Source organism: Gossypium hirsutum, chromosome A13 (assembly GCF_007990345.1).
Source record: "Gossypium hirsutum isolate 1008001.06 chromosome A13, Gossypium_hirsutum_v2.1, whole genome shotgun sequence".
In the NCBI taxonomy this organism is placed as follows: Eukaryota; Viridiplantae; Streptophyta; class Magnoliopsida; order Malvales; family Malvaceae; genus Gossypium; species Gossypium hirsutum.
The window spans coordinates 105434421-105564573 of NC_053436.1; the positions used below are offsets into that span (position 1 = coordinate 105434421).

A 130153-nucleotide genomic window follows, 5' to 3' on the forward strand; every position below is an offset into this window, starting at 1 on the left:
AGCCACGTAGGCGGTTTTGCTAAAAATGACCCTTTCTGGTAAATAATTATTTAACCGTCCTATTTCCGTAATTTTGCTTAGAAATGGGCTTTTTTGTGTAAATCGGTCCAGCTTAAATACTCTAAAAACTTTTTTAACTAGTTTGTTTTTCTCCCTTTTGTTTTAAATAGTATATGACTTCTCTTTTTTCAATTTGTAAATCTATTTTGTGGATATTTTTATTACCTCTATATAAGTTGATGAACAAATGACGATATCTGTTGTCGCTGAAACCCCGTCAACCACTACCAGTTTCTCTTCAAAAGTGGGTGACTTGTCGTCAGCTTCTTAATTTGTTTCTATTTTGAGAGTATTTCAGAATGATAAATTATTTCACGAGTCATTTTGGGCTCATGTTATCTTAAGTTTTATATGATTTTTTTGTTTGTTTTCTATTGTTTAATAAGTCTTCATCTTGGAAGTTTTTTGTTTACTATTATAGCATATTTTTTAGTCTTGCTTGTGCATATAGTCTTCTTTTGCAAGTGATTTTAGGGATGATTTTGTTGTCATCCTCTCTAGTTTGATAGATGCTCGGTTATTTTGTTGATTTTTATTTGCCGCTTTGGACTATATGGTGCTTATTTCCTTATTTTATTAAGTGCTTGAAATCATTCTAGATATGTCATTCTTGAATTGTGATAGAGTCAATTGTCAATGTGCCATAGTTCTATTGAGGTTGTGACTGAAGCTGTAACACTCTTAACCCGTACCCATTGACGGAACAGGGTTTCGGAGTATTATCAGAACATTCAGAACATTTTACAGATAATTCTTATAAATTACTATTAATTTACTGAGATCATTCAAAACATCCCTTAACTAGACCCTCAAGGTCCAATAAGGGCTCACACACTCGTGTGGTATAGGGACACGCCTGTGTGGTCGGGCCGTGTATTACATGCCCATGCCCCTAACCCGCATAATTCTGTAACTTTTAAGACATGAAGAAATTAAAGTCACACACTCATGTGCTAGGCCATGTGGCAAATTTTATTTTTGAAATTTAGGTGCAGTTTTCACACGACTGTGTCAACCACACGGTTGAGACACACGCCCGTGTTTCTGCCCCTGTACCCAATTTTGAGCATTCTGTTTCTCATTTTTAAGGTGCAGGAGACATACGGCCAGACCACATACCCATGGGACAAGCCGTGTGTCACACTTGGCCAAGACACATGCCCGTGTGTCTGCCAGTGTGGACAAAATAAGGCAATTTCCTAGCCTCATTTGTCACCCAAGACTTACAACTTTCCTGCACCAAAGCTCACAAACATATATCCACTAATCCAATATCATATTCACAAAAAAGTAGCCATCAACCATGGGGTATTATCTCATACAACAAAGGATATAAACTTACTCTTAACATAAACTTATATGCTAACATAATTCCAACAAACTAACACATAATAAGCACTTATGTGATTATCAAAAGATTACTTCAAAAATAGCCAAACTTAGACCATCACTAGCCACTCCAATGGCTAGATTACAAAACAACAATTACAAGCTATCATTGGCCAAATAAGCTTATACATGTCATTATACCAAAATGAAATTTCTATTTGTACCAAAATGAGATAGTGGATAGTATGATGACTGCTCCGACCGACTTCTAACCTTCGCGAGCTTTGAGCACTATAAAACATAGAAAGTAAACAGAGTAAGCATTTTATGCTTAGTAAGTTCGTATAACGGAAAATAAACTTACCATTCATATTTATCAATACAAGCATACATAGTCATATTTTCCATAAATTTTGGATGAGTTTACCTAAACACAAACACTTAATCAAACAAGTTAATCATATAACCACATATAAATATCAACTAAACATAGATGAGCTCATCACATTACAAGCTTCCATTAATTTCACCTTTCCATACTTCAAGAATCTTTTCCATCGAACTATTGAACTTTTGATGGGTGTTCGGGTAATATACACATGTGCAAAAGTACCCATTAGGGTACATAATAAAAGGCACACTATTGAGCCGTACATTTTGTAGTAGGATTACCAATCCAGGCTAAATCTTATCCGTAGCATATGCTATGGGGAGTTTAATATGGATTACCCGTCTGGGCTAAATTCAATTTATAACTTAAGCTCAAGATGGCTTATATTAGAATTACCCGTTTGGACTAAATTCTATCTGCAACATATACACTATTATTCTTAACCCATCGAAATTCAACTTTCAATCGGAACAGGATAATTTGTCCATAATAGACAATTTAAGACTATTTCATTATATATATCATCTCACACATATCAACACAAAATCATACAATTCAATTCAAGCATATTAACATGCAATTTTAAGTTACACGAACTTACCTTGAAAATGGTTCGTACTTGAATTTCAACCAATCCAAAATCTTTTGCTTTCCTCGATCTAGTTTCGCGGTTGGTCTTTTCGGATCTATATGAGTAAATTTAACTATTAATCTATCACATTTCATATATGTCGAAACCACTTTTATAAAAATGGGCGTCGACTTATTTAAAAATGAAAATGGAGTTGCCACCAATCCTTTTTATTTAGGTGTGATCGGATCACCTAGAAATTTAGTCGTTTCAATAAAATCTTTCGACTTATTAAAATAACTGATTTTGGTCTACGAAAATTAAGAAAATGAATCCGAGAGTCAATTACGTGAGAGGAAGGATTAGCACCCTCGTCACACCCAAAATTGGTACCTAATCAATTAATTAACGTCTTAATGTCGAAAATTGAAAAAAATTTAAAATAAATTTTAAAATACGATCCATTCTCATGAATGCTAATTTTGAAACGCCTGAATTACATTGAAACGATCATCAAAGACTTACTCGTCCTGAGTGTCACATCCAGTAAGTTAGGACGCGACGTTTAAATCTTCGGGAGCAAGTTTGCCTTTAATCTTTATCGAAAATTTGTGTATTTTGAAATCTAAAAGGATATTTGGCTTTTTAGATTTAACAAGAAAACCGAAACCAAGTAAGTTAGGGTACGATTTCTTGAATTCTCGAAACGCGAAATATTTCCTTACTTTGAATAAAAACAAATGCGACATTTAGCAATGTGTGTTTATTTTGTTTGAAGTAAAATAAAACAGTGTATATTGAATAAACACATTTCTGCAATATGATTTAAACGAAATGAAATAAAAGAGAATATAGGGCACGAAATAATAATACATGTATTAAATGCTAGGTTAATGAATGTCAATAACATGAATCGATTAACAAATGATTTATAGGGCACATAATGAACACGTTCACAAGATACACCATTTTAAGAGATCAACATTAATAATTGAAGACAAATGAAAAAAAAATATTTAAAAGTAAATAATATAACAAGGTTTAAAATAAATGATAAATGAAACCATTTAAAGTAAAAAATATAAAAAGTTTAAAATAAATAATATATAAAAAATTTAAAATAAATAAAATATGAAATGATTCAGAATAAACAATATATATAAATTCTAACATAAATAAAATATAAAACAATTTGAAATAAATAATTTATAAAGCAATTTAAAGTAAATAATATAAAATAATTTAAAAATAATAATACAAAACAGATTAAAATAAATAATATGATAAAACAAATACTATATGAAAAAACCTTTAAAAAAATAAACAAATAAAAATAAAAAAATAAAATTGTTCAAAATTAATACTATGAAAGATTTATAATAAATGAAATAAATAAGTTTAAAAATGAATAACATATGAAAAGACCTAAAATGATAAAATAAACAAGTTTAATATAAATAATATATGAGATATTTAAAAATAAATAAAATAAATAAGCTTAATACAAATAATATATGAGATATTTAAAAAGAAATAAAATAAATGAATTTAATATAAATAATATCTGAGAAAAAAAATTAAAAGATATAAAAAAATAACAAATTTGCGAAAAAGAGTTGAAATCAAACAAGTTAGGGATTAAATCATAATGAAAGTGAAATTAAAAGGTGAAAATTATAACAAAATAATTGAATAAGGATTAAAATCAAAATACGTGCAAAGGCTAAGGACCAAATGGATAAAAAACCCAATCCCTAGACACGCGTCCCTTCCCTAGAGGATCAGCGAACCAAGGACTGATTTGAAGAACACAGCAAATTATGTGGTCACATTTTAAAAAAGTAAAAAAGGAAAAAAAGGACAAAATCGAAACAGACCAATAAAACGGAAGGGCCAGGGGGATAAATATCCCAAAAAGTGAAAAGCGCGGATCCTCTGGAACGGGTCGGGTCACGCACAAGTCAGCTCCAAAACGACGCTGTTTTGGTGTCTGTGCATTGGCCAAAAACGGCGTCGTTTTATATAAGCTATAAAAGTCATTTTTTGACAAAATTTTATTTTCATTCTTCCATTTAAAAAAAAACCAAAGAAAAACAAAAAATTTCTCTCAACCTTTCTTCCCCTCTCCAGTATCAGGCCAAGGTCCGGTCACCGGACCACCACGAGGCCACCGGTCGTAGGCGACAGCGCCGCCGTCTGCGGTGGCCGAAAAATTTCCCCAACTCTATTTTTGTTCTTTTTTTTGAGCCAAACCTAGATTTAAAGGTAAAATTTTTCAAAAAAAACCCTCAAAAATCGAAAATAACTTAAGAAACCCTTCGTTTCCACTCATATCGGTCTTGACCCTTCAACAGAATCCTAAAGGTACTTTGGTCTTCCCAAATAGAGCCAGAATCATATGAAAGGTAAAAGAAAAATCGATCTTTATGCTTTGCTATACATATGTTTTGAAAATAAAAGAACAATGCAAAAGAAACCTACTGTTTTTCGATCGATGGATGAAATGTTAGTAGATATTTCTCTCTGTTTTGCATCTTAAAATCTATCGTATTTTTTTTTGTATTCCTCTCTCTTTTACTTGATAAACAATAGCCTTTATAGCCAATTTTGTTACACTTTTTGCTACTGTTCATACACTGTCTATTTCCTATTTTTGCGCTGTTGTTGCGTGTTCTTTTTGTTTTGCAGGTGGTGGTTCAGCAGAGAAGGAGGCGTGCTGGTTAGAAGACCCTAGATGAGGCGCACCTAGGGTTTTGGTTTTTTCTTTTTCTGTTAACTTTGGGCTAGGGTTAGATTAGGCTTGGGCTGTTTTGTTTGGGTTTGTTTTTGGGGTGGGTTTAATTCATTTGGGCTTTGTATTTTAGCCCGGGCCAAAATTGGGTTGTACAATATACATTTTCATCTTATTATATCTTAGGCAAAATTACCATTTTGCCCCTATCGTTTTCAAAAATTCTGATTTTGTCCCTAGGCTCGGAAAATAAAATTCATGCAATTTACACCCTATTCCAAGCCTAACTTAAAAATTTGCAGCACATTTTTTCTATAAATTTCAGAATTTTTCATGGGTTTTTACCACTTTTTCATTTTAGTCCCTAAATCAAGTTTTCATCAAAAATTGCTTTGTAAAGTTGTTTATCTATGAATAACTTTTCATTTTGTACCATAAATTTCTAATTTTCAGCATATTCATCCATGACATAAATTTCATACTTTGATAACTTTTTCAAATAAATCCCCTAAATAGAAAGATTAGGCTATCCCGATTCCACAAATATAGAAATTACTAAAAACGTGAATTGATTTCATACCTTATTGGGCTTGAAAAGTTTTCTTCCTCTCCCCTAGGGTTTTCATAGAAAAATTTTGGAAGATGATATCAAATTAGATGATTTTTTTCTTTTTAATTAATTATCATCTAATAATTTTATGGATTTCCAATTTAGTCCCTACCCATTTCTAATTTTTCCATGGATGGGTCATTAAAATACCTTCTAACTACTCTTAAATGGTCTAATTACCATATAAGGACCTTAAGTTTTGAATTCCATAACTATTTGATACCTATAGCTACTAGAAGCCAACTTTTGCATTTTATGCAATTTAGTCATTTCCTTAATTAAACACACAATCAATAAAATTTTTGTACCAAAATTTTCATGTGACCCTCCTATCATTATGCCAACCATAAAATAAAATAAAATAAAATTTTATTTTTACTTGGATTTTTAGTCCCAAAACCATTATTCTGACCTCATCGAAAATGGGCTGTTACAGAAGCATTTAGCCTTTACTGTGTTGATGAAACTTATCTTTCACCGCCTACGACGGATTTTTTTCCCTCTAAATCATATGATCTCATTCATGAAATGAATTGATAAATTTTCTTTTAAAAAATATATAATTTTTTTACTCTTGATGATTGAACTCTAATAAATGTAGCCGATTGAGTTTTAGCTCAATTGGTATCAACATTATTGCCAATGTAGAAGATATGGATTTAAGTGTGTCGAAGGGTATCTATCCTATTATTTAAGGGTTGGGGAAGGGTTATAGGTAGACTTGTCTAAGTGGAGTGGCATAAATCCTATTATTCAAATACTTGTCTAAGGGTTTTATGTATTTGAATTATGAATAAATAAATAAATTTAATTTCACATTTCAATTGAAGTTGTAGACGGCATAATAATTCTTCAAGTATTTGAATTAATCGCTTACTTTGGTTATTTTACAGAATCACAGACTCGTTTAGATTATCTACTAAAGTAAGTTGTTTTTCTCTCAATGTAAATATTCTTACAGTGTCACTTATCATCAATTTGAATTTAAACAATCAATGATCTAATATTTGTTTGTCACAATTTCGCTATGTATGTAAAACATGAAAGACAGAAACACAAAAAAGATAATAGTGAAATGTGAAATTAAATTTATTTATTTATTCATAATTCAAATACATAAAAAAACAACTACATGTTTACTAATATAGATACATTTCCCAACACTTGTAGCCTTAAACTTCTATTTTGTATATGGATAAGAACTCTTTAAATTTAGTTCTAATTGTAATTAGACACATTGAGGCTAAATTGACATATTTCTATAAAAATATTAATGTTATCATAAATTTGTTTTTATATGTACATTGTAATTTCACGATAACACACTATAAACCTATTATATGGTTATTAAATTATTTCACATATATTGATAGTTGAAATCTTAAAGGGTTAATCGTCCGACCCATCAATTAGGTGTTACAGGATGTATTTGCTCTTGAATTTTTAATCATTTTTTAATTGAATTAATGGATTGATCGATTTGATCGCCTATATAATATAAAAATAATTAATTTTTTATATAATAAAATTACTATTTTCATTTATAAGGTATTTGATTTTTAGTATTTTTAGGGTGTTTTAATACTTTATTTTATAATAAAAATACAAAATAGAAATATTGCGTCAAATTTTAATATAAAATTTGGTTGGCATGAATAGCCAAACTATTCCGGGATGATTAGGTGATAAGTAGCTATTCATTAGTTTGGTTCACCGAATCCTCCATTCGACAGGATTTCATTCATCTCCCATTCCGTCTTCTCCCATAATAGCCATTCCCCACCTGATCTAAAGAATAGCAATACTGAGCCTCCATCGGATAAGAAAAAAAACATAACCTCCCATTCTTGCCCTTTACCACTCTTCCTCAGCAAACACCTCAAGCCACCACACCCCAGCCGTGTCTCCTAGTTTTCGTTTAGTTATTCTCATCCCACGACCATCATCGACAGAGATCTCGACATTATAAAGCTTCCCTAAAGTTGAGACGAGTAAGGTTATTATTCCCCTCAATCTCACCTCAATTGTGAGAATTTCATCTCTTTACCTCTCTGCTTGTATTTCACTAGAAGGGAACTGTGAAAAAAATGAGTTTTTGAAAAAAAATTGGTCGATTGGTTGATCCGATTATTTTAGGGCAATTTAGGGTTAGAAAGCTAAGCTTGGTTTTTTCAAATTGTTGGGCATTTCTGTTTATTGTAAGGGATTTCAGGTTGTTTGTCTCAATAGTAAGGGATTTCAATTTCAGGTTGGAATTTGTTGTTTGTGGTAAATGGGTTGAAGGGGTTTTGGATTTTGAGCTTTGAATCAGTTACAGAATTTTTGAGCAAGAAAAAGAAAAAAAAAACAGAGGCGGGGGAGATGAGGAAATCGTTTTACTAGTAAATTTGCCATTGCTTTGCTTCTTCTTTTTTTTTTTTTCAATTTTGATTTTGAAATGTTGGGCTAGTTACTGTGTAAGCTGAACAAAGCAATTCAATTGAGAAAACCATTGAAGTTAAATTAAAGAGAAATTCGGCATATGTGCTAATACGCATTGTTTATTTTTGAATCTTAATGCTTAGAGAATCATAAGTTATTCGATGGGTTATTTGATTGCTTAGTGTTTCAACAATCTTGGCATCTATACCAGCATTCATGATTTTCTCTTAGCAGTGAAGACTCTGTATATTTATAATTAGTAGTGTGAACTGTATTGATTTCACCGATATTTGATTGCTTACAAAATTGATGGATGTTTATTTGAGTCTCTTTTGCATGTACTTATTTTTGATCATTTTCATTTAAGATTTGCCTCCCCCCCAAAAAATAAAATTTTAGAGATGTATTTCATGTCAATAAGCTTGGACAATATTTTTAACCGAAATTATGCATCTGTATGTCAGGCTCACATTCTCAAACTTGTGATACTTTGGAGGACAACAGTGGTGGTCAATCATGTATGCTCAGCCCATCAGAAGACAATATCATGGACACTGTGGGAGTCATTTGTTTTAACACTGAAGGAAATATAGCATCAAGAGCCTCCAGCGGTGAAGGTGATAATTACTGGATGAAACTGTATTTCTTAGTTCATTCCTCTTTGAGGCTATATAATTTATGAGACACTTTTTCCCACAATTGTGACAGGTCTCCAGTCGTGTGAGATTAGCAACAATGTACGGTGCAGGCTGTTGGGCCTCCTCAAAAGGACCTTTTGGGGCTCCTTTCATAGTTGCTTGTTGTATTAGCAGTGCTGGAGAACACTAATGAAAGGATTTGCAGCTCGGGAGTGCTGTGTCTCATCGTCACTGTAAGATTCTTTTGGATTTATATGCCTAACAGGAATTTGTTCCCTTTACATGAAGAAAGTTTCAGTTATCCTAAATGGACCTTGTTGAGTTAGGTTGTCTCTGCTTTTATCTCTTTCTATTAATACAAAAGTAGTATAGTAGGATACGATCTTTTAAAACATTAATTGTCTACTTGATTCCGAGCATGGGTGTTGAAATCGGTAACGGTCTATGTTTGGTGAGAACTAGAAGTGATAAATCATATAATAGAAGTTGAATTTGTTCGATCTTAAATTATTTGCTTAAATTCGAAGATTTATCATCTTTGATCCCATTTAGAATATTTAAGGTAAGCTAAAAAGAGAAATGAATGACACAAGTAAATAATTTTGGCTCCTTTGAAACATACATTAGATTCATTGCAATTTGCATGAAAGTTTACAGGCAGGTCCTGCCTCTGCTTGCATGAAAGTTCTTTGCTCCGTTGCTCAAGATAGTAATCAAGCTGATACTGATAAAAGTGATGGGATTTTAATCGTGCAAGCGGGTGCTCCTATCAGGGCGAGTTCTCAATTAAACAACAATATATCTTTAAAAAAAATACATTTATCGGATTAGTTTTTATATGTGAGTTTATTGGTTTAGGTTCCAGGAAATCCTCCAAAACTGAAAGCTATATAGAAATTGCAGCTGCGTACTCATCCTTGTCTTTTGGGATAGGATATTTTGGAAGTGGCATGGAACGGCCTAAGGTATCTTGCAATTAAAACATGTTTTTAGAGTAAATGGTATATTCATTGATGTAGCAAATTATAAAGTGTGGTTAAGATACTGCATTATTTATGTATGGTTATGAACAGGGATTTAAATAGCGGTTTGATATTGCTATAGCGGTCGTTATATAGCAGTAGCAGCACCGTTCGAAACCGCTACCGCGATTAACAGCTATTATGTTTTAAAATAAGTTGTGTGAATTTTAAAAAAAATTCACGACCGCGATACTCGCAGTGACCGCAATAGCATTCGTTATGTCCGCAACTGCGATAAACACAACGCGACCGAAAACGCGGCTGCGACCGCAATTTAAATCCCTGGTTATGAAGTTCCATTTATTTCTGGCAATGCTTTGACAGCCATTAGAGATGAAAAGATTTATGTACTCTCCATCTGTTGTTTATGCTTGTTTTTTTTTCTTGATTTAGGTTTCTATTCTTAGAAAAAGTAAACAGCAGAATAGAAGTGGAATCGATCATTTTGAAGCTCAAGTTGATGTTTCTACATGACTGATTTTTGTTTAACCTATTTTTTCAAGGATAAATTACCATATCAAATCAAAACTCTCCAATTTACTTAGTTTCTTTGGGAGTGTATGTAGTACTATAAAAGAAAGTAACCTGTCCCCCTTTGAGATTGTCATTTAATGGTTAATATCGATGAATAAAAGTTAAAGTGATCAAATCGATATGATCTTAACCTCACCAGTTCAATGGTATTACTATTAAGCCAAAGTCTATAATATTTGTTTTTATTACAGCAAAAGAAACAAGCAACCTTTGTCATAGAAAACATATGATAATTACCTCAACACAGAAGCATCACATCCCTACAGGCTTCCCCATTCTGAATGGTTCCTCCAAAAGGATAGTTAGCTCAACCAATACATAGCTTTCATCATCATTATTGAAGGTGAAATTAAATGCATTGCCTTTAATGCTTATGCCTTATTCTAATGTTATGAATGGCGTTGATTAGTCACCATTCAAGAAAGTGATTTAAAATTATATTCAACATTATGTGAATTAGAAAGTTTAACTCAGGATGAGCCTATCGCGCATTGAACAAAATTTCAGATCATTACTTTTAATATTTTATTTTTTTTATTATAGAATAATTAAATTATTTATTTTATTAATGATATTTTAACACATTAAATATGTATTGCAGTTTAAAAATAATAAAGTATATTATATATTATTTTATATTATTATATGTTATGATTTTTTAATTCATATAATAATAATTATATTAAAAATGTTATTAAATTATATTTTTTTAGTAACTTATATTTAATAATAATTATGTTAAAATATGGTTAAATTATTTATTATTTTTAATAAAATATTTTTTACTATAATTTATTAAAATTTAATAAGAATAACAATAATCATCTCCCTATAAAAAAATTCTGCTAAAGGTATTTTGGTCATTTAAGTCTTTTTCCTTATACTATCACATCTATTCCATTCAACCAAACATAAGAATTCTATTACAGCTATATTCCATTCTATTCAACTAAACAATTAAATTACTTATTACAGCTCTATTCCATTATAACTCTATTCAATTACTGTGAACCAAACCTACCCTAACTATTTGAATAATAATTATATTATTATGTCAATTAAAATTTTTTTTAATCATAATGTTTCATGCGAAAAAATTATATATGAAAATGGTTTTGTTTTCAAATTTCCTTTGAAATTTTAATTCCCTACCCACACTCAAATTCTCTTCCTGAGATACCCGCCGCCAAACAAGCCTCGTCTTTCTCCCTGACCCAAGCCCTCTCTCGCCTTCAAGTTTCCGACAGACAGGAAATTAATTAAGGTAATTTGAAACCCTAAACTTAACTTGAACATTATTGTATACTTTTAGCCGCGAAATAGCGGCCACCACACCACTACGCCACCGCTATTTGAGTCCCTGGTTCAGCAAACCCTTAGAATGGAAGAAGAATCAGCTGCACCAGGGAAGCGAAAGTCACCTGAAAAGTCAGATGTCACGGAGACCCCTAAGCAAGAATCTGCCCCCAAAAGGAGAACACTAGCACGGACATGTGTGCATGAGGTCGCAGTTCCAAGCGGGTACGTTTCAACTAAAGACGAATCCATTCATGGCACACTCTCGAATCCGGCCTACAATGGGGAAATGGCTAAAACTTATCAGTTTGAGCTTGATCCTTTTCAGCAAGTTTCTGTAGCGTGCTTAGAAAGGAACGAGTCAGTTTTGGTTTCAGCACATACGTCTGCAGGTAAAACTGCGGTTGCTGAGTATGCGATTGCTATGGCCTTTAGAGATAAGCAAAGGGTCATATATACTTCACCGTTGAAAGCTTTGAGTAACCAGAAGTACAGGGAGCTGCATCAAGAGTTCAACGATGTGGGGCTGATGACTGGTGATGTTACCTTGTCTCCTAATGCCAGTTGTCTCGTCATGACGACAGAAATTCTTAGAGGGATGCTTTACAGGGGCTCAGAGGTTTTGAAGGAGGTTGCATGGGTTATTTTTGATGAAATTCATTATATGAAAGATAGGGAAAGAGGAGTTGTTTGGGAAGAGAGTATAATATTTTTGCCACCAGCAATAAAAATGGTTTTCCTTTCAGCAACCATGTCCAATGCCACTGAATTTGCAGAGTGGATTTGTCATTTACACAAACAGCCTTGCCATGTGGTGTACACGGATTTCCGGCCAACTCCTTTGCAGCATTATGTTTTCCCCATGGGTGGGAGTGGATTGTACCTTGTGGTTGATGAGAATGAGCAATTTAGGGAGGACAATTTTATGAAGCTCCAGGACTCATTTGTAAAGCAGAGACCGGGTGATTGGAGCAAGAATAAAGAAGGGAAGAGTGGTGGGAGAGCTGCCAAAAGTGGGGGTGGTTCAGGGGGTTCTGACATATACAAAATCGTAAAGGTGTTGCTTCTACTTCATAATGCTGCTCTTGATTGCTTTATTAAGCTGCTTATTATTATTGTTCTAAGTATGCTTTCTGTGTTTGCTCTTCTTTATCATGCATCCCTAGATGTCTAATCCTTTGAGTCACTTTTTCTAGTAGGGAGGAATATCTGAAAGCTTTTATCTCTAAGAAGTTTATATTAATAACACAATCAGGTCAAGAGTTGTATGTAGTTCAAATGGAGGAGGAATTTTTGTTATGGGCAGAACCTGCATGGTTAGAATCTTCTGAATTGGCATGCAACTTTTTCTTTTCTCGAGTATTTAAATTTGACATAGTCAACTATTTCTCTTCCTTCTGAAGCATAACTTCCAATTATGAAGGGATTCTTTCTTTTGTTAAAATTTTATATGATGTTCCCATTTGAATGCCCAAAATGTTTTAGTGGGAAGGCTTCTTGTGTTGATGTAATTTTATCTTAGCAGGTGGTAATGCACTATAGGGAGCTGGTCTTGTTGTCTTCATGTAATTTCTTACAAAACATAGCATTTTGAATCGGATCAGTTTCAGGGTAGAGCATACGTTTATTTGTGGTGCTCATTAGTTTCTCATTAATTTGCTTATGGATGTTGACCTTGTCTTTCTTGGTGTATGCTCCATTTATTTGGTGCAAAGATGTAACCTGTCAGATGATTTCAATAACTAATTTATGATAAGGAGGAAAAAAAACGATGATAGCATAAGTTTTAGCCAAGGAAAAAATGGTTTCCATAGTCTCCAATTTGTATCCTTCAAGTATTAGTGGATAGAGAATGGGAGGATAACGGAAAAAGTAAAGAGAATGTTTGGTTTCCAAGACTGCTTATAGGTTGAACATTTTGGATTAAATATATCACCTTTTTTTTTATCTATGTTACTAATCATTGAGGATCTTTATGGTGGAAGCTGTGGGACATTTTTCAAATAGAAGAATGCCTTGCCATATTCTGAACTGTAGGGAAGACCATGTTATGGGGGTAATAATGTGCTGAGAAATGTCAAAAAGAACTCAGCAGTGCAAATCTCTTGATGGCATTCTTAAATCTTTGATTTTGATGATCCTGCTGCTAATATGCAATTAATTTTATTTGTAGCGAAGTCTGATATTTCAATATTTACCTTGCATGCTTTGGATTGTGGTCTTTCCTATTCATTCTTTCATTTGATCTTAGTAAAAAAGAAATAGAGTTGTTAACAGGAGTGGTAGACAGTTTATCCAGTGTGTCCGAGCAGAGATAATGTTAAATGATTAGACCTGGTTAATAAACTTTTGGTCATCTATACCAGCTACTGCTGTTATAATATTTTGTACATTATTACTTAATAGTTGCTTGTACTGTTTTGGAATTTCAGATGATTATGGAACGGAAATTTCACCCAGTCATTGTTTTTAGCTTCAGTAGAAGAGAGTGCGAATATCATGCAATGTCTATGTCTAAGCTTGACTTTAATACGAAAGAGGAGAAGGATGATGTAGAACAAGTTTTTCGCAATGCCGTACTGTGCTTGAATGAAGAAGATAGATGTTTGCCTGCCATTGAATTAATGTTACCACTGCTTATGAGAGGCATTGCTGTACACCATTCTGGTCTTCTTCCTGTTATCAAAGAACTGGTGGAGCTTCTTTTCCAGGAAGGCCTTATAAAGGCACTTTTTGCCACAGAAACTGTAAGATCATCACAAGGAACCCAACCAACCTTCTTTCATGATATGCGCTTTATTTTACTGTTCATGTTTATTTATAGCTCTAATATTAATGTTGAGTAACTTCCATGATAAAATTTGTTTATTACAGTTTGCAATGGGTTTAAATATGCCAGCAAAAACTGTTGTATTCACTTCTGTTAAGAAGTGGGATGGTGATAGCCATCGGTATATAGGATCTGGTGAGTATATCCAGGTGAGTGAATATTCTGTTACCTTACTGTTAATCAATTGAGACAATTTCCAAAACATTGATGGTCATCTGCTTTGTTCTAAACTCTGTAGATGAGTGGAAGGGCAGGGCGCCGTGGCAAAGATGAACGTGGTATTTGTATTATTATGGTTGATGAGCAGGTAATTTTATCAATTGTCTTTATGTGCATTTGAAGTCCGCAACTATTCATCATTGTTTCACCAATTTTAGCAAGCCTTCCAATAAATTACTATTTAGTTTTGGTCTTAATGGGTTTCATGTTGTATATTGCCTTTTTCACTGTAAATTCATATTTGTTGAAGTAATTTAATTTTGGATTAGAATCTTGGCTAGCAGTGTGTTTTTAAAGAAGCCAACAAGTTTATGTACTGCCTTTTTCACTGTAAATTTATATTTATTGAGGTGCCTTCTTTTTGAGAAGAACCTTCCAGGATTTCATGTTGTGTACTGCCTTTTTCATTGTACATTTATAATTAGAGTACTTCCTTTCTGGAGTAGAACCTTGGCTAGCATATATTGGATATTCTTGCTGTATGTTTTTAAAGAAGCGTACAAATTTACATTTCCTCTTCTTACAGATGGAGATGAATACACTCAAGGACATGGTTTTGGGTAAACCGGCTCCTTTAGTCAGTACTTTCAGACTCAGCTACTATTCAATTTTGAATTTAATGAGCCGTGCGGAAGGGCAGATGACTGCTGAGCATGTGATAAGGAATTCGTTCCACCAGTTTCAGTATGAGAAGGTCTCTGCTGAGTTTTTGTCCTCTTTTGCACAAGCATAGGGTGCACGGAATAACGTGTGGACATTTGTCTGTTTCAGGCCTTACCTGATATAGGGAAGAAAGTTTCAAAGCTGGAGCAGGAAGCTGCCTTGCTAGATGCTTCTGGAGAGGTAATCAATCACCTTCCTTTTGTAATGTGTTTTGACAATTTTTTGAGTCAATATAAAGATTTATGTATATCTGCAGGCTGAGGTAGCTGAATATCATAAACTAAAACTTGAATTAGCCCAGTTAGAGAAGAAGTTGATGTCAGAAATCACTAGGCCTGAAAGAGTACTTTATTATCTCGATCCTGGACGGCTGGTATGTGCTCATTGTAGTCCTCATTGTACTTGGTGTTGATTATTATCATTGTTTGCTCATTAGTTTTTGAATATGTTGTACAACAGATGGGTTTATGTATTATTTTATTATTTGTAAGTTCCTTAAAATATACTTTTCTGCTATAAGTATCCATACGAAAACTCTCCATTTAGCAAACATTTCAGTCAAACTTTTTATTTTTCATTTGAAATGGATTCCTATGTATTTAAGATGATCATGCAACTCCTGTTAGAAATGGGTTAAGTTGAAAACTTGTACCATTTGTTTGTCCATCCCATTTAGGTATGGCTGCAAAGCAAAAGCAGCTTGTCCTTATTATTTCCATTGGTCCATGCACGTATTCATTTCTGATCTTTTGTCTGGTTTCTTATACAGCAAATATACCAAGTTGTTGTCACATAAAAAATTCAAAATGAATTTTATTTAAATGCCATCCATGAATTAGGCTGCTTATGTTAAAGATGAATTTGAGACACTGGATTTGGAGTTAATTTGCTATATAAAATGCGAGAATGAATTTCCTACAGGATGCACAATTTAGTTAAGATTAAAGTCCTATATATTTTAAAGTCATAAAAAGATGCATTGTAAATTCACAAATACCTATAGGCATTTCAAATTCTTCTATAAATGGGGATCAACAAATCCATGAATTTGAAATAATCATGAAGGTTATATTTGCACATGCTTTAGCACACAATTTATTCTAATTTCAAAATCCACATCCCTTCATTTAAATCTTATTTACCACACACAAATAGGTTTTTTACATGTCGCAGAGTTCTTTGGATAGAAATTGTATTTCAGTAACTAGATAAATAGCTGTGTGCTTTCTGGATGATTGTTTTATTCCAAATAGTGTGTGCATATACACACACATATACGTCTTGCTTGCCACTTGAGTTTTTCCTGTCTCAGTGTTGTCTAGGTTGTATAAATACTAGAATTCATGCTTAAATATCATAACTTGAATAATTTGTCCTACTATTAAGTGTTGGATGCATGTTGCACATAACTTGGAGATATACTGTTGGGTTTGTACTTATTAGTAGATTTTGACACTTGGATTCAAACATTGCTTATTGCAGATCAAAGTAAGAGAAGGCAGTACAGACTGGGGCTGGGGAGTTGTAGTTAATGTTGTTAAAAGGACCCCTGCAGGATTAGGTGCATTGCCTGCACGTGGTGGTGGTTATATTGTGGATACATTACTTCATTGTTCGCCTGGTTCTAGTGAGAATGGTGTACGACCAAAACCATGCCCTCCCTGTCCGGGGGAGAAGGGTGAAATGCATGTGGTAAGTTGACACTGCAAAATTTCAAAAACTAAACTTCAGCATGGTCCTTTGAAGTATCTAATCTTCAATTTTCACATGCTTTAGGTTCCTGTCCAGTTGCCTCTTATTTCTGCTCTGAGTAAAATTAAAGTGTCCATACCTGCTGATCTTCGGCCACCTGAAGCCAGGCAGAGTTTATTACTTGCAGTGCAGGAGCTAGGGACTCGATTTCCACAAGGCCTTCCAAAACTTAATCCTGTTACGGTAACTATTCATAATATCCAGATATAGTTAGATATTTTTCTTAGTGAAACCAGGAGAGAATGCTGAAAACGTTTTCCTTTTGGTTCATATGTTAATTGGTATTGATAGCTGGACATTGGAACTCGTGCTCCTTTTTTGTTTCATGGTCTCGTCTTCCACTCAGTCAATCAGAAATTATCCAAGAACTCTAGATAATTAAAATCTTAATTAAAGATCAACTCTACGAAGTCTAGCAATAGGAAGAGATTAAATAAGTATTAACCTACCTTTGGAGGATCATGTTTGCACTTAAGATTCAGGAATGAGACAACTAGCTAAGAACACAGTGAAACTGAAGCCCTAATAATTTATTTAAACTCAAAATAAGATCTAGTTGCCTGTGACTAAGGTCCAGTTTGGCATTGTGATTGAAAGCAATTGCAGCTGCAGGCTGTTTGCTGCTTTTTTGATTTAGAACAAATTTACTTCAATTGTGATTTTTATGGAAATATTGTTTCTAGTTTTGTGTTATGTTAGCAGATTTGGTAATTAAGATGAAATGCAATTCGTTTGGAACGCCAGGTGAGCCCTAAGACTGATTCCATCTAAAAAAGAAAATTTCCAAAATTCCCCTTGGGGCACACGGATCAGGGAAAGCTACAACACCACTTGTACATGACAAATAGGTTTAGCACATATTCATGAAATAGAGTACGAAATATCTAGTTCAAATTATTACAAATATGAAAATAACAAAGCATCTCCTTCCATGGTTGCATTATCTGTGGTAGTGCTGTCCCTTAACAAGCATTTCTACTGTGTTTTGTATACACTTTACATTTTCACTCTCTGTTGTATTTTTATTGCTTAAAATTATGCTCTTTATTCTGTTTTCCTATGAACATATTGAGTAGTAGAAGCACATATAAACAGCATGCTTTAAATTCTAAATTAAGTTGTGGTGAGAGAACCTTGGGTACGAATAAGAAGTTATTGTTGATTTATATTGATTTGCAGGACATGAAAATTGAAGATCAAGAAATTGTTGAGTTAGTGAAACAAATTGAGGAACATGAAAAGAAGTTGTTTGCTCATCCACTCCACAAGGTTTTCCATGTTACTTCAAATTTGGCTTTCCGTTCTGTTGTTTTTGTTAGAGAATGCACTAGCATTATACTTACACTACTTTGTGCATTGTAATCTCAAGATACTAACATGTAGTTGTTGGAAGCAATCTATTAAGCATTATACTTACACTACTTTGTGCGTTGTAGTCTCAAGATGAGCATCAAATTAGATCTTTTCAGAGGAAGGCAGAGGTGAATCATGAGATTCAACAGCTCAAGTCAAAAATGCGTGATTCCCAGGTACTGCATTTCACTTATGTATGTGGATGTGACATGACCTTGAAAATTGGATGATGCTCGTATTAGATTTGGCTTCAAGCAGAAATGGAAAAACCTAAACTCCTTCCAACTTATCGAACTTTTTTCAATTTGTTTCAACGCTTTGCTAAATTGATAAATCTTAGTAGATATAAGATTTAATCAAAATGATCTGTTCACATGTAAGAATCAATAATGAGTAAATGGTTAATTGATAAACTTGAAAACTTTAATTGCAAATAAGAAGAAATGAAAAGTATTAGTTAATTAATGGGAGTATAATAATTAAATCAAGAAATAATCTGTTAGCAAATATTAATTAATGAAAGTATAATAATTAAAGTTTCCTTTTCCTCTCGCAGCTTCAAAAATTCCGTGATGAGCTTAAGAACCGTTCAAGGGTCCTGAAGAAGTTAGGCCATATTGATGCTGATGGTGTTGTTCAGTTGAAGGGACGGGCAGCCTGCTTGATAGACACTGGAGATGAACTGCTTGTGACAGAACTGATGTTTAATGGTGAGTTTGAACTGCTGTTGTGTTATCCAATTTGTTGTACATATGACCTTGTCCTATCAATAGGTATTTAATATTTTCCTTTCCAGGCTGGAGTGGTTCATCTAGTGATGCTAGAATTTTATACATGTTAGTATTAAAAGGATTCTTATAATGGCTTAGTATCATCATATTCTTTTTACAACAGAATACAAGTTAAATTATTATAATTCTGTTAGTAATACAAAAAAAAAAGGTCTCGATTAGAGTTTTTTTAGAAACAAAAGTTAATGAAATCCATTCATTTATCTTATCTATGTTAACTCCAGCAGCTAATGTTGTTTATCTTTCCCTTTTGGATTGTGCCTAGTTTTTTTTTGAGCAATTGATTGCTGATTTACAACATGATGATTCTTGGACAGTTGGACGTTGTCTATATTTCAAATCAGTTAACAGAATAGGATGGGGGGAATATTTTTCTTTGCGGAAATATCTATGGATATTCACCTTAGCTAATTAAAGTGGAAAAAGTAAGAAAGAACCTCAACTCAAAAGAGTGAATAAAAAATCTCCACTACTGAGGAAATTACTTAAATATGACAAAATTTGATATTAAGCATATTGAGTGCTGTTTTCTGATATGTACTGGTAAGCCCCCAAAACTGTAACCTATATAAATTTATGATCTTTTTCATATTATAGGAGGTTAAATAACACTTGCACTACACCCGTTTCTTTGTTGAATCATCAATTATTCAAATTAACTTATAGATCAGTAAGGAGATTTTGAAGTTTAAAAACAGTATGATTTCATGGCTTGTCATTTTGCTGCGTGCAAAAGTTCAACCTTAGAGCTGATTTGGTGAATCTTTGCACTTGGTACTTTGAGTTTTCTATTGTGTTCATAGGTCTAACAAATTTTTTGTCAGGTACATTCAATGATCTTGATCATCACCAAGTAGCAGCCCTTGCAAGTTGTTTCATTCCAGTAGATAAATCAAGTGAACAAATACAGTTGAGGACAGAGATTGCCAAACCATTACAGCAACTCCAAGAAAGTGCAAGAAAAATAGCAGAGGTTCTTCATCTTTCAATTTCTCTTGTTCATATAGTTATTCTCTTACCACAAATAAAATAATTAGAAGCATCTCTTACTGGTTGCAGATACAACATGAATGCAAATTGGATGTAAACATCGACGAATATGTAGAATCAACTGTGAGACCATTTTTGATGGATGTGATTTATTGTTGGTCGAAGGTTAGTGCTTCTGCTTGGAAAAGGTCGCTGTCCGTTCAATATTTGCATCTGGCTCCAGTTTAAATTTATACTATTTGGAAATCAATTTCCACTATTATTTATCTGATTGCAAATGAACTCTTTCTCTAATGTATTTTTATCAAATTTTTTCTTCTGTCATCAGTAAGTTTTATTCAGATGTCTAGGTGCCTGTTCTGGTTGGGCATGTTGTTTTCTTTTTGAATTTCTTTATTAATTGATTTTTAGTTTTACTCATGTTTTGATTGTTTTCCTCAGGGTGCAACTTTTGCAGAGGTAATACAGATGACCGATATATTTGAGGGTAGCATTATTAGGAGTGCTAGAAGGCTTGATGAGTTTCTGAACCAGGTAAGCTGATCACAGAAATCTACTATTTTGCTCCTCCTCCTTCCCATATTTTTGTGATACGGATGCTTTTCTGCTTTCATTTTCCATTTTTGGCTATTAGGACTGTTTCCCAACATTCAGCTGATATGGCTATAAGTCTAGCAATTTTGTCATGATTGGTAGGAGAGGGTTTGTATAATTGTGTTAATACTATAATCTTGTCGGCCCATTTTGACTCAAAATTGTCTTAGAGAAGTCAACCTGTGCAACCCTTTTATGATCTGCTTAACCTTTTCTACCAGTTATGCTATAATAGTGTCAACCAATATAAATTGGAAATGTAGGTAATATAATGGTAATCAAAAGAAGAAAACCCTGAAGTTGATTCTTTGACGTTCTCGTATTTGAAAACTCATCAACTAAGCTGCCAAGTTGCTGTTTCTTTCAATCTTCCCTCACCTCACCTGCAACCCATCTTATCTCCACCTTCTTTCTCTCCATCCACCAATCTTTCCGCCTTGATTTACTTATCTCGTCCCTTGCTGCATATTCCACCAAACATTTCCTTGTCTTCAATAGTAATTTTGTTGCCATTCATTTTTATTTGCATGAATTTTGACTTTGAATTATCTGGAGTCAAGATTGCAAGTTTAAAAGGGAGGGGTTATAACTGACAAGCCCCTTATTGTTTAAGCATCTTCTATTGAGCCATGTCTTCTAACTTTTAATAAATTTATTAATTGTATTGTGGAACCTGCTTCGAAAAACATGTTTCATGCCCAGGGCTCTGATACAATCGTGTTGTGTTTGTGTCAAACCATATGTCGGTTTGTTACGTCACTGTCTCTAGGATACAATTATAACTTACCATGAGAATGTTTCTCTCTTGCTTGAATGTTAATATAGGAATATCTCTGGTGGATGGTCATGTCAATATGGCTTTCCTCTGCTTCTTTGATTTATTCTAATTTGAAAGGAAATGTGTTAAAAGTTGTATTTATTGCACCCAGCTCCGCGCTGCCGCACAAGCTGTTGGAGAAGTCAATTTGGAGAGTAAGTTCGCTGCAGCAAGTGAAAGCCTACGTCGAGGTATCATGTTCGCCAACTCCCTTTATCTGTAAGATGTGTTTTTGCCATGGATATAGACGTAAAAGCTGTGTGATCTAATGGTACATTGACACCCATAGATTTCTCCCCTTCATCTTCTCAAATGTAACCCTGTCTTCCTAATTCTATCCCTTTTTTTAGTTTATTATGCTCAGGAACTGTAGCTCTAAATTTTGTTTATTATCATCAGCTTTGTCATAACTCCATGCAGTACGTATTATGTTTTTGAAAACATAACTGAAACTGAATGGAAAAGATAATCGAACCAAACCGAATGACTGGTTTAGATTGGTTTGGTTCTTTAATTTCTTTTAAAAATATATATTTTATATAGTATTTTAAGGATTATTTTTACTAGCAATAACCGAATTATGCGATGCAAAAGAAAAGTGAGTGGAGAGATGGGAGGGAGGAGTAGAAAAGTAAAAAATAAAAGAATTGTGTACTTGATTTAGAAGAAACGTGAGGAGAAAAAAATGGGAACCGATCATTTTTCATTATGATGTATAAAAATTATTTCTTTCAAATGAGAGAATAGAAAATGAGAAAAATGTATAAGTTGGTTCAAAACTATAATTTTTTTGTTTTTATTTTTATTTTTTAGTAATAGATGAAAATAAAAAGTAACATTTTTTCCTTTTTTCTACTTCCATCATTTTTTCTATTCTATTTTTTTAGAAAAAAACACCTCTAGCATCAACCGGAATATGCGATGCAAAAGAATACTGTTGGGTGGCATGGTTCTATTTTCATGGATTATAGGAGAATCATCTATTTTCATTAAGATCTAATTTATATTTGGCGATTTGATCATTTAATATTTGACAAGTTAAAGAGATTAAAAGGATCGAAGAAAAATATATAATACCATAAAGTTAAAGGTATAACATATATAATTTGGGTTTGAGTTTTTAAGGATTTAAATTTTTGGGCTCAAGTTTTAACAAATATGAATTTTTAATTTTATCTTTTCGATCTTGAATTATTTTAAGTTTAGATTTTGTTCATTTCATTTTTTTTTTATCTTCAAATCAGATTGAGTTCAAAAAAATATAATTCAGATTTAGTTTGAGCTCCGCCTTATCTAAGGAGGGAGCAGAAATGTAAAAAGTAAAAAGTGAAGAGAAAAAATGGGGGTAATCATTTTTCTTGTTGAATGTATAAAAATTATTTCTTTTAAATTGAAAAAATAAAAAAAAAGTACATTTTTTTTCATTTCTTCATTTTTTTCTACTTCATTTAGTTTTTGGCCTTTCGAATTTGTTGTTTTTTAATTTCTTTTTTTCTCAACTAGACACACCTCTAGTAAATACTAGGAGTAAGTGTCCATTTTGGGTTTTGGTGACCTACAGAAGTTCAGTGAGACTTGTTGGAGATCTTCATTAGGCTTTTTATGTAAGGCCCATTATTACAGAGAACCTAATTATTCACACATCATAATTACATACAAAGGTAGTAGAAACACAAGGAAATCCTACGAAACTCTCCGCCCTCTGCCTTTTTCTCCTTCACCGACCCGTTTTATATATGGAAGCGGAAAGAAACAAGAGCTTAAGGACAAAGAGGTGGTAGGACAAAAATGAGTCCAGGTTTCTGTTATTTTGGTGATTACCTTTCAAATGACCCTCAAGTTCAACCAAGTATACATTGCTTCTGTTATTTCTTATTCCTGGTGGCTAGTTAGCCATTCACATCCAAAAGCTATATCTTACGTGTGAATGGTAGTAGGCTCACCTAAATCAGGTCTTGGCGGCCTTCTCTTGGGGAACTGGATTCTCTTCCTGAGTTTCGCTTACAGGCTGTCAACAACATTCCTCCTTATTCTCATTTTGTCTAATTATCAATGCTACTACTTTTAGTAATAGTACTGATGAATAAAATGTTGATTCTTTGTTCCTGGATTTCTAGATTCCAGGTTGTATTTTCAATTTATAAACAAGGGAAAAAAACAGAATAGTCGGCATCGAGGGGTTTTAAAAAACTGTTCTTATCGGTCCTACTTGCAGGCCAAGCTTGATGGAAGAAGATAATAATAACTTTATGCTCATTCATTTGTTGGGTCGGACTTAGTTTTTAGTCCTTTAAAGCAAGAGTGGTCATTGGTGTAGGTATGTACTTTTACTAGCAACCATTAATATTTTCTATCATGGGATTCTGAACATTCTAATGGCTTGAAGAATAATTTCAATTAAGCTGAAACTTCGATAGTTATTATCTGTTCTCTGATAACTTTTTTTGTTCTTCTTCTTCTTCTTGTAAATTGAATAATGGAACTCAAGTGACATTTTGCTCTTCCAAGGATTTTAGATTCATTATTTGATCTCCTAAGGTGTGCATATTTCTAATAAACATTGAAGTGTTGCAAGGTTTTGCTTCCTTTGCTTTTGAGGTTCAATAATTGATTAGTGATTTGATGTTTTTATTGTGTAACCGAACTCCACAATGTGTGATGAAATTTGTGGAGCCTTATTTCTCAAGAAGACACTATCCAGTACTAGCATTCAATTTTAAACCATGGTTTTGCAGTACTGGAAGCAACTTTTGCTTCTTTGATTTACTACTTTAGTCCTTTGAAATCAACTCTTTGCTGCTTTGATTGACAGCTTATATTATTCCTTTTGATGATCTGTTGGTAGGCATGCCTTGTTCCCTCGCCTATCGGATCTTGATGCGGCACAAGATGCAATCGATCATGCAAGTTATAAATTCAAGGTGGAGGGGTTGCCTGATGCACCAGTCTTTCCTTCGTTCCAATCTTGGGGCAGCCTCCCTTTCCGAGTATCTATATTCCCCCTCATCCGAGGCTCAGATTTAACCTCCATAATTAATCTCAATATGGGGCTCCAACATCCTTCCTGTCAGAAGTTGATGATCTCTTAGCTCAGAAGACATTTATACAAGGCGACTGCGAATCTCTATAGCAGACAGCTTTCAGGACCTACAGAAGATAGTATTCATAAGGATGAGACAAATTAAAGCAAATGAACCGATGCCTAGGACTACTATGGTGTTTTTATCTTCATTCTACATCCAATTTGCTTAACATATACATACATAGTCGAAGTTACTTCCTTTTAACAAGTCTTCATTATGATTCTGGTTCATCTGTTTTATTTTTTTATTTTTCTCCAAAAAGTAAATGAAGTAAATTGCTGCTACACTTTTAATTTCACTTTTAATTTGCTGCTACACTTCTTAACTACATATATCTTCTTCACTCTAGCAACACACAATAAATATAGACGATCATTCCTCTTAATCTATAATCATAAACTTAAACTAAATAATTTGTCCATAATTTTTTTCAATCATCTAAGGGTTATAAAAATGTAATAACAAAAGTGACTTTGAACAAATTAAATCGACAACCAGTACAAACTGATAAAATTGAGTTTTATTTTTTTAAAATTTTTTACTCAGACTAATTGAATCAACAAACCAATGATATGATCAATTCGATCATCGACCCGGTTTAAAAAACTTTGAGAAAACAGAAACAAGCTGATGTAATGGCAGGATAAAATTTCCATCGGAATATTTACCAAGTAACTGTACCATAGAATAGGCATCCATCCATCCATCACACTGATGTTGAAACCAATAATTTTTTTCTTTTGAAGAACGGAAACCAGTTTTTTGAACCCAAACACAACAGATTTACTAATAAGCAATAATCATCCATCCATCATATGAGTGTTGATACCTTCAATTCATAGCATATTACAGTGAACTCATATTTGTACAAGCAAAATATGCTAGTCTACCACCATCACCACTTAAAACCATCCATAACCTTGCATCTCACTCCAGTCCAATCCAGTTCACGCAAAGGAAATATTGCTCCAATCAAACTCACAATTCATATATATCCATCTCTACTTAATTTATATAATAATAAAGGTTCCAACTTTCTTGCTTTCTTCTATCACTGTTTCCGCGGTCACCACACTGCCATGGTTGTCTAGGTCCTAAGGTTTTCTGGATTACAAGGCACAAAACTGGGCTGGGGATGAGACATCACATCACGTAATATAATTCCTCCGAGCAGCAACATTTCCTACTATCTGCTAGCACAAATACAACGTTTTTACCAATCATTGATTTCTTGCACCAATGACCAAACCAGGGACAGACAAGTTGCAAAGTTAAACCAAAACTAGGATATAACAGCCAAACAAACGCAGACACCAAATGAATAGTATTCTTGGATATACAAAAGACTAATCACTGCTGATGTCATCATGCATGTTCAAACATATATATTCATGTCCGTATAAGCAATCATAGAAGCTTCATCCTGCACATGCCATGGGATTGCACTAGAGCTTTTCGATAGGCTTTAAGTATTGCATCAAAATGATGAGGAGGCTAGAAGAGATGCATATAAAAAATATAAATAGAAATAGCAACTTACCTACTAACATGCAAATCAAAACATTCCACGATTCCTTCTTCCACCATCAATATCTACAAAAATTTAGATCTTGTAGGCAAAAAACAAAACACTTCATCTAAACAACTTGAGATGAAATATTTGCCGTCAATAGTGTTCCCCGAAATCCTTCTTCAATATTTTCAACATTCATTTTCTGGTCAGAAAGCTCATCTGTGCATCACAAAGGGATCAGCAAACGATGGCAATTTCATTATTGAAATGCTTGGGTGATACAGCTTAGAATGAAATTAACGATATAGCTTTTTGAGCAAAATGTATATATAAAAGAAAGTGAACTCTTAGAAAGGAGAAAAACGCAGTAGAAATAACCGAAACAACGCAGTAGAAATAACTGAAATAATTTCTTGTATAGTTATTTAGAAAAGGTAAAAAAAAGTGGGTTAATAGATAATAATTAAAGCTCATTTTAAAAAAAATTAAATATTAATATAACCTTATGAAAATATGTTACTTATTTTATGGTTTTGTTTTATGTATTTTTCCATTCATAAGTTGGTCTCATTTGACTCATGACAACAAAACTCATTCAGGGAAATTATCAGTGAGTACATATAATAACACCATACTTCTTTATTCAAAAAGGCATGTGAAGTTAAAATTACTAATATATCCACAACCAATGAAATACTGTAATTATATTCAGTGGATTAGTTAGGAAAGGAAAAAGAAAAAAGAAATGTTACCAGCGATATCTCTATCTTCATGGATTTCAGAATCTTTCACCCAAAGCCTATCTCCAGGAAATATATTCATGTCAGCAAGAGTAGCAGTTTCCTGATCAATTACTCGGGATCCTTTGTGCAGTATTTGGTTTTCCTTAACAACCTACATATAGTGATTGTCAATGAGGCTGCTACTGAAAGAAAACATATTTCCTATAGTGACAACAAATGCTAATTACAAATGCATCTAAAGGAAATAAATTGAAGATAGCAATATCTCAATTCCAAGTAGACAATCAAGCAAACCTTGTAAAATTAAATAATATTAAGAAATTGTCTACTGCCACACTTTCAATCAAAGGTTGATATTAACCCCAAATTAGCGGGCAATGTCCAGCAGAAACTTTATTTTCACATGTTTGATCAAAAGTGATCCACATAAGTGATTTTAAATTCCATGAAGCTATTCTCCAAAAATAATTCCACGAAGCTAAAACGGAACGATTGAGCAATTTCAGGAAAGTAACAGTGCTTTGCAACTTAACCTACTAATATCATATAAGTAAATAAAATATTGTTGAGAAAGTGACAAGACTGTTAAAATCAGTGCAACAATATAAATGGTTCATATAATATTAATAATTAAGATTTTATTAAACTCAAAAACAATATGACAACAAAAGGTTAAGGTCCGCAAAATGGTAATGCATTAAGCAAGGAATTTGTAGGGAAAAAAATGGCATGTAGGCAGAGACAAGATTGCCAGTGCAGTTAAAGTAGTCTGAAACATGAGAACACAAGTTCTAGACAGAGAAAGGGGTATATATGTTCATAGTTTTGCAATGTAAAGATACCTACTTAGTTAAGAAAAAGCACATAAAACAAGCACAAAATTTCCAAGGAAACAAATATATTGTAAATTTCCACAAACTCAACAATGCGTACCCCAAGTGATTCCCATATCATCATTTTCAACTGATATATTGAGGTAGTTGCAGAAACTCTTAAATTTACTAAATTTCCATTGTTTGTCCTCCGAGAACGCTTGGAGGTTCGTCGATCAGGCTCAGAGGACTCAGATGCTTGTAAGATTGACTTTGGAGCTTCTTTTCCACGTACAAGATAAACATAAATATCTTCATCAGCATAGTTAAGCTTTTGCATCAACTCGCAGCTTTCTCTTTCTCCAATGCACTCCTCACATACCTGGAAAATATCAACATAAGTAGACCAAACTTTCAAATACAAGAGTACTGCTGGAAAAAAATCCAACCATGTTTTGGGCAAAAATTTTAACATAAATCATTTCCCAGATTTGATGCAAGTAAAAATTATTTAAAAAAAAAAACACTTTAAGCACTATGTACCACATTCCTTTCTATGAAATTCCCTGGCCAACCAGGACCAGCATGTCATACTTGCCTTCTTCACATGTGCATCTAACATATGCAACAATTTCCTATGAACAAGTGAGGCAATCCTACAAAGTAAATTCTGAAAGCAATACTTACATTCATTTAAATGAGGTTGGCAAGCCCTCAGATCTCCTAACAACCACGGCAGAATGTTACAATCCCACTCTAGCCAGTATTACATTGTTCAAGTTTCATAACTTCTTAGATGTCTCAGAATGTTTGAAAACCTATGAACAATAAAGCATTCTTGCCCTTAAAATTATGAGGAACCTTTTAGAATTGGATAGATCAAATAGCGTATATTTTCTTCTTCCACTAATCATATTTCCAATTACCTCTGCTTGAATTGAATGCATAAAACACAACTGTTTATTTGAAGAAAAATAAATAATTAAAAAATATACAGCATTCTCTATCTTCTTCCAATTGTTTTTCTAGTTCTTCAAATTCTCATCTTCTTTCCATGCAAAAAAGGAAAATCAATCCTACATACCTCAGGACGTGCACATCACATTTCATTATGGAAAGTTAACAACACCAACAACCAATACTTATAACCACCTAGATAAGAGCACAAAAGTTTCCTTTTCTTTTGTGACAACTATAATATTAGCTAAATTATCATCAAGTTTTAACTCACAAAAAAGAAGCCAACGTTCATAAATCCTAAATCAAAATAAGCTCCATTACATAGATCACATAACAGGAAGAAATTTTCAAAACACGTAACAGGAATAAAATTACAATATTACCTCTGCACAGGTCCTAATCACTGGTTGCCTTGACTCATTCTCATTATTTAGTTCATTTTGAAGATCAAGCGGCTGCTCACACATTCGCATGCCCCCACAGCATTCAGCCAAATCATTAGAGCTACAAAGCTCAATTATAGCAGATATGCCATTCTCCTCAGTACCACCCCATTCTTCACAAAAGCATTTCCAATCGTTCTCAGTGATAATGGTCAACCTATCTGTCTAAAATCCAAAGATGAGACTTTAAATTTTGAACTAATATTCTAGATGAAGAAACGATTTGGATATTACCAAAAAGTTCAAAAATAAAACACAGCACTAGTAGGTATCACCATCTGCATATTCAACAAAATGAATATGTATAAACACTCATATACTTACAGTAGAACTCTTCTGGAAAAAGGACCCACGTTTGTAGGCCACTTTAGGTGGCCTCTCCAGAAGGCGTGAATGCTGGAGAAAAGAAAGGTAGAAGGCTATTAGAACCAATTTCCTCGTGAATAATAATAATTGGAAAAGAAAGGAAAAAGATCACAAACTGAAAGCAATATAGGCCCCGATAATCTACAGATAAAATTTTACTTCCGACAGCATATTCCTCACTGTAAGTATGAAAGTCAATTTCAACCATAAGGTGGTTGTTGGCCCATTCATAAGTTCATTATTTCTAAATTCTTTAACTGCTACCGAAAAACATCATTACCAAATGACAGAAAGCACCAAAATGCACATAGAAAAAGGCTGGTCACTTCCCCACCAAACCAAACCAACAAGCATCAATCATAGGTAGGGAATAATCCCAATATATTCAGGGTTGGATAAATTTTAATGGGGTTTGAAGAACCTCAAACTGCAATGGTAAACAAGCACCAATCCTAGGTAGGGAAAATAATCATCCGCAATGGCACTAGACTATATAAAAAGAACTATTAGAAAAGTTGCAAGTGACCTTTTCACATTTAAGCAAATTAATAACGCCGTCAAGAATTTCAGGTTCCATGGATGAAGTATGTTTGCTGCTTGCAGTGACGTAGCTCCTCCATTTTGAAAGCCAAGAAGAAGGCAGCAAGTAGTACTTGCAATTTGAAGACAGCGGGATACTCTTGCCCATGGCTAATTTTTCATGGTTTTGACGCTGTTTAAGCTTCATTTCTCTGTAGCATGAACAATCAAAGTCAATCAACCATGAACGCATATTGACAGATAGCAACAAAATATGAATGAGAACTTAGTTCAGATTACCTTCTAGAATCCTCCAAGCATGCAACTTCTGAAAGTGTATTGCTGCACTCAGGACACTCTTCAGAGTCGGAAGGAAAAGTTGAACAACCTGAAGAATCATCAGGTTTTACTGTAATTGCATCCTCATAAAAGAAGAGCCATAGCTTCTCAGGAACCAGCAATCGCTTAGCACCAGCAGCTTGCTCTGGCATCAGGTGCCCATGAGGGCACCTAATTGACATTGTTGGTCCAGCATCAGCTTCACAAGGTGCATCAAGGTTTTTTCTTTTCACCCACTGCTGTAACCTACAAGTAGAAAATGTTCAGTGTCACTATAAACTCAGAACATAGCAACACAGAGCAGTGAAACCAAAAGGCTAGAAGGTATGCGTTTCCTACAACAGTTATTAGAAGAAGAAAAGGACCATTAGACATAATAATCTACCGCAGCAAGGAAAGGTAATCAAATTATTGAGACTATTTAAAGCAGAAATAAAATAGAGACTGCTGTAGTCATACCATGCCTTTGATACATAGTAGGCTCCATCTTTGCACTTGGCTAAAAGTACATCGTCTGCAATCTCTTTCATCAATTTTCTTCGATCCCTATAGCTGTCGGCACATACAACTGTATGTGCCACATCAATAAGGCAGTCCAGGCAGTGATCACCTTTGGCAAATGTTGGGCCCCCGTTGTACTGGTTTGCACAAGCATCATCAAAATGAACCCAGAGGTAATTGACATCACACAATAGGGGAAAATAAGATATCAAAATGGAAAAGCAAAATATTACATATGTACAAAAACATTAACATAACAATAATCATTTTTACATTTTGACAAAAAAGCAAATATGCAGAACAGAATTCAAAACTAGAAAAGCAAGTACACTCATGCAGCAATAAAAGTCATCCATTTCATTAAAATTTAACCAAGCGCTAAAGATTAAAAAAAGACAGACAAGAAAGGTATCTAAGTGTAATTAAACGAGAAAAGTAAATAACAATGGACAGAGTTCAAGCAATAAAAGTCATATGACTAAAATGAAGCTACCTTAGAGCACTTCGTCCAGGCTCCAGATGACAATCGCTTCACAGAGCCAGCTTTGGAAAGTGGTATTTTTCCATGGGAACATTGGATAGATGTATTATCTAAAACTCTGCAGGACATCAAACCATCAGCTCTAAGAGTAAACCTCGCAACAGTTGCCATGGAAAATTTTAAAAATCCATAAAGGGAACTAAATTTGGAAAAGAAAAAAAAAATACAAGCTTAAGCAAGATTACAAACATGCAGAAGTCCACACCTTAAGAGGTCAATTATTTAACAACCGTACATGCATAAGCAAATAAAAAAGGAAGAATTCAAATAAAATGTAGCACTATACTTACGGTGGAGAAATATTATCAGCCCATTGGCGAAGCCAGTCTGTGGAAATCCAATAGAATGGTTCTTCAACTGAATGAACAGGAGCTTCAGATAGCACTGATCTCACTTCCTGTCTCCTTTCTGTTATGTGATCTAGTTCTCTTTTCTTCTTCAATTTGTATTGTTCACAAGCATCAACATATGATGAATTCAAGTTTGTTATCTCCTCACAAAGATGAGATGGAAGTGAAATTCCATCATGTAAGAAAACTGCATCCCCTTCTATTTCCATGGTGCTGGCACCATTCTTCTTAGAACTAAGATTGTACATCAGCATGTAGGCATCAGTAGATGAAAACATCTCTATATGACTCCCAACACTAGATTCTTCATGTTGCAGCTGAATGGAATCCAAATGATTTCCATTGGCAGTGCCATCCCCTCCTGTGCAAGACGAATGAACAACTGCATCTGATCGATTAGATTTAGTATTGGAAGTTGAAGAGCCTTCTCCAAATGGATGATGACCCAAGTTTGAGACATGTTCGTCATCAAACTCCCACCACTGCCCTGTATTCTCATCCTTAATATGAGCTATATAGTGGCCACTGTTTGCAGCAGTTCCTTTGTGAATAAGAACTGCCGACAAGTCATATATTAATTCCACTTGAGAAGGCTTTGACAACCTCCCCTGCATATCTAGCTTTCCAGGAAAAGAGAACACAGAAGTAATCTTCTTCTTTGAAGTAGTCTACTGACACATTGAAGCACAGAAAATATTAAAAGTGTTATGACTGTTTGATGAAGCATGCTTTTGACAAGAGCTTCTTCCACAAACAACACAAATGAATTACTTATGCATCACATCAAAGGTTATAATAGAAAGGAAAAAGGATCTGCTAATCTATTAATTGTAAGATATTAAAGCAAAAAGCAAAATGATACCCAATACACCATCAATTACCTTTTGAAGGAAATCATAGCGCTTCAGCTGAAAATTAAGCACATCAGGGAGTGTCCGCAACTTGATACTGCGAGAGGCATCAACTCTTATGTTACATGACTCACAAAAATATTGGTTATCGCCATGTAACTCTTCCACACTCAGGTAATCAGTTAAACTCTCCTCAAGAGTTTTGAGGCCCTTGACATTTAACTCAAGCTCATAAAAATCTTCCATCTTTGAAGAAGCTTCAGAATCTTTGCCACATCTTGAGCACCTATGCATGAAGGATAATACATAAATCTAAAATAAAATACATTCTTCTACAAATTGCTACAGCAAAACTACCAAGACACTAACAAATAACCTCACAATGAAAAGTGGTTGCAACTAGTAGATGATTGAAATGTTTACATGAGGCAGCTGCTATAATACTGGAGGTTTGTACTAGTAGATGCCTAATGCTAGCTCAAGCATGACAGAAACCTAGACTAAAAGCAAGCTGACATTGAAGGAATTATTTGAAATAAGGCAACAAGAAAAGAGCATTCGTGGAGGAATAATCCACTTCTGAACAAATGTAAGCAAGTGGTAGTATTAAATGGCACAATGATATCTCTTGAAAGCTTCCAGAGTGCACTAAAATTTTTCCCTTGATATTGAAGAGTGGGTTTTCTTTACCTCTCAGTTTTCCTCCCTTTTAGGTTAATTAGTTCTTTTTTCTTAAAAGTCAATCACAATTCGTTATTTAGTTATATTAGAGGCAGGCATCAAGGTTTGAATCATATATGACCATCTTATAAGTCTCCAAAACATATCAAACCAAGTAAAAGAATAAATATAGCAATAATGCCAAATGCAAAATAGAAAATCATAATTTGCAAACTAGCACTGATGAGATTGATCTTACGTTGTAACATGAGATACACTTCCTCGAAAGAGATCTTGAACAATTGTCCTCGCTTTGGAAACTTGAGAATCACTTAGACAACGCTCAAGCAAAGAAAAAAGTAAGGTCAGAAATTCATGGCTATCCTGTTGAACTCCATTATCTAACTCGAGTGTTTTTATAAAAGGGGCAGAGTCAATGAAAGCCATTTTACTAGCATGCAACTGCGCAAAAAGTCGTGCAAGTTGATCTAAGACAGGATGTCGGTTCAAAACATCAGGTTCAACAGAGAAAACACCTTGTCGAAATGATTTGTTCATGTACAAGCACTGTAAAATGCTGTTAGCATAGCATGTTGCCCCCAGATTCGTAAGACCTGCAGGTGAGTAAGCAGAAGCACGGAGATCTTTACATGGATCTGGACCAAGAGCTTGAATAATATCCGACATTTTCTGCCATAAGCCAGCTTTCCGACTGCCATTAGGAGGTGGAATCAACCCACAAAAACAATTCGGGTCGTCCTTAGTATTCACACGACAGCCTTGACAAACCGGTTTTGTGATCATGTACAGCTGATTTACATCATCATCAGTTATTTCACCTGTCAGGTGAATTTTCCTGCACAAGGGGAAGAAAGATTCAAAAAGAACACCAATATAAAGCTTAGCAGCTTCCCAAGCACCCCCGTGAGGAAAAAGAACAAATAAAATATTACTGAGTCTTAAATAAAAAATAGCTAGTACCTTAATATTTCAGTAGTTGTATCATCATTCTCCACCTGTCTGTGTCTTTTATTTTTACTACGGGTTGTTGGTCGGCTCATTTTATCATTGACCGACCCTGCTGTGGGCACAAAAATGAGATTAGGTCATATAATGTTGTTTAAGGAATAAAAGGCAAAATTGCAAGTTTAATTGAGAGTTTCAGGCTCTGAGCATGAGCATTAAATCCATCCTCATAAAGGACCAAATAGAATCAATTATCCTCGGAAAGAGCCAATCTTAGGACAGCACCCAGCATATATTTGTTAGCAAACGGTCTCCCGGCCGCTATTTCGCCGTCCCACACAGCTAAAAACCTCAATACCGGTGTGAACAAATTTCACGTCAATAGCGGCGGATCACGGCCACCAATAGCAGAGTAACGGGAAATAGCGGAGTCGCTAAATCGATACCTTTCAAAAAAAGTTCTTCTCACCGAAGTAAACAGGGAGAGAATATGATGAGACAGAGTAACGAGGAGTAGGATCGAAAACAAAAAAAAAATCAAATATAGCAGAGTGATGCAGAGGCAGAGGCAGAGACCAGAGAACACAAACCGAGCCATACCACAAAATCGGATAACTCGGAGTTGAAATCAATCTTCAAGTTAAGTTTAGGGTTTCGAAAATTACCTTGTTTAATTTTCTGGTCTTTAGCTAGGTTGCCGGAAACTTGAAGGCAAGAGAAGAAGGAGACTGGAGGCGGCGGAGGAGGCGGAGGGACGGGGGCAAAATGGGAGGGAGAGAAGACGAGGCTGGGACAGAGTGGTGGTGAGAGGCTTGTTTGGCGGGGGATGTGAAGAGAGTGGGTCGGGAATTTTTCAAGGAAATTTCGGGGAAAAAAAATCTTTTTTGATTTGTAATTTTATTTGAAGAAAATACTAACAATTAGAAGTTAAATTTATATAATTTTGATGTAATTAGAACAGTCACTTGGGCTGTTTTAAATATGGTTAATTTAAGTTTGGTTAATTCCAGTTTTGAAATTCAAGTTATTTTTTAATTATTTAAGTAAATTTTAAATTTGAATTATTTTAATTTCGAGCCAATTTTATTTTAATTATTTCGGCTTTTCTATTTTTTTCAAATAATAATTATTTCATATTTAATAATTTAAGTTTAAATTTAATACACATCATATTGAGTGAGATAATTTTATATTTAAGTTATTTATATGTTTTAGGTTTGAGGAATGATGTATAAAGTTTTTTTTAATTTTAAAATAAAATTACATTAAATTTAAATAACTTATATAATCGGCTTAAATTTATTATAAAATTTATAATTATTAGAATTTTTTTAAGAAAATATTATAAATTATTATAAATTTAAATTGATTGACTTATAATATATAAAATCATAAAAAATCATTTTCAATTGTTATTTTATTTAGTTTATTTTAAATTCTCAATATAAATATTTTATTGTTAATGATATTTTTAATTTCTATTTCTATTTTTATTATTAATAACATCATTTAATTCAAAATTTGTGGACAACCATAAATTAACTAAACTTTTAGGATTTAAATCACCTATAAAAATTAAGGCTCCATTTGTTTCACTGAAAATGGCTTTAGGAAAATGACTTATATTTCTAGAAAAACTAATATTTTCTAGTATTTGGACGAATTTGTGTAAAATATTTTCTGTTATTTGTCAGATTTCTTGAAAATATTTCATAAAAGTTGTTTTCAATTAAACAAATATACATTTAAGATTTTCTTATATTTTCATTGTTTAATTGAGTTTATTTTATATCTATAAATTTATATTTTACATTGTTATTGCATATATTAATAGATATAATATAATATACAAATATATCAAATTAAATATATAATATTACTTAATTATTAAGCTAGAACACTAACATACATAAATTGAAAACAATCAAAGCGAATAAATGATTCCTGATTGTATTATAAAGACACAAAAAAAACAAAGATTAAAAATACTAAATTTGCTTCCAAACCATAATTAGTACTATATAACATTAAATTAATAATATTACCCGAGTGCATAATTAGTAGTACACCACATTATAACTAAAACATTTGTTTGAATAATAATAAATTAGCTTCAAAAAAAAAGTAGAACAAAAATTAAATAAAAGCTAATTTATTATTATTCAATTAGTAAAGTAAAGGGGCTCAAATCTATGGTAAAATCGTAAAACATGAAGACAATTAGGGATATGCCATTCTTAAGGCTCCAAGCTTTTAACTTCGAAATTCAAGTAGTCATTGGTTGTTTTCTTGAATTTTTATAGATTTGAGGTCATGGGAACTTGATTTAGCTAACTCATGTACCAATTTGTAAAGCTGTTAATGTTTTAGAAAGTTTTCATTATTGAATTCTTGAAGTTTTAGGTGTTAAATTGATAGATTTTATGCTTAGATGTGAGAAGGATTAAATTGTAAAGCTTAATTGATAGTTTAGTACATTAAGGAATAAACTGAATAAAATGTAAAAATGACTATAAAAACAATAAATGGGAGGTCCCTAATGTATAATAGTGAAATCAGAATCCAATTTGAAGCTTTAAATTGAATATGTTAGTCTCGATTTTAAGGACTAAATTGAATAGATTATAAATTTTGTATAAATTGTTAATTGAATGTGAATTGGTTGATTATTGATAGTGCTATATGTTTTATGTTAATCCGTAGCAAAGGTTGATTGCAAAATGTCCAAAGACATTTTGGTAAACAAAGCCTTATAAATTTGAAAAACATATTACCAAAAAAAATTTGGATAAGAGAATAATGGGGTAATTTTACGTTGACTGGAAAACTTTTTACGTTGACCATACTATTTTACATGAAACAAACATCGAAAAATGGTGAAAATATTTTTCGTAAAAGTTTTTTTACGTGAAACAACGGAGCCTAAAAGAAAAATTAGTTAAAAGTAAAAAAGAATGAGTAAGGTAGGTTGGAAATACATTATTTGAGTCTTCAGAACAAAGCTTTCCTTTTGAAATTGGATATAATTTTTTTTCGAATCAACATGCCATACTGGTGCAAGTAATGAGAATTAAATATTGAATGGGGGAGGGGAGGCCTACGTTCATTAAGAGATCAAGTAGCTCATTTGTTTGGAAATGCATTGCTAAAATCTGACGGCATTTACTAAATTCAATTTGTTGGTCGATCGATAATGGGAGGAGGGTTTGATTTTGGTTTGATACCTGGGCCCGAGGCTGGAATCGCTAAATAATTATTGTTTGGAGCATGTATCTTTAAATCTGGCAGTCTTGGTTTCTGACATGGCTGATGCAAAGAGACGTTGGCGGTGGGGAGAGTTTGCATCATTACTTAGTAATGATATTTTACTTTGTATTGCGGCGGTTCGGCCACTTTTGAGAAATGTAAAGAAAGATGTCTGTGTAAAAAAGCATACTAAGTCGGGCTAGTTTTCCATGCCTTCTGCATATGCTTTTTTGGGATGGAAATTCTTGGCACCAACCGAACATCTTTGAACTATAATTTTGAAATTTCTAGGTCCACAACATGTTAGGAATTTCCTTTGGTTGGTGGGACGTCAACGTCTCATTACTAGTAAGGAACGGGTAGAGAAAGGTTTGACAGAGTATGCAAGTTCCACCCCTTGTGGTGCTTACAACGAGAGCCTGATCCATCTCCTTTGTGACTGCCCAAACGTAGAATTGATTTGGAAGTTTCGAATGTTTTCTTACCTCTCAACAAGCGACATTTATTTTTTCCCTATCATTGCAGGATTGGTTACACATAAATCTATCTAATGTTTTTAATATTCAAATTATTAATTTGAATTGGGTTACTTTGTATGAGATCATGTGTTGGAGTATATGGAAACACTGGAACTTATTGGTGTTCAGAACACAGAGTTTTAGTAGCAAGGATGTGGCTACACAGGCCATTTTGTGGGCGAGACATGTGCGTACAACTAAATTTATGAATGCGGTACGAATGTCACAGTCCATGGCTAATCAATTATGGACACCACCAAATAAAGATTAGGTGAAACTAAATTATGATGGGTTCATGATATGCGAGGTGAACTGTAATAGCTCGGTTTTTAGTGGCATCAAAAACAGTGGTTTCGGAGCCACAATTCTAACATGTGAATTCATAAATATTAAATAATTAATATTGGTCATTAGTGCCATATTAAAATTTGGTCCAAAATTTTTTATGCTTGGATAGTTAATTAAAGAAAAATGACTAAATCGTAAAAACTTTAAAAGTACGTCACTATTAATTTTTAAGTGCTAAATTTATATGAAAGTATAATTAGATGGATTTTGGTGGCAGTAAAGCCATTTTTAAACTTAGTGGTCGATCATGTGCTTGTTAATTGTGTTTTTATAATTAAAAGGTTTAATTAAAATAAGGTTGAAGTATTATAATAATAAAACAAAAAAGGATCCTACGTCATCTTCTTAAATTTCTTTTTATTTTCAACCAAAACTCCATGGTTGAAACCTTAGAACAATCGGCCAAGCTTCATTTCTTATGCATGGTATGTTGTTCAAGCCTGTTTCTTGTAAATTTTATGTTTTTAAAATCGTTACAGCTTAATCTATCTAGCCTAGGGACTATTTTGAAATACTATCAAAGATTTGAAAATTTTCCATTGATATTCTTGAAACTTTTTAGTTGTTAATGGTTTAGTTTGGAGCTTGATGATGAATTTGGATTAATTTATAAAGTGATTTTCATAGTTTTGAGTTTAAGGACTGAAATGATTAAATATTGAAATTTGCTTCATTTTCTTGTAAAATTTTAGAATTTGAGGGGTGTTTAGGGATTTTTAAGAATTCAGCACTATGGGTTAAGGAGTAATTATGAAAATAAACTTGTTTCAATTTTAGGGACTAAATTGAATAAAATGAAAAGGTTTAGGGAAATTGTGAAAAATATCAATAAGAAGTCATATGCATCAAATGGATCGTTATAAAGTATTTTGGGCTAATAATCGAAAAAAAAATTACTGTATAGATCAAGAACCGGTAGATAATTGTGGAAAAGAGAAAATTATTTATTAGTCCATGATATTGTCATCTTTGCTATTTAACCCTGGTAAGTTTATGCGGTTTTTTTTGTGTATTTTTGTAATTTTATTTTTGAAATTCTATAAATTGATGACATTAGTTATAAACTGAGATGCTACAATTGAACTGGTGAAAAAATGGATTGAAATGTAAATTGTTATGCGATTACATGTATTGAGCCTGGATGAACATAGGATAGGATACGGTTTGCATGCCAATTGATTATTTTATGTGCTGTACCGAATTTGACTTGTGACGAGATGATGATTCATGACTTGTTATTGTACACTGAATATACTAGAGTCCAACATTTGTTGCGAATTACCGAGTTATATTTACAATGATTCTCGTGTGTTTCTAGGGGTGGATGTAAAGCCTATAGGCTTAACACTTGGTGCCTAAACGTGTTTATGGAGGGATGTTAACCTATGGGATAGGCACTTAGTGCCCAAGCGTGTTCTTGGTTGGATCGGCTCGGTTGAGTATTTTGGCATGTTTTGGGTGGATAACCACATATCCATATATGTTCATCAAGCTGAATTTCAATGGTTAAATGACATGACTTTGATATGTACTTGATATTTGGTTATAATGCATTGTTGATCACTTGTATATGTTTTCATGATTTCCAGTATTACACTATAACTTGATATTGAATGATATTGTGCAAATGAGATGATTAAATGACTTGTATATATAAAACTCACCAATTAAATGGTTGTGGTTGACAAGGTTAATGTTAGTTAATGATTTTGTTAATTATTAAACTATGTTTACTGTAACACCCCGATTTTTGAGGCCTAGAAGAGTTGGGCTTTGAGTCTGGGATTCGAATAGAAGGAAACCTGAATAATTAGGAAGTTTTAAATATTACCGTTTAAGAAAAAAAATTGAATTACTACTAGAAAATTTTTACTATATTTATTATTACGGATATTTTAAATTTTTACAAAATTTTAATTAGTATTATGAGATAAAATTATTATTAGAAAAATATTACTGCATGTATGTTTGAAAAATTTTTATGAAAATTTTTATTTATTGTATTATTTGAAATTTTTATTATTAGATATATTTATAAAATTATTATTATTGGTAATTAAATAAGTAACGAAGGGCTTATAGTGTGGGGAAAAGTCCAGGGTTCGGCCCACAAAATTCTTAAATTTGGATTCTTAAGGAAATCTGGGTAGTAGGCCTTATTAATAAATTAGGCTGAGTTTTAACATGTAGGAACGTCTGGCCCAATGGCTAAGCACGTTAGGAAAGGCATAGGAGGTACCTGGGTTCAAGGCACGGCGTGCACAAATGGTTGTTTTTTTTACAACCAAGAATTTCTGCAAGAAGGCCTTATAAATATTTCGAGAGGAAAGGTGACACAAAAGAGGCACGTGGTCAAGCGGCAAGGAGGCGTTAAGAGTGTGCATGTGGTTAGCAGTTTGAGTCTGGTAAGTAGCATATTTTGTTTTATTTTTAAACAAAATTGGGACAGCAGATAAGTTTTAAGATTAGTTGTGAGTAGATTATATCATGAGAAGAGCTTTAGTGCAGTGGCAGTAGCGTGCTAGGCCTGTCAAGAGGTTATGGATTTGAATCCAGGCGTTGGCGTTATTTTGGTATGTTTTTAGGCGGACCAAGACTTCAGCAGGTCTAGCACGCTACTGCCACTGCACTAAAGCTCTTCTCATGATATAATCTGCTCACAACTAATCTTGGCGTTATTTTGGCGTTGTCGTAGCTTGCTTTAGGGAGACTATTGATTTTTGCCAAGATTAAAATTAAGTATTTTTCATTCGGTTTTTTTATATGTGCGCATCGAAGACTAGCGATCAAGATCTATTTAGAGCCTAGTAAGATCAACAAGGTTAATTGTGGGGGAGATCTCGCTAGCGTTTCGTAGAAAAACAGGTGTGTAAACGACGCCCACTCATAGACTAGATCGGCAAAACCCGAAAAGCCGGCATTTGTGAACTTACAAGCGTGCGAGCGCTTGTGAGGTGGTTTGGTTGTTAATTTTGGTAATCGCAAGTAGTACGATTGCAGAGTGCGCAATTTCGTGCACTTCGGTATGTTTGGGCTTAATGGGCCGAAAACGAGTTTGTGGGCCAACGGGCCCAATTCAGTAAAACGCTCGGTAAGTGCTTCTGTTAATGTGTTAATGGTTAGAATATGTATGTAAACTCTAGAATAGTAAATTTTATTAAACTACCCCTAAGTATGAAAATTATCGTTTTACCCCTAGGTGCAAAATGACCGTTATACCCCTAGGGTTAATTTTGACTGAAATGCATGATATTTTGATTATGTTTGTTGTATGCCATGACATGTATATCTGTTGCATGGGGTTGGGTTTTGTTATGGAGGAAGAACCCGTTCTAGTGGCTGTGCCACGTATTCTGATATAAGCAGCTTTGCTGCGGATTATAGTTAGTGCCGCAACCGGTGCTAACACTGTAAGTGTAGGGATGGCGTGGGTGATTTATTCCCCACTGGAAGTGTAGGGATGGACGGAGGCAAGTGCAGGGTTGGATGGGGTTGTCATGCATTAATCATATAGACTGTTTTGTTATGGGCCAACTGTATTGAAATGGGCCCAACTGTGTTAATATGGCCAAGGCCCAATATATCTCGACTTGTAATAGGGCTACGGCCCATATTGATACTGATATAGACTAGGCCCAGCATACTCTGATATTGTAAGGGGCTATGGCCCAAATTAATATTGATATGGGCTAACTCTGATTTCTGAATAGGGCTTAGGCCCAGTAAAGCTTGAACTGATTTGGGCTCTGGTTGGGATACTTTACACACTGAGTTTTCCAAACTCACCCCCTTTCTCTTCCATCCTTGCAGGTGAGCCCTAGTTGGTGGACTTGGAGCTAGGCGGGATTCAGAGTGGCCATGAAGATTAAGTTTCTATTTTCTTTAAAATAAGTTTCGCATTTATTATTTTGATTATTTTTATTCTGGTTTAAGTTGAAATAAGGCCGCTGTTTTTATTATTTTTAATATTTTGGGTTATTAAATTGGTTAGCTCTAGGGCGTGTTTTATAAAAGTTACTTATTTTTAAAATATCACGATTACCGAGCAAAGCTTTCGCAACGTAAATGTTTTCAAATGAAATAAATATTTTAAATGGACTTAAACTTAATTTATTGTTCGTGGACAAGTAATATGCTTTAAGTGTGGCAATGGATGTGTGCATGTCTAGAATTGGATCCATGAAGAGCTTGGTACTTAAGTAGTCCAATAGACTCACCTCCTCTTGTCTGGCTTCCTACCTGGTGCACAGCTTCCATTCACTTTAATCTATAACGAAAATATTCTTTTCAAAGATTTTTAATTAAAACATGAGTTTTACAATAACGCTTCAATGAGTTTTACATCAAGAAGGGTTTTCAATGAAAACATGGATTTCGAAAAACACTTCAATGTGACACGCCGAATTCGGCCGTAACGTCTGGGCCGGGTTTGGGGTGTTATAGTTTACACTATAAGTTATATTGTTTCAACCTATGAACTTACTAAGCTCCTTCAAGCTTACGTGTTTCAACTTTTTTCTTATTTTCTTGTAGATATTGTTTTGCGGAATCGGACAATCAGATCAAGTTGAAGATCACACTATCCAGCTATTTTTTGTAGACTTTCAAAATGTTTATTTTGATATATGTCGCATGTAATAGGAGTATCTTGTATTTGTTTATAAGTGTTCACTATAAGTGACATATTTTGTGATTGTATATAAGTTGAGTGTTTGTGGCAAATAATGTGATGGATCATAGCTTGGTTTAGAGATTTTGTTAGAGTTGTGTGACCCAAATTCTTGTTAAATAAAATAAGAGATTGCTTGCAAGTCAAGATAAACAAAATATATTTTCTTTCTAGAAGATTTAGTATTTACTAGTATAATAAATTTAGCATTTATTAGCATAATTTATTTGACCTACAAATTTAGTCTATAAATAGACTCTTTTACAACCTTAGAAAATACACCCATTAAAGATTAGAACTATAACACATTTGGAGAATTTTGTGTTTATGTTTTGTTGAGTTCTTTGCTTTCCGGTTCTAGGATTTAGTTTTTTTATCATATCTTTTGTACTATTTGTTCTTTTGCCATTATAGTAAAATTATCTTTGCTCATGGTTTTTTATCCTCTTTGGAGGGATTTTTCCACGTTAAATTTGTGTGTTCAATTTCTTAATTTATTCTGCTATTTTTACTTTTTCGTTGCTTAATTGAATTGATCCTCAACAAATTTGAATGTGATATATGCTTGATATGTGATGGAATATATATAATGTAATGAAATGCATATAAACGAATTAAATGTGATAGGTAATACTTTGGTTGGATTTGTTTTGGATACTATGAATTTGTATATATGTATGGTTTTCTTTTGATAGCTAATATGTGGTGCATATGCTTTGACAATGAGTGTTAATTGATGATTGTATTATAGTACATTGTCACATTATATGGCCTTATTTAATTAAGTTTGAACTTGGTAGAAATTGAAAATGTTAGATTTGAATGTTGTTTGTGATGGTGCCTTATGGCATTATTGGCTAAAATTAGGTAAATGACATGTTTTGGTATGTTTTTTGTGTGATTTGAATAGGTTGAATGATTGGTTAATGGTCTACTTGTGGCCTAAGTAAGCATGTAATTGTATGACTTGCATTTGAAGACACATTTAGGTTCACACAAACTGAAATACGGCCTGACACATGACCGTGTGCCATACACGAGTCTATGGCACGGTTGTATGGTCTGTGTGATTTAGATATCAATTGGCACACACAGCCATAGTTTGTTGCACGGTCGTGTGCCTCTACCCACATGGTCTTAATCTTCTCACACGATTGTATCCCATAACACCACACGACTGTGTGACCCCTCTTTATTGTTTTTACCTTACTTTATCTATTTTTGTTTCGAATTAGTCCCTGCTTATTTCTGAATTGACTATTGAGTTTCATAGGATAGATTTAGGTCTCGTTTTTGTTTGATTAACATAATTATCGAATGTTTATTTATTAATGATGGTTTAAATTTAATTTTGAGTTGAAATTACATATTGACTTGTTAATTGTCATAGTATCTCGTAAACCTAATCTATTGACTAAAACGAGCGAAGGGTGTTACATGAGCACAACTATTAGGGATGCGATACAATAATATAACAACAAATTGGGTGTTGGACTATTCTCATTTCTTTGGAGCCTAAAATGAAATCGATGGAAAGCTTTGGGGACTTCTGAATGAGTTGAAGGTTGCGTGGGACTTGGGGTTACGTTAGGTGATGGTGGCGTGCGATAGCGTCATGGCAATGTAGTTGGTTACATCAGTCCATAGAAGCACTAGTAGTGTGTGGGATATAAAGTCAATGTACGACTGATCATGGGAGGTATGTAATACCCTCATACCCGACCCGAACATCAGGTCAAAGCACTATGATGTTACATTCGTTGCTAGAGCAACTTCAGCGATTTCACGCCAACTAATCCCTATAAAACTCAAATTATATCAAAACACTTGCAATAACTTTTGCACATGCCATATTCTATAGCAAAATATCAAATTTGTACCCTCTTCAAGCCTTGGTGATGAAATGAGATGCGTTAAAATCCCAACTTGAATCTAGAGCTTCAATTCAATCTTCCACCTATGTGTTTAAAACACGCATTAAGCTTATGAAAGCTTAGTAAGTACCCAGGGATCCAAATCTCATTTTTTTTACCTTGAATTCTGTATATATAAAATATTACTACTATTATAATTCTTGAATATATCTTAATAATCAACAAAGTATATTTTAATAATTAATAGATCATTTCGTATCTATAAAACTCATTATTACCATTATTCACTACCTTTATCTTTTCATAGATTGATAGGAACAAAACTTTTACCAGTTTTATTCACTAAATTATCACTTCACGGTTTAAGAGAAATTATTATCAGAATCCTTTACTAGTCATCTCATTGTGTAACAGTAATTTTTCATCAGAACCTACTTATTATAAATTTTTATTTTATCGTTATCTTTTATTATTCAACAAAGGCCCAATGTAGACTTAACAAAACGCATATGATATATGAAAATAGTACAATAATAAATCGAAATGCAATAACAAAACAAAGTAGCACTGGAGTGCTATGTCAGAACAAGATCGCACTGACGTGCGTAATAAAAACAAAGAGCAAGCTAGGTGCTTCCTTAGTGGTATGTCATCTATATCCTAATAGTTCTCATTGACTGCCTCAATTGCCAGTGCGCAGACACTGGGGTTGAGAAATCAACACTAACACAATCAAATAATAAAGCGGTATCTGCAAGTGTGTCAAGTTAATTGTAATATTTGTAATGTTTAATGGAATACTCAAGTATTCCAAGGATTGAACCCAAATAAGTCAGTGATTAAGTGATCCCTAATTAATAACATGCAATTAAAGGAGCCTAATTAACTCTCACTAAGCATTATATTACGACATGTCATAATTTGAAGTTAATTACACTCATTTGCTTTCTAACACTAAGGAAGACTAAATCGTAAAGCAGGCAAAACTATAAATTTACCAAATTACTAAAAAACTGTGGTTGGTCAACTTCCATGCTGCTAGATAATTTTCGAATTAGAGAATTAAATCACTTAAACTCCTAAAGTGGCTCAATTTTACCTTTCAGCCTCAAATTTACCAAGTTAGACAAATTAGTTCGACTTATCTCTCTACCTCGCCCAACTAACACGAGTCTATTAAATTGGTGTCCGATAAGATTTCTTTTCGGTCTCTCATCTTAATTTTCCCTTAGGGATGTCGATCCTAAGTTAAAAGTTTATTTGATTTAGCCCAATTTTTGCAATTTAATCTCTGACCCAAAAATTAACTAAACAATATTTCCATCAACCAATCTCCCAAGATTTAGCTACTTAAGCACACAATCACCCAACATTCAAAAAAATAGGCATTAACTTAGTCTAAAATAAAGTTGATAAAAACCCAAGCTTTCTTGCAAAAGCTTGAAAAACGAAATAATGGCAACAAGAAAGATAAATAAAAATACCAAAGATAAAATTTTTGACAAATGAAATATAACAAAGCTAATTGGTATTGAACTAAAGGATTAAAGTGCAACTACAAGGGAGATTGAAGTGCTAAACAAGTAAATAAATCCTAGCTACAATTGTAACTAACTTAACTAACTACTAAAATGCTAAGAAATACCAAAGAAAAGCATAAATTAAAAACCCTAAAATTATGGAGAAGAAAACTACTCTAAACCTAAGCTAAAAAGATGAAAGAAATCTAAACTAAAAGCTCTCCCTTTTTTCTTAGCCAAAACTAGCTTTCAACATCTTATTACAACCCAAATTTTGTGCTAAAAGCCCCTTAGCATCTATTTTTTATTGGTGTTGAAGTTGGACAAGGACTACCAGTGCAGTTAATTTTTTGTCTCGTCCCGTCAGTGGTGTCATTATACCTTCGCAGTCTTGAAATGGGGGGCCCTTCGATGTTTGGGTATCGCGATACCACTGTAGATGGCCTCAATCCTCTTCGTTTTAACATTGTCCAAGGTACAATGACTTTTAAGCCTCGATATTGCGATACCCCATTCTAGGTAATGTGTTCGTTCAAGTCCGAGCAACCGTTGACTACCTACAATACTCAATCAACTATTAGGGGCCCTATGGCGCATTTGGCTAATTTGGGTCTCAAAAGTAACATAAAATGCATTAATTCACTTATTAATACGAATAACTAAAACTAAGTAAAAATACAAAAAATACATTCAAATTGCTCGAGAATAAGCTCATTAAGTGTAATGGGGAGCCTAATTTGACATATCAAATTACGACATATCACTCATCTTGTCTACTTTAGGAAATTAAGACGAAAATCACTTCATTTTCACATTTAGGAACAAAATTTGCATATTTTAAATTTATTTCAAATTAGTCATTATTGTAACAACTCAATAAACAGAACTGTTAACTTTCATTGACACCTGAAACATAATTCATTATTTTACAAAAATTCCATATTCACTAATAAAATTTACCATAGCTTCCCAGGTGCCACTTTTGCATATTTCTCAATTTAGTCTTTTTTCTTTTTCATAATTCTTTCATTTCACCCAAAAAATTCACATAATAAATATAATTTAATAATTCTCAGTTTCACTTCTCATACATATACCATTTCATCGCACTTTCTTACACATTCTATTTATCCATATAATATTTCACAATTTAGCTACAATTTTACATTTTTTCAATTTAATCATTATATTTCCACAACTTAAAAAAACAATTATAATTTGAATTACAATAATCACGTATTTTTTCATTCTCAACTACATTATTCACTTATCAAGTATGTTCTTGTAAAATTTCATAACCTTTCAATTAGTCCATTTTTGTCATAAAAGTTTAATATTCACTGAATAATCATATTAAATCAAATTTCTTTCTTGCTATACTTTAATTACAGAATTTATCTCAATATCTTGTTTCACATATATTTTTTTATGTATTTTACTTCTATTATTTCATCCACATATTTTCTCAAGTTTGACAATTTAGTCATTGTCATCATAAAAATTCCATTATTTTCCACAAATTCACTTTTACAATACTTTGTGTATTTCATCATCTCATAACAAATTTATTAAATTTTTATCATAATTTTCTTATTCACGTATTAAATTGCTTTACACTTTATTTTGCTAATTTACCACAAAACTTAGCCAAGTTTACATTTTTAATCCTTAAATAACAAAAAAATTCATGGGTACTTGCATTTTTCAAACTCAAATCACTTGTTCTTCCCTTTTCCTCATCACTTGATTCATTTTCTTAAACTTCTTATTCAATATCATATAAAAACAAACTTTCCACGAGTAATCTTCATATTGACATCTTTTCTGTACTTTTCTAACAGTATTAAACTTGAAAACAACATGAAACCTTAACATTTATACCTTATTCTGTAACACCCCTCACCCCGCCCAATTGTCGGACCCGAGCTACGGGATGTTACTACTAATACCGGAGCAATCACATATAGTGCGAAGTAATTCACATTTAATTCATAACAAAAATTTATTCATTCAATGAATTCTATTGTAAATGCAAACACATAGTAATGTATAATAAAAAATCAAACTCGTTTGAGCTTATGAAAGTTCTTAAGTTAACCCGAGCATGAAGTAGGACAAACTACAAACTTTTCAAAGTATGAGTATAGGTATCCATACCCAGGGTCAAGTATCGATACGACCTTTTGGTTCGATGTTCTAAAATCAAGTTAAAATTCACAAGTAACGATACTAGGAATAAGGTACCGATAACCCGTATTAGAATGTATCAACACCAAATTAAGTATCGATACCATTTTGGCATTCTGTCATTTTCAAAAAATTTCACTCAAGTCAATTTGAACTGATACATTTATAAAGTATTAGTCCTTGGAAATAAGTGTCGATGCTATATATTGGTATCGATACCAAATTGGCATTTTGTCGTTTTTAAAATCTCGTTCATTTGGTAAAATACCGATACTTCAACCTATAATATCGATATTTCTTGCTAGAAGGTCAAAAGTATCACATTTTAGTATATTTTCATGCTCAAAACTAATAAAAAACCAATAAGTACTCAAGGTATACAAATCATTTACACAAAATCAATTCAAACCATTCCTCAATACTGTAACACCCCTTACCCGTATTCAATGCTAGAACAGGGTAAGAGGCATTACCAGACTTAATCACAATTAAACATACACAAATCGTGATCATAAAACTTCATTCCAAATTAAATATTATTCAAACACATGCTTAAAGTCCCTTATACAGGCCTACAATGCCTAAAATATTCGTTAGAGATAATCCGGGACCAAACCGAAAACTTTCAGAGTTTTGAGATAACTTAAGAAATTTTTATCTTAAAACTGGGCCACACACCTGTATGAATAAGGACACGCCCGGTGGATAGGCCGTGTGGTCACACACGCCCGTGTCCCAAGCCCATAGAGCTCTCTGACTTACATTCAAGAAGAAACTTGAGTCACACGGCCTGAGCACACGCCCGTGTTACTAGGCCGCGTGATAATTAAATTTCACATTTAAGGTGCAGACTTCAGACGGCCGCATCATACGGCCATGTTGGAGCCCGTGTGAGTCACACGGCTAAGCCACACGCCCATGTGCTAGATCGTATGCCAAACCTGAACATTCAGTTTCTCATTTTTAAGCCACAGGGGACATACGGCCTTATCACATGCCCATGTGGTAGGCCGTGCATCACACACGGCCTAGACACACGCCCGCATGTCCACTCGTGTGGACGAAAATAGGCTGTTTAAGGCCACATTTCTCACCCTTTTTGATATCACCTGCAAAAAATCACATTTATACACTAATAGAGTCCAACCAATCAATTATTTCAAGACAAAACATGTATATTTCATTTTCAAACACAAACATTACATTCAACTTACTTATATACTTAATCATTCATACAATTACATTATCAAATCAACCCCTATACATGCCGTATAAATCAAAAAGTTGTTTAACAAAATCTATTGGAATAAATCCGGATAGTGTGATCCTTGATGTAGATCCGATCTTTCGTATGTATATAAGTCAATCTACAAAACAAATAACATACACAAGTACGCTTATTGAAGCTTAGTAAGCTCATAGGCATAAAAAACGTAAATCTTACTAAACATTGTACACAATCATATATCTTTTAATTTAACTAATTCTTCTTGTAAATTACAAAATCATTAAAAATCTCATTTGAATAATTTCCATGTTGCTACTCACGAATTTAATTCCTATGGGCCCATTTCTCATTTACTTCCATAGTTAAACTAGGGAACAATAATGGAATTGAGTGCTTAATTATCACATTGCCATAGTGAAACATGGACTTGCACATAGTTACATATCACACATCGAAGCCATAGCCCTGCCATGGTCTTACACGGATCACATATCATAGCGATGCCATATCCCAGATATGGTCTTATACGGAAGCACATTATCACATCATACCAATGCCATAGCCCAGCCATGGTTTTATAGGGGAGTACATATCACAATGCACCGATGCCATAGCCCAGCTATGGTCTTATACGGGCAGACATATCACAATTTACCGATTCCATAGCCCAACTATGGTCTTATACAGGCGCACATATCACATTTATCCCGTCAATTCATCATGTTTATTAAATGAAAGCACTCAAAACTATTGTTTCGACTAATTTGCACTTTTAGTTAAATATCATTTGGTAATTAGTACAATTTGATAGTGTTCATCTACAATAAGATACCTTAGTAATCATAATATTTTCATAATAAAACATTAAACTTTGCCATATGAACTTACCTGGGCTGATTTGCAAAAGTCGTAAAATTTTCACGGACTATTCTTGTAATTTCTCATTTCCACGATTCACTTCGTTTTCTTGATCTATAATTATAAAATCATTCCCTCATTAGCATCTAATTCAATTCTATTCTATTTCAAAAAATGCCTTTTAATTTTTTAAATTACACTTTTACCCCAAACCTTCTAAATTGTTACAATTTAGTCCTTACTCAATTTATTCATCAATTGAATTAATTTCTCTCAAATAAAACATTATTTAAACATTATAATCTGTTTCACAGTCTTTGACACACAAAGTTTCAACATAAAACCCTAATTACAATAACTTTCACAATTAGGTCCTAAAAATCAATTTCTATAAAAATCTCTTTTTAAAATCATCATATAATAAAATTAGAACCCCAATTCCATGCTAAATCATCATAAACTTTCATCTCTTACTCATGGCAACTTTCTAAATCATTCATAAAAGCAAAACTAATGGATTAGATAATAGGACTTAGTTGTAAAATACTCAAAATCACAAAAATTACAAGAAATAATCAGGAGTTGAACTTACATGTTGTAGAACATAAAAACTAGCTTCTTAAAGGCTCTCTAATGGTGTTTTTAGCTGATGAAGATGAAGAAAAATGATGAATTCTCTAGAATTACCAAATACATCATATTTTACAATTAAATTTTTACCCTATTTTCAATTTTGCGCCTTGTTCACACTTGATTTTTATTTTTCCTGCACACTCATGCTGTCCAACCCACCTAATTTGGGTCTATTTACCTATTAACTCCTTCCTTAATAATCTCTTAAGCTATTTAATCATATTTTATAGTTTTGCACTTTATTTAATTTAGTCATTTTTCTTCAATTAATATCCGAAATGTTAAATTTTCTTAACGAAACTTTAATACTAACTTATTAACACTCCATAAATATTTCTAAAAAAATTTATGGCTCGGTTTATGAATTTGAGGTCTTGATACCTTGTTTTTATCTCATTTAATCTACAAATTTCTTTTAATTCATAATTTCACTAATTCGAAAATATTTCTAAAACCATACTTAACTTTCACTTACTAATATCTAAACTCACATGTCGGATTTAGTGATTTCAAATCACTGTTCCGATATCACTAAAATTTAGGTCGTTACAAATACACAGTTCTTATATGACTTACATGGCATTCAATTTACAACAATCATACTTTTACCTAAATAATTCATACCAAGTGCATTATACTCCTATTTAATACATGACAATTTTACTTATCAACCAAATATACAATTTACTATTCACAAAGTCAATCAAGCCATTGAACATCACTTAGGTACTTTGCCAAACCTATTAACCTATTAAATCATCAATTACTCAAACATTTGATACCATTCATCTTCATAATCTAATTCAACCATTTCATTTCAACATTGTTTTTCATATGTTTCAACTATAGTTTAGCACATTGCCAGCAATACACATTCATGTACACAATATGTACCATCCAAGTTCCAAAATCACCAACATTCAAAGTACACATAAACATAATATTGCCTATCTATATGCCATATAACCAAATCGAGAATGATTAAAATACTACCGAGTTAGAAGCTAGATAAATGATCTCCGAGGTGATCCGATCAACATGTTTCACAAAATAACCACTACAGAAAATAGAAAATGAACAGAGTAAGCATTTCGAATGCTTAGTAAGTTTATAGGTTTTAAAACCGTAAGTTCACCTTAATTTACAATTAACATAACGAATTAGATAAATACAAACTTTCTTGTTTTCACATATCACAACAATAAGGTGAGATTATCAATTATGAATCTTATAACATTTCAATCTATACAATTCAGTGTCATTCTATCAGAATCATCAAACATATACATCATTACATCATTCTAATTATATGTCTTCATTTCCAATCATTACACATTCTTCCATGTTGTTATTCTTTTTGCTTTATTAACTGTAATCCCGATGCACCATAATGAACAAATAGAGATACTGGGTAACTACACCACACCGAATTACTCATCTGAGTTGTAGCTACACCACACTAGTGCACAAGAGTGCAAGGGCCATAGGCAAAAATATCATATATCATATCATCTCTCCACCACACCAGGGTTTCCGTAGATATATATATCGCAACAAATGCAAGATTCCAGCATAATCAGTGAATTTTCTGTACATCAGTAAGCTCTGTAACATCTCTTTTACATATCTCGTACAATGCACGAATAACCCTATTGGCATTCCAATTGTATCCTATCATTTCTTACGTTCATCTTAGCACATTTAACGCATCAGATCCATTCTTTACAATTCAGTCCTTTTCTCACTTTTTTGTACTAATTTGCACACAATTCAATGTATACTCCCACAATATAAATTCATACTTAAAACGCATACCTTGCATTTACATATATAACTATACCATATGAACTTCCTACAAAAACTACTAACGATTTGAATTGCAGGGACTATTCAACAATTTCCCTTTTCCTCAATTAACTTTCAGTTGATTCAAATATTGATCTATACGATAATTCATTCCAATTTATTAGTTTTAATTACCTTATAACATTTTATTCTATGCATATGACATTTTAATTTCACGTTTCATAAATTTCCTAAAGTTTCACATTTTATTCAATTTAGTCCATAAAACCAAAACAATCATAACTTTCACATTTGAGCTTCATTTTACAATCTGATTTCAATTACATCCATTTACGACTCTCTGAAATTCATTGAAATAGAAATTTCACACCACTATTACACTTTTTACACTTTAGTCCTTTTTTTTACAAAAACAATAATTTCACTTTACAAATTAGTCATTTTTCATTTAAACACTTAAAATCTAACCATTTAACATAAAAAATTCACAAAAACAACAATGGAGACTTTTCAAAACTTTAATATTTTTTAAAACTAACACATGAGTTAGCTAGATCGAGCTTTAACGATCACAAAAATATAAAATTCATGAAAAACGAGCTTGAACACACTTACCATACAAGGGCCAAACTTTGAAAGTTTTTGAAGTTTCAATCCTTCTTCAATGGAGGAAAAATTAGTGGAGAATATGAGAGTGAAGTTATTCTCTTTCTTTCCACTTAAGTTTTCTTTTATTAATGTTTGAATTTCAATAATTTAACTTTAATTTTTAACAAAACAATGCTAAAAATTATGTTCTAACCGTCCATGATATTACATTATGGCCTAATTTCCATTTTAAACCTTGAAAAATTTCTATTTAAGCCTTGAAAAATTTCTATTTAAGCCTTTTAACTAATAAAAATCAATAACGATTAACTTTTACATTTTTTATGATTTAGTCATTGTATCTTAATTACTAACCGTTTAATAAAATTACTGAATCAAAATTCAATATAAAACTATAATATACTCGTAAATATTAAATAATAATATTTACAGACTCGATCATTGAAAAATGGGGTCCGAAACCACCATTTTCGATACCACTAACAAACAGGCTGTTACATATTCTCTTGGAATTAAGCTCTAGCTTGATTTATCTCTCATCCAACTTCTATTTTCTTGAATCTAAAATGATATTCTTACTCTCTATAGTTTTCTTATTATTTTTCTCTCTTGGTGGTTATGAAAATTCCTTTGATTTCTATGTAAAAATGATTAATTTTGACAGAAAATACCAAATTGCAAATAAAAAAACTTTCTTTTCTTCAAGAATGGTAGACATAAACTTGAAAAAAGAATTTCCACCAGCTTTTCTTTTTATTTTATTAACTATTAATTAAATAATAAAATATCTTATATTAAAATAATAATAAAATAATCTTAACCAATAAAAATCTAACACCAATTTCATGAGAATTATCTTATTTGAGAAATGACTATTTTACCCTTCAACATTCACTATAATTCCTTCATTGAATCATTACTTAATTTGGTATAATTACGATGTCGTCCTTCAATTTCTCCACTTATTCAATTTGGTACATGCACACCAATTTCATGTAATAAGAAATTGGGTTATTTTCACTTTTGGTCCTTCAATTTTCTCATATTTATGCGTCAACACCTCAAATTTTGAATAAATGTACTTGAACCTCAAAACTTTTTACATTTGTATGATTTAGTCATTACTTTAATTTAGTGTACCACAACATACTTCTCGATTCAACTTTTTTTTTTATACTCGTCAACCTTCTCTTTTATCACTTTCATTTTCTTATTTTATTTTATCAAAAAATCAATTATACACAATCTCGAGTTATTACTGATTTTAAAGTCTAAAAATTTTAAAGGTGTTACAAAGTGTCTTTCAAGCATGTCACCGACAGATGAAATGGCTAAGTTGTTGCATGGAGATGATTTTGAATTGCATCGGTTTAACTCCCTTGTTCCTCAACTGATCAACGTTTTCGAAAAACCAATATATATTTCAATTATTTGATAAATTTTAAATAAATTCATTAGAATGAAATGTTGTTGCTTAAGGGCTAATTTGGCAATGCTTTTGAAATGTACTTTTGAAAAGTGCTTTTGAAAAGTTTGGTTTAAAATTTGAGTGTTTAACATTGTTGTCAAAAAGTGCTTTTGAGAAATAAAATGTCCATTTTAGACATGTTATTATCAAGTAACAAATATACATTTAAATAATATTTAAATTAGTTAATATTATTATATTTTAGTAAGTATATAAAAAAATTAATATAACTTCTTGTTAATATTTTAATATATAAAATATAAATTTTAAATATTTTTAAGTAATAAATATTAATTATTTATAAAATTTAATTAGAATATATAAACTATATTTTAAATATTTAAATATTTGTAATTAGTATTTTAAAAAATATTTTTTTATTTTTAATTAATGATTTTAACACATTTGTAATTAAGTACCAAGAAAAAAAAAGAGAGAGTACTATGTTATTGGATGGGTGAAAAAGTAATTAAGCACTAAAAATGCTTTTGTGAGAGGAAAAACTAAAAATTTTAGCTTTTCCTTTTCAAAAGTATTTTTGAAAAGCTAAAAATTTTAGCCAAAAGCAGCTTATTTTGCACAAATTTTCTTCCAGAAGTGCTTTTGGAGCCAGAAGTACTTTTGAAAAGCAACGCAGAACTAGCCCTAATCGTGAATAATTTTTAAAAAAGTTTAGGATCACTCATAGTATTTCTATTATTTATATTTTTTTCTACTCATAATTTACTTTAAAATATTGCTAAATAATAAATTTGATTTTGTAGGACACAATTTTAAGATTACGTTCCAAATCCTTGTGACCTCTCCCATGCGATTATCATCCTCTTCGATTCCGAGTTTAGTATTATTTTTGAGAAGTAATTATGAAAAATTTAGTTTAAGATTTATGTGTTCGATATTTTTGTCAAAAAAGTACTTTTGAAAAATAAAATATCTATTTTAGACATAGTGTTATAAAATAACAAATATATATTTAAATAATAATCAAATTAGTTAATATTATGATATTTTAGAAAGAATGTAAAAAATATTTTATTATAATTTGTTATTAATTTTTAATATATAAAATAAATTTTAAATATTTTTAAGTAATTAATATTAATTATTTATAAAATATAATTTAAATATATAAACTATATTTTAGATATTAAAGTATAACCAATTAAAATTAAGATATATAATATTATATATTTAAAATATAAACTATTTTACTTTTGATTCAAAAGTACTTTAAACTCCAAAAATTATTTATTTAGGGCTAATTTAGAAATATTTCTTAAAAAACACTTTTGAGAATGCTTATGATAAAAATGCTCTTTGGACAATTTTTGGCTTAAGAATCACTTTTTCTCTCAAAAGAGCATGTTACTCCAAAAGGTTTTTTTTTTTAATTCCATGGTCTCAGTCTTAATTCTTGAATATGTTGTGTATTCTTCTGTTTTTTTTGGGGGGACAAAATGGGTATCATAGCAGTAAAGATTTATCCACCAAACACATAAAGCTAGGAGATAGTGGTGGGTTTTTTAAAAGAAAAAAAATAAATTGCTTTAAAAAAAATACAAGAACTAACTAAATAAATTGACGTCAAAATTTTACTTAATATGATGATTTAACGTGATATATCAGCTTTTCGTTACACTGTTAATGATTTTTAACGGTTTAGTGATCAATATGTTATAAATTGATAACGTCAATGATCATTTCATAACAAATTAAAGTTTAGTGACTAAACCACAATTTTAACCATACATAAAGTGACTATTTTGTAGTTTGCCCAAATTTATATAAAGTAATATGCACCCAATTGAGTCTTCTCAACAAAAAAAATAAAAATTTAAAATTAGACCATTTCATTAACAAAAATTATTAGTGGACTAGTTTAGCTATTAATAACATTAACTGATTAACACGCGTCATGTTATGTGGACGAGTTGTTGACGTCCATATCAGCGTATATTTAAAAAGAAAAAATATTAATAAAACAATTACAAATGGAATACAAATTTTAAATAATTGAATAGAACATATTAGGATGAAATCTTAAAAGTTCTCAATATTTTTTTTTATCTTTTTAAAAACTATTTTATATTTTTTTACCATTTTTAATGATTTTTAAATTATCATTTATAATATTCGAATTTTACATTTAGAATGAACCTAAATAAAATAGTTGTCCACATTCAAATTTATTCTGGATGTGTAAGATAATAAATTCTTTATAATTTTTAGGATTTTTATAAATTTGTTTATAATTTTTTTTAAAAAAATCATTTTTTAAACATATGTTGACATGACATGTCACGTAAGCAACTTGTCCATGTGACATGCCACGTGTCAACTCCATCAATACATCAACGATTATTTTGTCATTCGAAATCAATTGACCGTATTCTTTTTCCAAAACTTTACCTTTTAAAGTAGAGAAAAAAAATTATAAATATAAAAAAATTGAAAGGGTAGAAAAATAGAAATATGAAAACTATAATTTTTCTTTCATTTGCTTTGTATGAAATATGAAAAAAATAAAATAAAAAGTATTTTTCTTTACCTCCATTGGCAAAGTTGAAAACAAAAGAAAATAAAATAAAATATTTGAATAATATATAATTATGAACTAGTATACACTTTTCTTTCATTTTCTCTTATTTTCTTCGAGGTGTGTTTGGTCGATAGAAATGTGGAGGGATGAGAGAATAGAGTGGAAAGAAAATAAAATTTTAGAGTGTTTGGTAAGTAAAAAGAAGTAATATTAAATTATATTAAACATTTATTAAATTTAACACGTTTTTATTTATTAAAATTTTTAACTTTCAAATTATATGTTTATTATTTATTTTATATCATTCTCATATGACAAGCTTTTAAATATTTAGCTTTGACATGCATGCATAAGAGTATGACCCAATTACTAGTTATAATTAATTTCTCTCATTATTATACCAATAAAATATTTTTATTTATTATACTTGTTACAATTTAATTTTTTATTTTAATGAAAAAAAACAGATTATAATAGTTTTCCTATTCGTAAAAAAAATAATTTGTGAGAAAACATGTCATAGTTAACATTTTTGAAGTCAAATTTTGTACACTTTGACCTCAATTATTTTTCATTAATTTAATTTATAAAAATATACCTTAAAAGTTTTTATAATATATATTTTTTCAAAATTTAATCTATAACGAGTTTTAAAAAAATAATAGGCCAAAGTTGAAAACTTTTTACCCTTAAATATAAAAACTTTGCCAATTTTAATGTAACAAATGTCACAATTGTTGGGTAAAAATATGCTGCAAGTCCCTTTACTTTTTATCAATTTAGAAAGGTTTATTTGGAAATTAGGTATCTAAACTATACAATATTTCCTATTTAAGGCACCTAAAGTTTTTATTTTTTTTTTGTCAAAGTAGGTATCAAAAATTTAATTTCGTTATCACTTTAAATACCAACCATTTAACTCTCGTTAAAAAAAATCTTTGAACCAATTAAATTATGACACATATAATTTTTAATTAAATAAAATATTTAAAATTAAAATTGAGTAAAAATTTAAATAAATAAAAAAAATTAATGGCAAAGAATATGATAATTTATTTTAATATCGAAAACGTGGGTTTATTTTAATGGAAGAAATTTGTTTATAAAGAAGATGGAGATGAAGATAGAAGGAGAAAAATTGAAAGATTATATTGTTATTATTAATTAATTAATTTTTATTAAATATCAATTTTAAATATTTTTATTTAATTAAAAATACCACATGTTATATTTTAATTGGTTTAGAGGTTTTTTTTTTACCAGGAATTAACAATTGGTAAAACTTAAGGTGCTTATTTTGACCCCAAAAGAACTTTAGATATCTAAATAGAAAGAGTTGCATAGTTTGAATGCCTACTTTTCATATAAATCTTCTAGAAATTTAATATTTTTATTTTAAGATTTTAAAATTTAAATTTAATTATTAATTTTTTTTAAATTTTTTTTGTTAAATTTATTAGCGTGACATTTTGAAATTAAAAAAAATTACTTAGATAGTCATATAATAATATTTTTTTGTGATAAACCTAAATTTAATAGAATTTTTTTAATAAAGATAATAATTAGACTTATATTTTTAAATTTGAAAAAATAGTATTAAATGAAACTTTTTATTTCAAAAAAAAAATGAGGGACTTAATTCAAAAAAGGATAGAGAAACTGAATTCTAAATGTATGTAAAGGATAGGGGCTTAGAATACATTTTAGCCATATTATTTTTATAGCACTTTGTAGAAAAGGTATAAAAAAAAAAGATTAATTGGGAGCGAAGAAAAGAAGAATTAGGGGGAAGAAGAGGAAGAAAAAGATCAGATCTGCAATTTTTATTTTCAACTATTGTAGATTTATACTTATATATATATATCTCTCATAATAATAAAGGAAAATACTACCAAAGGGAAGGAGAGGAGAATTTCCAGGTATCTCTTCCTACTTGAGTTTAAAATGAAATGAAATTCCAGGTTTTTCGTACAATGAAGTAACATTACTTCTTTGTGTATGATTGATTGATTTGTGTTTGAAAAGGCGACAGCGAGCGATGGCGGAGGACAAAGGCGTTTCCGACGGTGAAAGCAAAGAATCGAGTCCGCCGCCGCCGGTAGTCAAGAAGAAAGGCAAGGGAGTCCTCTCCCGTATTTGGCGTGCAATTTTTGGTAGGAGCGGGGACAATTTCGAAAAGAGGCTTGAACATATTACCAAGGAAGAGAAGGCTGTTGTCGCGCGAATTAAAAGAAGATCCCAGGCTTGGAGGACAATAATTAGGCATCTCATTGTATTTTCTGTCGTTTTGGAGGTATCCATTATTTCATCTTTTTTGTCTCTATGTCAGTCTGCAATTCATTGCTCAACTTTATTATTCTATTTAATTTGACATGTATGTACTATCTATCTTTTATTCCGAAAAGCTCGTGAAAGGTATCACTGGTGATTTGGTTCTCTGTCAGAAGTGTTGCCCAAATGGCCTTTTCTTATTTATTTATTTTTAGGGGGAAAAAGAGATGGAAATTGTGAAACTTCTTGTAATATCTGTCTTCCTTTTCAAAGAACTCTCTTCTTGTCAATTTACAGGTTATTGCAGTTGCTTATGCCATTATGATGACAAGATCCGAGGATTTAGATTGGAAGATGAGGGCATTTAGGGTTTCCCCGATGTTCCTTTTGCCTGTTATTTCTTCCATTGTTTATTCTGCAGTTGTAAAAATCACAAGGATGTGTAAGTAACTTAATATCTTACAGAATTTTCATCATGTTAAATTTAGATTAGTTTTGTTTATATTTTGTTGCTTATGATGTTAAATGGTAGTAGGTGTTGGATATTTACAACTGGGGTGAACCCACATAATAGGGTTAGTGATCTTGCACCTATACCCAAATTAGAAAAATACAAGGATTCCTCTCCTCCCACCTAAAGGAAATGAAAGGGTATCGACACGTCAAACTTGCTGATTTGCTGCATATCATGGCTGATATGATATTGTGAATTAAGGTTTTGTTGATTAGATAGATTATAACATTGGCAATAATACTGTGTAGGGTATTGTGCACGGATATATACCTAGCCGGGAGAAGTTCTAACCTTCTCCTTTTGGAAATATCCCTATGACTTCTCTTATTGGAAAGTTTGCTATTTATTTTGCTGTTCTCATGCTTTACACTTGCATGCTGGAAATGGCTTTAACTTTTTATTATACATATTATAACTTATTTCTTTTATCTATTAGATTTGTATCATGTTAATTGATGCATGAGGCTTGCCTTTGCAGGTTTTAATTTCTTTAAAAGTGGTTAGAGAGGTATATATGATAGGAGTTAAAAACCCTGAGGTTGTTAGTATGAAGTGTGTTCCTAAACTGGATGTGTTGGTTCAACTATATATATAATTTGAGAAAATTAAAGTTGAGAATTACAGGATTGATCTGATAGGCAATTTGAAACTGTAAGACAATATGTTTATTGAGTATTGAACATTAACATCATTTACAGTCTAGAGCAATTAGTTTGAATGCCCCTAATATTTAAAATTCTACCTTTCTGAGCTGAAAACTTAAATGGGGATTTAAATTGTGATCAACATCATTTTCAGTCTTTAACAATTAGTTTGAATGCCTTTAATATTTAAAATTCTACCTTTTTGAGATGACAACTCAATTGGAGATTTAAAGTGCAATCAAGATTGCATTTTTGGTCACATTGCATTTATCTTGATTGACTCTGTAGCGCATTTATCATGGTCTTTACAGTTACTACAGTTGAAATTCCCCCCTCCCGCTCCAAATTTACACAACTTATTGTAAAACATAGCAATTATGGTTATAAGAATAGAAACTCTTTAAATCTTAGTGCATTTCCATGTTAGGGAATGCTCTCTCTGATTTAAACGCTAATGATGACTAGCAATCCTAGCCGTTATTTGATAATTAATAATAACTAAGACAAATAATAAAATAACAAAATAGTAAAATAGAATGATGTAGCAGCTCTTGTGTCACTAATATTTCATTTGATCCAGAATCCTTTTAGTGCATTTCCATGTTAGGCAAACCTCTCTTTGATTGAAGCGCAAAGAGTTCTTAATTCTGTCACCGAGCTTGTCATTTTAGGCAAAGCTGTCTCTGATTGACAACATATGTAGCGTTCCATAGTTATTTTGTATTTCATCTTTTACTTATTTCTTTACGTTGGGTTGTATTATTTGAAAGAAATTTGTACCCTGGAAGTTGAATTGTGCAGATGATAACATACTAAACTGTACTATGATAATATATCAATATTTTGATCTAACAAGTTTATACTATTTGTGGTTTCTTAAACTGTGTGTAATCTTGTTAATTTGTGATTTTATCTTATAGGTGACCAGAGGGACCAGAAAACTCTAGAAAATCTTCGTGCTGAAAGGCGAGCAAAAATTGATGAACTTAAGGAGAAGACAAATTATTACATTACACAACAGCTTATTCAGGTAATTTAGAAAACTAGTAATTGGTTTCCTAAAATGTCTTTTTAAGCCCTCTGGCTGAATTCTACCTGAACTTTCTTCTTCTATTACTGCCATGAAATGGAAGGCATGAGGTTAAACCTCCCTGGTACATATTGTTGCAAAAAGTATTTCCTAGTATAAGCCACCTTTCGGATTGTTAGAAGAAGAGCTATTTGACTAGGTTGAAGGTATTTTTCAGAGCCTTATTTTGAATAATTGTGGAAAGAAACTGTTATTGGCATTGCTTGCAGAATCACTTTGGGATAATTATTGCTTATATAAGGTATAGATGCTTTGCATGATCATTTTGAAAAAGTTGTCACTAAAGTAAAATGTAAGCAAAAGCCTGGTTTGAAAATGAAGACAATGGACAAATTTTAGGTTTCTAGTTTTTGTTTATTTGCTCATGAGCTAGATCATTGAGTAATTTTTTGAATGCATGATATTATTTACAAATTGAACTTATTTACAGTACTCTGATGCAGAGATATGATCCAGATCCAGCAGCAAAGGCTGCTGCTGCAACTATCCTTGCATCTAAGTTGGGTGCAGATTCAGGTTTGAAAGTCTATCTTGAAGATGAATCTAAGCTTGATGTCCTAGGGGGGAGGAGCAACGATGTTGAGATAGTGCCTTCAAGTGGACTTCGAAAAAGAAAGCACAGTAGATCCAATAGTGCGGGAAGCACTCCATTGGTTCATTCTAATGAAGGATCACCACCTCATCCTGTAGGGAATGAGGGTACTCAAGCTTCTGAGCATGATCGACAGGTTGTTGATCATTACCATCCACAGGGGCCTTCTGTACAGGATGGGGGATGGCTTGCTCGAGTTGCTGCCTTGCTTGTGGGGGAAGATCCAACACAATCATATGCACTTATATGTGGCAATTGCCACAGGCACAACGGTTAGTGGCATTAGTTTTGCAGTTATATCTTCAAATCCTGATTTGACACAATTTCACACACGTACACTGTGGATATCTGGTGTTTTTTTTCATAGGAATATTAAGCTTCAAACGGTATTTCCTTTGGGGGTTTTGTTCAGGACTTGCTAGGAAGGAGGATTTCCCATATATAACTTATTACTGCCCGCACTGCCAAGCCTTGAATAAGCCAAAACAACTGGAAGAGCATGGTTCTAGATCTAGCCCCATCATGGACCCCTTGCAATCGGGAGTTGGCGATGCAGCAAAAAGTCCAAGTGGTAGCATGGCTGAGGATATACTCAGGAGCTCCAGCCCTGTGATATCTGGATCTGAGATTGAGAAAGTGACGGAAAAAGTAGAGTCAAGTGATGTGATTGGATAAAATGCATACTTACATGGAGCAATGAAATCGATTATGGTGTTCTATCTCCTTTGATCTCATATGTTGCCTGTAGGTAAACTATAGGAACGCTTGAGCTCTGGATTTTTGCAGTGGTTTTGGTTCTTGTTGGTTGTTTTGACTAAACATTCAGATGTCTTACTAGGAACTTATGATTATACACACATTGATATAGAAGATAGATATAATTGTTACATTTTACTCTAACAATATGATTAGTTGCATTCCAGGAAACTTCCCTTTTATTTGATAAAAACAAATCATTTGAGAATATGGATAGACCAAAATCTTTAGTAGGAAATAGATACATTTTCTTTTTGTAGTCTTGTTGAGAATAGGTAATTTGGGTGTTCGAACCAATATCCTTAACTCTAAACAAGCAAAGTTTATATTATATTTTTAAGAGGGAGGGAAAGAGGTATCATAGATATCTACCCCTAAACAACATACCAATACTTAAAGCTCACATACATACAAGTTAATAAACTAAGTAGTGCATTATTTTATTGATAGAAGGCTTTATTATATGTATGTGGAATATTGGAGGGGAGGGAATGATTAGATTTAAACTCATGCCATTTAAGTAATCTCGGATAATAATATATTTATCTTGAAAATGCATTACAATTGAAATGTGGTTATTTTATCAATTATATCAATCTTTAACAGTGAAATGTGGTTATTTTATCAATTATATCAATCTTTAATAGAAAAATTGGATGAAATTTATAAATAATAAATTAATTTATTTTTCGATATGATATATCAATTATTTTAATAGAAAAAATAAAATCCAATACAACATACTGTAGAAATTACTCCATAGTATACGGCAAAACAGTGTATAGAGAAAATGAACCAATGAAATGTAGACAACTTTGATGACAAGTGGATGCACTGATAGCACACAAAATGAAATTGTGGGAAGTAATCACACCACCTGGTGTGGTCTTCATTTTCCTTCCGGAAATCGCCCCTCCCTACCTTTCCCCCCCCCCCTTTTTTTTTTCTTTCACGTGCAATCAATGTCAGCCTTGCCATTGGCCTCTCTACTGCAGCTGCTGCCCCCATCCTACACCTTTTCATTTCTACTACTATTTTCTTTTCCATTGGTCCACTATATCAACTTCTTTTATTAACACAAACATCTTCAGGTATAGCTTAAAAGAACTCTCAAACTCACGGGCCAAATTTTGCTCATTGCTGCGATACGATGCCACTGCCAATATATAGGTTTTTGTATTGCCATCGCAAACCATCCTTCCTATAGTTTTCCCTTTTTGGCCAAAACTATCCTTCCTACTTAATTAATGCTGTTAAACAAGTTGCTTTCTTCATAACCAAAAAAGCTTCCTTCCATCAGAGGCTCCTTGACCTTGAGCTTGAGGTTGAGCTTCACCCTGCCATCAACCCTTCATTTCACACCACTAATACATATCTTTAGTATAATTAATTTCCCTATGTGTAATTAAAAGCAAATGAAAACAAATGATATCATGAACGGCTGCAAGTCCGATTTCGACCACGGCAACGACATCGACTATTTTAATGAACCTTTGCTACTCCGACCATCATATGCTAGATCAACGTCCTTGCTCTGTGACGAGCTACGCAGCTTCAGAATAAGCCTCCGTTGGTGTGCACTAGATCACTCTTCCAGCACAGGCAAATTCGTTTCCTATCTCACCTTCATCCTCCTCGCCGTTTTCGTCCCCATCATAAGCTCCCTTCCCGTTTGGTTCCAAGACCTGTCCATCGCATTTCCTACTGAAAACACCGCCTTCAATCTCCTGGTTCAATTCCCCGAATCAGCCTTGGCTTTCTTGGGGTTTTTCACACTGTCCTGTTTTTTCAGAAGATACGGGTTGAGGCAGCTCTTGTTCCTCGACGCCTTACAGCAAGATACGACGTTCGTAAGACGTGGATATACGCGGGAGCTGGACAAGGCGTTTCGTTACCTGGCGTGCATACTCTTACCCTCTTTCTTCGTTGAAGTTGTTCATAAGATCATCTTCTTCTCCACCGTGAAGATATCGTTACCTTATGTTAGCTCCGGGTTCCCATTGAACTCCATCGCGTTTGTGTTGGTGTTGGGGTCGTGGGTTTATAGGACCGGCGTGTTCCTCCTCGTCTGCGTGCTGTTTCGGTTGACTTGTGAGCTACAGATACTGAGATTCCCAGGTCTCCACAAGATGTTCGAAGGGTGTGGGTCTGATGGTGGCGATATATTTCAAGAGCATGTTAGGATCAGGAAACAGTTGGCCATCACCAGCCATAGGTATCGTTTCTTCATTATTGCTGTTGTTCCAATAGGGTCGGAAGCGTGTAAATTATTGTACTAAAAAATCACACAAAGTTCAATTCCCAGGAAAGAGAGGTGGATCACATGGATCTCTTAAATACCAAGTATTTCCTTAGACAGAATATCCCTTCTATAGTAATTTAATAGCACAATTAAATACTACTATTATACCCTCAAATATTGAAAGAAAAATAGGACAAGAAAGAACACAAGAGTTTTAACGAGGTTCGGTAAATTATACCTACGTCCTCGGGCACTAACACCAGATGATAACATTACTATCTTCAAAGTATTACAAACAAATAGAATTCCTTAAGAATTCTCAAATGGGAGAAGAGAGAAAACTAAGAGAGAAAGATTGGTTGGGATGGTTGAAATGAAAAATGAAAAGGCCTATTTATAGTTGAAGTTCAGGGACTAACTTGCAAATGGCCTAAAAAATTAGGGACCAAAATTGCAATTATCCCATTCAACTTTTCAACATTCGGTGCAACTTGCTCAACCTTTTTAACAAGTTGCTTCCTACCTTTGTTGACCTTTCAACAATCTCCACCTTGAAGATTTGATTAGGATAATCACATCTTCACACACTTCCTTCAACTCCCCAAATTCGATAAAGTTATCTTTTGTAATGCCTCTAAATGCGCTCTCGAGCGCCATACACCTAAAGGTGCTCAAATTCTCAGGATGTTAATCAAGTTCAAACAATGATTAAACTTGATTGTTGTTACCACCTTGGTCATCATATCTGCGGGATTATCTGCTGTCGGAATCTTCTGAAGTAGAATTTTTCCTTTTTCAAAGACTTCCCGCACAAAGTGATATCTTACGTCGATATGCTTGGTTCTTGAATGATAGACTTGATTTTTCGCTAAATGAATAGCGCTCTGACTGTCACAATATAAACTTATGTGACTTTGAACAACTCCTAAGTCTTTCAACAATCCATTAAGCCAAATAGCCTCCTTAACAGCTTCTGTAACTGCCATATATTCTGCCTCTGTAGTAGACACAGCTACTGTAGACTGTAAGGTAGGCTTTCAACTCACTGGGGCTTTCGCAAGAGTAAACAGATACCCCGTAGTTGAACGACGTTTATCTAAATCACCAGCAAAGTCGGAATCAACATATCCAACTACAAACTGACCAAGTGCTTCATCCTGTTCAAAAATTAAACCAACATCTACGGTTTTTCGAAGATACCGTAGAATCCATTTCACAGCTTGCCAATGTCCTTTTCCAGGATCATGCATATACCTGCTCACAACTCCAACAGCTTGTGAAATGTCAGGCCTCGTACACACCATCGCATACATCAAACTCCCAACTGCATTAGCATATGGGACTTTTGCCATATATTCTCTTTCTTCTTCAGTTTTCGGAGATAATTGAGCACTAAGTTTCAAATGAGAAGCAAGTGGGGTACTTACATGTTTTGTGTTTTCATTTACACCAAAACATTGTAATACCTTTTTCAGATATTGCTTCTGATTCAAACAAAGCTTGCCTCTCTGTCTATCTCTACTTATCTCCATGCCGAGAATCTTCTTGGCCTCACCTAGATCTTTCATCTCGAACTCTTGATTCAACTGAGCCTTCAGCTTATCTATCTCATTTTGGCTCTTCGAAGCGATTAACATATCATCAACATACAAGAGTAGATAAATGAAAGATCCGTCATGCAGCTTCTGCAAATATACACAATTGTCATATTTGCTTCTTGTGTACTTCTGCCTTCTCATAAAGCTATCAAATCGCTTGTACCACTGCCTCGGGGATTGCTTCAATCCATATAGCGATTTGTTCAGCTTACAAACCCAATTTCTACCACCAGCATCTGTGTATCCTTCGGGCTGAGTCATATAGATCTCCTCTTCTAACTCACCATGCAAGAAAGCCGTCTTAACATCAAGTTGAGCTAGCTCCAAATTCAACTGTGCTACCAAGGCCAACAAAATTCTAATGGAGGAATGCTTCACAACAGGGGAAAATACATCATTGTAGTCAATTCCCTCCTTCTGTGCTACCAATCTTGCCTTGTAGCGAATATCCTTCTTGCTAGGAGATCCATCTTTCTTTGCGAATACCCACTTGCATCCGATTACCCTTTTACCTTTCGGTAATTGCGCCAATTCCCAAGTATTATTCTTCAGGAGAGACTGCATTTCTTCATCCATGGCGCTTTTCTATTTATCACTTTCTAAGCTTTGCATTGCTTCTTGATAAGTGATAGGAATATCATCAACAACGGGAATGACGTAGGCCACCATATCAGTAAATCGAGCAGGTTTACGAATTTCTCTCCGTGGCCTTGCAACTGCAACTGGTTCTGGTGTACTTAGTGGTTCTTGGGTCAGAACCTCTTCAACCTCTAATTCCTCCATTGTGGCTGGAGAATTAGACTTATTAACTGGGCAAATCCCCATCTGCTCAAACTCCACCTGTTTTGGAGTACACTCCACCTGCTGTGGAGTATTGCTCGTCTGAATATCTTTATCTGCTACCTTTTTCGATGTGGCAGATTCATCAAAGGTAACATCTCTGCTACAGATCATTTTCTTTGTGCTTAAGCACCAAAGACGAAATCTCTTCACTCCAGAAGTGATTCCCATAAAGAGAGCTTTCTTTACCCTCGGATCTAACTTTGACTCCTTCACATGGTAATATGCAGTGGATCCAAACACATGTAAGGAATCATAATCTGTAGCCGGTTTTCAGACCATACCTCCATAGGAGTTTTTCTTTCTAATACAGATGATGGCAAACGATTAATAAGATGGCCAGCGTATGTCACAGCCTCAGCCCAAAATTGCTTGCCCAACCCAACATTGGACAACATACATCGAACTTTCTCCAGCAATGTTCGATTCATACGCTCTGCCAATCCATTCTGCTGTGGTGTATCCCTAACTGTGAAGTGTCGAACAATACCATACTCTTGGCACACATCGAAGAACGGATCACTTTTATATTCCCCTCCATTGTCCATCCTAAGCCGCTTGATTTTCTTGCCAGTCTGGTTTTCGATCATAGTTTTCCATTTAAGAAAAACTCTAAGCACTTCATCCTTAGTTCTCATGGTATACACCCAAACTCTTCTGGAAAAGTCATCAACAAAAGTAACAAAGTAGTGTTTTCCTCCCAATGAATGTGTCTTGGAAGGCCCCCACACATCTGAGTGAACATATTCCAAAATACCTTTTGTATTATGGATAGCAGTACCGAATTTCACTCTCTTTTGCTTTCCCAGAACACAATGCTCGCAAAATTTTAATTTGTAAGCCTTTGCACCTTTCAACAATCCTTGCTTTGCCAGAATTTGCAAGGATTTTTCGCTGACATGTCCCAACTTCATATGCCACAACTGCATTGAGTCCAATTCTTTGTTACCGGAAGCTGTAGCGACTGCTCCAATAACTGTACTACCTTGGTAGTAATACAAGTTATTTTTCTTGATGCCCTTCAATATCACAAGTGCGCCAGATGTCACTTTCAAAATCCCATCTCTCATAGTAACAACTGAACCATTGGATTCTAAGGCTCCCAATGAGATGAGATTTTTCTTCAAACTGGGCACGTACCGAACATCAGTCAGAACTCTGGTTGATCCATCTTGATTCTTTAATTGGATTGAACCTATCCCAACAGTTTTACAGGCATTGTCATTGCCCATATAAACAACTCCTCCATTTAGTTCTACTAAATCAGAGAACCACTCCCGGTTAGGGGACATATGATAGGTACAACCCGAATCCAATATCCACTCATCTGAATGGAACGACGATGATGATGCAACCAGTGATAGTTCAGAGTCACTAGTATCATGCTTAGCAACACAAGCATCTACAGCAGCTTTTCCCTTATTCTTCAGCTTTGGACAATTTTTCTTCCAGTGGCCTTTCTCATGACAAAAAGCACATTCATCTTTCCCGAGTCTGGACTTTGACTTTGATCTCCCCTTTTGAGTTTTCTTCCGAGTGTATGAACAACCTCGGACTACTAAAGCTTCTGTATCTCTGATTGAGTTTTTCTGTTTGTCCTTTTTTCTCTGTTCATAACTGTATAAGGCCGCACAGACTTCGCTCAGAGATATATCACTCCTGCCATGAAGTAGAGTAGTTTCTAGGAACTCAAACTCCTCAGGAAGTGACCCCAACAGCATCAAAGCCAAATCTTCATCTTTGAATGTCTCATCCATATTCAGCAAATCAGTGACTAACTGATTAAATTTGGTGATGTGATCATTCATTGTGGTACTTGGGACGTATGTGAAGCGAAACAGTCTTTTCTTCAAGTGGAGCTTATTTTGACTGTTTTTCTTCAAAAATTTTTCTTCAAGTGCCACCCACAACTTATTTGCAGAAGTCTCCTTTGAAAAAGCATACCTCTGCTCTCGAGAAAGGCATGATCGAATTGTGCCACATGCCAACCGATTGATCGCCTTCCAATCTTTCTCCTGTACATCATCTGGTTTCTCTTCATCAATGGCAATGTCTAGACCCTGCTGAAAAAGGGCATCTAGAACCTCACTTTGCCACATACCAAAATGGCCCGTGCCATCAAAGATCTCCACGGCCAATCTTGCATTTGCAATTGTCGGTCTTGTCCACATGGACGATGTTGAAGCTCCTACATCGACCGTTTTCTCCATAATCTTTCAATATACCTAAGGAAATCTTTTCTGATGTGGAAGATCAGTTTAAACTGCAACCACAGAGCATACTACGATTAACCTTCGGCTCTTGATACCACTTGTTGTGCAGAGCAATTATCCCATTCAACTTTTCAACATTTTGTGCAACTTGCTCAACCTTTTTAACAAGTTGCTTCCTACCTTTGTTGACCTTTCAACAATTGCCTCCTTAGTCGTCATCACTGCTAGCCAGTTCGCAGCTTTGTTGATGGTTTTGGCTTCAAAATCAGATAAAAATTTCTTCAATTCTGGTGATCTACTGGTAAGCACCTTAACTTGCACTATTCTTGGAAATTGGATATAATTTTTCACTGATGAATTAATATTGTGTGTGGGTGATGAAGGTTTGTTCAACGGTTCAGCTGAGTGGCTTCTTCTTGTGCTTGTTGGGTGCGGCAAGAATCACACATAGAGCCCAAGGAATGGCAGCCGTAGCTAGTAGATGGCATATGAGTATGACATGCGCAATGGCCGGAGTAGAGCAAGGGAAACAAGAAGACGACGGCTTCCTACCTGTATCTACGTGCAATGAAACTGATTCTGACGACTCATCCGATATGTTCATCAGCTTTTCCGCACACATCCATCCAACTTTCAAACAAGACAAGCTTTAGGTTAGTTTTTATCTATACCGAGTTTCATGGAGATATAGATATATTGGGTTAATTTCGAAAAGTACCCAAATTCTCTTCCCAAATTTAAATTCATCTCTTAAGTTTAAAACATTCTAATTAAATCTTCAAAGTATCTATATCGTATCAATCAATTTAGTCATTAGTTTAGGTATTAAATACCAGTTTAGACTAAAATGGAGCACTTTTAAAACTTGTAATAATTAAACTATAAACACATTTATACCTACTATATTCATAAATTGAATCTAAAGTATTAAAAAACAAACATTGTCAATACATTCAGGACTTGTTTATACCGTAAATATGCATGTGTTTACAATTGGTCACGTGTTTACATGGAATATTATGTTATTACTTGCTAGTTATTGTTGGATTTGTATGCATGCAGTGTCGTATTTGTAACATAACAACAAGGGGATAACGCTGTTTGGATATGCACTGGATCGAGGATTGCTTCACACTCTCTTTGCATTTGAGTTCTCTTTGGTGATGTGGATTCTCAGTAAGGTTGTTGTTTTGAACGACTGATAACCCTAAATTTAAAATGAAATTAAGGACTAAGCTGAAATTTTATTATATTATGTTTAATAGTGGGATTCATCAGTTTTACATGTGTGTACTAAACAAGTTTCAATTATTTTCGTCTTCATCCAAAGCTGAAAAGTGAAAATTGCAAGGAAATTAAACAACCCATTCACCTTTTGCTTGCATGCATTATTCAATTCTTGTGGATGGAAGAGAAAATTTTGGGAATTTTGAGATTTTAAATTTAAAATATTCATGAGTTCGATTGTTTTAATGAATTGTCATGTAATGGAATTCTCGTATATTTTGATTGTTGCTACTTATATATATATATCTAAAAGTTTTTAAGTTGATATAATGTTTAGTGTTACCCATAACTCAACTCTACCCTTAAATAGGAGGATAAACGCATTTCAGCAAGCTCGAATCCACATCCTCCTATATTGATAACAATACAAATGTCAACCGAACTAAGATTCAATTGACTTGCTACTTGTATAGTTTGTTACAAGCACTTCGACTTTTTTTGCATGAACTAATAGTAAATTAGTTAATAAATTAGGGAAGTGATAATGAATTGAATCTTTCATGGTAAATAAAATTTCAAGTAGACATTTTAATTCAAGTTACACGTTAAGAGTGTGCTTGGTTGGAAAGAAAAATGAGAGGAAGAAAATAGGAAAAATGATAAGTTTCTATCCTAACTGTAACGTCCCCCTACCCGAGACCGTTGCCGGAGTCAAGCAGGAGACATTACAAAACTTATCTTAGCACTTAAATAGTTTTCGTAGTAAACTATCCATCTGCGTCACGGTCGCTAAAAAAATCATATCTCGAGTTACGAAACTCGAAATCCAATTCTGTAAATTTTCCCTGAAACTAGACTCATATATCTACTTACTAATATTTTTTCTAGAATTTTTGGTCAGGCCAATTAGTACAGTTTATTAGAAAAAGTCTCCCCTATTTCAGGGTTCGGCTACTCTGACCCTTGTGCACTACGAATCAAATTTCTTCCTGTACAGAAATCCAATGACTATGCCATTTGTTTCAATTAAAAATAGACTCAATAAGGAGTCCATACAAATAAAGTTTGAGTCCTAATTCTTAATACACAATTTATGTTGAATTTCTAAAGTCAGAACAGGGAATCCAGAAATTGTTCTAACCCTGTTTCACCAAAACGTAAATATCTCATAAAATACAACTCTTTTACCTATTTTGTTTCTTCCATATAAAAATAGATTTATTAAGATTCAATTAAATATTTTATTCATCATCTAATTCACTTTATACTATTTTTGGTATATTTTCAAAGTTGGACTACTGTTACTGTCCAAATCTGTTTTAGTATAAAACGTTGATAACTAAGTTTATAACATCTTCATTTCTTCTCTCTACAACATTTACCAACAATTCCTCTTATTACTCTTCACTAACATATCAAAACATACCAGACTTAAGGTTTTGGTAACATTTACAAAACATACCAAAATATCACTTAACAACTTAGATACTTTCAAAATAACCAAAAGACATCCTAGGTACAATGCCATTTTCTAAAAAGATAGAAACTTCACCAATTTGAGTTTGGGGATCGGCTTGTATGCTGAGTCCTTATACTTTCGTACCTAGCCTGCGCACGGAAACAAACCGTACGCTGAGAATACTCTCAGTGGTATTTCTATAAACAATAGCTTAATCAACTTTAAAACATGGTAATTCAAACACATTATTGCTATTATTCAATATCAATCAGTACTTTAATAACCTTTACTTTATTTACCCTTATTAACATAACTCGAACACTAACGGATACACGGATCCAACCCACACTCCGGGATAAGCACATAGTGCTTCATCGGAACAAATTCGGAACTTTAACATTATAGTACACAAAGTACTTCATCGGAACAAATCCGGAACTTTAACAGTAGTCGACACATAGTGTCTCATCGACTCAATGTCGGAATATCCCAATACTTCTAATTCCTATGACATGTCAACTATATCCGACTAGCCCGACACTGTTAATAGGGTATTCAAAATCACATTCATTTCAATATGGTAAAAATACTTACCTCATTCACATTTTCATACAATATAAATATCAAATATAGCAATAACGATTAAGCTCGGTTTATAGAAATACAAACCACTATTTATCGAATTTAATCGATATCTTCGTTCACTTTCTCTTTTCCCTTCTTTGATGACGTATCCGGTGCTACGTTTGCTACTAACAATCATACAATTAAAAATCATTAATATACTAATTCATAAAACACATTTTTCACTTTCTATCAAACTTTTACAAAAATTCCAATTTCGTCCTTTTTCCATTACTAATCTTTTTTTCTTTAACTTAAGCTTCATATTCTCTTTTAATCAACTCATTAACAATTTCTAACTCATAAAATTCATTATAAAACATAAATTTTGAGCTCTATTCAACTTAATCCCTATTTCAACCTAACTTAGAATTCTTTTAATAAATCACTCAATTTTCACTTCTAACTTCAATTCCTATCAATTTAACCCATAAAACCTCAATTTATGCAACTAAATCCATATCTAAAAATTTTCTATTTTTCTTCATTTTAACCTCATACATGTAGAACTTTGAATTAGGCATCCATAAACATAAAAATCATAAGAAAATGAGCTAAAACAACATACCAATCAAGCTTTAGGGCCTTAATCCTCAAATTTCCCTTTTCTATTTCTTTCTTTCTTTCTTTCTCACGTTTGCTCTCTGTAACTCTTTCTATGTTTCTTTACTCATTATTCTTTATTCATTATACTATATTATATTATTATTAACCTATAATAAATATAAAATTAACATGTGTAATAGCTATAACATAAAATATCTTATAGCTATTACACATATATACCAACTATTACACATGTTATATCATACATTCACACACATGGCACTTAGGGTCTAATTGCTAGATTAGTCCCTTTTACTTCTTTAATCTATAATTAAACTTTTATTCCTTATGCAATTTAATCCTTTAAACTAAATTCAAGCTACTTCACTTAATTAAACACTAAATAACCATTCAACTATAATTCATAAATATTTCTAATAAATATTCATGAATAAATTTCACGGAAATAGTACTCAAGACTCAATTTCCGATACCGTAACTTTCGGTTCATTACACTAACACATAAAATGAATCATTTTAAATTGGAATAATGAGAGGAGAGAAAATGGGAAAGGTGTGCATGCTAATTCAAATTTATGTATTTTTTTAAATGTTTTATTTTATTTCATTCTAATTTTCAACTCTACTGAGCAATGAATGGAAAAAAAAGTGACTTTCTTTCTATTTTTTCATCTCTCCTACTAACACCTATGGAAAGAAAAGTTATATTCACTATCCTTCTAGTTTTCTACCCCTTTCTACCAAACAAAGCCTAATACTCACCAAATTATTAGTAAGTTTCTTTTTTGGTCACCGAACTATGGAAAATTACAAAATCGGCCAACTGTTAAAAAATTAAGTTGTTGAAAATATTAAATTTAAATTGATTGAAATTTTCAACACTTTATCAAGGACTAACTAATATTGGGAAGATGATGTGATAACTTTTAAAATAGCCTCAAGATTTATTCATTGTATAAATTTGATCCTGATTCTAAAAAAAGTATAAAAAAATTTCACGCATAACTTTCCTTTTTTTTTCTATTGGGTTAATAGTTTATCCCCTGAACTTGTCCAAAATTACCTAATTGGTACTTGATTTTTTTTTTTGTATTTTGTGAGTACAAGAGTTTGTATTTTGTCACACACATTGCCGCAATTTGTTAATAACCTTAATTTTTTAAGGGTTAACATGTAGTTTCCCCCTGAACCTGTCCAAAAGTACCTGGTATTGGTATCCAAACTTGTCCAAAAAAATTATACTTTTTAAAATTAATTTATATATATTTTTAATTTATGTCCATCTCGTGTCATACTAAGAGGCTACCACGTGTCACTATAGGATTAATCATTAGTGTTATGTTAGTGCAAACTAATAGTGTTAGTACAAAGGTACCAACCTGGTCGACGAAATACAAGTTCAGTGACCAACTAGGTCCAAAAAATCTTAGGGACTGACTAGATACAAATAAACAAGTTCAAGAGTCAAATTAATATTATCTCTTCCATTTATTTCTACAGTTGCAAAACTAAACAAAACTACATCCTTATTCTCTAAACCCTAGTTGCCACCTAGAATCACCAACAACAGGCCGCTTCTAGCCAATTGAAGGTACCGACTTGCTTCCCTTTCGATGCTTTCATAAATCTAAACGAAAGAATTAATCTATTTTACACTTTCATAAAATTTTTTTGGGTACTTTACATGTCTGTTTTACGGTCCATATTCGGGGTTCAGAGTTCATGGCTACCCCTCCTAACAATGTAGTTTCCAGGGTTCGAACCTGCATTCTCTTCTAAAAAATTAAATATGCTTCATCATTGCACTCAACTATTTATTGATATTTTCATAAATATTGATATTTTACAAATTTTATTCCTTTTAAACATGGCTTTTCTTTTTAATGGAGTGAGATTAGATTTTTGCTCAAAACATTTTTTCAATTTTGGTTTACGCTTGTAAGAGACTTTTAAGAATAAATTTTAAATGCACTTGATTGATAAAGGCATCCATGAATGGTCATTCGTTCCTATAATTATTTGCAAGCATTTTTTAAAGAAAACTGCAAAAAGTTGCATATTTGAAGTGTTAAGTAGTTATAGTTTTGTGAATAATATTGGCTAAGAAGACGGCAAGCACGTACCTTGCATATTGTGGAACACAAATTGTACATGGGTTGAATAGACGTGATTGATTATTGTAGGGCTTGAATCTGAAACTTGAAGTTTGGGCCTTAATAAGTGGATTAATCCAAGGTTTGCACTGGTGGCAAATTAAACTTCAATTTATTGCTTTTATCAATTAATGAAATATTTTACATTTTTTTTAGGTTAAATGTACATTTGCCACTTAAACTTGAAGGTTGAGATTGATATCTAGAGTTTTTTTTTTCAATTAGGTATCTAAATTTGAACTAAGGTTCAATTTGATACTTAACTCGTGAGAAATTAATTTTCCTTCAAATCCATTCATTTTAGAGTTGGCCATGGGTTAGGTAAAGCCAAGTTGTGACTCGAATCCCGAAAAAATCTCAAGCACAACTTTACCTTGAGTTGATTTAACTTGACTCAAAAAGACTATTTTATTATTTTAAGATATTAATAATAATAATAAATTATATTAATATTTCACTATTTCACTTTTGGCTTCAGCTTTATCTCTTTCGCATTGAGTTAGTTTTTTAGTTTCCATTTGTCATTGACATACATTATAATTCCATCACATTAAGTTGTGTAGTCTGACTTAATGAAATGTCTATATTGATTGACTGCCCATCAATCAAAAGAAGACATGTATTCTAAATTGTCTCTCGTAAACATCCCTCTAGACCTATAAGATAACACTACATTTGCACTATCTATTGCTTCTCTTCAACCGCTTATAATACCTCTTCTTTCTCTTCCATCACTAGAGATGGCCAAAAAAACGTAAATCCAACAGGTTCTAATCAACCCAATCCGTTAAGGTTAGATTTTTCAAAAAAGAAATTAGGTTTGGGCGGGTTGAGTTAGGTAAAATTATAAAAATAGTTAAGTTAGAGTCAAGTTTAAGGTAATTTTACTTCGCCTAGGGATATTTACAAAAATGCCTCTAGTATATACATTTATTAAATTTTTACTTTCAATAAATAAATATATAAATAAAAATAAATTAATAAACTAAACTCAACAAATTATTCTTATTTGCTTCAAAGTAAAAAATATAATCTCATTTGCTTTAAAATAACAAATAAAAAAATTAAATTAAATTTGAAGTAGAATCAAGTTTTTTATTAAATGGATTTAGGTTTGAGGTGAATTTTTTTCATAAGAGTGAAGGTCAAATTAAGGTTGGGGCAAACAAAAATTAACCCCACCTCATCTGGTTGCGATCCCTATTTACCACTAATAATTTTCGACCTTTCTTGTGAACTGGGAACGTAGTAACACAGACAAACATGAACAATAAAAATTTAAAATTTTAAAAATTACAAATGAAGTATATAAATTAAGAAATTATAATTAATCATTTCAAAAAATATAATTAAAAATTATTAAAAAAAAAACTAGCTAAAGTTTTAATATATATATATATATAAATAAAGAAGCAAAATAGACTTGAGAAACAAGTCAGGCAGTGAGGTTCGGTTAGGCCTGTATAAAAGAAAAAAGGATTTCTCTTTCGTAGTCTTGTGTTACGCTGTGGTTGAAGAAAGGTCTCATAACATTTGAAGCCAAGCAAAGTTCAGATTAGGATTTAGGGTTTTTTGTTTTCTTTTCTTTTTGTGAAAGGCAAAATGGATCTGGATATGAACGTGAACGCCCCTCACTCAATGGGCACAACAATCATCGGAGTCACCTACAATGGTGGTGTCGTCCTCGGCGCCGACTCTCGTACCAGCACCGGTATTCTCTTTCTTCCTTTTCCTTCTTTATTACTTTTATTATTAGGGATTTGAATTTGTAAATAATGATTTTTTTGGTTTAATTTAATCGATTAGGGATGTATGTTGCTAATCGGGCATCTGACAAAATTACACAGCTCACTGATAACGTCTACGTTTGCCGTTCTGGATCCGTAATTTACTTTACAACTCAATCTCACTATATAATTTAATTTTCGCCTACTTTGTTTTTTTTTTCTTACTTTCTGCGGAAATCAAATTATGTGATTCTCTGGATATGATTGAAAAAAATGATTGTGTTGTTTGCAGGCTGCTGATTCTCAGATTGTTTCTGACTACGTCCGTTATTTCCTTCATCAACATACGTTAGTGCTTTCTTATATTTTTATCTCTCTATTTTGCTTTTCAATAAAATTTGGTTTCCGTGTTAGGCTTTTACACATCCGTTTATGCGATTATTCCAAGTCAATGCTAGAAATTCAAGAGTCTTGGATGTTTTGGAATCTTCATTGATAGAAGAATGCCCCGACTTTATTCTAGTTTTTCACCTGCCGGCATAACTCTTACTGATTAGCTTCAGCATTTTGCAACTCTCAATCCTTTTGTGTTACATTTACGTGATCGGTGCATTCTTGGTTGTATTATTCTATGTGCAATTCTTATTGCCACTCTTCCTGAATTTGCTTTGAGTTTCAACTTTCTAGCATGACTATTTCATTTGTTTTGAAGTTCTTTTTCATCTATTCTTTTTGTTTTCCCCTGCACGAACAGGATACAACTTGGGCAGCCTGCAACTGTCAAAGTTTCTGCTAACCTTATCAGGCTACTATCCTACAATAACAAGGTTTGAGCTTGCCACTTAGAAAGTTGCCCGACACTTTTGTCAATTTTTTTCTTCTTTTTTCTTTTTAATTGCATGGGATATTTAGGGGATGTGCACCATTGTATATCTATGTATAGTTTGACACTTAAATCTACCATCCCTTCAGTTTGTGAGAAAGTCATCATTGTCGTTTCCCTTTATGGCAAATGTTTTTGGTTAAGTTTTAAGAACTATTTATTTTGGAATGCATCAGCATGTACACTTACTGAAATATACTTTAGTTTTTCTTATTTGTCTGTATGATATATATTTCTAGGAGCAAGTGATCAAATTTTTTTTTTCCAGTTATAAATCACATTCATATTCTGAACTCAGTTTTATAATCTTATTATCAGAACATGCTTCAAACTGGTCTTATTGTTGGAGGGTGGGATAAGTATGAAGGTGGTAAAATATATGGAATTCCACTTGGTGGAACACTGGTTGAGCAGCCTTTTGCTATTGGAGGTATATTGTTCTGTTCATTTTTCATTTTGAATTGTTTTGCGGAGTGCTATGGAAATGCTAACTAGCATTGTTCTAGTAGATATGCATGTTTATATAGACTTTGATATTGATATAGTCTTGTTTAGTCCTACCCATTTATTTGCATATTGCTCAGAATGTTGGTTGCCCTCTTTTTAGTTTTTACCTTAATTGAGCTAATAAATTTGGTGTTAACTTGAGGATGTTCAATGCATTCATCTAACCTTGAGAGTTAACTGATATAATTGTTCCCGTAATTTAAGATCAGAGCAAAATATCTGATTAGTTAACTGATGAAAGTAGATGTAATTATTCTTTTTCAAAGTTCAAGATCATTTGTTTTCTACCATTGGGAACCCAAAGGATTTGGAGTTCGGTTAAAAATATTATGGGACCATTAACTAGTGGTATGGTAGTACTTATGCAGAAAAGTGGTTCTTATTTGATTTGACATAAATTGCACAGGATCTGGCTCCAGTTACCTATATGGGTTTTTTGATCAGGCGTGGAAGGAAGGAATGACAAAGGAGGAAGCTGAGGTACATCTGTTTTAGTCAAGATTGAAAAAAGAATTAATTTTTTTTAAAGTTTTATTTTAAGAAAAAATGGTTTACATATACTTCTATTAATTCTTTTATGAAATTTCATTGCAGCAACTAGTGGTCAAGGCAGTGTCACTTGCCATTGCTCGTGACGGTGCTAGTGGAGGTGTTGTTCGCACTGTCATTGTAAGATATTTTACACATAATTTGTAATAAATATTTCTTAAATGTGTAGTTTGAATTCTTTGTTGCAGTTAACTGTGTAGTTTGAATTCAGTGTTGTTTTATTTAGCCTTCTTGTGTTTTTGGTGTTGAAGATCAACTCCGATGGAGTGACAAGGAACTTCTACCCTGGTGATAAACTTCAATTGTGGCATGACGAATTGGAGCCGCAGAATTCGTTATTGGATATACTGAACGCTCCTAGTCCTGAACCAATGAACATTTAATCAATGGGGGTCACCTGCCTTTTCAGTAATCAAATGGGAGTCACCTGACTTTCTAGTTTTAGGTTGTATTCAGCTGAAGGGCTTGTTCTTACTTCATTTTTTTTTCTAAAGCTGGAAGTTTTATGCTTAGTTGGAGTTAAAAACATATTATCTATTTCATTTTCTGTTTGTATTGTGGCTTGGAGACGAACGGGAATTCAGTTTCATTTGAATGGGCACTAAAACTATTTGTGTCATGATTTCCGTCTTCGGATGTGATGGTATGCTGTATCCTATCCTGTAGTTAACAGGCAACGGTTGCTTGTGAGCTGAGTTATTTTAGTATAACGATGAAATTAATGATCTTTTGGGGTGTAAGTCGTCATATGCATCCACCACAGTTCACAGCCAAAACAAAAGAGGGGATCTCATGCGCAATGGAAATGTTACACGGTGAAGGAGAATTGAAATGGCTTAATACATCATGAACGTACCTGTCTTTTTTATCCACTATAATTTTATTCGACCAAAATATACTTTTAACTTTGAATTTCAACATAAATTAAGTAAATAAAATCATGAAATTCCAAGTGCTTGTATTTTCTTTTACGTTTAATATTTGGTAAGTGTTTACTGTTAGTGGAATATTTTAATCTTTTTTTAATTTTTAAATTTTTTTTATTATACCTTAAATTATGCTTGAGTCAAAAGTTTTGTAAGTTAAATATGGTAATCTCTCTCAAATTTGATATTTAAGTAAATTGGTTCGTATAAAAAATTTGACCAATTTAATTCTCGTTAATTTCAAAAGTAAGTAATTAAGGATAATTAATCATAATATTTTTCTGTCAAATTTTGTTTGGTATAATAACAAATTAGCCCTTAAGGTTTATATATTCTATGTAAATGTTGACAAAATGTATAAATATTGCGGGATAAATTTGTTAAATAGGATCAAATTGATAGAGTGTGTAAATTCTATAGGCTAAATTTGTTAAATCAAGACTAAATTGTATGCGTAAATTTTCAAGCTTAAATTTGGTATTATGTCAATAAGAAAATGTAAATTTGATGAAAACACAATATTAAAATAGATTGTTCTTAATTGCTCACATTTAAAATAGACAGAAATTAAACTATTTTTAATTTTAAAAAATTAATTTACTCGAAATCAAAATTTAGAAGGTTGAATATTTTGACATATAAAACAATCCAAGATATTGACACTGCATTGGGCTTAATAATTGAAAATCATAAAAGACCCAGCTGCTAATACTTCAGTGGACTAATGGATTATAATTATAGACTCTAGAGGAAGAAAGGGTTTTGCCTCTGCAGGCTGGCTATATATATAAATCATCCTCTGTTTTTCACTTCGTTGAGCCGCGTTAGGGTTTGCAATTAGCTGCCCTCAAGTTTCTCTCTGTCAACATAGACGAAGGAAAACCCTAGCCGCTTCTTTCTTTCTTTGCTCTCTCTTTTGCTTTATTTTTGTTTTTCTATCCATGGATCGAATCAGTATATTTGTTTATTTATTTGCAAATTGAAAACGGGGCTGGAGTTTGGCTCCTTGGTTAAATCATTACCTTCCAAGGAGATGAATGCAGCTCCCAATATCAAATCCCTTCAACCTTGTTCCCAAGTTTCGCTGTGATAGGGGATCTATCTAGCGGATTTAATTGGGCGAGGTTGGGACATTTATTTTTTTATTAAAAATAAGAGAAAGTGGAGTTTTTGAGTAGTAATTCAGGCAGCCTACTTGCCTTAAATCGCCATGGCAATGCGGGTGTTAAACTGCTCGTATAATAAACATTGCTTTTGCTCTTCAGTCTTGCTGAGATTTATTTATTGTTCATTGAAGCTGGACTAGTAAGCCTAAGCACATTTCTTTTTATCTCTTAATTCTGTGTTCTCAATCAAAATTCATTGTTTCCTTTTTCTGGCAATGAATTTTTGGGGTTTAATTAAAATTTTAGAAGGTGATAAAATTTTCAATACTCTGCTCCTCTTTAACAAACGAGAATGATTGATGATTATATTAAAAATAAAAGTCAGAGATGAGTGAGAAATGTATCGAATTTGTTCAATTGGTATAATTTATTAAAACTAAATAATATAGCAGACCTATACACGATAATTATAACTAAACTAAAGTGTAAAATAAGTATAATTGAAGGCGAACATAATAAACTGAAGTCTAAAAGAGTAGTAGTGTAGATACGGAACTAAATACCATTAACGCTTATAATGGAAGCTTAAAAGATTATATAGAATAGAACTGTTAAATGCAGTGCGTTCCATACGAGTTTTGAGGGCTATTTACCACGAAGATGTGATATGAGACTGCCTATTCCAATAGTCCATTCAAAGGATTGGCCGTGGACTGAGTTGTGCATAGGTAGGGTTAATCAAAATTTTATGCCTGCTTGTTAAGTTCGAGTTTGATTTGATCTGGGTTTTATTTTTTATTCAAGCTTGACTTGCCAATGTTTCTAGTACAGAATTTCTTATAAAAATGGGAAACATTTGAATGTGGTTTGAACTATTAATTTATCTAATTGAAAGGAACTAATTAGGTTTACACCGAAACCTAAAAATCGATCATTGATCCAATAAACTGAAAAGTAATGGCAGCAAGTAATTAGTTTAGTAGTTCTTTATATAAAATTATTGACTCTATAGTAATATGGAGAAGATAAATTTGTTTTAAGCACTGATAAAATTAGAAATACCCCTTGTTTCAAAGAAATGATGGGTTATTCACATTTCATTTGATAGTCGAATGCGAATTAAAAGCTAATTAGTGGTAATTCTAAAGATTCCACAGGAGAAAAATAGAGATGTCTCTTATGTTATCCATAATATGTGGAAGTATCGATGTAATTTCATAGAGTCATTCAAATGACGGAACGGGAAGACCTAGGATGTAGAATAAAAATGCTAAACCACAGGCTTGGTATAGCTCTATTGTTTTAATTTTTTTTATAAAAATATAATATATTAAAAAAATAAAAACATTAAAAAATTGTTTCCTAACAAACTGAAAATAAATTAAAAAAATATGTACACAATACTAAGATAGGTGCAACGTAATAAGCAAATATTTTTAAAATAGTAACAAAATTAATAATAAAATAAGAGCTACATAATATCTAAATAATAACAATAAAATAGTATCAGTATAATAGTGATATGGTAGTAAAATAGTGAGAAAACAATAAGAAAATAGCGGTAAAAAAAAAAGAAACAACGAAAAAGGGCAACAATTTTTTTTTTGTAAATTTAGGTTGGGTTTGGGGTCATAAAAGCCTCACTCGAGGCTTGGATCATTTTTTAAATAAGCATTATTTTTTGTTCAAGTCCATTTTTTGTACCTATATTTTCACCAAAATCCTCACTTTTTGGGCGAGCCTTCGGGTTTGCTTGAATAGTCCGGCTCATGGATAGGTCTATTGTGGAGTTCATATTATATATAAAAAAAATGGTCATGGTTTAAGATTTTTTTTTATTTGGGTCAAGCTTGGCTTGGCTCAAATAAGTTTTGCCGTCATTTCGGCTATTGTTTTGCTTTTATTTTGCTATTATATTGTTCTTAATATTTGAATATTGTATAACTTTTGTTTTATATCTTTAATTATTTTAATATTTTTAATGTATTTGATGTATTATATTTTTTAAATTTATTTTTATATAAAAATAATACTCTAAAAAATATTAATACGAATGAGTTGGATTAAGCTCATATTTAACATTTTTAATATGAATCGAATTTAAATAAGATTTTAAGCTTAATTTTCAACTCAAACTAAACTTAGATCTAAAATTCTTAGCCTCAACGTTACTTTGCCCTCCCTATAATCAAGTTTAGGTTTTATGCTCTCTACCAAATATCAAACACTCAAGTTTCTTTTGAAATATGGTCATGCGAGTTTGGACAAGCATCGTCATTTGTATTCATATCATAAGTCACCCTATCATTGGGTTGGGTTACTAAGAGAAGTCTCTTCACTGTTTTCATCTCTAACTTTTTTTACAGTTGGACTGTGTCCCCGAAGGTAAATCTTTTCTTCCAAGTCCCTGCACAGGACTCTGAGCAGTTTGGAAGCTTCGAAAGCTGCGCCTTAACCCTAAATGAAGCTCATCGAGCCTCAAGTTCCCCCATCATGTAACCCCGGAGTCATTGTCGTTGCACTCCAAGGGCTTCGAGTAGTCTAGGGGCTCCACAAGTCCATTGTTGTGTAACCCTTGCAACCCAAGATGGAGCCTGAGGAGTCTGAAAGCTTCGCAAACCACACCCTAACCTTAGGATCACAAGGCCTCTTGTCGTCCTGCAACTAATAATATTTAATTTAAAATTTGTAGTTCAAAAAAAGTTGATGAAAAATAGAAATTGTGATTATTATGCATTTAAAAATAATAATTTAATAAAAACTGTGATGATTATATTTTTAAAATTAATATAATTTAATTTAGGGATAAATATCAAAACTTTAAACGAACTTTGGTTCAATATAAAATTTGATGTATAAATTTTAATTTGGTGCAATTATATAAATGAAGATTTAATTGTAGTTCAAATGTATACATGAAACTTTGATTTTGAGTCAACTGTATACACTTGAAGAAATAAATATATCAATTTATTTTCATATTGAATAAATATAATTATTTGTGTATCCAATATGTTAAGGTAAAATGACGTGGTATTGATAATTGTGTTAGTGATTTATGAAAATTGAATCAAATTAAGATCTAATGTATAAAATTACACAATCAAAGATAATGTATGGCATTTCATATTAGACCAAAGTTAATGTGCAGTTTTGGGCATTATCCCTATAATTTACAATTATTATTTAAAAAAGTTTGATATAAATAAAGTTTTACTAATTTTAAAATAAAATTATTACTTAATAGACCGGTAATTATAATTTAATTTACAATTATTAATTAAAAATAATTATGATTTAATTTTGACATTATTATAAAAAAATATTTTTATTTTATTTTTAAAAAAATTGTGCTAAAATTATTAATTAAATAGAATTTTAAGCATCTTAATTATCACTTAATTAATGTTATAGTTATATATAAATTAAAAATAGAGATTGTTAGCAATAATAAGTTAGAATTATATAAAAAAGAATGAAGCATTAAAACCATACTTTTCGGACACGCAATATCGAAACATATTCGAATAAGTTAGAAATTTTGTGGATTTGTTTTGAAAATAAATTCAAATTTCAAAAATTATTTTTTAATCGTTAATTTATTGTAAATGTTCTTTTATCTAATTTTTCATATAATTTCAAATTTACATATATATATATATTGAACAATTTCATTATAAATTCTGATAATATTTGCTCTTTTTGAAATGATGTTTAAAATTATCTATAGCATTTTCTTAACCTATAAATAAAAGGATAATGAGCTTTAACGCACTTAAACTCACGTCCTCCTATATTGGCAACAATACCCATACCAATTGAGATAAGACTCAATCAATATTTATCATTTGTATTTGGATTTGTATTTAGACAACAAAAGAATGGAAGAATCAAATTAATTTCCACTAACATTAACATTTTCCTTTTGGGTCAAAGTTCACAATTCCATATTATATAAAAGTAGGAATACATTTACAGGAATGGGAACCAACATCCCAAGTCGAAGCCAAAAACCTAACTATACAAGGCGAAGAAGGATCTAAGCCCCATATAAGGCAAAACCTATCATAGTGGAAAACACTTCCATTACTTGAATCATGTCTCCAAGAAAAGAATAGACTTTGTGGCATGAATGTTGGCTTTCACAGCACGAAAGTGACACTCTCGGCCATCAAAAGTCATTCCCTTAATGTTGTGATAGTGTTTTATCTAACTCTTTATCGCCTTAACAGTAAATATATCTCTAACTTGACACAAAAGATGCAATGGAGCCTTAACCAAAAAAAAAAAATTGTGAAAACTCAATAGACAAGTTACCAAGGATGGCAGAAATCGAGGAGGTTGAAAGTAATGTGAGGGCACCGGCAATGTCGAAAAAATGCCCCGACAATTATAGTTTCGGCTAGGGGTGTTCAAACTTTGGTTAAAATCGAATTAACCGATCGAATAGATCTAATTCTTGTTAATCGGTCGATGGCCCAACTTAGTTTGGTCGGAGGTCAGTTAATGGTTTTTTGAAATTTTGATTAATTCGGTTTGTAATTGGGTAATTAACTGAATTAACTGAACTAATAATTAATATTATATGTTAATTTCAAAACTTATGTAGTGTTTTAAATTATGTTGTGCTTTCGAGACCTAAAATTTCAGTTAATTTGATTATCTTTTAAGACAAAAACATATATTTCGATTAATTCAGTTAATCGGTCGAATTAATCGAAATATTTCGGTCCGATTAACAATTAAATGATCATACAATTTAATTAATTCGATTAATGCTAATTCGATTCGATTAATAACCGAACCGACCATTTGAATACCTCTAATTCCGGCAACATTCCACTAGCATTAGCATTGCTGCTTACAAATTCAACAAATGAATATGATCCATTGTGGATTTTCACTTGGTGACCAATGTGCTAAACCCTCAAAGAAAAGCTAACACAAACCAAGGGTGGCTCAAAGGTTCAATGTTGGAACCCACTTCTATGAAACATATTTTTTTAGTAAAACTATAATCCACACCGCATGCAATTCCAATCGTTATAATTACTTCTCAGCTCCCTATATTATTTGACAAGTAATCAAATTCATCCTTGTAAAATTTAACCAATCAAATTTATAAGTGAGCAAATAAAAACAATTTCAAGACCATTTCCAATTATAATTAGTGCAATTTTTTAAAAAATGAAAAGGAAAAAAATATATTATATTCAAAAAGGAAATCTAAAAATCCATAAATAGAATTATTAAATTAAAAAGGAAAACTTTTATATAGTTTTAACATATTTGGATTTTTTTATTTTATAATTTAATAGATTTTTATAAATTTGAATAAACTTTATGATTTCATTGTTCATTATTTTTAAAGTTTTATATTTTTTTGGAATTTTTAAATTTTTTTGAAAATTTTATTTATTTTTTCATTTTAAATAATATTTCAAAATTTACAAGAATTCTTAGCGTGTTTGAGTGAGGAAATCGTAGGAGAGATTTCATTTGCATCTAAGCTTTTCAAAATTCTAAAAATAAATTTACTTGTTTGGGTAAATATATCGAAAATTTTTAAAATTTCTAAGTAATTTCATGAGAGGATTTTAATTCTTTTTTCAAATTCCACCTAAATTAATGGTTTTTCAAAATTCCTTCTATTTTTTATTTGATTTTGATGCACATAATCCCACTATAAGATAAAAACTTAAACTTCAAAAATTATTTTTATTTATTAAAAATTATATTTTTTTCAAAATTTATTTTATTAAAACTATTTATAAATATTTACAAATATAAAAATATTCATATTGAATATTTTTATATTATTTATTTTTAATATCATTATTCTTATTTTATAATTTTTTATAATTTGTAAAATTTCATTAACTTTTTTTTCTAAATAAATTATTTATCCAAACAAATCAATTGAAAATCTTTAACATTTTGAATTTATGAATTCTAAAATGCTAACATTTAAAAAAAATTAAAACTCTTTAACAAAAAGATAAAACATAAAAAAATATGGCAATTTGAAAATGTAAAAAAGTAAGTTTATTATATTAAAATGACGTCATATAAAAATATAGCATAAATCCATTTTTAAGAACATCCACATAACATACGTGTATATTTTAGGAGCGGTTGAGGTTTCGATTGTTGTTAGTAATTTCGAGTCGAAGGCCGAATATTTTAATTATAGATTCTGATTATATTTATTCTTTTTGATATATTAATACCTTCTAACTCATAAATAGAATAATAATGCGTTTTAGTACACTCGAATCCATATATCTATTTATTTAAATTTGGACTAAAATTATAAAAGTCAAAATTTCCAACACTACCCTTCTTCCTTAAATGAAAAAGCATTGTGATTAGCATTAGCAGCTTACAAGTAGAACCAATGAAAATGGTCCAATGTGGATTTCATTTGGGTAGCCAATATACTAAATCCTTAAGCCAAAGCAACTACAAATGCAAATGGCAGTTGGAACCCACTCTCTCACCCACTTCTCTAATGTATAATGGCCACATATCCTCTTTATTATCCCTTACTTCTACTAATTAATATTTCTATTCATATTTAAATAAAAGTCAAAGCACTTGACGACAAATATAGCAAAGACTAAGGACTATATATAGCAATTTTGTTTTTGCTCTGAAAATGTGAGAAGTGGGGAATGAGCAAGCAAATGACAAATGTGTCATCCCGCATATATTATTTTAATTGTCAAAATTTTAATATTTTTATAAAACAATAAATATAATTTAAAAATATAATACATTATGATATTTGAATTCATCATTTCAAAATCAAAGTCACATTCACTTGTTATATAAAATTTTATAGATTTGTTATATAAATTTTTTCACTCAAATCATGTGTCATAATCTAGTATTAACAGTGACGAAGTCTAGGGACTGGCAGGGGCATCGGTCTCCCTTAAAATGAAAAAATTTTCATTTAAACCTCTTTATAATTTATAAAATTTTAAATTAGTAATTATAAAATTGCACTTTGGCCTCCCTAAATGATAAAAATTTGACTTAATTCTTTAAAAATTATAAATATATAGGCTATTAAATGGTGAAATTACATTTTTACAATCATGAAAATATACAATTTAATTTTGCCCCAAGCAAAATTTTCTGACTTCGACCTTAAGTATTAATAATTTTATTTGGTGGTGGCTGATTTGTAAGCCCAATCCATAACATCTAAATGTCATCTCCAAATAAATCCTCACATTATTTTTAACTTTTTTTATAAAATTAATAATATACCCTAACCCTAACCTTAAACTAAAATAACCTATCTTATTCAATCTTTTTATAATAATAAAAAAAAAGTAGTAGATGGATGCATTAAATTTGGTGGGATTGAATATTAAACATTGTATGTAAAGCAAAAGGGAAAGTTGTAGTAGATGGGGTTAATATGGTGGGATTGAATTGCGCGTCCTAACAAGTACATGCACACCAAAATGCTGTGTGGGGATTGCCCCACCCACCCCCTACAATCCTTATAAAAAGGCCCGATTTGTTCGGAGAATTAAGCAAGAGAGTGTGGTGAAAGAGAGATGGAGTGGAGGGCTTGTTATTTGGATGTGATATTGGTGCCATTAAGCATGCTCATCCCCATTGCTTATCATTGCTGGTTATGGCATAAGGTTAGGACTCAGCCTCTGGCTACCATCATTGGAATCAATTCCACCGGACGACGCTTCTGGGTCTCTGCCATCATCAAGGTACATTTTGACTTTGCATGCACGTTGAATTAAGAAAATATTAGTTTCATAGTAGATATTATATTCATATTTTTTACATAACTACAAATTAAAACATTTCGATAAAAGTACCATGGGCGGCTTTGTATTAGAAGTTAAATTGCATTTTATCCCTCCACTTAAAAAATGGGTAAATTAGTCCATATACATTAGATCAAAGAGTAAACTCGTCCTTCAATTAAAAATTTGTCCATTTCTGCTGTTAAAAACTTCATGGCTCATGGTTCGGTCAACTAGCTTTAAGATATGTTTGGTTGAGTGAAAAAAATGGAAAGATGGGAGGGAATAGAAAAATAGAGAAAAAACAAATTTTGAGTGTGCTCAGTTAGAAATAATAGTGAGGAAAGAAAATTGGAAAGATGACTATTTTTCATTCTAATGCATAAGAATAGAGAGAAAATGATAGAGAAGTTTATGTTAGTTCAAATTTATACATTTTTTAAATATTTTATTTTCTTTCTTACCATTTTTCCATCTCTCCTACCAAATACAGTTACGTAAAGAAATCATTCTAATTTTCTATCCTTTCAATTTTCTTTTTACTCTGCCAAGCTTTAATTCTTTTATTTCTTTTAAACTAAAGTGGATTTCTCTTTGGACATGCATGATTAATTGCGTGTTCTAAATTATTTAACTTAAGACTACATTAACTTTTGTTATTAGACGTGTGTGTCTATTCATATATATATTAAAATTAATTTTAAAAATATTAAATGCGTGATGAAAATGAAAATTTATTAAAGTTTAATGACTAAATTGAATTCAATTATTAACGGCAATACTCAATTTATAATATTTTTTATTTTTAGTATCTAACAGAAAACTTAGAAAAGTTAGATGACCAACTATGTAATTTATCTTAAATAACATCTAAATTCATTATTATAAATATCAACTTGTTGTAATATATTAAAGATCCTTCTTTTAATTCTTGGAACAATATGAATATAGTTATTTGGAGCATCGATGTGCATTAAAAATTAGTGTAAACATTTATTACATAATATAGAATTGCTTGCTTTTATTTTATTTGTTTTTTTATAATTTATTTTTTAATTTTTATTGTTTACGTACATAGAAAAAGATGGGAATTTTGCGTTAAAAATAAGTTAAAAAATAATTATTTATTTAATTAAAAGGTTAAAAAGGATTAGATTAAATCATTAATTTTTAAAGGGTTTAGATATCTATTATATCATTTAATCGAGGAAGGCCAAAGGCCCTTGCTTACCCTGTAGCTATTTTAAGTCAAGCTACGAAAATTTTATATGTTGTTTGATAAATTAAGAAATTATGTAATAAAAAAATAAGTGTTAAAAATTTTAAATATTAAATTTAAGTTATAAATTTGTTTGATATATTACTTAAAATTAATAATTAAATATAATTAGATTATTTAATAAATATAAATTTTAATATAAAAAATATATATTTTCACATCATTCTAAAAAAAATATAACGAAAATTTTTTATAGGATAATATAATATTAAAATAAATAAAATAAAATTGAATTAATTAAAAATATTCTCTATTAAGCAATAAGTAACTCTTATCTATTTATTATTTTCATCAAAAATTTTAATTTTTTCAATGATCTATCAAATAAAGCCCTAAAAGTTACTGATAAAAATGTAAATATTTAGAGTTAAAAATATAAAGAAAAATTAATTATGAAAGATGAAAATCATACATCAAAAGAAGAAATTATAATTTTTTTGAATAATTTTTTTAATCTTAGTCATAGATATAATTATGATCCATGGCTAAAAATTAATATACACCAAATTCTTATACCCAGCTTCGCCTGGGATTTAACAATAAATTATAAATAAATTTATTTTGTAATTATATAAAAATTTCGTTGTTTAAATATTTATATTATATGTTAATGAATTTATAATTAAATTAGACTAATCATAAAAAATTATGTAAAATAAGAGTTGCATTAAAATACAATAAAATGAAGGAAAAAGAATAAACATGATAAACACAACAAAATATAAAAATAAATTGTATATTAATATTATTAACTTAGCCATTGACAAAGCACAATCACACTCATTAAATAATTAAAAAGCTCCAACCATTTGTACATTAATATTATATTGTTTCACTATGCGTATTAGGTATTGAGTAAATAATGTAGCAACAATTTATTTGGATTTTTTATTCTAAAAAAACAAAAGACAAAGAGTATGATATGGTGGCATGCATGCATGCAGGACAACGAGAAAAAGAACATCCTGGCAGTCCAAACGCTTCGAAACACCATAATGGGATCGACCCTAATGGCCACAACATCCATCCTGCTATGTGCTGGGTTGGCAGCCGTCATCAGCAGCACTTACACAGTCAAAAAGCCACTCAATGACTCTATATTCGGAGCTCACGGGGAGTTCATGGTGGCTCTCAAGTACGTCACAATCCTATGTATCTTCCTCTTCTCGTTTTCGTGCCACACCTTATCTATCAGGTTTATAAACCAAGTCAACATCCTCATCAACACTCCCCAAGACCCCACCTCCATTGTCACCCCTCACTACCTGTCCGACTTGCTCGAAAAAGGGTTCCTCTTGAACACTGCGGGCAACAGGCTCTTCTACGCTGCGCTTCCTCTCCTGCTATGGATCTTTGGCCCTGTGCTCGTCTTTGTCGGCTCCATCACCATCGTCACTTTGCTTTACAACCTTGACTTCGTGTTTGGGTTTAGGAGAAACAAGCAAATTGATGTTGGAGGCTGTGAATCAGGGTGATCCTTCTCGTACATGCATGTAGGCTTTAATGCCTTAGCAAATGCCATGCATGCGGTACTAGATTCCTTGGTTTGCTTCACTAATTATAATTATATATGTGAAGTGAAGCAATTTCCGTTGCTTCACAAATAATTAAGTATGAAAACCCCCTTCCCCAATTTGTAATGCAAATGATGAAGTATATAGCTAGTCTCTAGCTAGCAACTGAGAGCATTCATTCAACCTTGCTGTGCATGCCTACTTGCTAGTAAACTCCTGCAAATATAAAACCAACTTGATGAAGCTGTTAAATAGAATCTTACAGGCTAAAATAACATGCATTTGTATTGATGGAGTTTTACCATTTCGTTTTTTGGAATTTAAATTTTACCAACTATTACTCATAAAATTACTTACATTATTAGAATTAGAACCATAATATTTGCTCAAGATCGAAAATCTATCTGAAATTTTAAATGGTTTAAATAAAAATGTTAAACCTAAAAGATGAGGTTGAATAAAAACTAAGTCCATTTAAAACATGGTTTGGATTCAAGCTTGAAATTTTAAGGTCTAAGCTTATCTTAGCCTAACTCATTTTTTGTAATGTATTATATTATATTATTTTTATATGTTGTGTAATTTATAACACAAAATTAAAAATCTATAGTAATACATAATACTATGATGTAAAAATTAAAAAATGTTAAGTTGTATATATAATTTTAATAGATGAAAAATATATCTATAAAACTATTAAATTTTAAGTTAAAAATAATTAAAGTATTTTTAAAAAGAATTAAAACATATTTTTAAAAAGAATTAAAACAAAGGCTTAATGATAAATTTGGCCACTAATGTTTGCATGTTTTGTCAAAATTATCCTAATTGTATTTTTAAGTCTTTTTTGGCCATCAACCTTTGATTTGTCTTCAAGCTGCATTTTCTAACATATTTAATGAATAAATTCAAGGTTTCAATCTTTTATACGTTTGTTTATTGAGAAGTTTTTCTATTGAGTTAATTTTTTAGATAATTCCGCTTATTTTCTTTAAATTAAGAGTTATTTTTTAATTTAATGTGCTATTTATTTTATTATTTTCACATGCAATTATTTTATTGGGTTATCTAAGTAATAGATTACATCGTATTAAAAATATTCCACATATGAAATTTCACATCATCCACCGTTAACTTTCATTAAACCTGTTAGAAAAAAGAAACAAAATGAAAAAAAATAAAGGTTGATGAAAAAAAAGACTCAAAAATACAATTAACCCTGTTAACTTTTTTTTTAACGGTACTTTCATTAAACCTATTAGAAAAAAAACAAATTGAAAAAAAATAAAAGTTGATGACCAAAAAAGACTCAAAAATATAATTAAGCCCATTTAAACAAAACATGCAAACGTTAGTGGCCAAATATATCATTAAGCCTAAAAAAAATAATGAGTATACTTAGAATGGTCTTAGTTAATCATTTACTAATATGAATAAATTTTGACAAAATTTTTAATTTATACTTCAAATTAAATTAAACTCGAAAAAATATAAAATATAAAATATTATATTTAAACCCGACTCCAATTCGAACTAAAGATCAAGGGTGAGCCCAAGAGGCCTCGCCTCGAAATGGGTAAATTTATATTTACCCCCATAAATAAATTGCTTTCTCCAATTTTCTGTGTGTTGTTACTTTGATTTAATTGGGCTGAACTGTTAGCTAGTTGGATCCAAATTTTTACATACAACTTTGATTTGTTTATAGGATTTTCATCTAGACATCTTTTACATAAATATTCATTTTATTTATTTTTTAAAAAAAAAATAAATATACATATTTATTTATTAAAATATATATTTCTCTAATTTAAAAAAATTCTCACACATTCATAGAAATTGAGATTTTATTAACAAAAATCGAGTGACCTCACAACACCATGCCTTGTGAGATCACTCTATTTTTTTTTTAAATATGTTTATCTACCTATCCATATATTAGTATGAATTTTTTGAGAAATACATCTCCAATACGTTATTTATTGAATAATATTATAAATAATATTATTAAATATTGATAATGAAATAGTTATTATAGAAATTTATTTTTTAATTTATAAAAATTATTAAGAAATTAAATTAATCAGTTTTGATATTTTAAATAATTTAATCAATTTAACATATAAATATCTCATGTTACGTTCAGTAAATATGTATATATACAAATTTTATATATGAAGATGGGTGAAAATAAAATTTATATTCGATAATATTATTACCTTTATTAGTTTATCTTCCCCTTTTTCTTTCAGGAATTTAAATTTTTTTATATAATACCATAAGAATACTGTATTTTTTATGAAAATAAAATTACTGTTTTTGAGGTGAAATTATAGTTATGGGCACTCTACAATGTTTAAATTTATGATTTAGTTATCCATACAATGTTCAAATTATGTTAAATTAAATTTATGATTTAATTTAACATAATTTGGTTCATCTATTTTTATAATATCACTAGTTAGTTCAAATAGTTGATATCCTTAGTTATCATGCCGAAGTATATTTTTTTTGTGTTATAGAGGGGTTTTTTTCTTTTTAAATCATGTAAGCATTTTAACCGAAATAATTAAGAATCTTAACTATTTAGATTAACCGATGTCATTGTAGAAAATAAGAGAGTAGATTATGTAAAATTAAAATATAAAGGCTAAATCTCAAATGCGAGTATAGTAAAGGGACTAAAACTACAATTTAACTATTATCTTATAATTACTAAAAATACAGAAGAAGAAAAAAAGAGTTGGACACTGTCATTACATGACAGCTCTTAGGGCTTTTATTTCCCTACCATGTTTAAATTTTATGATTTATTACCTATATTTTAATTTTACGTAATTAATTTTTTTATTTATATTAAATATCATTAATTAATTTAAATAGTTAAAATTATTTTTTTCTCAAAAATACACTTTCTAACTTATAATGTTAAAAAAATTTATATGTTGGAAAAGTAATTTTTGTTTAAATTCAGGCAAGTATTTTAACCGAAACAATTAATAATATTAACTATTTGGATTAACTAATATCATTATGAAAACAATATACTAAATTATGTGAAATTAAGATGTAAATTTAAACCCTAAATACGAGCATGATATATAAAAGGATCAAAACCATTATCTTATAAACACCTGTCATGACATGATACCCCTTCCCTTAAGGATTTCTTTTATATATAGTAGATTTTATCACAATCACGATACGAGTAAACAAAAATATCTTATACATATTTATAAAATTATTTCAATAACTAATTATGGGTGAAGTGATAATAAATTTCTATTTAAATTTATCGGTTGTGTTCAATATTCTTAAATAATAATTTTTAATTGTTTTATTTGAAATATTATATAAAAATATGTGATGGTTGTCGATTCCACCAATATAAACCTACACCTAGTTTACAAATTAAAGCAGTATAGGGGTAGGGTCGATCCCACAGAGACTGGAATTACTGAAAATTGTTTGTTTCTTGACCAGATTAGTGTTTGGGCAGTTGTCGTGCCCGCGACGTTTAGGGGGGAAATAAAATATGAAACCTGAAATAAACACAAGAAAACGTAAAAAGTAAAAAGTAAAAGATGAAATAAAAATAAATAACGAAATAATTTAAAGGGAAATCAATAAAACTTAGCTCAGCCTTAAGCACGGGTTTTCTCGTCTTTGACTCGTTCCTCGAAATTAGATGAACTCCTCTTTTCCGATAAGCTAGTTATAGCTACCAAGGACGCCTCGGACACCAACTCTTCCTTGTGTAAATTAGTTATGGAACGTCCTATAACTAACCCTTACCGATTGAACAACCTACGAAACGTTCGTGATTTAGAACTCCGGCAGCTTTGCGTTCTAGAAGAGCCTAGCTCGAACCAATGCCCTCAAACATTGAGGCATTTAAATCCGGTTACTACTTCCCTTGACGGAACCAAACAGCAATCCCCACTTGGCACGCCAATGTGTTCACGGAAAACCAATTAGACAATCGATCCTTTCGGAATTCCAACTGTACGTCTAGCCACACTAACTCAAACGACGTCTTTTTTGACTTAGTAGTATTGACTTGACTTTGTGAGTTGACGAAGTCATACTCTTAATCCGGAGAAATAATAAATATCGAAAGTTGGGAGTTAAACAGCTCGGGTTCGTAACTCACGGGTATTTTGACGGGGTTAACACCGGCTTAAAGCTGAAAGGGGTTTAGTGTGGCATGAATTTAATCATGCTTGAAGGTTATGAAAATGATAGAAATTATATGAAAAAGGTAGTGGAAATGGATAGGAAAAATTGCAAAGAGAATTAGACAAATTTTGTAAAAAGAAGACAAAATAATCTAATGCTCAATTGAATTAAGAAAAAGAAAACAAAGTGGATAATGGAATTCCAAAATGAAATAGGAATGTAAAGACAATTGATTAATGGATGATTTCCTAAGAACTAAAACCCCCTATTTATATAGATAGGTTTTACTAAAAATAGCTTAAGAAAATTAATATAAAATCTAAAATAATAATAATTAAAAATAAATAAAATTAAAATAAACTTAAAATAGAATTTCCTATTTTTGGCTTTTTACAAAGTCAAATTTATGACTAGTCCTTGGCTTGCTCCATCTTTTCGCTTTGGCCCATTCCAATAATTTTCTTCTAATTTGGCCCCTTTTCAGTTTGCTTTTGATCAATTGCATCCCTGACAAGAATTAAATCATAAAAACACTTAATTAGCAAGATTCAGTTCATCAATAAACCAAATTAAGCACAAAAAATATGCAATTTGACATGTTTATCAATATGAAATAATAAAGATACGTTTATAATAATATTAATTAACTATTAAAATAAAGATATTTTACTAATAATCGAATTTGTGTGGGGTTGAATAATATTAACTTGCAATCTCTTTTGACTTTCTTGCATTATATTCTTTATTTTAATTTTAAATAGAGAATTTGTTTTATTTGAGTTTAACGTGGAAAAGCGTGGAATGAATTTCATGTTTGGATTTTTTTCCTTCATATTTTAACAATTTTGATTTAAGAGTTTTTCTTTCTTTAAATAAATATTTTTAATTTAAAATATATTTTTTATAAAAAAAGGATAATGATACTTTTGACATTATATTTTATTAAATCTTCTAATGTGACACTCTTACCTTGAAATTGTTTATTTTTGTACTTGAAGTTTAATTCGTATATCAATGTGGTACCATATTGAAGTTTCGAAATTTAACATCACTAGACAAATGTACCATATTGAAAGACAAAATCAAACTATAGGTAGCAAAATAGACATCAAACTATAGGTAGCAAAATAGACATCTTCGGACACGAGGGGTTCACAGACTAAATTCGCTCACTATCGCAGTCCATTTTAAAAATTTCCAGGCAGTTGGCTAACTGCGTCACTGTCACCTTAAAAATCATATCTTGAGTTTCACAACTCGAAAATCAGTTTCGTAATTTTTCCCTGAAACTAAACTCATATGCCCATCTACATATTTTTTTCTAGAATTTTTGGTTGGGCCAATTAGTACAGTTTATTCGTTAAATTCTCCCCTGTTACAGGGTACGGCTACACTGACCTTCATGCATTACGATTTGGATATCTCCCTGCACAGAGTTTCAATACTGATGCCGTTTGTTTCTATAGAAACTAGACTCAGAGAGGAATCTATACATATATGGCATGACTCCTAATTATCTCTGGTTAATTTATAATGAATTTCCAAAGTTGGAACAGGGAATCCAGAAACCGTTCTGGCCCTGTCTCACGAGAACCTGAATATCTCTTAACATACTGTCCATATGACCGTTTCGTTACTTTCCTATGAAAATAAATTCATCAAGGTTCGCTTACATAATTTATTCACTATTTAATTCCATTCCTACTATTTTTAGTGATTTTTCACATCCACATCACTGCTGCTGCCAGCATCTGTTTTTTTTTAAGGTAAACTTTACCTATTTCATGATCCTCCATGGATCAACTAGAGTTTGTCATACATATTCCAAAAGTGATCAAGAATAACCCTTCCCATGGCTAACCGTTACCAACATTTCCATACCTCTCGACGGACAACATACAAAATGATTATAATGCTATGATCAAAGTATATTTAAGCCATTTTTGCATGGCTATCCAAATTTACACAAAACCGAAGGGTACATGACCAACAACAAAAGGGTAGTCATATACATGCCATTTCAAGGTTCAACCAAAATTGTACCAAAAGGGGGCTTTGATAGTGTGGGAGACTTCGACTTCCAAAAATCCCGAGTCCGATAGCTGACGAACCAAAATCTATAAAACAGAGATTCAAAGAACGGAGTAAGCATTTAATGCTTAGTAAGTTTTAAGCAGTGTCAACAGATAACAATCAAATTATAACATAGTTGTTCGTATTTTTTATTTCACTCTTCCTTCGGGCATACCATCCCTTTACCGAATATGCACATCTCATCATATACAATAGGCAGATAAACTTTCACATAAAAGTGAGCTCATGTGACATAGATATATCGTATGATTTCACATAATCATAGGAATAGTCTCATAGATTGCTCTCGTATGCATCACATAACTACCTTATGATTTAGTGCAAATCAAGCTCACATATAAACTTGGAGTACATACCTGTTTAACCTTTCGCATTGAATATATTTATAAGCAATTCTTATTACGAAGTCTTACCCGGACATAATCTCCACACGAAGTTATCGGGTCTTACCCGGAAAAAATCCCCACACGTAGTCATCGGGTCTTTAGAGCTCGGATATAGTACGAGCACGAAGCTTACGGACATTAATCAGTGATAATATTCTCGCATAAAGCCTGCGGGGTTTTAACCCGGATATAGTACTGACACAAATGCCCTTCGGGACTTATCACATTTATACACTTTCACATCCATCACGTTGGCCACTCGGCCCTGTCACATATATACACTTTCACATTCATCACATCAGCCATTAGGCCTTATCACATATATACACTTTCACATTCATCACATCGGCCATTAGGCCTTATCACATATATACACTTTCACATTCATCACATCGGCCATTAGGCCTTATCACATATATACACTTTCACATTCATCACATCGGCCATTAGGCATTATCACACATATACACTTTCACATTCATCACATCGGCTATTAGGCCTTATCACACATATACACTTTCACATTCATCACATCGGCCATTAGGCCTTATCACATATATATACACTTTCACATTCATCACATCGGCCATTAGGTCTTATCACATATATACACTTTCACATTCATCACATCGGCCATTAGGCCTTATCACATATATACACTTTCACATTCATCACATCGGCTATTAGGCCTTATCACATATATACACTGTCTTGGCTGAATCTACATCTATCATTTTCCAATATCACAATTTAGAATTCACGTATGGGTTTAATCAATAGCTTATGAGCAACTAGAACAAGTTTATCAAGGTTTACAACACAATCTCAAATTCAGCACAAGATGTTTTTCCTGAGCAATAGTCACTAAATCATTTATAACTGGAGCTACAAAACTCCAAATCACTTTCCGTTAATTTTTCCTGAATATAGACTCGTATATCTTCATCCATAAAATTTCTAGAATTTTAGGTTTGGCCAATCAATACCAGATTTTTCTTAAAGTTTCCCCTGTTTCACTGTTTGACTAATCTGACCACTCTTCACTACTAATCAGATTTCTCATTTTACAGAATTCAAATTGTGTTGTATTTGATTTCATTTGAAACTAGACTCATTAAGGAGTCTAAGCATATAAATTTTATCTTATAACCATTTTTGTACAATTTATAATGATTTTCTAAAAACGGAACAGAGGATTACAGTGTCATTCTGCACTGTCTCACACAACTTTAAATATCTCATTATCGGAAATAAATTTTCTTACACGGTTTCTTTTATAAGAAACTAGACTCATTAAGCTTTAATTTCATAATTTATTCAGCCTCCCATTCAACTCCAACAATTTATGGTGATTTTCTAAATTCATGTTACTGCTGCTGTCCTGAGCAGGTTTATCACAATTTTACTCTTCTGACATATCCTTTTAGCACTTCATAATATCATATCCATTTGGCAACATATCATATCAATAACTTACCTATACTTCATAATAGCCATTAGGCTATATGCATAAAAATTTACAATAGAGTTATGATTCTTTTAATATGTGCTTAACATATCATACTCAATCACATTATAGGCTTTAATACTTAAAACTTACCTCGATCGCTAATGTACGTCAATTCCGACTATTCGACCAATTTCCCTTTTTCCACGATCCGACTTTGTTTCCATAAGCTCTTGATGCTCAATCAACAATTTTAACTTCAAATTTGCAAACAGCAATGTCATCACTTTACATAACAGAAATTAAATTTCATTACTTAAACTATCCACGACAATCACCTTCCGAGCACCTTAATTTTCTTTAAGCTAAACCACCTCATAGTATACATATACACATTCGGCTAATTATAAAACAAATCAGCACTCATAACCGAATCATTGACTAAAATCACATTCGGTAATATGCTTTAAATAATTTCAATATTTATTAACATCTAAAACTAATTTGCTTGGGGTGCCATGAATTATTCAAATCGGCCGAATATCATTGAATCTCTAAAATCATGCTTATAACCACTTGGCCGAGTTTCACATTTCAAAGCCACATATATATATTATTCAAAGTATTTAACAACACTTAAAAATCCAAAACCATAAAACTCAATTCATATAACACCAAACTCAATGCTAAATCACCCTAGGCACATTCGGCACTAGCACAAGCACACACACATTTAACTTTTCTAAAATTCAACTTTAACAAGCTTCCTATGCTTCCATGATAAAAACCGAATGCTCATCTTACCACCAACATGCATATTTAATTATCTCAAGCCTCTCTTAATCAATTTTATTCATAATAGCATGAACTCAACAATCCATTACTCATACAAAACAACATAACCGAAAACCTTACTCATTCCAAAAATTCAAATCTCAACTTGGTCACAAAAATAACTTGATATCTCACCAACACAACATCAACACCAAGCAAGAATGATGCATCCATGGCCAAGTGTCATTTCCATCACATAGCAAGATTTAGACCATGGGCGAGGTAGAACTCAAGCTAACAACTAAAACATGCATGCATCTCATGGAACATCATCAAACATACCTTAGCCTAGTTACATGCATGGCCGAACCTCTTCAATCTTTCTTCTTCCTTCCTCCTTAAAATTTTCGGCCAAGATGAACCAAAGGATGAACACTTTTTTTTTGTTTTTCTTTCCTTCAACTCACGGCAAGGGGGGGACAATCACACATATCCTTTCTTTTTTTTTGTTTCTCATCCTACTTGTAAAGGCCCAATTTTGGCCCAACTTAAACCAACCTAATCCCAACCCAAACACAAAAAATAAATAAATAAATAAAAACCTTGGCCACCTACTCCACCACCTTTGTTGGCCACCCACCTTAGCCACCTACTCCACCACCTTTGTTGGCCACCCACCTTAGCCACCAACTCCACCACCCTTGGCCACCTAAACCACCCCAACCACTCCACTTGTAAAATTTGGCTATAAAAGCCATTCAAGACTTTGTTTTTAGGGGTGGGTTTTTGGTTTTTTGGAGAAGGATTGTTCTTTGTTTTGGAGGAGGTTTTTTTTGTTTTTTGGAGGTGTTTTTTTGTAAAAAAGGTTATTTTTGTTTCTTGGAAAGGCTAGTTTTTGGAGATTAATCAAAGATCAAGCAAAAGAGGTTTCTTTTGTCTATTCTTATCTTTAGTTCTTTGTTTGTTTATTGTTTTCCTTTCAATTTTATTTTGTTTTTTTATACGAAAGTAAAAATAAAAGTAAGAAGCTTACCCATATTTTCATTATCGAAAAAGGTTTTTTTGAGGTCCGGCCGCCGTGTACGGTGGCGCCGATGGCGGCCCGTGGGGGTCCATGACCGAAGCAAAGCCGGACCAACGGCCGGATTTAGAAAAGAGGGAGAAAGAGAGTTGAGAGCTTTGTTTTATTATTTTATTATTTTTACTATTATTTATATTATTATTATTTCTCATGTATATATTATTTTTTATATTATTATTATATTATATATGCCCTCTCCATATTTATTTATATTATTACTATCATTATTGTTACTTTTATTATTTTTTATTTCTAACTACTATTATTATATATATGTATTATTGTTTGTATTATTATTATTATCACCCCTATTGTTATTACTTTACTTTTGTATTCTAATATATTATTAATATTACTTATATTTTTATTATTTTTGCTATCACTATTACTATTATATATTAGTGTATATTTTTATGTATATATATATTTTATATATAGTATTATTTTTTATTACTTTAATTTAATATTTTTATTATATTTGCTTTTTGTATTTCTATATTTATTATTATATATTAGTGTGTATTTCTATTATATACATATATATACATTTATATATAGTATTATTGTTTACTTTACTTTAATATTATTCTTATTATCATTATATCCAACCCAATAATAATTCTTTCATAAAAGTAATATTCCGTATTTGGTAATTCGAGACAATCGTGCCCTAACTTATTGGGTTTCGATTTTTCTCCTTTAACCTAAATAACGGAATACTCTTTTAAATCGTGACATGAGTTTTGAAAAATGCTTATTCTCGGAGATACGAGGTGTTGTTCCCTAACTTACTGGGTATGGCATTTCGTTACCTCGAAATAAGATTTTTGCAAGTAAAGGCAATATTCGGTGTTTGGGAATTCGAGGAAACGTGCCCTAACTTACTGGGTTTCGATTTTCCTCGTTCACCTTAACTAACTGAATAACCTTTTGAAATACACGAATTTTTATATAAAAGGCAAGCTCGTTCTCGAAAATTCAAGATGTCGTGTCCTAACTTACTGGATGTGACATTTTATATTGTGAGACGAGAAGGTCCTTAACATTTGAGCATTTTCTTTACAAAGAGGGATCGTATTTTAAATTCTTTCAAGTTTTCAAATTTTCGACACTAAGACACTAATTAATCAACTAGGTACCAATTTTGGGCGTATCGAGGGTGCTAATCCTTCCTCGTGCGTAACCGACTCCCGAACTCATTTTTCTGAATTTCGTAGACCGAAATCGTTGTTTTAATAAAATTAAATCATTTATTAAAAACAACCACCTTTTGAGGTGACCCAATCACACCTCGTCAAAAAAGGATTGGTGGCGACTCCCGTTTTCATTCTTTTTTTTCAAAATCCAAGTCGACCCCGTTTTCATCCAAAAAATGGTGTCAACAGCTTGGCGACTCCGCTGGGGACTTTTTCAAAATAAGTGAGTCAAGCCACGAGTTGATTATTTTTTGTCTTTTTGTCGAAAGTTGAAAATTTGATTTAAATATACGATCTTCTCATTGCATTTCATTTGTTTTGAGCTATAGTTTTCATCATGTTTCGTATTTTAAACTTTTATATCTTTGCATTGCATTGCATGACCGTTGGTCACACCTTTTAAGTGGGAGTGAGAAGCTACTCCTTCGTGAGGTTTTCACCTCCGTGCAGGATAGTGGATCGCTTTCGGGATACATCCGTACCTATGTCTTCGTGAGATTTTCATCTCCGTGCAGCCATAGGGAAATGTATTCCCCTGAACCGAACTCGGTCTATATGAGCCTATAATGGGTGAAGATCGAGGAATCTGCTGGTTCGGGTACCTTTGCTTTAGAACCAAACCCCATGTAGTAAACCTTAGGAACTCACCTTAAGTAGAATACACCAAACCCTAGTAGATACCCTGATGTGCTTTTATTCTTTTTGAATTGTCTTGGATTATATGTTTATATCTGGTACTGATATTTGTTGTTTTACTTTGGATGCATGACATTTCAACTGCATGGCATTTCATTATTTCAAGGCGTTGGTTCATATTCGGTTTCTAGAAAGAAAGCTTATCATGGAAAGAAGGTTTCTTGATAAGGTGGAAGATAATGCGGCAGTCCGAATTTGGTCGGAAACGACACAGCAAGAGAAAGGGGATAGTTTGGCTGAAGGATATATATCAGAGCTATGGGACTTTACCCGCATCAGCATAACCAGAACGATTTACAAGAGTTGAAAGGAATTTGGGACCATTGGGACGAGGAGGCCAGACAGTTGTTTTATTCCCATTACGGGGACTTGCCGTACCTGCTAGATATGAAGGTAGATAAGCACCTATTCCGGGCTCTCGCACAATTTTGGAATCCCGCCTATAGTTGTTTTTCGTTCGGGAAAGTTGACTTGGTGCCTACGATAGAAGAATATATGGCTTTACTTCGGTGTTCAAAGAGTCAAGTCGACAGAATCTACTCAAGAGCCGCAAATGTACCCTTTTTGAGAAGGTTAATGAACATAACAGGCATGAGTGAGCAGTGGGTTACGGCCCGAATTAAACAAAAAGGGGATAACAAGTGCATTTCTTGGAGGAGTTTGAAAGATGTGGCTTTGGTGCACCCGGATATAAAAAAGAGGGTAGATATCTTCGCCCTAAGCATATATGGCTTAGTTATCTTTCCTAGAGCTTTGGGGCATATTGATGAGGCGGTTACTGATTTGTTCGACCGCCTTGATAAAGGAGTTACCCCGTTCCAGCAATTTTAGCGGAGACATTCAGATCATTGAGTACCTGTCGGCGAGCGGGCGAAGGCAGGTTCATTGGATGTGCACAGTTGTTACTTGCGTGGTTCCACAGTCATTTTTGGAAAGTGGATAAGGTGTCATATCGGGTCTTCTCTGAAAACTATTCGCCGCTAAAGGAGATGATAGCTACACCAGAAGGGACGACATTTCAATGGAAAAATGGATGGCAATTCTTCAAAACTTGCATGAAGAAGACATTGAATGGAGAGCTCCGTGGTTACTTCTAGACGAAATTTTGTACCGATGCGGTAGTTTTGATTGGGTCCCTTTGCTTGGAATCTGGGAGCTATTGGCTATGCCCCGTTATTAGTGCTCAGACAGTACAGATCAAGACAGTTTATACCCGCAACCCAGGGGCTGGCCGAGTGTGAATTCTCGTATGGGGGTGATGGCTACAAAAAGAGGATTCGAGAGATATCCAATGGTGGAATCAGACTCGCCAAATGAAGCGATTAGCTGTAGGACCAATGACAACCCCCGAATATGAAGAATGGAGGGTCAGAAGAATCAATGACAATGTCCCCAAATCAAGCCCCGAAGGCAGTCATTCGATAGAGGAGCACTTACGGGTCATCCCTTCTGAACTAGAAATTTTGAAGAAGATTTTGAAAGAAGAAATACAGAGTTGGAAAAACAGATAGAGCAAATGGAGGAAGAAAAAACAAACTTAAGGTTGGATGTAGATGTCCAGAAGCTCGAGATGGAGCGATTAAGAAAAGGAAAAGCTAGGGCTGAAGAAGATCTGGACAGTCTGAAAACAGATTACAAGAAGTTGCGATCATCAATGAGAACCGCCGGGTTGGGAAAGACTTCTGAACAATGGCGCAAGGAAGTTCAAGAAGAAAAGAACAAAGCTGATAGATGGGAAACGAGGTTTCAAGAAGTTCAAACCCAGAACGAGACTTTAAAGAAAGTCTGTCAGAGAATCAGAAAGAAAAAGGGGAACTAGAAAATAGAGTGTCCGAGTTAGAAGAATCTCTCCATCGGCATCGAAATCGAAATTCTGTGATGGAATTAAAAGCAAGCCTAAGTAGAATTGAAGAGATGAAACGAAGAATTGAAGAGTTAGAAGCAGCATTGCGAAGTTGCGAGATGCGGATTGAGCACATGAGATCTAATGAAGATCGTCAAACCGAGCAGTTGCACTACTTTCAGAACCAAGTAAGAGATAGAGATCAAATCATGGGAGAAGCCGTGCTTCAAATCCGAGAGGTGGCTGATCACTTGCAGACGTTAGCAGTACAAGCTGATGTGTTAAGCGTGAAGTACGAATTAGAGTCGAGTCGAGGACAGGAGCTAGCCTCGTTGCTTAGGAGGATTAGAATTTTGAGTTTTAGGGCTAAGTCGTATATGTAATCCACCTTATGTAAAAAAGTTTATTTTCTAGTAAAGTTTTCATAATGAAATTGAACTAGAATTAACGCCTTTTGCATTCATTTCATGCATTGCATTATATGCATTAATGACCATTAAAAGACCCTAACTAAATAAAATTATTTCAGTTAACCTGGAAAACCGTCACTCTTACGGAACTCGAGCGAAGTCAAGAAACATGGATCAAATACTAGAAAAACTTGAGCAGCTCCAAAGAGATATGCAAGATCAGATAGAAGAGCGGTTGGAAAAGATTCAGCGAGAGATGCGAGAATCCCAAGACGACATGATGGCAAAGTTAACGCAACTGTTGAAAGGAGGAAAAGACAAGGGAAAGGACCCTATTGTTAATGTTGAAGATGGAAATAGTGATGAACCCCTTTACCCTCCAGGCTTTACCCCTCTGCACGCGCATACTCAAGCTGAAATGTATCCACAAAGACCCTCTGTTACAATTAGACCCCAACAATTCCAAACGAGTCCTCCAATCGGAATAAGTAACAATTCCGGAGAGAATCCCACCAATCTCATAGTCCCTGACCTCGATGACGTGGTAGAAGTGGAAAAGACGAAAGTGGATCTGTCAAAGCAATTGGAAGACCGATGTAAATGGCTGGAGGAAAAGTTTAAGGCCATGGAAAGTGCTGATTACCACCGAGGAATGGACGCTAAAGATCTGAGATTGGTGCCTGATTTAATCCTCCCTCCTAAGTTTAAAATGCCAGAGTTTGAAAAATATGACGGGACAAGTTGTCCCGATGCTCATATCACTATGTTTTGCCGAAGAATGACCGGGTACATCAACAACGAGCAGCTGTTGGTTCACTGTTTTCAGGATAGTTTGATCGGGTCAGCGGCTAGATGGTACAATCAATTGAGTCGAGCTGAAATCCACTCTTGGAAAGATTTGGCGCAGGCCTTTATAAAACAGTACAGACATGTGATGGACATAGCACCCGATCGAATTGTATTGCAAAATATGGAAAAGAAAACTAATGAGAGCTTTCGCCAGTATGCTCGAAGATGGAGGGAGGTAGCAGCACAAGTTCAACCACCACTTTTAGAAAAAGAGATAACCATGCTTTTTATCAATACTTTGAAAGCTCCATTTCTCAATCACATGCTGGGTAGTGCCACCAAAAGCTTTTCAGACATAGTGATGTCTGGAGAAATGATAGAAAATGCCATAAGGAGTGGCAAGATAGAAGCAGAGAAAGTGCTAAAAGGTCAGCACCGAGAAAGAAGGAGCATGAGATAAACAACACAAGCATGTTTAACAAAGACCATTCTAGATCAATCACGGTGGGACAAGCCAGAGCAACAACCACTAATCAGCAAGGTTCTTCGAGACGGGAGTCCAATTCAAGGCCAAATATAGAAAGACCTCAATTCACACCCATCCCGGTGACGTATAAAGAATTGTATCAGAATTTATTTGATGCACATGTGGTATCTCCATTTTACCTAAAACCCATGCAACCTCCGTACCCCAAATGGTATGACACAAACTCCCAATGCGAGTACCACGCGGGGATTAAGGGGCACTCGATTGAGAACTGCACTGCATTCAAGAAGTTAGTGGAGAAACTTATCAATATGGGGATCGTAAAGATTGGCGACTCATCGGGCCAAATGTAGCAGAAAATCCGTTGCCCAATCATGACGATAATAGGGTAAACGCGATAAGTGAGAATGAAGGAAGAAGAGTCAAAGCCAACGTGGCAGAGATAAAAACCCCTCTTGGATGGGTTTGGAAACAAATGGTAAAAAGAGGTCTTATCAAGCAAGATTCGATAGAAAGGCCTGAACAAGCAAAGAGATTTTGTGAGTTCCACGCAGAAGAAGATCATGACATCCAGGAATGCACCGAGTTCAGAATCGTGGTGCAAAACTTTATGGATAGCAAAGAAATGGAGTTTTATGAAGAAATCAAAGGGTTAAAAGAGGAAGAAGTTTGTGCTACAGGAGAAGGATCTGCAAGGAGAACCCAAGAGCTTCGTCATCCAGTGGTTATCATTTCAAAGCCAATGAACAAAGAATCTGGAATACAAATAGGGCCAAAAGTTATAATCCAAAAACCTGTATCCTTTCCTTACAAGGATAACAAAAAGGTTCCTTGGAGTTACGATTGCAATGTGACGATTCCAGGAAAAGAGAGCTCGGTAAATGCTTCAGAAAAGAAGGAAGGATTCTATACACGAAGTGGAAAGCGCTATGATCCGGCAGACGCGATGGTGGAATCTGGAAAAGAAAAAGCTTTAGCAGTTGAGCTAGGAAAAACAAAAACAGACGAAATTGAATCGAGTGTCAATCAGCCGGTAACTGAAAATCAACCAAAGAATTTCTAAAATTCTTGAAACATAGCGAGTACAGCGTGGTAGAACAATTACATAAGCAACCGGCTCGTATCTCCGTACTTGAGTTGCTTATAAGTTCAGAGATACATCGTAATGCGTTGATTAAGGTGCTAAATGAAACTTATGTCACTAAAGATATCTCGGTGAATAAGTTGGACCGCTTGGTTAATAATATCAATGCCGATAATTTCATCTTTTTTAATGATGATGAAATACCGCCAGGGGGAAGAGGATCTACCAAAGCATTACACATCACTGCTCGTTGCGGGGAGTATATGTTAGCTGGAGTGCTAATTGACAATGGATCAGCCTTGAATGTTTTACCCCTATCTACCTTAAGTAGGTTACCGGTGGATAACTCTCACATGAGATCATGCCAAAATATAGTGAGAGCATTTGATGGTACCGAAAGAAAGGTGATAGGAAGAATAGAAGTACCTCTTTTAATTGGCCCAAATACATACGATGTGGACTTCCTAGTGATGGATATCAAGCCGTCATATAATTGCTTATTAGGAAGACCCTGGATTCATTCGGCAGGGGCGGTGCCTTCATCATTGCACCAGAAGTTAAAATTGGTAATAGAAGGCCGGTTAATTACAATTGACACCGAGGAAGATATCATTGCATTGGTAACCAATGATACACCATATTTGGGAATAGACGACGAGGCAGTTGAATGTTCTTTTCGATCTTTGGAGTTCGTAAATGCAACCTTTGTCATAGGGGGAAAGAAGATTCCGACGCCCAGCATGTCTAAAGCCACAAGGATGGGATTACAAGCGACAGTTGGGAAAGGAGCTGTGCCTGGAAGAGGACTTGGAAGATGCCTTCAGGGAAGGATGGGGGCACCAGTAGTGAAATACAAACAAGATCGTTTTGGTTTAGGATTTAAACCAAATACCAAACAGAGAAGGAAAGAGTTAGAAAAGAGACAAGATAGAAGGAAGGCGCGTTTGAACGGAAAAGAAGTCGACTGGGAACCTATGGCTTTCCCCCACATATCCAGGACATTCATGTCGGGAGGAACTATGTATTCTGAACTGAGGGCTCCAAGAAAGAAGACCGCAGAGGAAATGTTAAGAAACTTAAGCATCAATGCATATGTGAAGAAGAATTTGAAGGAGGAAGTACGTCAGGCATCTATCCCGTTGAACCTGGGAGTGTTTTAAACAATTGGACTGCGGAAGAAATGCCTGAAGTTTTTAGAGCTTTTCCAGAGTAATATTCAAAACATTAATTGTTCTAAGCCTAGAGAAAATGAAAACTTTTGTGAACTGAAATAGGCTTATATGTGGACATTGTGATTTCAATGAAATATATCTTCGCATTTTGAGTATATATTCTTTTCAAATTCTTTTTTTCATACATTCATGGTCATACTAAATAAGAATCCTTAAATTCATACATTCCCTGTACATTCTTTGATACCTATAACAGGTCCCAAGATATCAATGATATGAGTGACTCTACTATGGACTTAGAAAATCTTTTTGAACGAGATATGTGTCCAGAGGAATCTCAAGATTTTGAAGATAACACAGATTGCAACCTATCTCCGGACTTGTTGAGAATGGTAGAGCAGGAAGAGAAACAGATTCTACCCCACGAAGAGACGATAGAGACAGTGATCTTGGAAGAGGGAAAGGTGTTAAAGATTGGTACCCGCATAGCTGAAGAAGTAAAACAAGACCTCATTGAATTGCTGCGAGAGTTCAAAGATGTCTTCGCATGGTCATACCAAGATATGCCGGGGTTAAGTACTGACATCGTGGTTCACCGACTTCCTATAAAGGAGGATTGCAAACCAGTTCAGCAAAAACTCCGAAGAATGAGGCCTGATATCGTGTTAAAAATAAAAGAAGAGGTGCAAAAGCAATTCGACGCTGGGTTCCTGAAGGTGGTCAAATACTCCGAGTGGGTAGCTAACATTGTTCCTGTCCCTAAGAAAGATGGGAAGGTACGAATGTGTGTGGATTATAAGATCTAAATAAGGCTAGCCCAAAAGATAACTTTCCCTTGCCGCATATCGACGCCTTGGTAGACAATACAGCAGGACATTCGCTGTTTTCTTTCATGGATGGCTTCTCGGGATATAACCAAATTAAGATGCATCCCGAAGATATGAGAAAACTACGTTCATAACCCTATGGGGAACTTTTTGTTATAAGGTGATGCCATTTGGGTTGAAAAATGCAGGGGCAACGTATCAGAGGGCCATGGTAACACTGTTCCATGACATGATGCATAAGGAGTTAGAAGTCTATGTTGATGACATGATTGCAAAATCTAAAACAGAAAAGGAACATGTGCAGGTCCTTAAGAAATTATTTACGAGATTGAGGAAATTTAGCTAAAGCTAAATCCAGCAAAATGCACATTCGGGGTCAGATCAGGAAAATTGCTTGGATTCGTGGTCAGTGAAAGAGGAATTGAGATTGATCCTGACAAAGTAAGAGCAATACAAGAATTACCCCCGCCGCGTACTCAAAAGGAGATTCGAGGTTTTCTAGGAAGGCTGAACTATATTGCTCGGTTCATCTCACAGCTAACTGAGAAATGCGACCCCATATTTCGCCTCCTCAAGAAACATAATCCAGGTGTATGGGATGAGAAATGTCAAAAAACTTTTGAAAAAGTCAAACATTACTTATCCAAAGCCCCAGTACTGATGCCACCCTGCCCAGACAAACCGCTCATACTGTATTTGGCAGTATTTGAGAATTCCATAGGATGCGTGCTTGGTCAACATGACGAATCAGGACGAAAGGAAAGAGCGATCTACTATCTCAGTAAGAAGTTCACCGAATGCGAAACAAGATATTCGCCAATCGAGAAATTATGTTGTGCTTTAATTTGGACAACTCGGAGACTGAGACAGTACATGTTGTACCATACGACCTGGTTAATCTCCAAATTAGACCCTCTGAAATACTTGATGGATTCAGCCGTTCTGAATGGAAGAATGGCTCGATGGCAAATTCTTCTATCTGAATTTGACGTAGTCTATGTGAACCAGAAGGCGGTCAAAGGGAGTGCAATAGCGGAATTCCTAACAAGTAGGGCTCTCGATGATTATGAGCCATTGAACTTCGATTTCCCAAATGAGGATTTGATGTATGCCGCAACCGTAAAGAAAGATTTCCAAGAAAGTGGTCCTTGGAAGTTGAGTTTTGACGGAGCTTCAAATGCTATAGGCAACGGAATTGGTGCAGTACTCGTGTCCCCTAGTGGAGATTATTATCCTTTCACTAGCAAATTGGACTTTGACTGCACAAATAATATGGCTGAGTATGAAGCTTGCATTATGGGCATTCGGGCAGCCATAAAGTGGAAAATTAAGGTGCTAGAGGTATACGGGGACTCTGCATTAGTAATTTACCAGCTCAAGGGGGAATGGGAAACAAGAGACCCGAAGTTGGTTCGCTATCGAAAATTGGTTATGAAATTGATCGAGGAATTTGATAGTGTCACCTTTAGTTACCTCCCACGAGATGAAAACCAGATGGCAGATGCTTTGGCCACTTTAGCCTCCATGTTTAAAGTGAACAAATTAGAAGATATGAAGCCTATCCAGATCAGCATCTATGAGGCTCCAGCCCATTGTTGCAACATTGACAATGAAGAGGGAAAGGATGATCACCCTTGGTACCATGACATATTGCGATATGTGAAGAGTCGCGAGTACCCTGACCATGCGACAGAAAATGATAAGAAGACATTAAGGAGATTAACCATTGACTATGTCCTTGATGGGGAAATTTTGTATAAAAAAGGAAAAGATCAAGTACTGTTAAGGTGTGTGGATACTGTTGAGGCAAAGGAAATTTTGGAAGAAGTGCATGAAGGTATCTGCGGAACGCATGCCAATGGCTTCACGATGGCCAGACAAATTATGAGATTTGGGTACTATTGGTCCACCATGGAAGGGGATTGCATTAATTATGCCAAGAGGTGCCATAAATGTCAAATTTATGGTGACAAAATGCACGCACCACCTTCACCCCTTCATGTTATGGTTTCTCCATGGCCTTTCTCCATGTGGGGAATGGACGTTATCGGGCCAATATCTCCAAAAGCTTCCAATGGGCATCGTTTTATCTTTGTGGTTATTGATTACTTCACTAAATGGGTGGAGGCGGCTTCATATGCAAATGTCACGAAGTCGGCAGTTAGCAAGTTTCTGAAAAAAGAGATCATATGTCGATACGGGATGCCTGAAAGGATCATATCCGATAATGCGCTGAACTTAAACAACAACTCAATAGCGGAAGTTTGTAGTCAGTTCAAGATCAGACACCACAATTCGTCACCGTACCGTCCAAAAATGAATGGTGCCGTGGAAGCAGCTAACAAAAACATCAAGAAAATTATAGGAAAAATGACTGAAACCTACAAAGATTGGCACGAGAAATTACCTTTTGCTCTCCTGGCATATCGCACTTCTGTTAGAACCTCTACCGGGGCAACACCATTTTCTTTAGTCTATGGGATGGAAGCAGTTTTACCCATAGAAGTTGAAATTCCTTCTCTCCGAGTATTAACTGAACTAAAGTTGGATGAGGCTGAATGGATTCAATCCAGATATGACCAGTTAAACTTGGTAGAAGAAAAGAGGTTAAAAGCTATTCGTCATGGTCAGATGTATCAGAAACGAATGATGCGAGCTTACAACAAAAAAGTTCGTCCCAGAGAATTTTACGAGGGGGACCTGGTGCTGAAAAAGATTCTTCCTCTACAAAAGGATTTTAGAGGAAAGTGGATGCCAAATTGGGAAGGTCCTTATGTGGTAAAAAAGGCCTTTTCAGGAGGAGCTTTAATCCTGAGCGAAATGGATGGTAAAAGCCTGTCAAATCCTGTAAATTCAGACTCAGTCAAGAAGTATTTCACTTAAAAAGGGGGCATTCAAAAAAAAAAAAAAAGGGAGAGGCCAAGGTAAAAACCCGCAAAAGGCACCTTGAGACCAAAGGGGATTTGAGTTGAAAACCTGAAAAAGGCGGCTCGAATTTTGAAGCGTGAGGTGAACGGAACGGCTCGAATTTTTGAGCAGGATCTGAAGCATGTGGTGGTCTTACTACACCTGAATCGCAAGAAAGAGTAGGTGACATCTTAGGGTATCGACAAAATACTGTAGATTCCAAACACATATTAAATGGTCTTTAGAAAACTTGTGCAGGGAAGCTCGTGCTGCGATATCTGGGGCACCTGTTGTCATCTTATACTTTGAATCTTGGCAAAATTTGTTGTCTTGATTATTGTATTCAGTTCAAGCTTTGCTCCCCAATAAAATTTCATTCTTGTCCATTGTCTTATTTCATTTTTTATCTTAGCAAAATTTGCTATCTCGATTAACTCATTCATCTCGAGATTTGTTCTCAATAACATTTGTTTGTTCGTTGTGGTAACCTTCTCGAAAAACATTTAGAATAACTATTAATAAACTGAATGTTCAAGCAATTGGAGTTTTGCATATTACTCTAGAAATTTCTAAATAATGAAGGAGCCTGAAACAGGACTGTTGTTTAGAGCACACCAAATTCAAAGTGTCCAAAAAGGAAGAGTCCAAGTCGGGACTATCCTTTCAAATTTTGTTGTCCAAACATTGAACAAAATGACAAGATGTCGTGTTGGTGGCAAAGCTTCAATGAACAAACAAGCGATGTTCACCAAGTAATAAGAAAAGGTTTTCTCGGAGAAGGAAATTTTGCATTTGTACATAAACATTTGGTATGACACCTTGGGAATAGTGTAGGAGATCAAAGAGTTTCACATTCTGTATCCTTGAATTGTGATAGCAGAGGATCGAGAAAAAGCCATATCCTTCTACCCTTAGTTTACGGTGGGAGATTGATGGTACAAATTTTATGTCCCAGTGGATTAAACTTTGACGTTCGCAGTGGGGGCAATCTGACTAAGTGTTTCTTTGGATATGCCAGCCGAGCAAGAAGGCGTTGTAACATGTCAGTGATAAAACATGAGCAATGACAACTCAAACATTAAAAATGGATCATTCTCATGACATTCTGCATTCATTCATACACATCTAGTTAGAAGCATTTGATTCATTCTGATCATGCCATCCTAAACACTAGGCATAAATAGGTCCATAAAATGGATTTTACAGGTCATATTCCCCAGAGAACAGATCAAAGAAACAGATCCTATACCCTTAAAGTTGCAATGGGAGGGATTGAAGTCATTAAAGTAGATCTTGTCTTCATGTATTGGCGTGAAGCAGATCGAAGATAGCAGGTCCTATCTTCCTATATTGGTAGGAAGTGGATCGAAGATGCAGATCTTGTCTTCCCATATTGGTGGCGAAGTAGATCGCAGAAAGCAGATCTTGTCTTCATGTATTGGTGTGAAGTAGATCGAAGATAGCAGGTCCTATCTTCCTATATTGATAGGAGTGGATCCAATATGCAGATCTTGTCTTCCCATATTGGTGGCGAAGTAGATCGCAGAAAGCAGATCTTGTCTTCATGTATTGGCGTGAAGCAGATCGAAGATAGCAGGTCCTATCTTCCTATATTGGTAGGAAGTGGATCGAAGATGCAGATCTTGTCTTCCCATATTGGTGGCGAAGTAGATCGCAGAAAGCAGATCTTGTCTTCATGTATTAGTGTGAAGTAGATCGAAGATAGCAGGTCCTATCTTCCTATATTGATAGGAAGTAGATCCAATATGCAGATCTTGTCTTCCCATATTGGTGGCGAAGTAGATCGCAGAAAGCAGATCTTGTCTTCATGTATTGGCGTGAAGTAGATCGAAGATAGCAGGTCCTATCTTCCTATATTGATAGGAGGTGGATCCAAGATGCAGATCTTGTCTTCCCATACTGGTGGTGAAGTAGATTGAAGATTGTAGATCTTGCCTTCCTGTATTTGGCAGCGAAGCAGATCAAAGATGGCAGATTTTACCTCCCTGACCACAGTGGAGTACATTGAAGCCGATAACTCTATCTCACTGTATCTGGCAGTGGAATAGATTGAAGATTGCAGATCTTGCCTTCCTGTATTAGGCAGTGAAGCAGATCGAAGATGGCAGATTTTACCTCCCTGTGACTACAGTGGAGTACATTGAAGCCGATAACTCTATCTCCCTGTATCTGGCAGTGAAGTAGATTGAAGATTGCAGATCTTGCCTTCCTGTATTTGGCAGTGAAGCAGATCAAAGATGGCAGATTTTACCTCCCTGACCACAGTGGAGTACATTGAAGCCGATAACTCTATCTCACTGTATCTGGCAGTGGAATAGATTGAAGATTGCAGATCCTGCCTTCCTATATTGGTAGGAAGTGGATTGAAAACAGACTCTATTTCCCTGTATTTAGCAGTGGAATAGATTGCAGGTCGAAGATGGCGGATTTTACCTCTCCGATTACAGTGGAGTACATTAAAGCCAGTAGTTCTATCTCCTTGGGCAACAGTGGAATAGATCGAAGATTACAATCTTATCTCCCTAAGCAGTAGTGGAGTAGATCGCATTAAGTCTTATCTCCCTAAGCAGTAGTGGAGCAGATAAAACCACAGATCTTATTTCCCTAAGCAATAGTGAAGCAGATCGCATCAAGTCTTATCTCCTTAAGTAGTAGTGGAGCAGACTAAAAACACAAATCTCATCCCCATGGAGTCGTAGCAGAGTAGATTGAAGCTACAAGGCGTATCTGAAATTGCAGTAGAGTGGATCGAAGCAACAAGACGTAGCAGACTGGAATAAGGCTACTGGAAGAAGATGAGCACCAAAAAATCAAGACTCGGCAAGACCGGGCAAAATTGGCCCTTTTGATGTCTTTGCTCTATTCTCGTTACACGAAAATGAGCAAAGAGGGGCAGCTGTAAAGGCCCAATTTTGGCCCAACTTAAACCAACCTAATCCCAACCCAAACACAAAAAATAAATAAATAAATAAATAAAAACCTTGGCCACCTGCTCCACCACCTTTGTTGGCCACCCACCTTAGCCACCAACTCCACCACCCTTGGCCACCTAAACCACCCCAACCACTCCACTTGTAAAATTTGGCTATAAAAGCCATTCAAGACTTTGTTTTTAGGGGTGGGTTTTTGGTTTTTTGGAGAAGGATTGTTCTTTGTTTTGGAGGAGGTTTTTTTTGTTTTTTGGAGGTGTTTTTTTGTAAAAAAGGTTATTTTTGTTTCTTGGAAAGGCTAGTTTTTGGAGATTAATCAAAGATCGAAGCAAAAGAGGTTTCTTTTGTCTATTCTTATCTTTAGTTCTTTGTTTGTTTATTGTTTTCCTTTCAATTTTATTTTGTTTTTTTATACGAAAGTAAAAATAAAAGTAAGAAGCTTACCCATATTTTCATTATCGAAAAAGGTTTTTTGAGGTCCGGCCGCCGTGTACGGTGGCGCCGATGGCGGCCCGTGGGGGTCCATGACCGAAGCAAAGCCGGACCAACGGCCGGATTTAGAAAAGAGGGAGAAAGAGAGTTGAGAGCTTTGTTTTATTATTTTATTATTTTTACTATTATTTATATTATTATTATTATTTCTCATGTATATATTATTTTTTATATTATTATTATATTATATATGCCCTCTCCATATTTATTTATATTATTACTATCATTATTGTTACTTTTATTATTTTTTATTTCTAACTACTATTATTATATATATGTATTATTGTTTGTATTATTATTATTATCACCCCTATTGTTATTACTTTACTTTTGTATTCTAATATATTATTAATATTACTTATATTTTTATTATTTTTGCTATCACTATTACTATTATATATTAGTGTATATTTTTATGTATATATATATTTTATATATAGTATTATTTTTTATTACTTTAATTTAATATTTTATTATATTTACTTTTTGTATTTCTATATTTATTATTATTATATAGTAGTGTGTATTTCTATTATATACATATATATATACATTTATATATAGTATTATTGTTTACTTTACTTTAATATTATTCTTATTATCATTATATCCAACCCAATAATAATTCTTTCATAAAAGTAATATTCCGTATTTGGTAATTCGAGACAATCGTGCCCTAACTTATTGGGTTTCGATTTTTCTCCTTTAACCTAAATAACGGAATACTCTTTTAAATCGTGACATGAGTTTTGAAAAATGCTTATTCTCGGAGATACGAGGTGTTGTTCCCTAACTTACTGGGTATGGCATTTCGTTACCTCGAAATAAGATTTTTGCAAGTAAAGGCAATATTCGGTGTTTGAGAATTCGAGGAAACGTGCCCTAACTTACTGGGTTTCGATTTTCCTCGTTCACCTTAACTAACTGAATAACCTTTTGAAATACACGAATTTTTATATAAAAGGCAAGCTCGTTCTCGAAAATTCAAGATGTCGTGTCCTAACTTACTGGATGTGACATTTTATATTGTGAGACGAGAAGGTCCTTAACATTTGAGCATTTTCTTTACAAAGAGGGATCGTATTTTAAATTCTTTCAAGTTTTCAAATTTTCGACACTAAGACACTAATTAATCAACTAGGTACCAATTTTGGGCGTATCGAGGGTGCTAATCCTTCCTCGTGCGTAACCGACTCCCGAACTCATTTTTCTGAATTTCGTAGACCGAAATCGTTGTTTTAATAAAATTAAATCATTTATTAAAAACAACCACCTTTTGAGGTGACCCAATCACACCTCGTCAAAAAAGGATTGGTGGCGACTCCCGTTTTCATTCTTTTTTTTCAAAATCCAAGTCGACCCCGTTTTCATCCAAAAAATGGTGTCAACACTACTAACACTAATATTTTATTGCCCATGCTTCTTATTTTATTCTTCCATTAACACAACATGTTTCATGACATGTTTTGCCCAAGTTCTTATTTTATTTTTCCATTAACACAACATGTTTTGCCCATCATCCCTTGTCATGGCCGGCCACTAGTACTTAAATGGGGGGAAATTGACATGCAAGTCCACCCCTTTGATTACATGCACTATTAGGCCACTTGCATTTGCCTAGCTCATTTCTAAATTTTCTCACATAAGTCTTATCAACTAAATTCACATGCAATTAACTAAATCGAAGCTTAAAACTTTCACACATTTATATTCACATATTTTAGGCAATAATTATCATATTCAAATAATTTGGTGACTCGGTCTAGCGGTCCCGAGACCGCTTTCCGACTAGGGTCACTTTAGGGGTGTCACATCTTCAAAGTAGATATGTCACATTAAAAGATTTCATAAAGTATAAGAATTAGATATGTCATTATCCCTTGTAAAAATAATATCAAAGTTTGAACTCGATAATTCAAGCCAAAGTTAGAGACAAATTCAAATGAGTTTGAATTGATCTATCTTAGCATTTAAACTATTTGAGCTCGAAATTATTTTTAAGTTTAAATCATGTTAGATTCAAACCTGCAAAATATTAAAGTAAATAAAAACTCTTCAAAATTGAAAAAAATAAAGAGAGAGAGAGCGTAAAAAACACACAATTAAAAAAAACAGTCTTTCAAAATTTAATAAAAAATAAAAAATTTCAAAAATTTTATAAAAATCAAATTTTTTATTTTATAAAATATTATTTTTTACCACTAGTGAATTTGAATCAAATATAGAAAATTTTATAACAAGTCAAATATATTAAAAACTCTATCACACGCTTATGCGCATGAAAATCACATATTTAGAACATAGATGTGTCATTCGAAATAATATATAATAAATAATGAATTATGTGATTTGAAACTAATTAATAATACCAAATAAAATATAAACGATGTTAAAATAAAAAATTAATTAATTAATTTGTGAGTAAAACAAAATTTAAAGACAAAAATACAACATATCAAGAATACTAAATGAATACGGTTGTTTATCTTGGTGTTCTCATCAATCTTGAGTTGGTGTCGAGTTAACTTGTGACATGACTCAATCAATAATATTATTAATATATACAAATGATGAATGTAATAAATTGTGCACATTAAAATAAAAACGTACAAAAAATATTAAAATGAAACTTTGGTTAAATAGTAAATTTAAATTTTTTACTAATCAAATTAGAGTGCGTTCAAATCCCACAATATATATATATTTATTATTTTTTGTTAAAATAAAAAAATTAAAGTACCCTCAAATAATATAATTATTTTAATTACGAAATAATATTTCCATAATTTCTCTAATCAAGTTGGTGTCTGGTTGACTCGTGGCACCAACTCAATTAAGGACTTAAATAATAATGTAGATGTATTTATCAATTATTTAACACATTTAATATTTAAAATTCCATTTAAATAGATTAATGAATCAAACAGAGGTATATAAACGGTTTATTAAATGCAAGTTAAAAAATTGGAGTTACCCAAAATTGTATCAAATTCTGTTTTTATTTAATTTATAATTGATTTTAATTTTTTTGTAAAAATAAATATTTTATATTTAAAATAATAAAAATAAGTTAAACATTCTATATAAAAATGTTTTCTAAAAAATTCAAGTTATTGATTAACTTTAAAGATTATTTCTTTTTAGCAATATTTATATAAAAAAAAGAATTTGAAACTTTACAAAAATAACATTCAAAAGTTATAAGACAAGACTTATTTCGTCAAGTAAGTATAAAAATCCAAAATCAAAAAGTAATATGAAAAGAATCGAGAACATAATTGCATCAAACTGAATTAAGATGGACAATTTGAAAATAAAGAACTTGACTAAACCGAACCGATATTACCCCTAATATCAACAATAAAATGAAACGCATCTTGACCTAATAAATAATTTGAAGTTTGGATTTAAAATTTATATCTATAATATTGTTAAAATTTAATTGAGTTGGTGTTAAACATCGATTTCAACTCAAAAATAGCTCATTTTTTATAAAGGAAGAAATGTTTTTTTATAAATATTAATATTTTTTATATTTTGATAAATTTTTAAAAAATATACAAATAAGAAAATAATAAAATTTGAAGTTACCAATAATAATGTTTATTATTTAAACTAAAATCAAAATTAATTTTTATTTAATTATTTAAAATATACTAACCTTTTTTTCACTTAGATTCTAAATGTGTCATATCATATTAAAAATATCATTGACTTCAATATCAGCTTAAAAGGGGGAAGAAAAATTGCCACGTGTCTGAATTATTTAAAAGTCAAAACACTAAAAAAATCATTTTATTTTGAGCTGTCAATTAAAAAATACAAAAAATAAAAATAAAAATAAAAACAACATGAAGAATATGAGAAGACTTTTCGTTGGAAAATCAAAGATTTCACAGAAGAAACTTGTTTGCGTTACCTGGCAGCCAACTACATTAAAGTTTAAACAAACAAAAAATAAAATAAAATAAGAGCACAACCTTCCACTACATAATTAAAAATATAACTTTTACTTTTTTATTTTTATAATTATTGGAAATTAAATTTTTAATTTTTATTGAGATTTTGAAAACCATTTTTATTTTTTAAAATTAGCAGTTCTATTTTTTAAAAAATTTTAATGTAAAGATTTTTTTTAATTTTTAAAAAACCTTTATCATTTTATTTATTATATAAATTTTAAAAAAATCCAACATAATATATAAAACAAAATAGTTGGTTAACTACTGGTGTAATTTACCCTATTATTTATTTATAAGCATAATGATAAATTTAGTCTTTAAAGTTTATATATTTTGCCAATTTAACTCTTAGCCTTTTAAAATCAGTTGTATTTGACCATCAATATTTCAAAAAGAGCCGAATTATTTTTTTAATAAAAATACTAGCTAAAACATTAAAATTTTAAACATGGCAGCTCACATAGCAATCCACGTCTGCTTCATGCTATTTAAAAAAAAATACAAACTTTCTTTTTATTATATTGAATTTTGTTATTTTTGAATATTTTTATAATTTTTAAATTGTTAGACGTGACATACGAGATAAATTGTGTCATATCAGCATAAAGCACAAATAGATGGCCATGCCAACATCGTTACCAAAATAATGTTTTAGTTAATATTTTTGTTTAATAAAACGATTTGATTGTTTTCGAAAGTTTGAGGGTCACGTTTAGTTTACAAAAAGAATAAGGGTCAAACTAATAAAAGATGTAAACATTAAGTGTTAAATTTATAATTATGCCTTGTTTATAAATCTTCAACTAATTTTTATTTTATATTATTATTCACTAATAGTTTACAAAAGGCAAAATTTCAAAAATCACCCTCAATGTTTCGAGGTCTTTTCACTTCAGCTCTTAAAGTTGATGACATTATTAAGGTGTCGTAACGTTTTAGCGATGATGTAGGATTTTGAATTAAATTTATGTAAAAAATTAAAAAAATTAAAAGTATAAAATATAATAAAATATAAATAATAGATTCAGGAAAATTTTAAACTAAAAATTAAAAAAATGAAAAAATATAAAAAAATTTCCTTTTATTTTTTTATTCTCCCTCTCCTTCACGTCTCCCTATATCTTTTCTTTTTTATTAAAAAAATTCTCTGTTTTTCATCCCTCCTTCTGTCGTTTTTTCTTCTTTCCTTCTCAAAACAAACCCTAGCAGCCGATGCTGCGCCGCTCACCACTGCTGACCTCTGCTCCTCTCTATCACCTTCTAACACCATCTCCACACTATGGTCACACCCAACCAGCCCAACGTTTCTACTAATGCTAAGTCAATATGCTTAGAATACATGAATGAAAGGTCTGGTTTGTTTTTAGTTTTCTACCCTCAGCTTAAGAGAAAGTGGCCAAAGGTGGCGAGGAAGAGATGGGGTTGGAGGCCACGGTTCAGGAAGTATACAGTTTGGAGAATATCCCTAACATTGATGGGGATGGCCTCATTTATCCACCGTAGCGCCGAGATGCCAGGGAAGTTCTTGATCCTTTGAACCCCGGTGTGCACGTACAACACCAAAAACGTCTTCTTTCTTAGCCTTGGAAATATATGCTCTTCCAAATACTTCTTCACAATGTCAACGCTCAATAACTGAGCTGATCTACCCACACCCCCCACGTCAAAATACCATCCACAACTCAAATATTCTTTAAAAAAAATAATACTGATAAATCAACAAAAAAAGGGGTGGGGGCATGGGGATCATTAATTACTAGGGAAGAGTTTTCCGATAATACGAAGAATCTTGTGGCCTTGTTTATCTTTGATGCGGATCTTGAAAATGTCGAGTTTGTGAAAGAGGAATTCTCGATTAGACTAGAAAACCTGGGATGACAGGATTGTTGTTGTTGGGGTTTGTTTTGAGAAGGGGAGAAGAAGAAGAAGATTAAAAAAATTAAAATATAAAAATAGCAAGACGCGAGGGAGAGGGAGAGTAAGAAAGAAATTATTTTTAATATTTTAATATTTGTGCATTTTAAATATTTTTATTGTTTTTTTAAATTTGAATTTTTCAATTGAGAATTCCATTTCATCGCTAACGTGTCACTACACCTCAGCAATGTCATCAATTGAGGTGGCATGCACAAAAATGTTGACTGTTAAACGATTATCATTCAATTTTGGCATTATTTTAATTTTTTTGCAACCTTCTCGATGAGATTGCAAAAAAAATAAAAAAATAAGGGCGGGAGTGAAGAAAACCCTAAAATGTTGACGGTGAATTTTACAATTCTGCCCTTATAAAACTCATGCAATATCAAAAGGGTTAATACAGTTGGAGCTATTTAAATTTGACAACTTATACCTATTTAGTACATAAACTCTTTTTTGAATCTAACTAGCATCTAAAATTTGAAAATCGTAAGTAAATTGGATGTTTTTTTTTAGATATCTAACTAATACTATTAAAATATGCTAATTTGGCACTGGCAATCAATAAAATAGTAATACATCACAATTTCACATTTTGACACATGATAAAAATAAGAAATAAAAAAATTTACCACATGTCACCGATACTATTGGTTTTCAATGTCAAGTCAATTTTTTAAATAATGTTAATTAAATATCTAAAAATAATACTAAATCGTTTTCACGTTTAAATACTAATTAGATTAAAAAAATTTAGGTATACAAGTTGCCATGTTTAGGTATCCCTATATATTATCCCTATAAAATATTATTTCTTTAAAAAATAATTTCTGAAAATTAAAAAATAAATCAAATATAAAATCGATAAAACCGCAGGTATTTTTTTAAGGGCAGAAATCTCCAATAGTGGCAACTTCCTTCTTTTTGGGGATAAGTAGTTTTCTTTCTTTCTTTTCACTTTTTCTATTGTCCTAAATTATCCCATCCATACGGCAATACATAACCATTTATGTCCCTGTTCCTCCATCTTCCCTTCTATTTCAAGCTTGCTTTTTTTTTTCTTCTTATTTTCAACCCACCATATCCACAAAATCCCCATATTATGTCCTCCTCCTGAACCTTGGGTTGACCTTTATTTTTGAAAATGACCAAAACTTTTAAGTTAAACATGCTTAAACTTCTTTTGCTTGCTTCTCAAGCTAAAAAGAAAACATTCCAAAGTTTTGGGTACATGAAATAAGGAACTATTAATGATGAAAAAGTTTATGCCTTTGGGTATTATTGAATACACACAACACAGGGATGAATGGATGAGATGTGTTTTTGGAGTGGACTATGTGACTGTTACTTTCCTTTTGTTTTACTATCACTAATAACAAATAATAAATTAAAAAATGGCTAATTAAGTATATTAAAAAAAACTGTAGATAGTGATCAAGTTGAATGATTTCATTTTTCTCCAAGTTGGGAACTTTTGAATGGACAAAGTGGGAAACTTGAAAGAAAGAAAGGGAAGAAAGTGATTTTTTTTTCCAATTTAAAAAATAATTTATTTTTTATGGGGGGTGCTTTCTTTAGTTTCCTTCTTAGACTTTAGAATTGCCACTGTTACTAACTGGAGCTGGAACTTGAACTGGATCTGGATCTGGATCTCTCTCTCTTTCTCTCTCACTCTCATATTTTCTCAGTACTCTGCATTTTCCTATCAAACCCCATCTCTCAAATTCAAGGTACTCTTGCTTCTCTTCATCACTTCATTGCAACCACTGTTCATTTCTCTTCTCTTTTTTCCCCCTATTTGCTCTAAGAGTTCTTCACTTTGATTCTATTCTCATTAGCATATTAGGGAAGGTAAAGTTGATTTGCAGGAGTCTGATGTAGGAACCAATACATAAAAATCTATGTTCAATCTTTGCATTGTTCACATGGGGTATGTCACTATGTTTATTTGTGTCTGAGTTATTCAAAATCACAGTATGGTCACTGCTGATTCAAACTTGTTTTTCTTTTCAAGATTGATTAAACTTTAAAGCATATACATGTTTGTTGTATTCATTAAATTGATGCTGTCTTTGTCTACCATCTACCCTTTTTCAGATTATGGTCTGATCCCAGAAAAAGAAACTTAATTGCAGACAATAAAGGGTATCTGTTTGCAGTCAACGGTCAACGGTCAAAACAGGCTAAGTAATAAGATGGTGAGATTAAGGACAGTGAGTGATGGTTTGAGATGCTGATATGTTGCCTTCAAAATCTAGATGAAGGCAACCACCCTATGCAGTGCAGTGGCAACTAAATGTAAAAGCTATTGATATTTCCTCATCATGTCTGGTTCAAGACAGCGTCCCTACCTCAAGAGGCCTGTGTGGATTATTGTATTGGTGAATTTTGTGATCTTGTTCTTGATTGCTGCCTATCTTTACCCTCCGGCAACTTCGGCAGCTTGCTTTATTTTTTCTCCTACAGACTGTACTTTGCTCAAACAGCCACCAGCTCCCAAATTCCTACTAGGGAATTAACTGATGATGAGACCATCTCTCAGGTTGTAATTAAGGAAATCCTCAAAACACCTCCTATTGAATCCAACAATCCGAAAATTGCCTTCCTGTTTTTGACTCCGGGGCAACTCCCTTTTGAGCCACTCTGGGCTAAGTTCTTTCAGGTAAGACTTCCAGCTCCTTGCTTGATCATTGATGTTTTTTGTTTTGGCTTTTCACTCGGTTATGGTTATGCAACTTCTTATTTGCAAGTATTTCCAATAAGAGTGCTTATGTTTGGTTCCAAGTAGCTGCCTTAACATGGCTTTGTTCTTTGTGTGTCTTATGGGCCTTGATCTTTGTGTTGAACTTGCTGCCTTGTATGTTTGTCATTCATATTAAATGAAATTTGGTATCAGCTCTGATAAATGCAAAAAACAGCCATAGGTGCTGGTGCATGCTGGACAGAAGTATTCATTTCTTGGCTTTCCAAACTGATCTAAATACAGGCTAGGTTGCATTTTCTTTCTTTCTTTCTTTTTAAAGCTTTTTGTAGGTGAACAAATTATATAGAAACATGGGTACACCGATATATGCCTTTGCTGGGGACTTATACAAACTTCACTACTAAAAATCACAATGTTTAATCTTTTCCTGCAGGGCCATGAGGGTAGATTCTCTGTCTATGTTCATGCTTCCAAAGAAAAGCCAGTACACACAAGTCATTACTTCATGGGCCGAGACATTCACAGTGAATCGGTTGGTAGCATTAATCATTTTATGCATTTTGTTATAAAAATTTTGATGAAACCTTTTGCTCCTCAATTTTGATGAATCTTTATCCGCCATTAAACTTCAAATTTCTGCTTGAATATCACTTTATATAGTGTCACCTAAATAGCAGCTATAAAAATGCAGGTGTCTTGGGGTAAAATTTCCATGGTTGATGCTGAGAGGAGACTGTTGGCACGGGCACTTTTAGACCCTGATAACCAGCAGTTCGTGTTGTTGTCCGAAAGGTAAATGTGGCATAGGATTTCATTTCTTAATATTCTCATGATAAGTAGTTATCTGAAGTTTTCCCCTTAAACCTTCTTCCACAGTTGCATACCATTACAGAACTTTGACTATGTCTACAACTACTTGATGCTCACTAATGTCAGCTTTATCGACTCGTAAGCAACATTGAACTCTTTCCTTTATCCTGTCCTGTAACTTTAGTGTGAAAGCCTTTCCATTTGTTGTTGTAAATATTGAGTTTATGAAAACTATTTTTTTCCCTCACTTGATCTCTTCCTCTCATCAGTTTTGTGGATCTTGGTCCACATGGATCTGGGAGATATTCCGAGCATATGATGCCTGAAGTTGAAAAGGACCATTTTCGAAAAGGCTCACAGGTAAATCCCTTTTAGACTAATAATATATGGCTTTGCAGCTAAACACTGAAAGTGTAGTTAGATTGAAACAATAGACAATGGTGGACAATTACATTTTGGGGTTTAATCTGTGATTATAAATGAGTTAATCAACTTTTTGTTTGTTTCAGTGGTTCTCCATGAAGCGGCAGCATGCTATAATAGTTATGGCTGACAGCCTATATTACACTAAGTTTAGGTATTACTGCAAGGTAATCTTCCTATTGGACTCACCTTATTGCATGTATTGTGAATAAGAATATAATGTGATTATATTAACATCCATGTTATGTGTGTTGTGTCAGCCAAATATGGAAGGGCGCAATTGCTATGCAGATGAGCATTACTTGCCAACTTTTTTCAATGTTGGTACATTTAGACTCGCTTATGCTGCTTGTATCAATAAATACTTGCTTTGATTTTTTATATATTATATTTGTGCATACTTGCATGTAGATGATTGATCCTGTTGGAATAGCAAACCGGTCAGTAACATATGTGGATTGGTCTGAACGGAAGTGGCATCCTAAATCATTTAAGGCCGAAGATATTACATTGAAGTTCCTCGAGAACCTTACAGTACGTTGTCACATTACATTACATTTTATTTATGTGCCTTGTCTCTACTAAGAGCCCTACGGGTTTAAAGGCCGAGAGTTCTGCCATTAATGACCAATTTGCCGTAAGTCATGGGGTTCGAGTTAGACCATGCATAAACTCTTCAGTTTGCCACAGTTCCAACTGTTTAGGCATTTAAAAATGCTCCACTCTCTGTGGAGTAGGGAAACAAAACTCGCTAACTCAAATGGGAGCATGCTCTACCATTAATGACCCATATATTATATGGTCATGAGGTTGAGTCAGACCATGCGCAAACTGATGAGTTTGCACATGTTTCCGCCCTGTTCAGGTATCATGTGGCATTCATATTCTGCGTCTCTCAATAGAGTGGGGAAACAAAACCCTCTAGCTCAAGCGGTAGCATGCTGTCCCATCAATGACTTATATGCCATAGGTCATGAGATTAAGTCAAACCATACGCAAATTCTTCAATTTACCATAGTTCTACTCTGTTCAGACACTATGAGTCGTTCACATTTTGTGAACCCATAAAGGGCCTCAAAACCCCAACCAATGTGAACCCATAAAGGGCCTCAAAACCCCAACCAGAATTAATAAGAGTGTGTTGATTGGTGTAGATTTAAGAAAGAAAAACTCATTGTGTTTTTTTGCAGACCATTGACGACATAGTCCATTTCACAAGTGATGAAAAGGTAAAAAGAGCACTTATTTTGTTTTCATTTTATTTTTATACTCTTATAATAAAATAATAAATAAAATGGGGGTGTTAGTATATTAATTGGTATGGGTGGTGGGTGCAGAGAATGCTTACAGGACCATGCATGTGGAATGGAATAAAGAGACCTTGTTATTTATTCGCAAGAAAGTTTTATCCAGAAACATCGGAGAGGTTGATGTTCTATTTCTCTAATTATACAACACTATCTGTGTAGTCTTTCCCTTTCCCCTTGCCTTTCCCTAGTGCTGTGATTAATGCTATTATTCTTTGATTTGATGGGATCAGTATCACAAGTGGACTCAGATCAATGTCATTCAACAGGATTAAAATTTTGATTGATAAAGGTTTTATTTTAAGGGTTTTTATTTCAGCGTTTTAAATATTAATATCATTATAGTCTTATCATATCTGTTCTTTTTGATATAATGTCTAGAAACGTTCATAGTTCCTTTCAACTCTTAAATAGAATTATAATGCTCTTCAGCGCACTCAAACTTACGTCCTCTTATACTAGCAATAATACCCATGCCGATCGGCGAATGACATAACATTTGACTTCACATACATGAGTAGGAAGAATAGACAAGTGAGAAAGAATGGAGCTGTAAAATTTATTGATTCATGGGCATCCTTTTGTATACTAGATTTGTAATGATTATAATATAATATTGTGCTCCTAAACATTAGGAGAATTATTCAAAATTATTATCAGATTTTTAATAATTATTTAAATTAATGCGTATTATATTTTTTGGGTTTGAATTTTAGATAGTGGATTTGAGTATAATATATTTAAGTTTGAATTCTTGAATAAATGTTTTGAATATATTAATTTAATAGGATAATACATTTTAATCGATTTCTCTAATCAACCCAAAAAATTTAATTTAATTGAACTAATTTAATCAAAATGGCTCAGTTTGAATAGTTATATCGGTTTTAATTGACTTCTGTTCACTCATAAAGACATAAACTAGAATTTACAAAAATGTTCTTTTGATGTTTAAAACTTAATAAATTTAAAAAGTAGAAGTGAGTTTCTTCTCTAGGTATTTGGACTAGGTTTGAATTCTAGAGTTGACATTTTTTAGATGACTTTACTTGAATACCACTTTTAACGTAAGAAAAATTAGGCTCAATTTATAAAACGGATGGAAACACCTATAATTATAAAAAATAAAAATAAAAAAACAAAAGAGTTAATAATAAAAAGACTTCAATTCATCGTGACAATATAATTAACAACAAATAATATTTTTATTACTTCAAAATTTATGTACAGAATAATTACTTGTACATTAGATTATAGTTTAGAATAACCATTTGTACGTTAGTATATCATATAGTATTACAGACTATAATAAACATATTTAAATGTCAATTGAAACAATGTTTTTAAATTAATCTAAAATAATGTAAAAATGAAATTTAATTTTAAAACAG

General features: G+C 32.7%; 6 protein-coding genes, 2 long non-coding RNA genes, 2 other non-coding genes and 1 pseudogene across 21 annotated transcripts; 10 read left to right on the top strand and 1 right to left on the bottom strand.

Annotated features, from left to right (window-relative positions):
* The first annotated feature begins 7287 nt into the window (after positions 1–7287).
* LOC107893492 (uncharacterized) lies at positions 7288–10442 on the top strand. 6 transcript variants are annotated; one of them, XR_005907857.1, is made up of 5 exons: positions 7288–7688; positions 8578–8730; positions 8822–8984; positions 9610–9716; positions 10167–10442. It is a non-coding gene; the product is annotated as an uncharacterized lncRNA (long non-coding RNA). The 6 variants fall into 6 exon arrangements; XR_005907856.1 differs by having other exon boundaries at positions 7353–7688; positions 9402–9716; XR_001682824.2 differs by having other exon boundaries at positions 7354–7683; positions 9402–9716.
* A 647-nt stretch (positions 10443–11089) lies between these two features.
* On the top strand, positions 11090–22134 carry LOC107893491 (DExH-box ATP-dependent RNA helicase DExH10). Its single transcript, XM_016818503.2, has 16 exons — positions 11090–12660; positions 14036–14350; positions 14478–14582; positions 14672–14740; positions 15179–15346; positions 15424–15495; positions 15572–15688; positions 16798–17007; positions 17092–17250; positions 18247–18336; positions 18504–18596; positions 18977–19130; positions 20036–20184; positions 20271–20366; positions 20643–20735; positions 21725–22134. The coding sequence occupies exons 1-16, from the start codon at positions 11689–11691 to the stop codon at positions 21833–21835; spliced, it is 2973 nt and encodes a 990-aa protein (XP_016673992.2). The 5' UTR covers positions 11090–11688; the 3' UTR covers positions 21836–22134.
* Positions 22135–22893: 759 nt separating this feature from the next.
* On the top strand, positions 22894–24993 carry LOC121212558 (uncharacterized). Its single transcript, XR_005907858.1, has 2 exons — positions 22894–23929; positions 24458–24993. It is a non-coding gene; the product is annotated as an uncharacterized lncRNA (long non-coding RNA).
* LOC107893490 (ubiquitin carboxyl-terminal hydrolase 26) lies at positions 24179–35159 on the bottom strand. 7 transcript variants are annotated; one of them, XM_041085576.1, is made up of 15 exons: positions 34925–35159; positions 34275–34371; positions 33553–34149; positions 32664–32919; positions 31723–32450; positions 31385–31490; positions 30850–31028; positions 30352–30636; positions 30059–30263; positions 29491–29562; positions 29107–29331; positions 27885–28145; positions 26961–27102; positions 26236–26427; positions 24179–24759 (listed from the first exon to the last, which is right to left on the bottom strand). In XM_041085576.1, the coding sequence occupies exons 2-14, from the start codon at positions 34352–34354 to the stop codon at positions 26333–26335; spliced, it is 3231 nt and encodes a 1076-aa protein (XP_040941510.1). In that variant the 5' UTR covers positions 34355–34371; positions 34925–35159; the 3' UTR covers positions 24179–24759; positions 26236–26332. The 7 variants fall into 7 exon arrangements, with proteins under 7 accessions (XP_040941510.1, XP_016673990.2, XP_040941509.1 ...); XM_016818501.2 differs by having other exon boundaries at positions 34275–34374; positions 34925–35157; XM_041085575.1 differs by having other exon boundaries at positions 34275–34720; positions 34925–35153.
* A 24313-nt stretch (positions 35160–59472) lies between these two features.
* Positions 59473–63760, top strand: LOC107893489 (uncharacterized protein At2g24330). The gene is made up of 6 exons (XM_016818497.2): positions 59473–59681; positions 59788–60055; positions 60331–60475; positions 62112–62221; positions 62725–63145; positions 63286–63760. The coding sequence occupies exons 2-6, from the start codon at positions 59801–59803 to the stop codon at positions 63546–63548; spliced, it is 1194 nt and encodes a 397-aa protein (XP_016673986.1). The 5' UTR covers positions 59473–59681; positions 59788–59800; the 3' UTR covers positions 63549–63760.
* Positions 63761–64648: 888 nt separating this feature from the next.
* Positions 64649–71736, top strand: LOC107893488 (uncharacterized; annotated as a pseudogene).
* Positions 71737–77784: 6048 nt separating this feature from the next.
* LOC107893487 (proteasome subunit beta type-6) lies at positions 77785–80837 on the top strand. The gene is made up of 8 exons (XM_016818495.2): positions 77785–78263; positions 78359–78435; positions 78572–78627; positions 79034–79106; positions 79481–79592; positions 80076–80149; positions 80264–80338; positions 80470–80837. Exons 1-8 carry the CDS (start codon positions 78155–78157, stop codon positions 80599–80601), a joined length of 708 nt encoding a protein of 235 aa, XP_016673984.2. The 5' UTR covers positions 77785–78154; the 3' UTR covers positions 80602–80837.
* Positions 80838–82328: 1491 nt separating this feature from the next.
* On the top strand, positions 82329–82466 carry LOC121213007 (small nucleolar RNA snoR77). The gene has a single exon (XR_005908375.1). It is a non-coding gene; the product is annotated as a small nucleolar RNA snoR77 (small nucleolar RNA).
* Positions 82467–89750: 7284 nt separating this feature from the next.
* On the top strand, positions 89751–93076 carry LOC107893486 (uncharacterized). The gene is made up of 2 exons (XM_016818494.2): positions 89751–89992; positions 92255–93076. The coding sequence occupies exons 1-2, from the start codon at positions 89825–89827 to the stop codon at positions 92783–92785; spliced, it is 699 nt and encodes a 232-aa protein (XP_016673983.1). The 5' UTR covers positions 89751–89824; the 3' UTR covers positions 92786–93076.
* A 19140-nt stretch (positions 93077–112216) lies between these two features.
* On the top strand, positions 112217–123138 carry LOC107894471 (uncharacterized). The gene is made up of 2 exons (XM_041084817.1): positions 112217–113126; positions 122969–123138. The coding sequence occupies exons 1-2, from the start codon at positions 112217–112219 to the stop codon at positions 123136–123138; spliced, it is 1080 nt and encodes a 359-aa protein (XP_040940751.1).
* Positions 123139–124548: 1410 nt separating this feature from the next.
* LOC107893483 (glycosyltransferase BC10) lies at positions 124549–129073 on the top strand. The gene is made up of 11 exons (XR_005907859.1): positions 124549–125248; positions 125616–126180; positions 126656–126754; positions 126914–127014; positions 127099–127170; positions 127302–127392; positions 127542–127622; positions 127716–127775; positions 127867–127989; positions 128646–128684; positions 128793–129073. It is a non-coding gene; the product is annotated as a glycosyltransferase BC10 (transcript).
* The last annotated feature ends 1080 nt before the right edge of the window (positions 129074–130153 follow it).

Excerpts from the sequence above, each read along its gene's own strand:
- LOC107893491 (XM_016818503.2), top strand. The coding sequence starts at position 11,689 with ATGGAAGAAGAATCAGCTGCACCAGGGAAGCGAAAGTCACCTGAAAAG. Across the intron at positions 15,496-15,571 it reads TGCTAGATGCTTCTGGAGAG|GCTGAGGTAGCTGAATATCA; the intron begins GTAATCAATCAC and ends GTATATCTGCAG. Across the intron at positions 18,337-18,503 it reads TTGCTCATCCACTCCACAAG|TCTCAAGATGAGCATCAAAT; the intron begins GTTTTCCATGTT and ends TGTGCGTTGTAG.
- LOC107893490 (XM_041085576.1), bottom strand. The coding sequence starts at position 34,354 with ATGAGCCGACCAACAACCCGTAGTAAAAATAAAAGACACAGACAGGTG. Across the intron at positions 32,451-32,663 it reads GCTATGATTTCCTTCAAAAG|ACTACTTCAAAGAAGAAGAT; the intron begins GTAATTGATGGT and ends ATGTGTCAGTAG. Across the intron at positions 26,428-26,960 it reads TGAAGATAGAGATATCGCTG|ATGAGCTTTCTGACCAGAAA; the intron begins GTAACATTTCTT and ends TGTGATGCACAG.
- LOC107893489 (XM_016818497.2), top strand. The coding sequence starts at position 59,801 with ATGGCGGAGGACAAAGGCGTTTCCGACGGTGAAAGCAAAGAATCGAGT. Across the intron at positions 60,056-60,330 it reads TATTTTCTGTCGTTTTGGAG|GTTATTGCAGTTGCTTATGC; the intron begins GTATCCATTATT and ends GTCAATTTACAG. Across the intron at positions 62,222-62,724 it reads TTACACAACAGCTTATTCAG|AGATATGATCCAGATCCAGC; the intron begins GTAATTTAGAAA and ends ACTCTGATGCAG.
- LOC107893487 (XM_016818495.2), top strand. The coding sequence starts at position 78,155 with ATGGATCTGGATATGAACGTGAACGCCCCTCACTCAATGGGCACAACA. Across the intron at positions 78,436-78,571 it reads ACGTTTGCCGTTCTGGATCC|GCTGCTGATTCTCAGATTGT; the intron begins GTAATTTACTTT and ends TGTTGTTTGCAG. Across the intron at positions 79,593-80,075 it reads GCAGCCTTTTGCTATTGGAG|GATCTGGCTCCAGTTACCTA; the intron begins GTATATTGTTCT and ends TAAATTGCACAG.
- LOC107893486 (XM_016818494.2), top strand. The coding sequence starts at position 89,825 with ATGGAGTGGAGGGCTTGTTATTTGGATGTGATATTGGTGCCATTAAGC. Across the intron at positions 89,993-92,254 it reads GGGTCTCTGCCATCATCAAG|GACAACGAGAAAAAGAACAT; the intron begins GTACATTTTGAC and ends GCATGCATGCAG.
- LOC107894471 (XM_041084817.1), top strand. The coding sequence starts at position 112,217 with ATGGATTCAGCCGTTCTGAATGGAAGAATGGCTCGATGGCAAATTCTT. Across the intron at positions 113,127-122,968 it reads TTTGGAAGAAGTGCATGAAG|TTTTCTACCCTCAGCTTAAG; the intron begins GTATCTGCGGAA and ends GTTTGTTTTTAG.